At 40.7% G+C, this 143,291-nt stretch overlaps 10 protein-coding genes, 1 long non-coding RNA gene and 1 pseudogene across 14 annotated transcripts in view; 9 read left to right on the plus strand and 3 right to left on the minus strand.

Annotated features, from left to right (window-relative positions):
- Window positions 1–6,711, plus strand: part of plag1 (pleiomorphic adenoma gene 1) — an 8,364-nt gene extending 1,653 nt beyond the window's left edge. Inside the window, exons 2-3 of the mRNA XM_034147425.1 lie at window positions 2,559–2,915; window positions 3,085–6,711. Coding sequence (XP_034003316.1) covers window positions 2,668–2,915; window positions 3,085–4,267 — 1,431 coding nt within the window. The 5' untranslated portion in view covers window positions 2,559–2,667 and the 3' untranslated portion in view covers window positions 4,268–6,711. The remainder of the gene's footprint in view (window positions 1–2,558; window positions 2,916–3,084) is intronic.
- A 4,021-nt stretch (window positions 6,712–10,732) lies between these two features.
- On the plus strand, window positions 10,733–12,563 carry mos (v-mos Moloney murine sarcoma viral oncogene homolog). Its single transcript, XM_034147438.1, has one exon. It carries the CDS (start codon window positions 10,791–10,793, stop codon window positions 11,799–11,801), a length of 1,011 nt encoding a protein of 336 aa, XP_034003329.1. The 5' UTR covers window positions 10,733–10,790; the 3' UTR covers window positions 11,802–12,563.
- A 278-nt stretch (window positions 12,564–12,841) lies between these two features.
- steap2 (STEAP family member 2, metalloreductase) lies at window positions 12,842–20,029 on the minus strand. 2 transcript variants are annotated; one of them, XM_034147403.1, is made up of 7 exons: window positions 19,911–20,029; window positions 17,574–17,720; window positions 16,364–16,792; window positions 15,888–16,054; window positions 14,594–15,121; window positions 14,161–14,325; window positions 13,448–13,741 (listed from the first exon to the last, which is right to left on the minus strand). In XM_034147403.1, the coding sequence occupies exons 3-7, from the start codon at window positions 16,737–16,739 to the stop codon at window positions 13,448–13,450; spliced, it is 1,530 nt and encodes a 509-aa protein (XP_034003294.1). In that variant the 5' UTR covers window positions 16,740–16,792; window positions 17,574–17,720; window positions 19,911–20,029. The 2 variants fall into 2 exon arrangements, with proteins under 2 accessions (XP_034003303.1, XP_034003294.1); XM_034147412.1 differs by lacking the exons at window positions 17,574–17,720; window positions 19,911–20,029 and having other exon boundaries at window positions 12,842–13,741; window positions 16,364–16,739.
- Window positions 19,711–24,974, plus strand: alg14 (ALG14 UDP-N-acetylglucosaminyltransferase subunit). Its single transcript, XM_034147451.1, has 4 exons — window positions 19,711–19,886; window positions 20,671–20,822; window positions 21,593–21,715; window positions 24,664–24,974. The coding sequence occupies exons 1-4, from the start codon at window positions 19,742–19,744 to the stop codon at window positions 24,892–24,894; spliced, it is 651 nt and encodes a 216-aa protein (XP_034003342.1). The 5' UTR covers window positions 19,711–19,741; the 3' UTR covers window positions 24,895–24,974.
- A 1,769-nt stretch (window positions 24,975–26,743) lies between these two features.
- Window positions 26,744–38,706, plus strand: cnn3a (calponin 3, acidic a). Its single transcript, XM_034149601.1, has 7 exons — window positions 26,744–26,976; window positions 35,546–35,667; window positions 35,761–35,827; window positions 35,960–36,097; window positions 36,203–36,319; window positions 36,600–36,746; window positions 37,692–38,706. Exons 1-7 carry the CDS (start codon window positions 26,920–26,922, stop codon window positions 38,031–38,033), a joined length of 990 nt encoding a protein of 329 aa, XP_034005492.1. The 5' UTR covers window positions 26,744–26,919; the 3' UTR covers window positions 38,034–38,706.
- Window positions 38,707–61,516: 22,810 nt separating this feature from the next.
- LOC117498503 lies at window positions 61,517–64,446 on the plus strand. The gene is made up of 3 exons (XR_004557583.1): window positions 61,517–61,605; window positions 63,785–63,862; window positions 63,975–64,446. It is a non-coding gene; the product is annotated as an uncharacterized LOC117498503 (long non-coding RNA).
- Window positions 64,447–73,115: 8,669 nt separating this feature from the next.
- Window positions 73,116–78,742, plus strand: f3a (coagulation factor IIIa). Its single transcript, XM_034150242.1, has 6 exons — window positions 73,116–73,284; window positions 74,927–75,038; window positions 75,855–76,048; window positions 76,702–76,877; window positions 76,967–77,135; window positions 78,352–78,742. The coding sequence occupies exons 1-6, from the start codon at window positions 73,221–73,223 to the stop codon at window positions 78,402–78,404; spliced, it is 768 nt and encodes a 255-aa protein (XP_034006133.1). The 5' UTR covers window positions 73,116–73,220; the 3' UTR covers window positions 78,405–78,742.
- Window positions 78,743–79,526: 784 nt separating this feature from the next.
- Window positions 79,527–82,140, minus strand: acp5b (acid phosphatase 5b, tartrate resistant). Its single transcript, XM_034150813.1, is given in 7 exon segments — window positions 79,527–80,140; window positions 80,219–80,365; window positions 80,637–80,828; window positions 81,375–81,502; window positions 81,631–81,702; window positions 81,704–81,822; window positions 82,010–82,140. Coding segments are annotated over 7 exon segments (771 nt in total). The 5' UTR covers window positions 82,086–82,140; the 3' UTR covers window positions 79,527–80,103.
- A 3,953-nt stretch (window positions 82,141–86,093) lies between these two features.
- LOC117497553 (C-type lectin-like) lies at window positions 86,094–93,614 on the plus strand. Its single transcript, XM_034149526.1, has 5 exons — window positions 86,094–86,292; window positions 88,698–88,916; window positions 89,479–89,826; window positions 90,068–90,162; window positions 93,042–93,614. Exons 2-5 carry the CDS (start codon window positions 88,892–88,894, stop codon window positions 93,147–93,149), a joined length of 576 nt encoding a protein of 191 aa, XP_034005417.1. The 5' UTR covers window positions 86,094–86,292; window positions 88,698–88,891; the 3' UTR covers window positions 93,150–93,614.
- A 1,919-nt stretch (window positions 93,615–95,533) lies between these two features.
- Window positions 95,534–111,234, plus strand: abcd3a (ATP-binding cassette, sub-family D (ALD), member 3a). Of its 2 annotated transcripts, none has more exons than XM_034145913.1 (23): window positions 95,534–95,725; window positions 96,930–96,963; window positions 97,075–97,173; window positions 97,915–98,003; window positions 98,793–98,862; window positions 100,368–100,465; window positions 100,807–100,930; window positions 103,077–103,133; window positions 103,316–103,458; window positions 103,544–103,613; window positions 103,775–103,844; window positions 104,111–104,208; window positions 104,951–105,042; window positions 105,368–105,459; window positions 105,565–105,637; window positions 105,718–105,781; window positions 105,895–105,972; window positions 106,066–106,131; window positions 106,573–106,662; window positions 106,749–106,868; window positions 107,363–107,467; window positions 108,547–108,603; window positions 109,208–111,234. In XM_034145913.1, the coding sequence occupies exons 1-23, from the start codon at window positions 95,616–95,618 to the stop codon at window positions 109,283–109,285; spliced, it is 1,977 nt and encodes a 658-aa protein (XP_034001804.1). In that variant the 5' UTR covers window positions 95,534–95,615; the 3' UTR covers window positions 109,286–111,234. The 2 variants fall into 2 exon arrangements, with proteins under 2 accessions (XP_034001804.1, XP_034001799.1); XM_034145908.1 differs by lacking the exon at window positions 98,793–98,862 and adding an exon at window positions 99,521–99,590.
- A 423-nt stretch (window positions 111,235–111,657) lies between these two features.
- LOC117494919 (programmed cell death 1 ligand 1-like) lies at window positions 111,658–120,686 on the minus strand. Of its 2 annotated transcripts, none has more exons than XM_034145921.1 (8): window positions 120,546–120,686; window positions 118,106–118,305; window positions 115,407–115,733; window positions 114,475–114,759; window positions 113,986–114,312; window positions 113,442–113,549; window positions 113,238–113,297; window positions 111,658–112,748 (listed from the first exon to the last, which is right to left on the minus strand). In XM_034145921.1, the coding sequence occupies exons 2-8, from the start codon at window positions 118,173–118,175 to the stop codon at window positions 112,651–112,653; spliced, it is 1,275 nt and encodes a 424-aa protein (XP_034001812.1). In that variant the 5' UTR covers window positions 118,176–118,305; window positions 120,546–120,686; the 3' UTR covers window positions 111,658–112,650. The 2 variants fall into 2 exon arrangements, with proteins under 2 accessions (XP_034001812.1, XP_034001822.1); XM_034145931.1 differs by lacking the exon at window positions 120,546–120,686 and adding an exon at window positions 120,386–120,510.
- A 2,500-nt stretch (window positions 120,687–123,186) lies between these two features.
- The window catches only part of LOC117494929, a 53,753-nt pseudogene continuing 33,648 nt past the window's right edge, over window positions 123,187–143,291 (plus strand).

A 143,291-nucleotide genomic window follows, 5' to 3' on the forward strand; every position in this document is an offset into this window, starting at 1 on the left:
CTTAGCTTAGCTTATAGTTATGCTATAAAGGCTTGGTGAGCCTTCTGAGTTTCTCAAATATGTAACATTCTTTGACAAGATGTGGGAAATGAATTTGGATTTGCATCATTCTGTTTATAAATGTTTGAATTGATTTGATAATGACCCTTTAAAATGAGTTGCTTTAGTTTTTTTGAAGGCAAGATAATTGATTTAGTACAAGTAAAAACATCCTCCTTATGCCTGGGTTGTTTCTGTAGCTTTTCTGAAGAAAGGTAATTGTTAGTAATGAGATCAATATTGCAGCCTTAATAAAACAGACATTTTTGATGTGCTTAGCAACTTATCTTAGCCCCGAAACAAATGTTTGTTAACGTGTGTTTCAGTAAATATGACAACTTTCCCCAAACCATGGTCTTATCAAACACAGGGCATTTTGTTATTACTTTTAGTACTGTACACTTTTAATTAAAAAATGTATAAGAATATGCAAGATATTTAAGATTTGTTTCTATATTGATGAATACTTATATTTAGTTGGTACGGTTATGACAAGTTGCTAATTGCTATAAATAAAGACACATAAGAATAATAATTATTAATATCATTATGTTACTTAAAATTGTTAAAATAAAAAACAATTGAATGCATAGTGAATCTTATTTTACATTTAAAACACTAATAAGTCTTTATTACTGCAGGACAGACGGCTGTTATCAATCCAGATATTTGCAGTAATTTAGATAATATCTGGTAGAAAAGTATGAATCAATTCAGAGACAAGGGCTTGTAATAAATCTCTGTTTCAAGAGTGAAAGGCTCCAGGATTTATTCTTCTAACAAAAGCTACACAACAATTCTAATTTCATTCATAAAGAAATGTCAGCCCTTTGTGCAGTAACAATGAAGCAGTGTGCTACATGGATAATGTAGTATCAACTTTGTACTAGTAGATATGAGTATTCTTTCCATAATAAGATTATATCATATAAACATGTGCAGACTGATAAATCTCTGTGTATTTTGTAAGTTTTCAATTGTAAAATACAATGTGTGATGACAGATCAGATCTATTCATCTGTATTTGTGTGTATCTAAGGCAGGGGTGTCAAACTCAAATACACAGTGGGCCAAAATAAAAAAATCGGTACTAGTTATTGCAGAACTTATTGAAATGAACTTATTGCACATATTAAACCTGGAACTAACACAGCTTAAATGATTGCCTATAAAAACAACATTAAACATTAAATAATCAGTTGCATTCATTTCTTATGGATCTATCTGCAGATTTTCCGGAGTCATTTCTTATGATTACATTTCTCCACAGGCCAACAACAGCTTCAAAAAAACTATTTCCCTCAAAGAAAAAAACAAACATGCCCTGTTGTCATGAGAGAAAAAGTGCAGAAGGAAACATCCATTGAAACTCAGTGTGCTGCTCTGTGATGCTAGTTCAGATACTTGGCATCTCATCTTGGGTGCAAGTTCATCAATGTTTGGGGTCAGGCTCTGAGCGGAGGAAACCCTCAGGGTTGAGTGAAGGTGTGCGTGCAATATACCGGCGGGCCAGATCTAATAGTAATTAGAAATTATCCTGCGGGCCGAAATTAAATCCACCACGGGCCTGATTTGGCCCCCGGGCCTTGAGTTTGACACATGTGATCTAAGGCAAGGGATACAACAACAAAAGACAGTTTGAAAAACATAATTTTCTATTATAAGTTAACTCATTAGAATGTATTTGTCCTCTTATATAATCTAATATCCTTTTTAATATTTGTAAGTAATGGTAGCTGGTAAACTGCCAAAGTCAAGGTGTAGGAGAATCAAAAGGTATTATGTATAAGGAAGTCATGTGGAAGTGGTTAAAGGTATAGAAGCATTACACATTTTGCATCTCAGGCAGCCATTTTTAAAATAATCCCCCTGTGGCAGCAGTAGTTAGTGCTTTTGGTGGATGTTTTTCCAGCTGACTTAAATCCTATATCCTCCTAATGACAAAAAAAGGAGAATTCATAGTTTGAGGCATCAGAGTTCGGCTGTGTCTTCGATAAAAACATATAACTCGACTGTCGTTCTAAAAAAAACTAATCATTAAAAGTGCCATTTTCAGTTTATGCTAGACACACACACACACACATATTTTATAGCCAACTACTTTACATTGGTTGTTATTTCTAGAGTTTTCTACAGCATTTAACTTAATTTGTGTGCTTACATTGCATATAGTTAACTTTGCTGAAGATCACCTTTTGCTTGTGCTTACATTTATTTTCCCCTCATGTATCTTTTGAGCTCATATATTCTATTGCTTGTAGTTCAGATAGCCTTTGAGTTAAACCATTGTGATTGTAAAACCCAGAGTCAACTGAGCCAGTTGTTACCCATTTGAATGCAAACAGTTATCTAAGATCTATAAGTCATGTAATCCAAAGGCATCCAGTTCAACTTGTTTTGTCATTCCTCACATCAGTTGATTTATGACTTAGGTTTTAATGTCTGTTGTACCGTCAGCAACCTGAAACCAAACCATTCACCATCTTCTCTCTCTCTCTCTCTCTTTCTCTCTTTCTCAGGCCCCTGAGTCCGGGCGGTGTTGAGCACATAAAACTGGAGAGAGTAATCACATCAGAAGTAGCCGGGCTCTGCGCCCCTGTCCATGTAGCCGGTCAGCCTTAGAGTGCCATGGCCACGGGAACCCAGGGCCACCGTGACCACGTCCTGGAGAGAACCAAGCTCACGCCGCCCACAGGGAGGCGCCGGAGAGCAGAGGGCAAGCCCAAAAAGAATTTCCTTTGCCAGGAGTGTCAGAAAGCTTTCAACAGCCTGGAGAAGTTGAAGGTGCACTCGTACTCTCACACCGGAGAGAGACCCTACCGCTGCTCCCACCCCGACTGCACCAAGGCTTTCGTCTCCAAATACAAGCTGCTACGGTACAGACAGCACATAGCAGCATGTTCTTTTCTCTTTACACCTTTGCTAACATAACGCTCAGTAGTGTTCACAATGATCTGTTCTTGCATATTAGTGTCTGTGTTTGTGTGTAATGTAAAGCATGCCTTCTTGATTCTGAGTGCTCATAGAATGTGTCTGTGTTCCAAGGCATATGGCAACTCACTCGCCAGAAAAAAACCACAAGTGTTCATACTGTGAGAAAATGTTCCACCGCAAGGATCACTTAAAGAATCACCTACACACTCACGACCCCTACAAGGAGGCGTTCGGCTGCCAGGAGTGCGGCAAGAGCTACAACACCAAGCTGGGCTTCAAGCGGCACCTGGCCCTCCATGCTGCTAACAGTGGAGACCTCACCTGCCAGGTGTGCCTGCAGCCCTTCCCCAGCACCGTGGTCCTCCTGGAGCACCTCAAGACGCACGCCGGCAAGTCCTCTGGTGGGACCAAAGAGAAGAAGCACCGCTGCGAGCACTGTGAGCGGCGCTTCTACACCCGGAAAGACGTGCGACGCCACATGGTGGTGCACACCGGACGCAAGGACTTCCTGTGTCAGTACTGTGCCCAGCGCTTCGGGAGGAAGGACCACCTGACGCGACACGTGAAGAAGAGCCACGCCCGGGAGCTGCTGAGGGTGAAAACTGAGCCGGCTGATTCGCTGGAGCCCGTCGTCTTTGACTTGGCGTCTGGGGGCATCAAGGGCGAGCTGCCGGGGATGCTGACACCGAGGCCGCACCAGCTCATGTACACGGGCCCCGTCCTGGACACGGAGCCCTTCCCCAACCCCACGCTGCCTTTTTCTTTTAAGTACCCACTGGGCTCCAACTTTACCTCATACAGCGTCTCCTCACAGGAGCGGGAACAGAATCTAAAGGGAGAACTGGAGACCTACCTGATGGAGTTGCAGAGCAGCATGCCTTCCTCATCCTCTGCAGCCCAAGAACCCCAACTCTCCTCCTCCAAACTCGAGTTGGAGCCTCAAGTGGGCGCGCTGGAGGAAGCGGGCGAGGGGGGGTCCCTGTCCAAAATGTCCTCCCAGATGGCAGCAGCCGGCGCAGACTCTCTGGCCTCGTCCTCCTCTCTGATGGACTTCTCACAGCTTTTCAACTTCCTGCCACTCAACGGGCCGCCGTACAACCAGGCGGGGGGCAGCGGGGGGGTGGGCGTCACCTATCCTCCCAACGAAGAGCCCCCCTCCCTGGTCCAGATGCCCCCCCAGGCTCCTGAAGACCCCGAGGTTGCAGAGAGTCCGCTGCAGAGGCTCCCCTCCTCCTTCATATCCAACCTGAGCTCACCCACCACACTGCCCCGCTTCCACCAGGCCTTCCAGTGATCCAGTATGTACTGCTGCCTGGCACACACACACACTCTAACACACACTCACACACACTCACACGTTGAGTTACACCCCCTGCTATTCAGAAAAAATATGCTAGTTAAACATGTCTGAAGATGAAGCACTTAATACGAAAGACGTACAAAGCAGATATATCATGATAAGCTCTTACAGTAACACACACACACAATCACACACACACACACACAGTTTGCCTTAATCAGCTTTCTAAATGCTGCTGCTGAGATTCCACCTATTAAGCCTTTTATTGAAGAATTCGCAAATCCTCACCACCACTACTCCATGATGACATGTTCACATAATAGCAGGAAAATATTACAAACCAGTATCCAAATCTTCTGTTTCTTACTTTTCACAACTTGAATAACTTCTGATTTCTATGATATCTAACCTATTCAAAGGCCTTTGGTGCAGTTACAACTCGCCACACACACAATAACCTGCTTTTCCACAACAATGTGAACATGGTGAGAGCTTATCAGTCTTTTGGGAGTTTTCACATAGATGGTTGCTATTAGTGATTTCATTGCAGTGACATTTTCTTTACCTCCTAGAATAGATCGGTTTTAGTGAACAGATTATGGGGTATATTGTTGTTCTGCAGCACTTTGGGATGTTCGTCTGTCATCACAGTTGACCTTTCACCAGACTGTAGGTTTTGGATGTTTTTTGCCAATTTACATCTATTCATTACATCAAAAATGACACTGACAAGGCAGTGTTTGAATTTCATAAATGTCTAATCTGTATAGAATGACTTGAGTTGATCAATTACAGTGATCATATGCTCGTATCTTGTCGATAACTTCACTGTGCGCTTGTGTTACGCAGTACAGTAAAGTTCGACATAATGCTCACTATGCTGGATTACATATATTTCAAATATGTAGTGAAATTCTAGACACCAATGCCTTCCTGGAATTTGGGAAAACGTACTTAAAATAGCTTACATTTATTATCAGAAAGTCAAGTAATTAGTAGTAAATAGGCTTAAACCTTCAAAAACATACATCTGGTCTTTTGATCATTCCATTTAGCTAAAGTGAATTCACATTATGATGGACAAGGTACTGAGAAGGAACTACTGAGCAACAGTATTACACTTTGACATTTCATTTTAGTATAGTTGGTTGATTTTCTGCTCAAGTTTTATCTTAATTCTCGACATTCTCAAAGCTGACATAGTAGAGTTATTTGGTTAACAAGCACCTGTTTCCACACAGAGAGCAATACACACACACACACACACACACACACACACACATCTCTATTCACCGTTTATGTAACCCTCGATGTGCCTTACTTCTCAAAGGTCATAAGTGTTTTTATCAATACGTCACACTCCTATCAAACTTCTAAGAAGTGTCATTATATGAAATGCAGAACTTGTGTGTCTTAGGTTTAAATATTGAACTGTTTGAACATAATACACCTTCAATGATGTGTTAGAACAAGCAAATGCAGAAAACTTGGGACGATAATTGGACCCAATAAGTGGAAAAAGGAGGTTGAAGAGATGCTAACGAATGCTAACATAATCATAGTTAGTGCTAGTTTGGGTTAGCATCATTTGTGACCTCAGTACCCCTGTGTGATTCAATCACATTTCCGATGGAAAACATTTGTTTTAAGGCATATTTGTGTTACCCTGGGCAACATGTTTTCATTGTGGGCTAACAGTCAAATCTGTGAGATCACAGAAATACTTTTAAAGATTGAAACATGCTGCTAGAATACAAGTTATATTTTATTTTTTAAACAGGCCTATTCTGCTTTTGGGGGTTTTCCCTTTCCTGTAGTGTGTGTATAGGTTTGTGTGCCTGTAAATGGTCTGCTAAGGCTCAAATCCCGCTAAGTCCACAGAGCCGGCCAGCTAACCAATCAGAGCACACTGGGCTCTGGTTGATGAGCACAATATGTCCTCTTTAAAAACACATTTTTACAACTTTACCAAGGTTTGCTGGGGATACTGAGGTAAAAAACAATGGCTCCGTTTTCAGTTATATTCGGTGTTTTCGAGCATTTTCATACAATTAACGCGCGGTGCTAGCAATCGTTAAGCAGCAATATAACAGGGCTGGGTGTCGACTGAAATGTGTTTAGCACTGTGCTAAAAGCTGAGAAAAAGACGTGTTTAGATCCATTACTGTGTTCACTTCTTATGACCCAATAGTTCCTGAAATGAGAACTTATTTTGTAGATTACAAATGAGATTTTGTAAGATGTATGTTTTGGTATCCGTATCAAAACTCTTTTGAAATGCCAATCATTACCTACAATGCAACTGAAGGATGAAAATACTTTAGCAGATTGATATCATTTCATGAAACAAAGATGTCCTTTTTCAACTTTTCAAGAGATATCTGACTGCACACCATACGGCAAAAAATGTGAACTTTACACCCCACACCTTCACTCCCCCCCCCCCCCCCCCCCCCCTACCACAGCAGTGCATTTTAGCTCCATGAAATGTTTTTATAACCCAATAGTGTTATCATTTACCTCACATACTCATGTTGTTTCTGTGCTCTGAAAGTCAAAAGAAATGATGATGATGATGATGATGATGAACTAGAAGTGTTAAGTTCCCCCGGTTCCTTTCCTGAGTGAGACATGAATGGACACTATGTGAAAGTTGAATGTTTCAAAGCATTTATGGAAGTCTGCTATTTGTATCTTGTGAAGGTTTGTGGATTTACAAAAGATGTTAGCAAGCCTGTTTTTTTGTTTGTAATCATAGCACTTTTTGTAAATTGAATGCCTTTATTTCCTCCAATACCGTTTTTTTTTTTGTTTAAAACCTTTATTACAAATGTATAGATGATATATTTAGCTCTTTTAGAGAACAATAACATGTAAATACAATATAAAATGTTTTATTTTTACAGGTACAATTTTGACAGTGTTTTTTCCTATCAAAGTGTCATTTTTGCTTTACTTGCACAAGTGTTCTGTGTATCTCATTGGGGGGTCTTTAACAAACAATGTGCCTTTTCTATCGCTGGTGTAGGGAAGAACACAAGTAATAATGAAGCTTAACGGACATTTATATAGCACTTAATTGTATTATCCTTTCATTGGCTGTTTAATCAGATGTTAAAAAATACATTTAATGTATGTCAAATAACTATGTCACCCTTTGACCTCAGTGTGACATTGTGAAAAAAACAACTTAGTATATTATCATTTATTTTGAATATTTCCTTGTGATTTCTGCCTGAAATGTATTATCCACTCAGCTAGTGTTTTACTCACATGGCAGATTCAAGAGATTAGATTTTGTGAAAGTAACAGCAATGAACTTTGGATCAAAGATAGAAGATCCCTACACATTGGAGAAAGTAGATCCAGATTTGGCGTCCTACATCAGTTCCTAATTCTCAAGCTAACTTTAAATCCCCGGGGTAAAAAGGAATAGGCAAAGTCGACCAGGAGATTCTTCAGTGAGAGGCACAGACCTTCAGCATGTCAGACTTCTTTATAAGCTTCAGTGGTACCAGTGAACTTTATTGAATGTGTAAGAAACACTGCAATACTGCAATATATTTTTGGTATTGGATCAAGCTGCTAACATACTTCTAAAGCTCCTTAAGGTGCTACAGACCTCTTTTCTAGTTCTTAAGTGTATCGTTTGTACAAAGTATCCAGTTTAGCTGAACAGTTGGCGTGTGTGCCCGGTTGTACTATATAGCGACATATATTTTTATTGTACTGTGACTTTTGTAGTCTTTTTACAGACTTGCCTGTAATATCACATGCATCCCTCACCCCCCCCCCCCCCCCCCCCCCCCCCCCCCTGCCCACCTGTGTTGTGTTGTGATATTGGGAAACTGAGTCATGGCGGGGGATGGCTCTGAGTGACTCGGCAGAAAAAGAAAATGACGGTGAGAAGCTCCGCCGTTCAGAAAGAGCTGAGGACGTTCAGAAACGATGTCATCCTGTGACAATGATGGACTCGTTGCTAATTCTCAATATTTTACTTCAAATCTATTTTACAAACTACTGTTGTATTTTTATAAATATAGGGCAAAGTAATTCACACAAACATATGTATATATATAAGTGAATATATATGTATATGTTTACAGGTTGTGTAAAATGAATGCTGCAGCTTTTATCTGTTGTTTTTTTAAACCTTGACATCATCCAAAGAGGCAGATTATTTATTGTCTGGCAGAATAAACCTGATTTGATTTACATACCTTTGCTGCTATGAGAGAGAAGAGCTGCAGTCGTCAACTCCAGTGTTTTTACACAATGTAATGAAAGTTCAATAAACATACGAGAAGGATACAACCGAGCGTCTGTTTGGTTATTATTACGTCTCGTTGTTTGTGGTTTTGTCTGCTTCTGTGTAAGTCTGGGGTTACTTTTAGGCTTTGTTGTCCTGCCCACATGAAATCTCTTTAAATTTAGTTTCGTGGACAGTCCCCATTAATTGTTACAAAAACAGTAAATGGGACTTTAGCCAACATGGTTAATTTCCAGCTGTTGTCCCCGTCCAGATGATAATAGACACCCTAAAATCACGACAAGCATTAAATAAGAAGAAAGGAGGAAATACAAGAAGATAGTGGAGATAAGAGAGCTAATCTGAAAACAAGATACAAGTGCAACAACACAAGATATAGCAAGCCAGCTAATATATAGTCATATGTTGTTGGGTAGTTTAGAGAGCTACTGGCTGCATCTGCATGGCAACAAGCCAACAATTACTTCCTAAAGTCATGATACTACAACCCTACCTAGAAACTGCCGAACTTATCTCGACAAATCTGACACTTTGAATACACAACTTCATCTTGTCTGAAGCCTAAATAAGTATGATCTGTCAAGAAATAAACAATAAAAACAACATGAATTCTATGTTTTTTGAGCATACTGCTTCTGAGGACAGTTTGTGCTACCATGTTGTTCTTCAGTGGAAGAGACTTTCAAACATATGAGATGTATTGAATGTTTCAGGATTATGCACACTGCAGTGGAAGTGGAGTGGATGTATCAGTTACAAATGAAAGCTGTTGGTCCCAAAAACTGATGTAATTGGTTGATAAAATCATGTGGTTATATTAAACAACCCCATTACTCTGTATACTTCACGCTGAAGGCTATCTAATTCCTATTCCTGCTGTGTTCCTTGACATTTATCCTTCTCTCACTTTATCATGACTCTGTTTGCTTGAAACCTATTTTTGTGGATCAGCCAAGGAGGTTAGCACAAATAAGTTGTAGAGTTTACATGAACAAACTGACAGCTCCCTGTTGCTCTCCTGTGTTATCAGCTGCATGTTACACTGCAGTAGTGTTCACTCTGTGATCATGTATTCCTGCATGCTGGAAAAGTCTCGGTGAAAAGAGTGAAAAGGACAAACACAGGCTGTGAGCTGTGTAACATGTTCTGCAGCTCCCTCCCCCCAGCCTCAGCTCAAATGTGTCAGTGTGCACTTCTGAAACTGGACTCTGCACAAAGCTGTCTCGCGGCTAATTAAGCAGGCCGCGGCTCGCGCGCACCGAGTAGTAACTTTTTTTCTGAAACACACATACATATTATCGTGTTTTACTACCACTGAATGCAGAACGTTTGTGATGTACCCCGCCCTCCTCCGCTGCACAGAGTAAACTGAGTTGAACCATCGGGATGAACCCGTTGAACCCAAACAGAAAGTACCTCACACTCCTGGACCCCAGGGGGCGCTGTGGCCGCATGGAGGGGCTTCTGCTGGGAGAGAGCAGAGCAGAAAGTGCACAAATCTGAAGCAAAATAAATAGTAAAAAGGAATGTTTTTAAGGAGTGGCAACACAATTGGGACTGCAGGAGTCAGCATGTCAGCAGGGTCAGAGGACCATGTATTAACCAGAGGGGGGAAAAGTACTCACATCTTGTACTTGTAGTAAAAGTAGAAGTACCAGAGTGTAGGAATACTCTGTTACAAGTAAACGTCCTGCAATCAAACTGTTACTCAAGTAAAAAAGTATTAACATCAATATACTTAAAGTCCCGAAAGTAAAAGTAGTCATTGTGCAGATTGGTCCATTTCAGAATAATATATATGATATGTTTTATAATGATTGATCATTAAAAGTGTTATCAAATCTGGTAAAGGTGCAGCTAGTTTTAATGACTTTGTATACTGCAGGGTAGCTTGTGAATTTACTCCAGGTGGAACTAAAGTCTGATTTAACACTTGATTATATTTCACATCCTTAATCAAAATCTGTAATAAGGTATTCAATAAATGTAGTGTAGTGTAGTACACCATGTACCTCTGTATTGTAGTGGGGTATACGTACAAAGCAACCACAAATTATAGACAAACAGAAAAAATAAAGAACATTTAACTTAATTTCTTTTTTTTTTGGTTAGATAATTCTGGTCCACACTCCAATACAGTAGGGGGCGGTAATGCACCTTTAACGCTGGCTGCTACCGGCCATAAAAACTCAAAAAGAAGAAGCGCCAGCTGATCAGTCAGCAACAGACTGCACACACCCACCCACCATGCCTTCCCCGATCCCCGTCACCCGCCTGCTCCCCAAAGATTTCTACCCCTTCCTGGACCTGGAGACCTGCAGCAGCCCGCTGACCAGAAACCCCGGATCCACCTTACAGGTTCCCGTCCAGCGGCTCCACGGAAAGGTCGCCAGCCGGCTCTGGTCCACGGTGATCCACTGGAAGGAACTGCGCTCCGTGCAGCCTGCGGGATCCGGAGGGTTCGGATCCGTCTACAAGGCGGATTACTTCGGAGAGACTGTAGCGCTGAAGAAAGTCAAGAAGTGCACTAAAAACAAGCTGGCGTCCCGGCAGAGCTTCTGGGCCGAGCTGAACGCGGCGCACCTGCGCCACCGGAACGTCGTGCGCGTCATCGCGGCCACCACCTGCATGCCAGCGGATTTCGGAGACGATAGCAGCATCGGAGCGGTGCTCATGGAGTTTGTGGGGGACAGAAACCTGCAGCAGATCATCTACGGTGGGTGTGACCCTCTGGAGGACAGGTGCCTCAGGTATGCTACAGATATTGCACGCGGTCTGCGCTTCTTGCACTCACACAGCGTGCTGCACCTGGACATTAAGCCAGCCAACGTGTTGGTGTCCGGGGAGGACGTGTGCAAAATAGTAGATTTCGGTTCTTCTCTGAAACTGGACCACAGGTGCGAGGTGAGCTGTCTCAGCCCGCATCTGAGCCACGTCGGCGGCACGTACACGCACAGAGCCCCGGAGCTGCTGAAAGGAGAGGGGCTGTCTCCTAAAGCAGACATCTTCTCCTTCGGGATCACTCTGTGGCAGCTTATCACCAGAGAGCAGCCCTACACCGGGGACCGGCAGCACGTGCTCTACGCGGTGGTGGCCCACAATCTGCGGCCGTCGGTCCAGGAGCACCCGGTCTTCCAGTCGGAGCTGGGCCGGCAGTGCAGGACTCTGCTGGGCCGCTGCTGGAGCGGGGACGGTCGCTGCAGACCGACTGCTCAGGAGCTGGTGCCTCAGCTGGAGCAGATCAGCTCCCAGACATGAGACGGTTTTATGCACAGGTGCACGGACATGTTTTTAGGAACATTTTAGAACGTGGACTGCCACGAATCAGTTTCAGATTCTTATCTTAATGCCGAATCTAGTTTAAAAAAGCACACCATTTAGTGCCTTCCTGTTTATCTACGAAAATACAATGTGCCTTACGAAAATGACACTGTTAGACTATCATGAGGATGTAATGCTTCAATTCGGCTTATGTGACTCTAACGAGAAAAGCACTTATTGTAATAAAAACAGCTTTGAAATTCATTCATATGGCTCACTCAGCCTGAATAGATGCATTCAAGTTGCTTAACAGTGTAAAGTTAAATGTATTGTGTGTTGTGCAGAGATCTGGTAAATATGTGGCTCCTCATGAGTCATGATACAAACATTGTAACGGTATTTTCTTAACCCTATGGGGCTTTATTGTGCGTCATCTTTAAATGTCCTTTTAATTAAGTGTACTCTGGTGCACAGTGCTCTGAAATAAAGTTTCTACACTGCTACAGGTAAAAATATTTTATTCTCACTTTAGTTTTAAAGTATCACTTACATGAACACAAGCCAGACAACATTACATCATTGACATTTTATTCCACAACTCAAACATCCACACGAAGTTACTGTAAGGGTTGACTTAGTTTTATACCATTTTCTTAAACTTTGAGATACAAATGTGTTTTGAATTGAGTTTTATTTGCTATGTTTGTAATGTGAGATTTAAGTGTGACGGGTTTTCATTAAAAATATTTTTATAATTTACATTTTGATTCTTGGCTCTTTCTCACATTCAAACTCATTCATTAGAAATGTGTTTCTAAACTTTGTTAAAACTTTGTTTCCTCTGAATTTGTGATGTAACACAGCCACCTGCTGGACACTCCTAAGGACACACATGTACCTCTGAAATAGTTTTTAAAGTGCAGAACTGTATTAACCTTTAGGAATGATTATTTATGGCAACACAATCTAGTAAAGTAACACTTAAACCTGTGTAACCATGACACGTCACCGTTGGGAAGCTTGCCATTGACTGATTTGGTGCTTAAGGAAGGGAATTATGGGTAAACATGACTAGTTATTTAGCTCAGATTTTAAACAAAGTTACCTTGAAACTCCTGTATACAAAACTCAAAAGTGTTTAAACATAAGTCAAGGTTTTTGACTGTAAGACGTATTAAAAGTTATGAACATAGCAGCTCATTAAACTTGATTAAACACACTCAGTTGATGGACTCATCGTGTAATATTTGAATGATTCTGAATGAGACTTATGCTGCATTATCATGTTTTGTTTTTTTTTACTTTGAAAGAAGACTAGAAGATTCTGATGTTTTAACAGGCCGAGCAGAACTTATAAAATGTATTGAATTTTCCTTTAAAGTAAACAATGTACCTCAGTGTAATGTCTGCCAGAACACACGGACAGGAACAAAGTGTTAAAGAAATATTGACAAGATATTCCATTTTACCATTTAGATGGACAAACTGTAACATAACAGTCCCACAAGGGCAGTTATAATGAACAGCTACTAAGAACACGATTCACAGACGGCAAAACTGATCACAGGAACAAAGAATACCATTTGGATCATGTGAATGTGTTCACATACAACAGTTAGATATGGCAGTGTATGTGGGAGAGCTCACATGATGGTGACTCTCTCCGGAGAGACGTGTGCAGCCGAGCCCACGGGCTCCAGGCGCTGGCAGCGGTTCTGACTGCTGTCCATGCCGCGGCGGATCTGGTGCAGCTTGCGGCCGACGCAGGGGAGCAGCATGAGTACCTTCCCCAGAATCACACACACGGGCAGGGCCAGGGCCACCATGAAGCTGGGGGGCAGGTAGAAGCGGTAGGCGTCCTCCTCGAAGGCTTTCTTCCAGCCGAACAGCAGGCCGTGCAGGGTCGCGATGAGCAGAGCGATGTAGCCCAGCGTGGACTGGAGTAAAGACAGGAACACTCATTATGGGATATACAGCAACAACTGCTGGGATTCATTCACAAAGAGAGGAGAGCCAGACACACACCTCGTATACTTTTTTCTTTATATTTTTAGCAACGGCCACAAAACCCAAGATATGAAAATATTCTGATTCAGATTATTTCCATGTGACAAACTTCAAATCCACCATACACTGTTACTACTCTTCCTGCTGACCCCCCCTACACTGTACAACACCCCACATGGCATACATTCTGCAATATCCATTACTAATGAAGCAGAGGGAAATTCTAGCCCAAACATTTCTTCTACTGAAGATTTCTACTGCTTAGAAATCATAGAAAAGGACCCCTTATGACCCGAGAATTTGCCTGACAATAAGTTTCTCCAAGCATCACCCCTGTTTCGTGTTGTACCTGTATGAAGCTGAACTCCCTCCAGTTGAGCGTGCTGTGGACGGAGGGGATGGAGGTGATGGCGAGGAGCGACAGCAGCCCGAGGCTCATGATCCCGAAGGAAACGTACATCTCCACCCTCCACACCTCCTCCTCGTTCCACGCGTTCTCCACATTAGCGTGGACCTGCACACACAGAGGAGGCTTGGGATGAAATCAATCACTATTATCATCTTTTAATTATGGTTTATGGCTCTCCAAACTCTCTTTGGAGGGAACACAGGGATTTTAGCCTTTGCAGACTATTTACATGCACAAAAACCTATATAACACACTACAGGAAAGGGAAAACCCCAAAAGCATAATAGGACCGCTTTAATCAAAGCAAAGACAAGACATTGATACAAATCTTCTTGTTTCACTGGAGCATATCACTCTGAGCACCCCCACTGACCTGCTGGTAGGCGGTGTTGAGCATCAGGTACCTCTCAGACCGCCTCATGGGCAGACACAGGCTGTAGACCACGTGCACGGCAGCCAGGAAGAAGCTGAGCAGGCCCAGCTGCTTCCTGCTCTGCAGCCAGCCCTCCAGCCAGTGGGGGAAGTGTCTGTACTTGGTGCCGTAGTACAGCTGGTGGGCGGCGGCCAGCTGGCCCGCCAGGTACACCAGCGCCAGCAGCGTGATGGCCACAGTGGGCAGAGTCCGGTTCACCATCTCTATGGGGATCTTGTAGAAGTCACTCTGCTTGTGTTTCACATACGGGTGGATGATGTCTCGTACAAATGAGTAGGCGAAAAAGAAGATGGAGAGGGCGACGGCGGCGAGCACGGGGCCCTTCCAGCCGGGGAATAACCGTATGGGAATGTTCTCAATGTCCCGAGAGGAAGACAGGGAGCCCATATCCACCGGCAGGAAGTGGAGCTGGCGGGCTAACTCCATGATCGCCTTGCGAGCCTCCACCGAGTCACTGCAGATGTACACCTAGAGGTTGGACATACAGTGAAGACAAGAAGGAAGATGACGACATAATCACCTATAGAATTGAATGTCAAACTGATTAATAGTATCATGAACTATGAGTGTATACCTGCGATTGTGTAGAATAGTTATTTTATCATTTATAACCCTTAATCCACACACTAGTCTTTGCACCTGTCCTCTCGCACATCTATTCACTCCAATTTCTTCTCCCCTGCTAAATCCTGAAATAATAGTCTCTTCTCTTGCATTATATCTGATTGCAAGGGTTCTCCATGAAACTCATGCATTTAATTGAGAAGCTTCTTACTTGCACATCTGAAGTGCTGCCCTGTAATTTTATAATCCTAACCATGATAGCTGACTGGCTGGGAGATTATTTCAGAAGCGGGCAGCTCTATTGTTGTGAGTTCCCTCTATAGGAATTAATTTGCTCTGAATGTGAGGGCTTTTTTATAATCTGTGCCTGAATTCGATCAAAATGAATGCTTCAAATAGCCAGCAAGGCAGATTGAACTGCCATTGTCTCTGTTGCATGCAGTATGCTGGTTTCTGTCTCCTTCGATAACCCAAGACACAGATCCTGAATCAAGATGCCTGTTGGCCTTGAAATGAACTCAGGCTGTTCTGTCCAATAATCATAACCGAGCCATCTTGGTTACATATGAACAAGATGGTGAAAACCCAGTGAAATCTGCAGAAACATCTTGTAAATGGACCTTGTGTTAGGTTTGTTGTTTGTTCAAAGAATTGAATGTGTTTATGTTACCTGTGTGCTGGCGTCTTTGGGGCAGCTCATCTGCATGGCCCAGGCTGAGATGACGTTGAAGCCTTTGACGGTGATGGAGCCTGGCATCAGTGAAGCCAGATACTCAGCGTTGGACTCGGGGTACTGGTTCACCCTCCTGTTGTTGCTCACATCCACCAGGATCTTTCCTGCACGGCAAGACACACACACAGGATTTCTGTAGTTAAACTTAATAATGCAAGACACCCTCCTGGAGTATCGGATATCTAGAAGGGACCTCCAGACTTCTCGTAGAATTATTGTTTTACACAACATTAGCAACAACATTGAAGTTCCTCTTTGTAAGACTGATATGATCAATAAAAAGAACATGTGTTTATATTATTTTCCACTTTTGTCAGTCCGGATAATTTCTACGAAAGATTAGAATGCATGATTTAATGCTGTAATGCATTTTTATGACAGTGCTCTAAGTGTGTATATGTGTAAGTATCTACCTTCCAGTAGGTGTTTGAGGTCCCACAGCACAGAGTAGTGCTCACGACGGATTGCCAGGAACACGATGTTGGACTTCCCCACAGCGTCCTCATGGTGTGTCACGTCCACCACGTGAGGAAGGGACTGCGCTGCCAGTTTGGGGTGTCGGCTGCCCACCACCACATGGAAGCCGCAGCGCAGCAGGCGGATGGTCAGGCACTTGGAGAAGTCCCCGGAGCCCAGGATGGCCACCGTGGGCCGGGAAGACTCTGCGTCTCCACTCTTGGTGCCGTTGGGCAGGAAACAGGCCTGTGTGTGTTGGAGGTGGTGGTGAGAGGACGGAGCTGTGAAGAACACAGGGCTCCTGCTGCTGCCCATCATGGAGAAGGAGTCCATCCTGCCTCCCTGTCTTCTTCTGTGGTGTTCTGCTTAGGAGGATTTCAGTGGGTCTAAGGGAGGAAAGAGCAAAGTAAAAGAGGGGCTAAATCCCATGCATCATTACAGGTAGAATGACCATGTATAAACAGCATTTGATTGCATCGATTGTAGTCAATTGTGTCAACTGAAAATCAAAATAAGATTTGTGTTGACACTTAAAACTTAATCCAGATTGAGTTTTAAGTGTCAACACAAATTTTATTTTGATTACCTTTAGAACAGAATTTGGCAAAGACGCACCACACAAGGTCCACTTAGTATGATCTGGAGCTTAAATGTGCTTTTTGTTAAATAAATATATTAGTGGTGCCAAATTCTGGTTCATTAGTTGAAATGAACAGCTTCATTTATAGTTAATAATTTATTGAAAAATGCTATTGATCACGTAGGCATGTCGTTAATAGGAAAACATTTTGGGTTGCCATGTTGCACAAGTCAAAAACAGGCGGGCTGCTGTGTCCATCAATGAAACCCATCATCTGCTGAATGAGATCGGTGATAACCAATCAGAGGACATCGTCCGCCGGGACAAGCTGCCTCTCCTGATGACCTTCTGTCTGCACACACACTGATCATCTGAAGGACAAGGTCGTGTGTGTGTGTGTGTGCGTGTGTGTCTGTGTGTGTAGACAGCCCCCGTGCACCTGTAGCGTTGCATCACGACCGCTGCCGTTCTGCCATGCAGTCGCACAACACACACACACACACACTGATGACAACAGGCACATATACCATGCACGTGCACAGTGAGACTGCATACACTGTATGATGTGATGATGGTGTGTTACCCACCTGTCATGAAGCTGCTCAGGATGCTGCCGTTAAAGCCGAGACTCACACAGATGCTAGCCGCCCATCCTGATGCTGCTCAGCCTCCGCTGTCTGAACACATGCTGCGTTCATGTCCCGTGGGAAAAACCGAAGACGGCAGTCTTTTATCTGAAAATAACGCGTCTGGAGTTTATTTTTATCATAGCCAGTAGAGCTTGCTGCAATGACGTTGTCGAATTTCGTGATAAATATTACCTGTAGTAAATAAGTTGAGCTTGGAGTGTGCCAAGTACCGCATTTCAGCATATTTCAGTATAGCCTCTTTGTACAAAAGGAAAGTTTAAAGGAAAAACATAATTTCTACTGAACATTGAACTAAACACAAAACATGCTCTCAATGACATGTGTATGGTGACTTTATGAGCTATTTAACCCTTCTCTTGCGTTAGGTCATACCCCCCTTCCCATACTATTTTGACCGGTGTGTTTTGCACAGTGATATCTCTGGAACCCCTTATCCAATTTTGATAGTTGACATCTCATTTGAACAGTCAAAGCAAGTAGAATCAAGGGGTGGCAGACATAATGACACCAGGGGTGAATTTCATGTTATAATTTTGCAGTAAGTTCAAAGATAGTGCTTACTGTACATTACTGTATATTATAAAAATGCTTGCCATGTAGGCTGTGTTTACTGGAGATGGAAATGCTTTAGTTGGTGTTGTAGCTGAAATTATTCCCGTTCCAATGATGTATGGGATGTATTGATTTGATACAAGCAAGTCAGTGTTTCATTGTGTACTTTCAACTACAGTATATGGTCCGGACCCACCGGTGGGCCCATCAAGTTCAGCATTCACTGCATTCACTGTGATGAATATAAAATAAGACACTGATACTGTTTTCCTCAATTAACATTTAGAGAAAAAATAAATATTCAGGGCTCCTCTCCCTCAGGGGCCTCTACCTCAGGGGCCTCTCCCTCAGGGGCCTCTTCCTGGTCTGTTGACTGTTGGACAGGCTCATAGTCTGGATCGCTGTTGTCTTCCATTTCTGAGACATCGTCCTCTATGTCTGGTTCAATCTCCTCTTCATCCGGTTCAAAACATTTGTCCAGAGCCTCTCTGACAGAAAATCGAATCGGTCGCCTACTCATTGTGTCAATGAGTCAAATGTGAGCAAGGCACAAATATAACTGCATGAGAGATAGTAATGGAGGGGCATTTAGTGCGAGAAAGTGAGAGGTTTTTCTTTCTCGAGGGGCACAGAGCTCGCACCTGTGAGAAGGTATGACATTGCATCATACAGCGCGAGAAAGTGAGAGGTTCCCGTAACTGTGTGTGTGTGTGTGTGTGTGTGTGTGTGTGTGTGTGTGTGTGTGTGTGTGTGTGTGTGTGTGTGTGGAGATGTTTTCCATCTGCAGGATGAACATAATACACTCATACCCATTCATTTCCTATGGCGATCAATTCACTGTTGAATAAATCACTAAAAAATCAATGCAAGTGGTGATCATCAATTGTATATTGTTCAGAGGCCGAGTGTGGAGGATAAGATAAGGTCTTGAGGCAATTGGATGAAAAACACAATATTTATGATCAAAAACAAAGTCACTCGGTTGACCCGAAACGCAAGAGAAGGGTTAATGCACCATTTGTGAACAATGTGTGCTCTCCACACTTCAAGTCAATGGCAGGCAGTACAGATGCAACCAAAGTAGACACCAGCATTCATCCTTAAATAGAACAAGAAGGGTGAAGCATATTTTATTTCCTTTTAAACATTTTGGTTGTAAGAGGCCAATTTGTAATAGGCTTTGCATGCTTCATTATTAAACTGAGACTCAGATCCTGAAATGTGTCCTATTGGCTCCTGAAGATGTTCTACCAGTGATGGTGCATCAGGGCTAGAGAGGCCAGCAGCAGATAAACACTGACCACGTGTAGTTTTACAAACATAAACAATAGCCTACTTGTTATTAGGTAATCCCAGGAGGAACATTAATTGTCAACATGGCAAGTTGAGTGTCAACACTTGCAAATATAATAAGTAAAACCGTTTAGCAGTGATACAATCCTACAATCTACTCAGCTTGAGAGGGAGGTGCCTGACATTCTGAACTCAGGGATCAAAAACCAAATTCCATGTGTTTTGGTCATTTTTGGTCCTCCGGAGCTGCCGTAGCTGTCATGGCGTTCCTGGAAGGAGCCGTGTATGCTGTTGGACTTATGTGTTTATTATTTATTATCCGTTTATATTATATTGTAAAGACTGGATCAAGCTCTAAGCCTGGAGCCAAAGGTCCGGTCGCTGTTCTGGTCGTAGCAGGGTCAGGTAACGATAATGATATTAACTTACATACAGTTCCTCAGGTAGGCTATCTGCAGAGAAGAGTAGCCGTCAAAAGCTTAACTTGTACCTCAGTTATGATTAAAGACATGTGTTGTACTTGCCAACCTTTTAGATATTCATTAGTGCATAAGGGCGAACAGGTAGACAACGTTTTAAAGTTCGTTAACAGTTAACTTACTTCCTTAGCATCAGCGCTAACAACACGTAGCGTTACTGCACTGGACTGTGCCAAGTTATCAGTAAAAATGGGGGTGGAACTTTTTTTAAATAAATATTTTCCTGCCCTACTAATATTTGTACAGACAGTATTTACCATTAATACGAACAAGCTTGATCAACAGGTAAACATTCCATCCCTAAACTTATAAGAAGCTATTTAAAAAAACAACCACAACAAATCACAAAATTCCAAAAACAACTTTGAGAGTGGTTTTGCTTATTGTTTCTGATATGTAATATAACTCTGGTTGTAATATTGATAACAGACACACTACATCACATTAAATATAACTGTAGTGTTATACTAATAACCATCTTCATTAGAACAAATGGAGCTGGATCAAAACATGATAAACAGACCTAAATTATTAGGGTGTTTTATGTGTATGTTGCCACTGTTATACTACATCTGGAGATATATAATATTATACAAGTTTATTAAATATACTAAGGATGGTCTTGCCAACATTTTCCAACTAAGTCCTATGCTGCTCCTCTCCATCATGTGTGTATGATGTGTTGACAGTGTGTGTTGTTTGTTTTCCAGGTGGTCACACCACAGAGATCCTGCGGCTGATGGAGTCCCTCTCTGCAGGATACACACCTCGACACTATGTTATCGCCGACACTGACAGGATGAGTGAGGAGAAAATCTGCTCCTTCGAAAGCTCTAAACAGAACTCTGACTCTGAGTCACAGGTACACAGCTGTCAGTAGGAGGACATTCGGTCCATGTCCCTAACTATGTCAAGACTCACTCCTGAAATGTCTCCTCCAATATGATCTGCTCAGACATATCAAGCAAATTAGAACATCCTGTCCCCTTTGAAGAAAACCAAAGTGTTAGTAACAGTTCTAAATGATTTGCACAAATGTATCATCTTTGACAGTTAGCTTTTGGATGACCTAATTAGTATTGACTTAACTAAGGCCATCCCCAGCCCTGGACAAATGTCAGTCTTTGCTTATGAAGTGATTCAAATACAGCATCTTCTGGGACTCTCTGTGGAGTGTTAGTACTCACCAGCAGGTGGCAGAAGTACGCTCTTTATTTGTGCTTTTCTTATACTTTTGACATCATTTGAGCCAGGGATACATATTACATTACATGTTACTTGTTAGAAGCTTTTATCCAAAGCGACTTACATACATTCAGTACTGTGGACAATCCCCACAAAAGCAATTTGAGGTGAAGTGTCTTGCCCAGGGACACAACGACATGCTGACTGCAGTGGGACTCGAACTCTGATTCGAAGTCCAGCACACTATCCACTGAACACACTAAATGAATACCTGCTTTATGCATATCTGAATACCCATTAGGAAAATGCTATGATGAGAAAGAATATTCAGTATTGCCGTACATTCATTGGAATAATATATATTCCTACACTCATTTTCTGTGATATGAGCCAGTTTTACCCAAATTCAACATGCAAATGGTGACGTCATGTGCCCTTGTTCCCCAGTTCTCCATCTGTCGGATCCCACGCAGCCGGGAGGTGCTTCAGTCCTGGAGCTCCTCAGTTCTCAGCACCCTGCACGCCCTGCGCTTCTCCCTTCCTCTGGTGTTCAGACTCAGACCTGACGTGGTGAGTGCAGACAGAGAGCAGACGGGAGCTGTTATCACACAGAAATATCACTCAGACACTTGAAGCATTCCTTCTACTATTTCAGGCCTTTAATCTGGAGCCTTGGCTTTAAGATTGAACCTATATGGTCATAATATGCAGATAACAAACTAACACTGAGACATTCTCATTCATGTACAGTGCTATCATTTGACAAATATTGTACAACGTGTTCATGCTCATTGAATTACCCGACATCAGTCTTATTAATAGCTCATTTAACAACATAAAAGTTAATCAGTGCCGAATGCCATTCAATGAAGTAGACTTATGTTCATAGGAATGTTGCAAAAATATACTATAGAAAAAAAAAAAGTATTTGGACCCATCTCGTGTAGTTGTGGCACACCAGGCACAATACCTTTACATTTCTTAGGTCTTCTTTGTTATAGTATTATAGAATGCAGGTATCTTTCTCAACAAGGAAGATGAACTGTCACTTATACAAACACAAAAACATTCCTTCTCATGTGCATAGCTTTTATAATCTTTTAACTGATATTACATTACATAGTCATGCTCATTGAATTACACATTAATAGATTGTTTTGTAAAAGCTTCAGATTTATAAACATCTAATTTTGAACCAGAATACGTAATCAGTGCCACATTCTGTTTCTCATTCCATTAGAAACAATCAAAGAAGTAGACTAATGTAGGGATAAGTGTATGTGGCTGTAGATCTTTTGTAAATAGAGAAGGAAATGCACAATGAGTTTATGGACGCCCATGTGAGCTGTGAGAGCAGACTTGTGAGCGTCTCTCCACAGAACTTTCTGGTTCTTGGTGGCTGGTTCCAAACAAAGCCGGGGACTTGGTGCCAGGGCAGTCCTCCCAGAAATGATCCATTTCTTGTGAAGGCAGCGCGGTTTGACCCGCCGTAAACCTGCAGTCGCTCTCATGCGCACTGATTCTGCACAGAAGTGTCTTTTAAATTAAGAAATTCAGCAGTTGTAATCTGTACTCGCACTACCTCACTGCATTTAGATTGAATTGCAAGTTAGATTCTAACGTATTTTGTATATATTATATTGTGTTTTCTTTGGATACTCCATTGGTATACACTATATATTTTCTACTGTTGATTTGTACATATTTACTGTTCATTTGAATACTATTTATTCTATTTGTATTTTACATTACATAACATTTTACATTTTTAACTTGTGTAACGCTGTTGTGACAAAATAAATACCAATTTGAGATAAATAAAGTACATCTAATCTATTCGAATAGCATGAAACGAAAGCATTTTTTGATGTAATATGATACCTGACACTTGATTAAATTAAAGACAACTTTAAAAACAGTCATATTTAAATACATAGAAGCAGAAGTAATTAATTAATACATAAGATAGGGATGTCACAAGACTAAAAATGTAGTTAGTTGATACCAGTGGAGGCACTTTGTGTGGGAGACTCTGCCTCTATGAACTTGTGAATGGATGAATGTCGACTTATATGTATAGCAGCTTCAGTGGAACGACTGGAAAATGCAGTCTATTGACGATTTGCCAATAACATTGCAATCCCATGATGTTGGCCATGAAATCAGGTTTCTTCTGCTGGGTTAACTCTGTGTTTCTCATATTTATTTTGTTAGAAACTACTTTAAGAAAGCCGACAATAACCAGATTATGAAAGTGTATGGAAATCTCTGGAGATGGAAATCTTAACTAGCCTGAGTTCTTTTTACTGCAGCCAGATGGAGCTTAACATCAAGCGGTGAAATCTGCTGACGTTTATGGTAGACTCTGGAATATTTCACTTTTATTTACTTCACAGCACTGACCACCTAAATGAGAGTTAAAAAGTGAAGTGTTTGTAGTCCTAATGCTCACATCTGCTGCTACATGAAGCATTTCGTTCAGTCAAGTGACTGTTCCTTGTCAGTCGTTGAGCTGTGAGAATGATTTCTGTGACTGTGATGGTTTCTCCAGACTCCAGAGCAGCTTCGTCTGGTTTCCTGTAAACCCAAACTCCCTCAACTCCCTCAGCTTCCTCCAACCCTGAGGCCACTTATTCATCCAGCCCCCTCCCCCTCTTTGAGTCTTTGAGTTTCACTGAGCTGCCTTCACTGACTCATACACATGCTCTCGTTTTTTTTGCCTTTTTAAACTTCAGACCACACTTCTTCAAGTGTTGAGGGATGGTACATGTTCATGCTCTGTCATGTGAAGCTAAAAGCATACTACTCAACTCTCCGAAGGTCTAACGACTAACACATGCATCATTTCCTGTCCGCTCCTCTAGCTTTAGGCTTTTTCCTGACTCAAATAAATCAGTGTCTACCTGTGACCTCCATCACAGCTGGTGGTAGTCACTGCTGTAGCTGTGAGACTCTGATACACCATTAAGACACAAAAAAAACAGATATATTGACTTCCATTGTAAGCGCTTGTGCTTTAGTCATGGGTATAATGGCCACGGTTTAATACAGATAAAACCAATTCAAGCAATAGTTATCATTGATCATACTTTAAAGAGACAGATGTCTGAACTGTGAGCCAGATTGGAAAAAATCTTAAACGATAAAACATTTGTAAGTATCTACAAAAGACATAAACATATTAAAAATGAATGCATATTTAGCCAAACCCAAATATGTTCCACATGCACTGTTCTTTGGAAACATTAGTGTATGGATATCAGTTTTCTACATTGGACCCTTCACCTCTCTTTGTCATGGAAAACAAGAAAAACGTGATTTTCTTTGAATAAATTAAATCCGTCTGTCGCTGGGATTACATATATATTGATTTGAAAACACATCATCCAATTGTTCCTTTACCCAGCATATGTCACCTGACTCCAAATCTCTATGTAGCTTATATAACTCTGACTATATGTGTCACTTCCTGGACATGTGCTCATCCCCTCCTCCTCTCTCCCTGTCTGTTGTTTCAGGTGCTGTGTAACGGCCCGGGGACCTGCGTTCCCCTGTGTGTGGCAGCACTCCTGCTAGGAATTCTGGGAATGAAGAAAGTCCTGATAGTTTATGTGGAGAGCATTTGTCGGGTGCAGACGCTGTCGCTCACGGGGAAAATCCTGTACCCAATATCAGACTATTTCTTCGTGCAGTGGTCCTCTCTGAGAGACAAATACCCCAAGTCCATTTTCCTCGGGAGAATAGTGTGAAAACATCTGTTACATATGAATATAATGAAACGCATTGTAATGTTTGCTGTAATGCTTGTGAATAAATGTGCTATTTTTTACTTTTGAGTTGTGTTAATGCCTTGTTGATACCATTGATAATCTGTTTCAATGACAGCTAAGCAAACACTATATGCCGTCAAAGACCTTTAAATGTGGTTAAAAGCACCTAAAAAGACCTTGGGCCAAGATTATTAGTTGATGAAAACATAATTTATCTACTTCTGTTACTTGTTTTTCAAAATATAGGTCACTGTCACATATTGCCAAGGTTTTTGGTGGACATTTGTACAAAGGGAGACAAAATATTTCAGATTATTTGTTAGTTATCAGGGGCTTTGGGACGTCAAGCACTTTTTATTTCTTCGTTGGTTTTTAATTGTGCATGATGAATGTTGTGCTTTTGTGTGATAAGTGCCTGTGGAAGCATGTGAAACAACAGGAGGCCGAGGGTGGAGCCTTGGGTAACACCACGGGTCAGAGAGGAGGAGGCATCAAAGAGAACTACAGTACAGGGAATGTTTTATAAATAACATTTGAGAGGCAGCATCCCTGTTGCTAATTTTAAAGGTGATCCAATAGGGTACTATCAGCTGAGACAAATGAATGCCCAAATTCAAAAATGTTAGTAACTGAATGAGTCCATGAAAGGGGTATCGTTTCAAATGTCGCTTTTTGGTGTTCGAAGCATTGTCACCGCTCTGTTTTTCTTTCTTTGTGCTGTGTTTCCTGTTCCTGGATGGAGCCACTGGGCAGGAAGAGTTCTGGGATGATTTGTTGAACTAAACCGAATAGGAGGAGGGAAGACAAGGAGCAAAAGTTTCCGAGTCAGTGGACTGACTCTGGCGCTATTTATAGGATAGATCTCAGAGAATCTGGAGAAGAAACACCCAGCTGTAGGAGAGTACAACTCCTCTCTGTTTGTTCACACTGACCACTCATACTGGATCACTTTAGCCCATAGCGAATCAGTAAACTGGATTTTGGAGTTTCTAATTGAGTGAAAACTGGGCAACTGATGGCTCTGTGACATGTGCAAGACCAACAAGTTCATAAAGTAGGTGTTGGTGTGACACTGTAAAATCTATAAAAAAAACTACAAACTGTACAATAAGTATCTGTAAAAAGCTAGATAAGTGTTCCTGATGAAAGGGTTCACTCCTACAGAGGCTTAGTCATAGAAGAGTAAACACAGCTGCAGCTAATGGGAGTTCAAATGGATACGCCAAACCATTTAAATTAAATTATTTCCATTTAGTCTGTTCCAAAGTAGATTTAGGAATCATTGGGCAGCTTGTAGAGAATTAAACATTAGTTTCCTGATTGCTAAATGACTGCGTCAATGGAAAACCAGATCACAGTGTTTATAATGCATTTTCATAATCAAATTGGAATTAACATTTCAATCTGCTCCGCAGTACAGCTGGGTAGGATTTTAAAATGAAATGTATAAAAGGTTTCATTTTAATATAGTAATAGAAGGCCAAAACAAATAGGTGAATATGAACATATAACTTGGATGTTGCATTTACATTTTTACTTTCAGATCATTATGTGGTAATTTAATACTGCAAATGGATGAATTTAAAATGTAATTTAATTTCAGTTTATATATGGGCTTCAATAGATAATACTGCATCAGTAGTACTTTTACTTCAGATAGTGATAATAGTTATATTCAAGTTCAAAATCTGTAGTGTGATACAGTCTATGAACCATCCTTGAGGAGCAGCAGGAGGGGGAGGGGCCTATTCAAAACCAGCCCCGCTGATTGGCTGCTGAGCCGCGTCCATTATTTGGGGCAGTTTTTTGCACAGTGAGTGAGAGCTGCAGAAAGCTCAGTCTCTGGTCCTCTCCTCTGAGAAACTCACGGAATACTTTCCTCCTGTCTGCGTGTTCAAGAGAGAAGCAGCTGCAGCTTATAGGAGTCCTCCACAGCAGCATCTGTGCTACACTGTAGCTAAGGATACTCTTTCGGGTTTACAAGAAGAAAAAACGAACAAGAAAATGACACATTTTAATAAAGGACCGTCCTACGGATTATCTGCAGAAGTGCGAAGCAAAGTAAGTATTTACCTTTGTGTTTCAGGGGGGGGGTTACTCAGACACTTTGAGAAGTTAACAAAGACTTTTTGGACCTGAGCCATAAACACATTGCCCGTTAACGCTGGCTCTTTCTCCGGGAGAAAAGCAACACGCCGAGCACAAAGCCATTCAACTAAGTGCCAGTTTAATGTGCATTGGCGAATGGTGAACGCTGCCTAAACTTTGGGAATTTTCCAGACATTTCGGTGCTCTTTTCAGCACATAAAAAGTCAAGAATGCGTTCAAACGGTAAACTAACAAAGGCAGGAGAAATAAATGTGAAATGTGATCCAACAGTTGAGATTTTAGTACAAAAGTCCAGCGTGAAAGTGCAGCTCCTTGACTTTAACGGTTTAAAGTTGTGTGTTCGTTATAGTAAACCGTGTAAAACATTTTGTTAAACATTAAGCAACTTTATCCCCCCCTCAATTATGGAAAACTCTCCTTTTACCCTTGTTTATGCATTGGTTTAATTTAAACTGCAGTCACAGCTTATTTTGTTGACTTTGCCCACCGTGTGTTTGCATTGTTAACATTACTTTTCATTATTTAATTAAAGGGATATGATAGAAATCCAATTGTTTGTGAAGGGAGGGGCTCGAGTGTCTGGGTCCTGGCATACATATGTGACATGTATTGATTTCCAATGTGTTGTCTGATGATTGCACTATTTTAAAGTTAGATTGCCACGTAGCATTAATGGTATTTTAGTAGCTTTATGGTATTAAGTATGATAATAAAGGAAAGTGTGCAGCAGTGCAACAGGAGGCTACACTGCAAAAATGAGTCAGTTTTTAAATAAAGAGATATAAATGATGTCTGTCTGGATGCAGACTGGTGGGGGTTGTAGGAAATGTCCAATGGATGACATCATCAGAAAATCATTGCACATTGACTTTAGTGCATTTTAATGGCATGTGTTGCATTATAGTGACACGGAGAAGTTTATTTATAAGTACTTTAAAAAAGGGACAGTGTTTTCAATCATGAACCACAAATCACATGTGCCGCTCACCATTTTTAAAGCTCCCTGTAATTTCCAAATGTTTTTCCATTACTTCAGCACACATGGATGGCTACTGGTTTAACAGTGCTGTGAAATGTGTTGACCTGCAGCAGTTTGGTCATCCATCATAAGGAACGTCATATCTGATTTTAGTGAAGTTTGAAGTTGTGCAAACTTGGTAAGACAAGTCCTCCATATAGATTATTGTTGGCCTATGATGCTAAAACTGGTGATTTTCCATAATACCAGTGTCTTACCAAGGATTGTTCAGTAAGTAGCTTGTTAAATGGAGAATAATAGAAACAACTGTTAGTAAACCACAATGCAATCCAACCACAGGGACTTAAGGCAACTTTAATTGGACATCCCTACTGTACACACAACAGTCAAAGTTTAATATGGCTGTTGATTTCAGTTGGGTCAAAAAAATGCTGCATTAGTATTTTCCCAGAGTTTCCAGCACGTTTATCAAGTGGGCAGTATGACGGCTGACTTTATTTTGTACTTTATATCCATTTCATAACTTTTTGGGAGCGGAAATGTATCTTTACTGACAAAAGAACATTGACTTTTGACAAAACAACAGCATGGAAATCGCTCTTCAAGAACATCTTGTCCATGTTGGCCTGAAGCTGAGGTTCAAAGTTACTTTTCAACTTGTCCATTCAGTAGCTGCTCCTGGAGAAATGCCCAGATTGGATTGGAGATCTACAATTTCATGTCACTTCAGTAAACACAGACCTCCAGAGGTATGGAGTTTAGGTGTGAACTTTTAACCTTGTGTGCTGATGGGATTTGCATTACAGTGTTGATTATGGAATTGAATTAGTCAACCACTTGAGATGTCCCGCCCCTTAACCTATCATGTACAATGTGTTGGAGCTCTATCCAATCAAAGCCGAGTGTTACAGGGAACTTTGTGATTTTACCCGTTGCAGTCGATTTACATGCACACAAACCCTATATAGCACACTCCAGGAAAGGGAAAACCCCCAAAAGCATAATAGGGCCTCTTTACATTTTCCATTTGGAGGTATGTGTATTCTAAACCCGACTGTAATGTGTCAACTGCAGTCACGTAGACCCAGTTAATTGCAGAAAAACCTCCTCTGTCGGGGAGTGCACATAAATAAAAGGAGGATGTCAGGCGGGGGCCCATCTGGGTTCCATTGCAGTGGTGTGATCAGTAGCCCATGCTCCGAGCTGCATACATCACATTCCTGAAATCCTTCAGCACAAACCCCTCGATGAGGACCCCATCCATCGGCCCACCGCCTTTCACTTCCACTCTGCTGTGAGCATCAGGGTTTTTATAGTTGGGTAACATTTGGATTAAAAACAAGTCAGCTGTGGTGCTCTTTCTCGCTGTAGGAAATACAGAAAGTAAAGTGGATTTGTACACGACAGGGTATTCTGGTTATAATATGAACATATACAGATTGTATTTATCTAGTTATTACCTCAACTTGTAAACCTAATCATAGGTTGTGAATGATTACCATATTGTTTTTGTTAACCAGTAATAATATAAAAAGCCATTGGCATATTTTTGGATCTCACGTCCCAGAGATCGCCCTCTTGTAATTTTTCCTGGGAGTGTCGCCACAGACACCCAATTTGTAACGCCAAAATTACAAACACTTTGATCAGAGGGCCAAAGCTTTAAACAGCACTCACTGTTACCTCATTCTGCGATAGTGACCTAACACTACTCGCAAATATTGTAAACGTGGGAAAAAGAGATCACATGCAGCCTCAGTTAATATATTAAACGTGGTGCTTATAGGAGAGAAAGAGTTGTTTGATCTGAACTGGAATCAGTATCGACACTTTATAAGCTGTAGAAGGAATATTATAAACAACAGGAAACAGAAAACCGGTCCATTGTGCAATAAAAGTGAATTATTTTATCAGTCAATAAAAGGCTTTGGAAGCACATTCATGTTTCAGGGGAAATGGAAAGCAGATAGATTTCCTTTGTGTGACTGGAAAAAGAAACTGGCCTCATGGAACATTTAAAAATTATTACATTATTCTGTATATTTTATTCCCTTTTCCTGTTTTAAATCCGGCTCATAAAGACAGGCAGTTATGTGCTTTGCGTACAAAGAAAAGTGAAACCAGAGACTCTCGAGCTTTCCGGGTTATCTTGTCTTTTTTATTTCAAGAGCTCTCACTTGACTTGAGGTGTTTGCTAAAGGTCTGACTGGTCTTGCAACAACTCTCTGCCGTGAGTTTCTCAGCGTGTCTGCTCAGATCACAGCTTTTCACTGGGGTCGTGAACTCTGAGTAACACATCAGGATCTGCCAGTTTGTATCGACTGCTAAAAGCTTCAAACATTTCTGTCAAAACTGGAAAGTAAATCCCTTAATCTTGCGAAGCAGATACAGGAGAAGACGGCAGATATGGGAACTATGCTACATAACTTTATTTCCATCGTTATTTTGTATTTATTTGACTTTGTCCGTCTTCTCAATGCTCTAAGTCTTCAGCAAGACACTCCATTAAGCTATGGCACGATGGAATGAAACTACCTTTTTCAATTGTGCGGTTACCATAAAAAAATAACTGGTAAATCTAACATTGGATATTATTAGGTCACCGAGAAAAGCATTATAGCCATTTTTTATGCCTTCCCTTTGCTGATATAAAATGTCTTGAAACGCTAACCGTAGCATATGACTGAATTCTTGAGCGTCTCTCCCACCCCCGTCCTGGAGCGTCTGTTTGTTTTGCCTGTGGGTGGCGTCCGGCGGGTCCTATCAGCAAACACATTGATTGTGTTAGTGTGTGCAGAGCTGCTGGAGAGGAGAAGTCAAACAGCTCTGGTGTAACTGATGACAGCTCAGTTAGCCTGGAAAACAGACCTCCTCCTGACAGACGAATCTACGCCTATCTTTCTGTGGTTTATCAGCATATTTATCGCTCAATGTGAGGAATATCTCAAAGTGGACTGATTAAAAAGCAAACCTGCGTCACTCTGAAATGCATAGATACTCTTGTGACGGAGCTTTCACAATCTGGAGGTTAAATAGACTGTATGCTATCACTCATTTTCTATTTAGTCTTCGTCCTGTGTCCTTGATAGTTTTTAATCATGTTTATTCAACCTCATCCATATGTTCCTTTTGCCAAAGTGCAGTTGGACAAAAGTCAGAGCATTTTGAGTGTTATCTTCAAAGACAACCCTAAATATTTTCTTCATTCTTAGTTAGTTTATTTAGGTTATGAAGGTCTTTTTTTAGTCATCAGTCAAGTTCACATTTTTTCTTTAAATACAGTGAAGTAACCAGTTAAGTGCCTTGTGTACCAAGACACGTTGAATTTGAAAATACTGCATATAGTATTCAAGCACTAGAGATCCATCTTTTCCTATTTTTCAAGACTTGCATTGTGGTTGATTAATGTGATTAATGTATGTATAAAATGTTCAACTGATATCGCAAGTTGACGCCTGTTGTGACTAAAGACCCAAATGTATTCACCCTAATTTGATTCAAACCAGGACATCTTCAAATTTGAGAGGCTAAAAACGGATCATCTAATTGACTATTGAATGAATCATTGCCGTTTTATGAATGTCTGTCTGTGCTGTGTTGCCGACTAAGAAGCACAGTCGTCATAGCGAAGGCTCTCGAGTAATGTGCTGACAGCAGAGTTCTGCACATCAGTGTGTTGTGAGAGCAGCCTGTGATTACCCAAGCAGAGAGATGTCTCCAATTTAGACTCGCAGGAAAGACTCCCTTCCTGAGGCTATTGTTCAGCTCCAGAAAGATAACACATTTATCATGTACACCGTCCTCACTTATATGAATGGAGCTAGTCCGGTGATGCTGAAAAACGCTGAGTTCAGGGTTGTCCGGCAAAAAGTTTGAACCACGCTCAACTTTTACAAACATTGTTATAACTGGCCAACCACTTACTGCACAAGAACACATTCCTGGTGGATTACTTGGTGTCGTCAGTGCTGTGTTTATGCAGATTTTAAGGTTACATTATAACAGTTTTGATCACTTTCCAGAGTATAACCATGTCTCGTAGTTTCATAAACCTCTGTGAAGTTATTTGGCGTTTTACAACCCTCATAGATCTATTTCTTCAACTTGACTTCCCAGTTTTAATTTGATATCTCAACAGGGCCTGATAAAGCAAACCCGTCAGCGTTGTTTCAGGCCTGTTTTCCATCTGAACAGCCACTTAGTAAAATTGTTAGGTGCAGGCTTTCTCGATTCTTTCTGCTGTTAGGATTGTGTGGAGCAAAATGTTCCAGACACTGCACTTTGCCTGTGGCCTTCAGTCTTTGATAAACACATTATTGTTTAACAGATTACTGCTATTAGCAATGTGGCTACCATCAAATTGGAAACTACAAGTTGTAGACTAAAGTGGGGTTTCTGTTTGCTGCAGGTTAAAGGTTTTGCTGAAATGTCCAAATGATAATCTTTACTAAATCTTTGGGTTAGACTTTGACTGGAATCCTTTGAAAGCAACTGTTGTTTTTTCAACCGCGATTGGGTTTGTTGGTTTGTTTGTCAAGATTACGGAGTGACTTTTGGCCAGATTTCCATGAAACTTGGTTTAAGGGTGTAGCATTGGCCAGGAAAGAAGCCATAACATTTTGGGGCGGATACAGGCTGGTCTTGGCAATCTGAGTATCCATCTAGTTGGCTTATGTATGTTGTTCATTTGTCCTCCTACTAATCAATCTGGTCCCATCATGATTTACTGTTTACTCTGAATGTCTTTTGAGTTTTGGCTCCTTGGGGAGGAAACGACCAGACGTATGAAGAGGATACCCTGTGTTTTGGGTAATTGCGATGGGCATAGCATCGTATACACTATATAATTAACCAAAAAAGGTTGATTATTCGCTGACAGATGAATTGATGGAGGAAATAATGAGTAGTTGCAGCAGCCAGATCTATTCTTCTCTTGTGAAACTCTGACTTGATGACACGGCTCCGCTCGCCACACTTTGTGGTATGTTGGGAGTTTTTCATGCGCCGGGATGGTTATATATTAATGAATAGCTGCCGCTCTGTTTGCTCAGCCTTGGTTCAGGACTCGGCCATGTGTATGATGTGACAAAATGCTAAGCAGCTTCATGCTGATTAACCACTGTGGTTGGATGGTTTTGTTATGTTTCACAATACTATCAGCCGTTCTTATCTGAATGCCTGACTGAAACTGGTTCAGACTACATAACTGTGATTGTTCATTCCTGTGAGAGTGTTAAACAGTAGCTCTGAACCCTTTTTTTAAAAATGTGAGCAGTTTCATGCTGTCATCAGGAAATGCTTTTGGGAACAGAGATGAAATGGCGCAGGGGTTTGTCGGATTTTCCATTCCAGCTGGCTCACATTTCACCCTTCCAGATTTTCCCCTCAGAAGCTCAGTTTCCATCGTAAGAATCGGATCCCTTTTTCCAATGCCTGCTTTTTTCCCCCTTTATTTCCTGAGAGGTTTTTGGCAATCTTAACTGCCGGGAGTCGTGAAGAGAGAATTACTCCCCCTCTCTAATCATTCCAGCTCTTCGGCTCCTCAATGGGGTTCCTCTCCTCTGATATTATGAGTAGTGGAGAAGATGTAACCTTTCACTGGGGCACAACATCCTGTTTGGCTTTTAACGAGAGCCAGGAGGAGGAGAGAGGATATGAGAAAAATTCATATTTGTGTTTTCATTTCATGACGGCAAGACACATTTCTGACTGTGCAATGCACTCAATGTTATAGGTCATATAACTAACTAAAACTTTGCCAATAGGTTATTCCTTTCAGTAATTGTCTATGCAGAAATGAGGAAAATAAAGAGCTTTTTGAACATTAAAGCATGGAGACATGTCACGGTAGAGACACTAAATACAAATATGAACCTGAATGAGCACAATACAATATGTCCTCTGTAATAATGCAGAAAAACGATGTGCTCTGCAGGTGACAGCTGACATTTTCAGGGGGGTAAATATTTCTGTGGTATGATAACTGCATAGCAAGACAGAACAAGAAGAGAGGTGTACATATGGACATGGAAACATGGGCTGGATACCTGCTGTTGTTGTTTCAGACATTTCATAGATTGAGTGGTTAATCAGTTTGAAAAGCAACATAATCTGCAGATCAGTAACTAGTTGATTCAGGACACAGGGAATATTTTGAAAATGTGAATGAGAAATTTCGTGTTTTGGAGGAATCGCATCACTAAGAAACAAATACTATAGAAGAATTAAAGCTGCACAATAATCGAAATGTATCAAAATGTCCAATGGTCAAATCACAGGAAGCACACTGTTTGTTAAAGGCTAAATGTGTGTTGAAAGACTTTTTGAATGAAGCATTGTGGAGATATCCCGGTATACAAATGGTATTTTCCGGACTAAACTAAACATATTTATTTTTTATTTACAAAACATCCAACTATAAACTGATGAGTCCCTCAATCATATCTCAATTGAAATATCAGTCAAAATATTCGCCATTAGTTATTTTTTCCAAATTCTGCAGCCCTTAAACTAGAGCAGGTGACTTTGAAGAGTAAACAATACATTCAGTGTTTTCACGGTGAAATAGTGGCGGCTCACTGAAACCTCAGATGGTTTTTATCTCTGGGATTCTTCTCCGAGTGTAAACTGAGTGGACTCTGCGCCCGGCTGTGGACGAGCAGTCTGTGGGATGTTTACTCTGTGTCAGCCAACACTTAAACTCTGTTTAGAGATGGGAGGATTACTGTACGGATTAAATCTCTCTCATTGCAACACTTTGTCCGTCTAGTGTGGAGGAACTGAGGGTGTGATTAAGGGTTTGGTACACCTGAAACAGTATTTAGTCAAATGTGTACTTCAATAACATCTAAGTATTTACCTGTTCTCCCTGATATCTCTCTCTGAGCTCTGTGTTGTACATGACTATGGGCACTTTCAGACTGTTTCTCTTCGAAGGCAGGGTGGTTGTAAACTGGAAAAGTGACAGGATTATCTGTGTGAAGAATGACTATTAAGAGCTTCAGTTAAAGGTTAAAAACCGGTCCCTCCAATTGTGGAAACGGTCAAAAAGAAAACAAGATGAGAAAAGAGTAGTTCATTCTTTGTTTCTTCTTAGGTTTCACACATCACTGAAAGCTAAATTACACTCAAGTAAATTGTGTCATTGCTTGTTTTTTTTATGCATGTTTCTTGTCTTAGTTTGAAAGAGACTTCTAATGAGCTCAAATCAAGTCCATTTATATTCCATGATAGTTGGAAAGTCTGAGTATTGTTATTATGATATGTTTTGTGTGAACCAGTCAGTGTACGGGACATTTCCTCATGTTCATGAAGGGTCCCATTGTTCCTGTGGTATGTGTGTCAGTGTATGCAATACCTGTGTGGATCTAAGCATCTCATATTACAACTTATTATACAACCTATCGAGTGGTTTGACTTCTTTGTACTCCCTATCATCTTTACATGATTATTTACTACTCAACTGACGAGTGAAAGTACATTTATATCAGACCTACAGTCTCTTTCACAGCAGCAGGTTTAACATGATGTGTTTTCTCTCAGATTGCTCAGAAATATGACACACAAAAGGAAGAAGATCTCCGATTCTGGATTGAGGAGAGAACACAAATGCCCATTGGAGAGAACTTCACGAAAGGCTTGAAGGACGGAGTCATCCTCTGCAAGTAAGTATCCCACAGAAACATGGCACGGCAGATAAAAGAGATATCCTCTGGGGTTTTACGTCTGATTCATGTTGTGCTTTCCTTTCTCTTAAGTCTGATTAATAACCTGCAGCCTGAGTCAGTGAGGAAAATCAACCACTCACAGCTGAACTGGCACAAGGTAAGACACTCATGAGCTCCAGACTCATTCATGAAGCTTTCTCTGCTTTATTTGTGCTGTTGTTGCTTCCTCCTGGTTTTGTTGGACACCCAGCCCCCATCATTTCCTCTTTTTTTCTTTTTTCCATTGCAGCTGGAAAACCTTGGGAATTTCATCAAAGCCATCCTGGCCTATGGCCTAAAGCCCAATGACATCTTTGAGGCCAATGACCTGTTTGAAAGTGGGAACATGACTCAAGTCCAGACCACACTGCTCGCGCTGGCCAGCATGGTGAGGACAGGGGGGCATTGTCCGCTGAGGAACACATTTTCTATTGTTGCAGGAAATACATCTAATGTCATGTCAGGGCTTTGATGAGCATGTTCTCTCTTCCAGTCAAAGACCAGAGGTTCGGACACAAAGATTGATATCGGAGTGAAATATGCAGACAAACAGACCCGGCATTTTGATGACGAGAAGATCAAGGCCGGTCAGTGCGTCATCGGGCTGCAGGTAACTCTCACTGGAGATAAGGGGATTCTTATGACAACTCATGAACTGGATGTAACTGAGAGCTTGTGTTTAGTTTAAATATAACCACTGTAGTTCCAGAGAAATAAACAGAGGCTGCCTTTTCCCTAGAGAGTCTTATTTCTACTGCGGTGAAGCAACCATTGGAATCTAATTAAAGCATTAAAATAAATAAAAGGTTGTGTCATGAGGTAAATGTCATTTAAGGAAAACAACTTACGCTGATGTATAATTGGGATTTCCTATCTTCCTTTGTCCTCAGATGGGGACAAACAAGTGTGCGAGTCAGGCAGGGATGACTGCGTACGGCACCAGGAGACATCTGTATGATCCAAAGACCCAGACGGACAAACCCTTCGACCAGACCACCATCAGCCTGCAGATGGGAACCAACAAAGGAGCCAGCCAGGTTGAAACCCACTCCTCTGTTTATGCTTCTCTTATTAGATATTTTTATTTCCAACAGATCCCGAGAGGAGACTTAAACGGTTAAATACTAGAAGGGCATAAAGAGAGCAGACCCTGCCAAGGCTGTTCCCATAAGTGAAAAATAATGTGTAAATCCACCCAGGAGTCAGATCAGCTTAAAAGTTTAATGTGTTTTTGGCACAACAGCCAAAGTTGACACGGGTAATATCACTTACAGTACAACCCTCACTTCAAAAAACTTTAAACAGATGTACTTCCTGGAACTTGTCCAATTAGAACAGAGTGTTTAGCAGAGATGGGAAGTAGTGGAGTACAAATACTTCGTTACTCTACTTAAGTACATTTTTCTGGTATCAGTACTTTACTCCACTACTTATTTTTCTGAGGACTTTTTACTTTGACTTCTTACATTTTGAACCCAAATACCTGTACTTTCTACTTCTTACATTTCCCAAACAGGCTGGTTCCTTTAGTTTTGATCTGTGTTTGGTGGCGTGATCATTATTATTTAGAGTCATTGCGTGCCTATTGATTTGAACACGATCCGTGTATCCATCATTTCCTGGTCTTCTCTAAAGAAGAGGGACCAATGAAAACGTTGTCATGTTGCCGTTGTTCAGCATGGAAACATTCATTAGCTAACAATGACATTATTGTTCTATTAATATAAAGGGAGGTCAGGTACTCTTTAAAACAGCTGGTAGTTATGGGTACTTTTTACTTAAGTACATTTCAAAGCCCTCTTTACTTTTACTTGAGTAAAGAAGTCAGTACTTTTACTTTTACCAGAGTATTTTTAAACACGAGTGTCTGTACTTCCACTTGAGTAAAGGATGTGTGTACTTTTGCCATCTCTGGCGTTGAGTACCAGTGTATGATTTCCACCGCCATCATGTTAACTTTCCGCTCCCCCCCCCACCCTCAGGCGGGCATGTCGGCCCCCGGGACCCGCAGAGACATCTACGACCAGAAGACGGCGCACCCGCCGATGGACAACTCCACCATCTCCCTGCAGATGGGCACCAACAAGGTGGCGTCCCAGAGAGGTATGAGTGTGTATGGTCTGGGCCGACAGGTGTACGACCCCAAGTACTGCGCCCCCCCCACAGAGCCCGTGGTCCACGCCAACGGCAGCCAGGGCACCGGCACCAACGGCTCGGAGATCAGCGACAGTGACTATCAGGCAGAGTTCCCAGAGGAGGAGTACCAGGGAGCGTACCAGGACGAATACAGCCCCCACTACACCGACCAGGGCATTGACTATTAGAGGAGACCCCCACCTCCACATCAGTATTACCTAGTGTATTTTATAAACCACACAACAGAGCAAGTCTTTTGCTATCCTCACTATGTTTTTTTCCTTCTTCTCGGAGCATACAATGAAATGTTGCTTTCCTTCTTCACCTTTTTTTTAAGGCTGCGAGAAGCTGTAGTGGCATATATTAATGAGACAAGAGTGATGATGATGATGTTTTAAGCTTAAGAGCATTCCCTTTTTTTAATACCCACTTTTTTTTAAAGATGTTTAAATGATGGAGGTAGTGATAACGTTGTGGGCTGGCGGTGTAGCATCAGGTGAAGCTGCTGCATTCAGTGTGTGTTCCTGGACTGAAACTGGGCTGATGATCCACGTGAGAGGAACGATATGTTTTATCTTCATCTTATCCAGCCTCTGTCCAGTCAGACTGGAATTCCTTCTTTTATTTTTACTTCATGTAATCACTAGATAGTTTCCTTCTTTTAATCAGACGACCAAACCCAAGCTGACTTTTACTCGACAGACGTACTTCCTCGTTCCATTAAATGACCTATATTTTCATATTATTCCTCTTGTATTCTCAAACTGTATTTATTGCAATGTCTCTCATTGTAAAGCAGTCCACTGTTATATGGTTTGTAAAGAAAATGGTATGTTATAAATAAAGCCTTAAATTCTTCAATTCTGGGACCCTGTCTGCACACTATTGTTACAGAAATCACAACATTCATTGCTACAGCTTCAAAGTGGTTATATAAGAACATATAAAGTCATTTCATGCTGCACTGCCTTTAAGAGGGGACATATGGGAGTGTGTACTATTCATAGTTAATGAATAGCAACGAGCAGTAACAGGAGGATGGTTAAAAAACGATTATAGCCCTGATGTTTGTACAAACAACGGTCACGCATGACTTCATTTTAAACTAAGTGGAATATAGGCATCATATGATGGCTAACTCAATATTATAGGGGTTTTTTGTTTATCATTAGGCTTAAAGGCTCTGTCTTGTGATGCCCTGTCTTCATTTGTTTCAATTCGGCAACAAATCCCATGTGCATCAAATCAATGTTTCGTATCAACTGCCAAAGCCTGATATATATATTATCACAATCTTCCATAAAACGCACCAACAAATATTAGATAATAAAGAAGAAAAACAATTAAGAAGCAAATATTAAAAGAATTGGAGTAAAATGAACTTTATTTTTTACGTAAGCATGTTTGTTTTAATTAGTGATGTTGCCATAAGCCAAAATTGACAGTAACTGTGATATCTAAAATACAGACCTTGTCAAGGGATTGCAAAAACATTTTTCATAGCAACATCCATGACAAACGGGGAGATAAAACTGTCTGGCTGTGAAAAAGGAAACAAGCATGGCTAACTTTAAACTAATCTTTGATCTTATTTATCAGTGCTCTCCATTGTCTGTACAGTTTCCATACTGTTCCGCATGTTTACTCTCTAAGGTCATAATGAGTGTTTACAAAAGCCATGCAGATTGTTTTGTGATGCCACCCTGAGCCCCTGCACCCTCCTGGTTAAATTTAGTCATCTCTCATTGTGGATCAAACAGGCTCTGTGTCCTTCAGAGAGCGGAGGACAAAGAGTGAGCAGCCAATGGGCTTCATGAGAATGTGATGGCATTCATTCAAAGCCCCCCCCACCACCACCACCACCATCCCGTCCGCTGCTCAGGAATAATCACCGCTTTGTGCCGGCCTGAGGAATCCAGGGTGAAAACGCAAGACTCAATTATAGAGAGGGAATCCAAAAAAACATGGTAACCGCGGCAACCACAGAGGGCCCTTTAGGGGAGGAATGAAAACACACAACCCCGTCCTGCAGCCTGAAACCAACACGGTGGTGCTGTGGACCCTCCCACTGCTCGAGGGCCAGAAACATGTCAGGGTGGGGGGGTTTGTGATAAATGATGCAGCATTTTCATTGGCCCAGAGGTGAGCCACAGCATGGGGCTGCCTCAGGTCGGTGGTGTCAAACCTGAGCAGTTAATAACACCGCCTTCACGTAAGAATTTGTGAGGTTTGTGGATTTTAGCTGACTGGTTAAACCCTGCAGGATGACACAGCAGATCCTCCTCCTGAAGGACGCTCTGATGAAGGCCCACAATTCATCATACCACAGCTTTGAACTAAATGATTAGAAGTTAAGTGTGTCTTGGTTGTTAGTCAGACCCTGGTTAATGGAGTACACACATCCTTCACGCAAGTAGAAGTACAGATACTCATGTTTAAAAAGTACTGACTAAACATCTTTGTTCAAGTAAAAGTAAGGAAGAATGGGCTTTGAAATAAAGTAGCAATAACTACCAACTGTTTTATCAATCAGAGTCAATCTGGTAACTGGACCTCACTTGATAGATCATTCAAGAACTTATATTTCCAATTGTAATACTGTCATTGTCATACATACACTGCTCATGTTGTCTGACTTTAGGCTGAAATAGGCGCTCATTGACTGATGATCACGCCACCAAATGCAGATTTAAACTAAAGCCTGTTTTGAACATGTAAAAACAGTAACGGTATTTCGCGAGTAAAAGTTAAAAGTTGTGGAGTAAAGCACTGATACCAGAAAAAGCTAATGAAGTACATTAACAAAGTATTTGTACCTCACTACTTCCAAACCCCCGTTATTGCAGGATTAAGTGACCATGAGGAATGCTGCAGCTTCAGGAGCGGAGCAGTCTGTGGAAACACTCCCAGTCTGGACTGTATTAGCATGGGAGTTCCCACTCTCCTGGTCCTCGGGCTATAATTCAATGCACCTCTGCACGGGTGGGGGGGGCAGATGAACTGTGCAGAGTGCTGGCAGACACATGGGTGGCTGGGATGTTTGATTTCCAGCCACTGACAGGACGCTGATGATCCTGAGCTAAACCATGGCTGACGGGGAGCATCAGGACCTCAATGGCAAACTCAGTGGAGGGAAGACTCTGACACAAAATGGCCACCAACCACAGAAGAAAAACACTTTCACACAGTTATATATTGACACACAAGAGCAAGGAACAGTAAAAACAATGTATGTATGTGCCAGATATATTCATAAATATGTATAAAGAAATTAGGCAAAAAGCTGCCTCTTTGTTGGGGGGAGATACAAGTATGTCATGGCTAGCAGCTACATTTCATTATTAATATCAGTAGTTAATGACACTGTTTCTCTGGTTTACTTAGCTTACTTAAGAGTGGAGAGAGACTGAACATCCTTGAATTAATTAACTTTAACAGTCAGCTGCTCAAAATACTTTCCACAAAGATCACTCCCCCTCCTCCATTGTGAAAGCTTTAGTGCAGAGGTGAGTCAGGCTGAAGTTTATTGCACTGATGGAGCCTACAGTGTGTTTGGTCTCAGAGAATGTAAGCCTGCACACACATCACAATTACTGTAAAGGCCTCTCATTGACAAAAAGCATTCCCTACCCTGAACTCTAATTACGTTCCAACAAACTACAGTGAGGACACAAGGTCAAAGGTGGACAGACGGTCAGGATGTCATAGGAAGTTTAATACAAGAGATTAACGTTTCAAATGAATGTATGTATTTATTTGGGATCAAGGACCATGCATACAAATACACTAATCTCAGAAAATAAAGTAAGGTCTTCTCATGGAGATGCAATGCAGTTACGATCCGAATCGGTGAACATACTGACCTCTTGTGGATTTTCTGCAGAATTACTATCTGAAGATGATAAAAAATTACGTTTTCTCTCTCGTATTTTGAAATCTAGATATTTGCACTAAGCCAGTATCTATTTGTATCTAATATTTTCATTAGAAAGAGCTTTTCAATCAATATTCTATCATATACATTATTTAGTGTGCATTGAGACTTAACATATAATGCTTGACGAAGTTCCCAAATAATCCCAAAGGTTTGTATGTGAGATTTAATTAGTTAACAGAGCAAATAATGACAAATATTTCCCTGAACGTGAATAGGAAGATTGTTAAAATGAGTGTAAAATGTGCACTTCACAAATCACCCAGCAGGCTGCAGCCTTTTAAAGGAATTTGCAGTAAGATTCAAATAGAAGTGCTGCAGGTCACCTTTGATATGCTTCTGCTTACTCAAGTAAACATCCTTTTGAGATAGCAGTTAATCACAGAGATTTGCTACAGTTATTAAAACCAGAAGCAACATTTGAATGACATATACTTACTGACACTTTGCTTCAGATTCCTTTAAAGTTTATTCTGTGATTGACTCTAAACATTCATTTGTTTTCCGTGAGATAAACACTTTACGGCAAATTAACCACATCCTGTTTGAAATCTGTGTATTTCCCCCCCGGCCTTTTTCCAAACCTCACTGTGTGATGTCACACACATCTTCCCCCAAACATGGCGTGTCGTTCTGACCTGGTGCAAGACTGGAATGAATTGTAGTAAAAAAATCTTGAGTAAGTGATGAAAGAGGAAGTGTCCAATGATATCAGGGGTGAAAAATGAGAACTGTGCTGTACACTCAGCGTATACAGTTACTTCCTTTCTCAACTAACTTTCTGTTTCAAAACCTTCAAACCTTATTGAGTAACAGGGTCGGCTCTAGAACAAATCGAATGGGGGGGGGGGGGCACACACTGCCAGGGCCGTCCCTGGCCAACTGGAGGCCCCACGCAAAGTTATATGATGAGGCCCTCTGTTTCGTGAGCGTCGACGGGGGGGGCGGTGCTAGTGGAGCCTCGCAGCGGCGATACCACATAAGCGCATAGGCATTTGAGACGCATTTGCGGCTCAGTTGAGGCTACCCCCGCAAGATGAGGCCCCCTCCGCAAGGTGAGGCCCCATGCAGTCTGCATGATCAGCCTGTAGGGAGGGACGGCCCTGCACACTGCCGTCAACAACCAACACAAAAACACCAACGCAACTTCAATTTCAAAACATGCTGTAAAGTTTATTGTCTTTCACACACATTGCAGGGGTGCAGGGGCGGACTGGCCATCGGGACGGTCGGGACGATTCCCGATGGGCCGGTACTGAAGTGGGCCGGTCGGACGATGTGGGCCGCTCGGATAAGTCACTAGCACCCCCCCCCCGACAATTTCCTGGCGGTATTTACTTGCGGCACCGAGGTGGGCCGCTCGGATAACTCACTAGCACCCCCCCCCCCCCCTTGATAATTTACCGAGGTGGGCCGGCGGTACCGAAGTGGGCCGGTCGAGAGTCGTGATTTGTAGTCCCAGTCCGCCCCTGCAGGGGTGTAGTGCTATTTTATAGCGCACCTACTGTATGACTTGTGCATACATGCACGGTTGTGGCACGACCACCAAAACAGAAACATATGGCCATAGGCCACCATATAAAAAGTGTGCAAATGTATTTAGTATCCTATCCATGTGAACATGTTTTAGGTGGGGGGTGGACCTAACCTCCTCTAGGAGGGTCCGGGGGCATGCTCCCCGGGGAAGATTTGTTTTAAATATTGAAGTTAAATGCATCAATCTGGTGCACTTTGAAAGCAAAATTAAGAGATCTATGTATAGCCTACATCTCTCAACACCCATATGAAACAGAACTGTAAACAGATGTACTTTTTCTTTATGGATATTTTACTAATCACTCCCCTTTTAAACTGTATTCTTGTTTTACTGTCCTACAGTATAGTATTTCATACCTGTTTTTCATTTATTCTCTTATTTTTTAATAACTATAATGATCAGTGGCGTCACCTGGCCTTAAAGGCCCAAATGTTTTTTTTGTAGCCCTGGACAATTGTCCCTCAATAATATAATACATTAACCGTGCTTTACTTGAACCTCATCATGACACTAGAGAGGACGGCAGGATTTGGAGCACTTTTCACCCACAGAAAAGTACGCTCTCTGAGCTGGCTCTAAAAATGGGGGTAAAAGTACCCGAGATTAAGTACGATTTTTGGTGTGAACGCGACATAAGGGGTACTCACGGAACTAAAACGCGAAAAGTACGGTGAAAGTACTCCGGTGTGAACGCGGCTAATTATCTCAGTGGGTCTCAAACGGTTTGGTCACGAATTATTCAAAAGATTATTTCCGAGGCACACCTTCATACGATCATTATAGTTCTAAAAAAAACAAGAGAATAAAGGAAAAACAGTTATGAAATTCTATATGACAGTAAAACAAGAATACAGTTTAAAAGGGGAGTGATTAGTAAAATATCCATAAAGAAATAGTAAATCTGTTAAAGTTCTGTTTCATATTACATATATGGGTGTTGAGAGATGTATCCATAGATCTCTTCATTTTGCTCTCAAAGTGCACCAGATTGATGCTTTTAACTTCAATATTTAAAAAAAATCTTCGTAATGTTAGCCTTTTGCTTCTGGCGATTAGATTTATGATTTGAAAATTATAAAAGTAGGGTAGACATGTGGAAATTATCCGGCTGAACAAAACATGCACTTACAGGTTCGTTTTCCACAGATCTTATTTTTTTACAATATTCCAAAATTCTATGGAGAAATCCCATTGTTTTTTTGTCGATGGAACCCATGCGCAGCTTACTTCCGGGTAAATACGTCATCCCTGCCCGACTCTATAGGGTGTTTCTCAATCGCGAGTACGCTTGCTTGGTAGCACATGTCTGCCGAGCATCTTGCTTCAGAAGCGAGTCAAGAATACTTCCTGACATTTGGAAAATAAAGAGTGGAACAGGCTAGCAAGTGTGCAGGTGTGCGTCATATGAGAGGCCCCGCCTTACATTTTTCGCTACAGATTTTGGAAATTGGTCCGTGCGCAAAGCATTGTGGGGATTTTAAGACCGCGGAGTCTACTCATGTGCAGCCTCGATATTTCTCCAAACGGAGTACGCCGGGCTCGGTAGATTTCCAAGTATGCTGGAGATTGGAACAGTACTTCGGCGGCACTCGATGACGTAGTATGCTTGAAATAGTGGCTCTGCAGCAGCTTTACTCGCGATTGAGAAACACCCAGTAGAGTGGTGCAGGGATGACGTATTTACCTGGAAGTAATCTCCACATGTCTACCCTACTTTTATAATTTTCTAATCATAAATCTAATCGCCAGAAGCAAAATGCTAACGTTATGCTATAAACGAACTACAGCAGGGTCGCACGACTTCAACGTCACGCCGACTTAAGATCGATATTCAAAAATACAGATTCAAAATTGAACAAGTTGAATTGTTTGTTTGAACAGTTTGCAGGAGGCAGGTACTTGCTTTCAAGCAGAACAGGGCAAACAAACTTAGCGGGAGTGTTTACGTGTTCGGTGTAATGACCTACAATGTCCTCCACAACTTCTGTAGTCCTATTCAGCCACTTGTTAACAACCATCGTTTTTCAGACACGTAAACTCTGGTGGGGGTCACTGCTGATGTATTTAATGTCGTAGAACAAAACGTGATCCGTCTCTTCAATGTGTCTCAACCACAGACCTTATTTCCAGCTCTTTTCCAAAATCCTATGGAGAAATCCCATTGGCTCTGAGACGAGGGAACCGGTAGTGGTAAAATGCTAACTCACTTCCGGGTTTTAGGACTCGTCACCTCACCACTCTATGCCGTTCACAAAAACAACCATGGGGGACTGGGTCGGGTCGATCATCACTGGAAAGTGGAATTAATTATTCTGAGGTACGCAGTTTAAAGACATTTGTGCAAAGAACGGCTGATTTTGTGACAGTGTTCATTGTTTTTCAAAAATGAAATCAAGGCTCAAAATCGAGAATAAGCTCTTAGACTTATTCTGCAATGTAAAGAAGAAACCAAAAGTGATTTGATCAAGCTGATGATTTTAAGTGAATAATCTTTATTTTTTGTATGTATTTAAAATAAGGCGTTATTTAAATACTGATAGTTTTTTGTATTGTAAGCAGTAAGGAGCTGTGGTACTCTGTCTCAGTGACAGGATTTTTGGCATGACAAAACAAACTTTTTTTCTAAAGAAATTGGATTGGACAACAGGAATATATTGTTGTTTTTTTTATTGTAAAAGATACATTTAAAAATCATTTGGATCTGTGTTGATGATGTCATCATATTTATGTCATTTGAATATATTTCGAATCCTATTGGCTTGATCCTTTGGAGTCATGATGATGTCATGCTTAGAATGCTGTTCACTTTGATGCGTTGTATTGCCTTGAACTCACAATGATGTCACATTCCAAATGCCTACAGGGAGAATCACATTTGGGTACATTCAGTGTAGGACAAAGGAATCCACTTTAAATCGACTCAATTTAGAGAGCATTGAAGAACCTTTTATAGCAAAAATGTCTGAAACATTTCAGGTAGAGAAAGAAGACATAATCTCCAGCAAGTCTGCAGACTATCGAGTATTGGACTTTATTGGAGAAGGAGATTTTGGCAAGGTTGCAAAATGTGTCAACCTAAAAACCTCAGAGATTATAGCCATTAAGATTCACAAAGACAGTGAAGGTCAAGTTGAAGAAGTGAGAATGCAAGAAAAAATCAGGAAGCTTGACCCAGAGAAGAACAACCTCATAAAATGTATTGACAATTTCTTTTTCCGAGACGTTTCTTGCCTCGCATTTGAGATGTTGGATCAGAGCCTTTTCGACTTTATGGTTAACAGACAGAAAGCATATACGCTTAATGAAATCCGTCCAATCACACAGCAGCTACTTGTAGCATTCAAAGCCCTGAAGAGCATTGGCGTCATTCATTCAGACCTTAAACATGACAACATCATGCTTGTGAACCACCAGAATCAGCCCTTTAGGATTAAATTGATCGACTTTGGTGAGGCCATCCCAACATCTGAAGTAGAAATTGGAACAAAAATGCAACCTCTACAATACAGAGCTCCAGAGGTGAACTTGGGCCTCCCCATTTCTGAGGCCATAGACATGTGGTCACTGGGATGTATTATTGCAGAGATGTATATTTGTGCTCACCTCTTCCCTGACAGCTCAACATACTGTCTTATGAAAGCAATTTGCCATTTTATTGGCCAACCAGGAGACCACTTGCTAAATGCTGGAAAGTTCTCCTCCAAGTACTTCATTAGGGAACGGAAAAATAGTCCAGAGTGGAGATTTAAAACGCCAGAGGAGTACAAGGAAGGAACCGGTGTTGAGTCTGACATTTCAGTGCATGCTTTAGACCAGTATTCAAGTTTGGATGAAGCATTTGAGGATTACGTAGACAAAAAGGGCAGAGTTGAGTTGAAAGACAGGATGGCCTTTGTACAACTGCTTAAACGGTTATTTGACCTGGATGCTAACTCACGGATCACACCCGAGCAAGCCCTGACTCACAGCTTTGTAACAATGGGTCACCTGGAGAAGAACCTGCACTGCAGTCCTTATGTAACAGCTGCTGTTAGGTGGATGACCATCTGCAGACTGGACCATTCTGATGCATCGGATGTTCCTGTCAATAATTACGAAACTGACTCGAGTGCCGCCATCACACCTACTGATCAGGGCGATGTCGACAAAACGCGCACAGGATTACCAAAGAGGCGAAATGTTTTTCAGCGAATGAGAAAGAGAGTGGTTTTCTTTTTCAGACATTTTAATGCCAGTAATGCAGACGCACGGCCAGATGGTTTCTGTCAAGGTCCTCCTATCACATCTTTTAGGAAAAGCTCACAGAAAGAGCAACCCATGACTTCCATTGATCACAATTCAAATCTAGGGAAGGGGTCGTCACACTAATAGATTGTAAAATAAGCTAAGAGTTTTGTCCAGGTACACTGGTTTTCTCCTGCATTATAAATAAATGTAAAAAAATCCAAGCACAATCCTAAAACATAATATAGATATGTGAAACCCCCCAGATAGGCCATCTGAAGCTTTCAAATAGGGGCCCAGACCCTAAACAGAAAGCCCCTTAATAAATAAACTGAAGTTGTGGTTTTGGTGCTGAGTTATTTAAGCCAATAACTCAGCACCAAATACAGATCGCGGTTAAGAAGCCTTAACAAAAGGACTGGACGGCGACAAGCACACGCTATGGACATGTTTCGTCAGCTGAGGATGATGACCGTTATCACGCCCAAAGAACAGCAATGGTACGTTCAGTAAATCACATTAATACTATCTAATGTAGGATTTATGGAGTTATGTCGGGCTAATTTGTGTCTTTGTATGTGTTCCAGATATGCGGTGCTTGAAGCGAAACGACTGCAACATGGACAATATCAAAATCCAGGTGGCAGCATGTTGCGTATTGCATAACCTGTGTGAGCGTCGTGGTGATGAGTACAGGGAGGAATGGACTGCCTTACCGGCGACCCAGCTTGATGACAACCATTCATATTTTTTTGTTTATTACAAATTAAAGTAAAATATACACAAGTGTCTTGATTAAATGATTGTAGAATAAGGATTTTGGACGTTTGCCCTGCAGCCATGAATTGCATTAAAAGCAGCAAGAAACTTTGAATTGATTTCATTTTATACACATTTATATCTGAGTAGGCAATATCAATATAATCAATTACTGTAGTACATGTCATTCATTTATTTGTGATATAAAGTCTGTGCCTAGGTGGTGCATATTCTGGAAAATCAATTGAGAAACAAAAAGAACAATCTGAAATTGTTTAAATGACTTCTGATTTGTCTGACCATAGGAAAGAGTTAGATAAGAAATAATACCACTAACATGTCTGTAGTATTGCACAGTAAATAGGCTCAGCAGTTAACACCTTTATTATATATCCTCCTATGTTCCCTTACTATAATTAATTAAAATATTGAACTCACAACACTGTTAATTACAAACTTAACCATTTCTCTTTCTATAAATAGTGTTTGTGTTGATGGACGCCATTTTGAAATACAATTGAATGATCTTTTTCAAAGACACATATATGGGGTGGGACACAATAAATAAAGCTTCGCCAGTTTCATGGTGTCATGATGGTATCAGAATAATCACTTACATGTGATGTATAGGATGCTACACAGGTCACCATAAAGTGTCAGGAGAAATAAGCAAGATACATTTTCTGTTTAATCGCAATGTAGGTTCTCTTTTATTTATCAGCAGCAGATCAATAAGTGTCAGTAGTATCAAAACAATATAATAACAGGGACACAACGACATCCTGACTGCAGTGGGGCTTGAACCTGTACCACTGCACCACACGCCTCCCAACAAGTCATTGTACAGTTTATCAACGACGACAAGTTTTTCTTAATTTTTGTATTGAAGGCCTGTTGGATTTAATCAGCTCGCTTAGCACTGCCAGAAGCCCAGCCTGAAAGGTATTTTGTTGCTCCACCTGGCGCGCCGACACCTCCACCTGGCGCCGCCGAGTCAGCATGGCGCTGCATCACCATGAGCAGCTGGTCGTCCGATTCCTGGGCCTTGTGTGAATGCAGCAGCCGTTCGTCGTGCATCTCCTTGGCACGCAGGTCCTCATTCTCCTTGCTGACCATGGCACGGCAGTCCATGGTGTCAAGGAAGCTGTCATCGCGTGCCCACTTTCCTAAGGTGAAATATGCAAGATACAAGATCAGTTTAATCGCAACAACGACACAACATTGTCCAAATACCAGAAGGGGAGCAGCCCATAACAGAGAGCCCCCCACGTCAGAGTCATCACTGTGGGCGATCTCCACCTCTGAGGCCCAATCCCAAACCACTCCCTCGACCCTACCCCTCCGTGACGGAGTGAACTCCGTCTGTAGCCACACTCGCAGCTCAACGAGGCTCCCTCCTGTCAGATGGAGGGAGTAAATACAGCGGCAAGCTTTGGGACAAACTCCCCTCTCTCCGGCAGAAACAGGAAATGCCGTAACTGTATGTAACAACGGTTTCAAATCAGCTTCTCTTTGACAAAAAATGTAAATTAATAACTCAAATAAAACTCCAAACATCTTTCATTGTGTTACTTTTTTGTAAAGCTCTTTTAGTTTTAAACCTGATGTTTATAAGCTTCTTAGTTTTTGCAACAGTCTGTAAATATACACAACTTTATAATAAAATGCACACATTTACCTTTTTCTAGACTAAACACAGGTATGATCCTAAGTTAAAAAAATATGAGGTTATCATGAGGTTGTTAACATCGCAATTTATCAGTGGATGTTTGCTGGAACTACTTTTTAACAGCGTGTTTCCTGACGGACACACACAGCGTGACTCCGGTCAGGTAGAGACCGGTCTCAAGTCAGCACCGATGCAGACTCGCTGTTTGAGGGCTTAATAGCCCACTCCCCCTCCACACCTCTCCACACTCGTTGGTTTGGAACAGCACTTAATGTGGCGGACCCTCCGCGCGAACGCGCAAACGGAGGGGTAGGGTGTAGGGGTAGGGTGTAGCATGTCGTTGTGTCCCCGAGACACTTCACCCCAAAGTGCTCCTGTGGGGATTGCCCACAGTATTGAGTAGGTAAGCTTTGGATAAAAGCGTCTAACAAGTGACATGTAATGATTCAAAAAGCTTTTGGTGGCCATATTGAATAACAAACCAATGTGGTTTACTTGTTATCCACAGTTTAGCTGCTAAATGTTACCTTTACAAAGTTACGCTGAAAACACAGCAAAGTTCATATAACGGTATTAGGTTAGTTGAAACTAATATTTTTATAGTTAAACTCAACACTTTTCTTTGTGCTCCACATATCTAAATGTATAAAGTGTGTTTTCACCTCCGTTCCCTCCTGTTTGCTGCAGTATGGCAGCAGCGGTCAGGATGGGATCCTCTGTGATCAGATAGTGGTCCTGATGGTGTCCGCTGACCGGGCGCAGGCTGCCTACTCTCAGCGGGGGGGAACTGAACGTGGAAACTGTGTTTCTCTGAGGGATCCTCCATGTAGTCTGAGAAGCCTTCTGAGGAAACAAGGTCAAACTATTTAGGATAATACTATGAGAAGGAACAATGTTAAGCCAGTAAATAGAATTTCAATTACATTTCTACTTAACTGTGCAAAAATATTAGAACATCAGTCTTTGTGGCATGCAGGTAATCAACTGTTTAAGCTTTTACCATTAACATGTAGAATGAATGTTGCAAATTACTTGAAATTACTTCAACTACAATCTATTGTTTACCTCTATGCATTAGCCACAGAGGTAGCATTATGTCCAGCTAGCATGCTAATTGCTAACGATATATTCTCGTTTTATCCCGGAGGGGAAAACTAGTTTCTAATCCTGAGAGAAACACCTCGCCTGAAACACACGATTAGTGCCATGAGTTAGTGAAGCAAATTACAGAACATTGCACTTATTCACAAGTCAAAACGTGTTCATAGCGGGCATGGATGAGAATAGCTAGCTAGCTAGATGTTATTAGCCAGCTTGGACCTAACGTTAGCTAGTTCTACCATGGCTAGCTCGATCTACTGAGCAAATAAAAGTACATCTAAGACCAGTATTGTGCAGATTAAAACAGTGCAGTGCATGTATTTTATTTTACCTTGGTAGTCGTCCCGACATGACTTTGCCAGGTCTGCTAACTTTGCAGAGCCAGAGAAACTGCATTCAGTAGAAGCTTCGGAATGTGGCGCTTCGCGTCCTCCGAGTCAATCGCCAGACACATCCTCATCCTCATCACTCCACCGCTCCAATTGATTTATTTAGTGTTGCTATAATAACTGCTTTCACAAAAGGAATCTCTTCGTGTGTGCTGCGAAGCGAGGAAATACAATGGCCGCTTACAACAAAAAATTCTGAGTCAAACGGGTGTGGTTTGCATTCCGCACAGCCAATCAGACGTAGGAACTACTTTCTCCCACGAGAGACCCTGCTCTGTAGCAGGGACTGAAAAGCGAGTCTCGCGAACTAAGTTGAGCTACTTTAGTTCCTGGGGCTTTTTGGTGTGAACGCAAATATATCGTAGTTCTGATGAACTATTGTGGGAAAAGTACACCAAAGTACTCCGGTGTGAACGCACCTGATGAAATTGAGTTTGACATGGTTCGGATTCTAGCTGCTGCCAGAGTTGTTATATATATTTTCTGTATTTCTATATTTCCCAATCACAATCTGTTTGAATACTTTAATTTTTTTATTTATTTGTGCAAATAAAAATTAAAAGCTAAATTCCACTACTTGAGTATATTTCAACATTAATGAGTATCAAATCAAATATTATGTTTTAGAAAAAGGCAGACATATCAATCATCTCATGCATGCTGATTGCTACCAGCGCTTTTAAACCTGATATTCTGGTTTGTATTACAAAACTAAATGAAGTAAGATGGAAAATATGAAAGAACAGAACATACAATATAAGGCCTTTTTAAAATGTATTGCTTGAATTGGTTAATATTGATCTCTTTTATTAAATGTTCTTAAACAATCTTCCACAATGCACCTACCTTTTTGCAGTATATAATCTGTGTTACTACATTTCACCAGTACACATCTCTTCAACTCTACTCTGAGCAGCTACACAGAGACACTGAAGGAAGAGGTGGGATAGTAATGGAATGGTCGTCACACTAATAGATTGTAAAATAAGCTAAAGTTGGGTTTTGTCCAGGTACACTGGTTTTCTCCTGCATTATAAATAAATGTAAAAAAATCCAAGCACAATCCTAAAACATAATATAGATATGTGAAACCCCCCAGATAGGCCATCTGAAGCTTTCAAATAGGGGCCCATCTGAACACATAGAGTTCACGAGCGTGCTCTCTATGTGAGTGCTTGAAGGAGGGAGTTTTGTTTTTGTAAAGCTGTAACACAACAGAGATAAAAAAAAAAACAGCATACAGAAATTACCATATAGATAGTATGTTAACAAAGGGAACATTTCTATTTAAGTATTAAGCAGCAGTGACAGTATAAAAACAATGACAAACTCCCGCCACAGCTACATTAAGTGAACAGAGCTAGCTTTTGCTGTAACGTCGGGTACTTATGTATGGAAGCCTGTTTGCGCCACAGAAAAAATCTAAAATAAATCCTGTAAATCATAATTATGACTTACTTATCTCAATATAATGACTTACTGTCTCATTATTATGACTTACTATCTCATTATTTCAACTTACTATCTCATTATTTCAACTTACTATCTCATTATTTCAACTTACTATCTCATTTCAACTTACTATCTCATTATCATGACTTTCTATCTCATTATTTCAACTTACTATCTCATTTTTTCGACTCAAATGATTATTATGAATTACTGTCTCATTATTATGATTGAAGCCGACCACCAGCAAGTCGAAGTAATTTGCTATACTGTAGCTTTAAGCAAGCATGATTTTGGATCAACATAGTGCCACATAATGTCACCTTGCAGTGCTTAAGGCCCCGGCTCCACGAGGACGGAAACTGGTTGAATCCGCATATTTCTCATGCGTATAGCCCTCTAAGCTCCACGACGCCGTAAGGGAAACGTAGAAACAGACCCCGCAAACGACAACGGGTCCAAAGGTGGATAGATCTGGGAACTGAGCGCTCTGGGGGGTCCAACGGGGCCGTGGAGTCGCCTATACGGTCATTCGTTTTCATAGCCCCGCCTCTCCCCGCCTCTCCCCCGCAGGGTTGCTATCGTGCTCCAGTCGCTACTGACCATGCTACAGTTCTTTGTGCAACATCTACAGGAGCTCCTCCTTGAATTCAGATTATTTATCTTTATCTCGATATGGACATAAACGCGAGTGAAGTCTAATCTGACAGGACGGAGACACGCAGCTCCTGCCGCTGTGATGCAGCGGGAGCAAAACACACACTTCAAGTCAGATCATCACCCTTAGCTATTTTAATTACCTCTCAAACTACCTAAACTAGTTATAAATATGTTCATTTTTACTGTCGGGTCACTCATTACAGGATCAGCTGCTGCATGAGACAGACACTGACGCTGTCAGAAGAGAGGAAAAAGAGATGTATTTGATGATTATATATCATTATATCGTCGTTATTCATTTGTTTTAAAGCTCAATAAATAACAATGAAGACCTTTGACCGGCACTTTTATAATTTTGTCCGGAAGATTCCTCTCTTCTGACAGCGTCAGTGTCTGTCTCATGCAGCAGCTGATCCTGTAATGAGTGACCCGACAGTAAAAATGAACATATTTATAACTAGTTTAGGTAGTTTGAGAGGTAATTAAAATAGCTAAGGGTGATGATCTGACTTGAAGTGTGTGTTTTGCTCCCGCTGCATCACAGCGGCAGGAGCTGCGTGTCTCCGTCCTGTCAGATTAGACTTCACTCGCGTTTATGTCCATATCGAGATAAAGATAAATAATCTGAATTCAAGGAGGAGCTCCTGTAGATGTTGCACAAAGAACTGTAGCATGGTCAGTAGCGACTGGAGCACGATAGCAACCCTGCGGGGGAGAGGCGGGGAGAGGCGGGGCTATGAAAACGAATGACCGTATAGGCGACTCCACGGCCCCGTTGGACCCCCCAGAGCGCTCCGTTCCCAGATCTATCCACCTTTGGACCCGTTGTCGTTTGCGGGGTCTATTTCTACGTTTCCCTTACGGCGTCGTCGAGCTTAGAGGGCTATACGCATGAGAAATATGCGGATTCAACCCGTTTTCGTCCTCGTGGAGCCGGGGCCTGAGTCTCTCCCACAGTTTGCGACCAACACCAGTAGAGGTTCCGAGACACCAGGGTGACTACCCTTGGATTATTCCTGTTGAGTCCAGGGGCGGACTGGCCATCTGTGTGTTCTGGAGAATCACAGATTGTCCGGCAGGCCAGGGCCGTTGGCGGCCGGCCCGGGCCTTTTTTTTTAAACGTCATCATTTAAGTTGCGCTGACAGGCGACAGAGGGCCACAGTTTCCCCGCGCTAACAGTTCACGAGCGTGCTCTCTATGTGAGTGCTTGAAGTTGGGGTTAAAAAGTGCCAGTCCTCCCTTATTTACATATGAGCATGTGTATCAGTAAACCATTATTACATTGAATAAAAGTCCTTCTCAGTCTGCTGGATCCTGAGTCCTGGATCCTGAGTCCTGGATCCTGCATCCTGAGCCTTGGATCCTGAGTCGTGGCTGATCCTGTTGCTGTGGTCCAGGATCCTGAGTCCTGGATCCTGAGTCCTGGATCCTGAGTCCTGGATCCTGAGTCCTGGATCCTGAGTCCTGGATCCTGAGTCCTGGATTTCGAGTCGTCGCTGAACCTGTCTCTGTGATCCTGCCTACCTTTACTTAATTATGAATGTTGTTTCATCAAGGCTGAAAATTAGGATGAGCGCAAACAGTCAAAAATAGTTTTTTCCCCTCCCAGAGCTAACAGCGCAGTGCCCCCCCAGATCTTGCGCCCTAGGCAACCGCAGCGACGAAACCGTGCCGCGCCACACTAATTGCGCCGCATAAACGCATAGGTGTGCCGCATCTTCGGCTCAGTTGAGGCACCCTCCGCAAGATGAGGCCCCACGCAGTCTGCATGATCGGCCTGTAGGGAGGGACGGCCCTGCATGAAGGTATGATAACTCCTTTCTTGTTCTTTCAAACGTTTTACTTCTCTCTGTCAGGTGTTGTCCTGCTCGCTGAAGAGAAAAGGATGACAGTCAGGAGGTGTAGCTGCCTTATATGCGCGCGCATTCAGGTAGGCTCGCCCTGATTGGCCGGCTACGTTTATACAACTTCAGTGTGTGAACGCTCGCGTATCATTGATGAGAGTAGTACCCATAGAGTCCAGTAGAGGGCGAAGCCTGTTTGAGATAGAACATTATCACAAATCAGGCTGCATGTCTACGGCCTAAAGCCAAGCTAGTGAGATTTCCGTTTTGTATTGTTGATGGTAAAACATCTGACTGAAAGATGTGTTTTGACATTAACATTTTTCCTTTCATGACCCTGCTTAGTAGACGCTTGACTTCGCTGGACCTGTCTGCAAAGTACCACATAGTTTAATGTCACATAATGGCAGAGTGAGTTGTATTTTCCTATACGATATGAATGCAACGCGAGAACCACATGTATTATGAGCGGAGCCCCCATCCATCCCTAATGAGCCCCAGTCCCTGACATCACTCTGCACATTCTCATGACCATGAAAGGAGGCATCCCATTGGAGGAGGAGCCTTCCCACACTGAGGAGCAGCCGCCACATCTGAGGCTCACACACACTCCACTCTGTTGACTCAGCACAGAGCAAAGTCCAGCCGTTCACAAAGACACATTGAACAAGCCCTCTCATGAGAGGTCATAAGTGGGTCATGGCGAATGTCAGTGTCATAATAACAGAATAACAATTTATGATGATTCAAAATAAAGGGAGTGTCATCAGTGGTGACTTATGTGGTGGTTATTTGATTGATTCATCAATAACAGGTGAAAACATGTTGTGTCCCATTTAAGTATTTTCTGCAACTCGTGGAGACACACTGTCTAGATCTGAAAACCGTGCGTGTCTTTGTGTCAAGATTTCCAAGTGTAATGCAATCAAGCCTCTTGGCAAGTTGGACGAACTATCTCCATAGAATTTGTGTAGGTCTGAGTCAGTCTGGCTCATGTAAAATAAGCCGAACGTCTTCTGGGAAGTCCGTCTAAAGCTCCGATTAAAGCAGATTTTCTGCTTCCAGCGCTCCTGGCAGCTGCGAGCTGCTGATGAGGGTCTTTAGTTTATGTTGCTTGGTGCCAGTCACTAAGTTTCCAAAGAATGCAGCAGGATTGTCAGCAGGCCAGACTGACTGCATTGTACTGCTTCATGTTTCCCTGCACCTGATACAAACAACATCTGCTCTGAAATAACATTATGAGATAGAGTGGATCATTAAGAAGGATCACAGAGCTTGGATGTTGACCATCAAATATCCAATACTTTATGAATTGGTTAGTGGGATTTTAGCAAATCATTTACATGCACAAAAACCTTTAAAACACATTACAGGAAAGGGAAAACCCCAAAAAGCAGAATAGGGCCTCTTTTAAAAGCAAGACCTGTGTCTAAACCGTGTATTTTTCACCATGCCATGCTACAGCATTGCAGGTATGTGAGAATGTTCACACCCTATAGCAAACTCCACTAAACATTTACCATAGTCAGCTATTATATACAGTCAAAACGTTAGTCATGCACTAAATGTGATACTTGTAACAGGAAAGTTCCAGTGGCGAAAGTGAGCAAAGTAAAAAGTATAAGTGTGCATGAAAACTGTAGTGATCTTCCAAATATATGTAGCCTATTATGCACATGCCTGTTAGTGACTGCACCTCTAGAAATAACAGCGCTGCATAAACATCAGTGACTTATTAAACTTGTTCCACCCTGTCACTTTTCACAAGCGGAGAAAGATGAGCATCGCATGCTGAGCGAATATCAACTGGTTTTACCACTTTTGTGTTGCAAGGGACATGTCGCAGCTTTTCAGAGCTGTCTATTCACCTATTGTTCCACCATCGAGGAAATATCAAATGTCTCGGGTTCTGCTTTATTTGAGTTAGACAATGAAAATCATTCGTTAATCTCACAGTGATCAAATGACTACGTATGCTGTGGTGGTATTGGGTATCTTAATCTGAGGGTTGGAAGGGTTACTTTATTTATTCCGTTACTAGTTACCAGTCAAATAAATACATAATTCCCATGACACATACCTTGACTTGGCATCCTTGGTGTTTTCTTACTTCTTGTTAGAACAGGGTTAGGCCAACACAAAGAAACCTACTGAACTTGGTCAATACGAACATGAAGTCAAGTCGAGGAAGAGAAAACAAACAAGAAAAATTAGCGAGAGTTGAGACTGAGGCCGGATTCAAGTGTTCTTCTGGTTCAGGGCCCAGACTGAATATTTTCAGTGAAGCACTCATGTTTGCACATGAAAGCATGTGAAAGGTTGTGATCTAAATGTCTGGACCACATCTGGCTGCTCTCCAGACAGCCTCAGAACTATTCAAATTGCCCCCGAACAACCCTGATAAGGTCTTTCAGCGTTCAATTGTCTCCGTTATTAATCCAACATCTGGAACAACACAGCCAAAATGGTCAACTATGCCAGATTACAGGACATGCTATGTGTTGCTCTCTGAGGGAGGGGGTTTGTGCTGTGAGGCTCCTGCTGACATTACTTTGGTGACTCTGTGGATCAGAGTCGCTGAATGCTAATAAACATGAGGAATGAAGGAGTTCTGTTGTGTAACTCAACACTGTTGTTGCCAAATCCTTGTTTGGACGGCTGGAGAAAATGTTCCCACCGGCAGGGGAGGAAATAATACAAATATACTCCTTAATTAAAAGCCAGGTGAAATCGGTGCAAAAACAAAATAGCGTCGACTAGAATATTTGAAGCCATTTTTAGGACTCGCAGAAAAAAATAGAATGGGTAATGTTTTTTTCCAAGCTGTGTGTTCTTTTCACTTTTTATGTTTTATAGTATCTTTTCAAATGCATACAAGAAATCAGCTTCCGCAAGAAATGTAGTGGTAAACACGTCAGTGAAGAAATGTTCCACTGCCCACAAAGTTATTTTTGAACTTTGACTTGGTTTCCAAAGTCTATTAACACTTCCTTTTTATTGCACAGTTTCTCCATGCTTAATGTCACTATGTCATCTGATGGTCGCTTGATTGACAGGTGGCTCAGAAATGCATCCATGAAGAAATTAGGATTATGAGTAAGTAACAAAGTTAAAGTCCAATCACAACGCTTTTCAAATAAGTGATTTATGGATTAGAAATGTGTACATATGAAAAGGACTTAACAGTTCGTACAGTAACTCCCATCTTTACCCAGAGGAGAGGTCGGGAGGAGGTCATTCATGACACATTATTTTATTATTTGTACTGCTGTATATTTGGAGCCAGCTGACTTTTCGACAGGGTGGCCTCTGATTCAGAGTTTCAGAGTGACTCTCAGCTGGACTGAGATCTCTGCGGTTCTCGAGGAGCTTCAGATAACAAACAGAACTTTATATGAACTTGAGACGGCATTTTTGTTATCCCAGATGATTAGGTCGAGGCAGCAGAGAGTGGGAGTTCTGACTTTAAAGGATTGGTCGCATTTTAACACACTGATAAAAGTAACTTTGAGATTATATAATTGACTGGAGGCTGTATTTTCTCGGTTGTCCGTCCTATTCTCAGGGAAATGATATCTCAGGAATGTCAGGAGGGAATTTGGAAATTAGACTCAAGGATGAAGGTCAAGGGCACTGTGACACTCAAATGTGTTTTTTTTTGGACATAACTCAAGGATACAACCGCTAATTGTGACAATTTCACACAAACGAGAGGCAGTTGCTCTTGTTTTCTTTTGCTACCTAGATTTACAATGTGTCTTTTATTTACACAAGACATGTGAGTGAAGAAGCAATTTATATTGTAATCAGCCACTCCCCGGTTCAGGAGAGGATAATAATCTGTCCTCAGGGGAGTAGTTATTATCAACATCATGTTTACATTACACTGGAGCCTCTGGGCTACTTATTTAGTGATGTGCGCTAGTTCATACTAACTCTATCTGTCTCTGACAACATATGAATTTCGGCTGTATGTACAAAATTGACACTTAAACCATAATTTCGTATAAGATTGCGATATCCCATATGACATTACTTTTAATTGTCTCCATGGACCGGTGTGGCTGAGTTTTGCCTCCATAGACAGTGATGAATGTGTCAGTGTTGGCTGTAACTGAGGCCTTTAGATGGGACACGTGAGATATACATACTACTATTCAGTGAGTTCAGGTCAACAAACATCTTGTCATTAGTTCAGGAAAACGCAGTTCAATAGAAATGTGCCATCTTCTCAAATGTTATCATGACATCTTCGTCACAGATTTGACAGTAACTAGTAAAAGTTATTTTGGTAGAATATAAGCGGTTCAGTGGAAATGCTGTCCGAAGCATTTTACTGGAAGTCAAACATCCTACAGTCTGCTACTGTACGTCACTGTCTGGGCGCGTAAAGGAACCGCAAGGAGTGAACCAGTCTTACATGAAACTTTCCCATCTGGAGCTCCTGTGTGTACTTTAATTACTTTGACAGATATGTGGGACTTCATAGTGCCGGTAGTCCATAAACATGAAGTAGTTGCTGCATACACGCTTAGAAGTGGGGAATAAAGAGGCCCTATATTATATATTTATTTGAACTGCTGATATTTGACATGTCTATGAGATTTAAAGGCCCATCAGCAACTGATTTTGATCCAAGAAAACAGGGGAATATAAGAGATAACTCGTATGACAACTATACAGATGGTGAGTTACTGTCATGCTATCAGAAAATAGACAAAATACCAGAACCACATAAATCCCATTGTGTAATCTATGTCTCAAAAATTACAATAGCAGGTTATTTTGGTATTTCTTTACATCTAGTTATGAATTCATTTCCAAACAACTCCTTAGTCACATCCGCTGCTTCATGAGTTTTACAGTGGGCCCAAGCAGAAGTGGTTTCACAGCAGCGCACAGTGTTCCCAATGTTAACGGTCAATACAGATAACAGATTCAAAGGGAAATATGACTCTGTTCCCGTTTACTGTACAGGCGCTATCTCTGTCTGTATCCGTGCTGCCAGACAGACATCACAATACAGGTGTGTCTGCAGATACACAGTGACTCTGATTTCTGCATTGTTATGGGGGCAGACTAAACTCTGGAACTTCTGTGCTCTTAAAACTGAAAAGAAACAAGTTTACCGTTTGATCCAAACACCAAGAAGTGAGCTATTTGTGCTGAGATGTCACAATAATGAGTGATTAATGTTGTGTGGGTTGCAGCCAGTTCCCAGTATGTTGAGCAGGGTTAGGATTAGGGGGCGGATTGACCGTTATGCAAAGTTATGCAATTGATTTTAGGCTCCATGACCAAAGAAGGACACAAACACACATACAGTATGTCCAAGTAATCCTTTCTTAGGTTTTGTTTTGAAGAAATCTTTCATCACTGCTTTCCCCCCCCCCCAACACGTACAGTATCACTGCAAATTCATCATTCCTGAATCATGTTTGGGCGACTTCTTCTGAATGTTGCCAGTCACATCAAGATACGATTGGGTAATTCTGTTATTGCAGCAGCACAGGTTTATTTTTAAATCCATTTTTATTTATATTTTGCAAGGAATTTCATATGGAACAGATTTCGACAGGTCTGTTTACAGTTTTCTTAGACAGCAGTACTACAGATACATAGAGAAAGTAAAAGGTATACTAAAATAGGAATAGAATAAAACCAGAACGATACAAAAAAAGACAAAATGATAAAGTAGACAGTGGAATGAATAATCTACTGTATGTGATCATCTGATTGATTGTGTTTATTGATATCTTTATTATTCAAGATTCAAGGCTTTTATTGTCATTCATACACAGTGTAGTTATGTCGATGAAAATCTTAGGTCCCTTAATACAACTTTGAAAATAAGACATCAATTCAAACAAACTGGAATTATTCGTATTATGTGGACAAGGTGTATGATTGTCTGGCATGTGCACTCCTTTTTCTATTATGTATACTATAAACTGTTTCATCATCCGTTATCAGTCCTTTCTGCTTCACTGGCTTTGCTTCTGAAACAAGCTTTTGTGTTTGTCTGAACTCCGTGTCCTCTCCTCCTCGGGACACTCATTCTGAATTCCTGTACATGCCTCGTCCATAATCCCATTATCCCTCTGCAGGAACAGCGGTCTGCGGGCTCTCTCCCTATCTGATCCCAGTCCTGCTTGGTTTTGGAAACAAGGTGCAGACGGTCGTGTCCCTACAGGTGAGTATCCCACCTCTGCCAACCCAGCAACCTGCATACCAACGCATCAACAACCTCCTGCACATTCCTGGGCAAGCTGCAACAGCGTGCACTGTCCCACTCTGTGGAAGTGGAAATTCACTGCTTACACTTTGGTGCTGCAGTATTAAACACGACAACATGTGTTTTAAACAGTTGTGGGGAAAGTATTTAATTCCTTTATTTGAGTAAAAATAGAAATACTACGGTCTGAAAAAGCCTTGTGGAAAGTACAATTCCTGCATTCAAAATGTTACTTAAGTAAAAGTGAAAAAGTATTATCAGCAAATGTGCTTTGAGTTTCAAAAGTGAAAGTACTCATTATGTAGAATGTCTCTTTTCAAATTCGTATTATTATAGAATATTATATTGCTCCTTTTTATATACCTAACACATTTATTTAGGAGCATTTTTAATCTTGTAGTTTGTCAATGTTTAGCCAGTTTTAGACACTAAAAAAGGTATTGTGTTAAGTATTACAGCACTGGATCATATCATACTGGCACTGTGTTTTTTATAGGCGAACATGATAAAACAGAAAGTAAAAAGTGCAATATCTCCCCCTGAAATGTAATGGAGTAGAAGTATAAAGTAGCCTAACATGGAAATACTTATGTAAAGTAAAAGTATGTCAGAATACTTGAGTATTACTGGATTCGACACAGTCACGACTCTGTGTGTTTGTTGTGTGCCAAAAGGTGATTCTCCTTAACCTGAGCTATTGTTTTCTGAATTATGTTCCCAACACTTGGCTGAAAGAACAAACGCTGTGCCAGCCTTTCATCTGAGCACGAAACATACTGTACACATAATGTCCCGCCCTCAGGGAAATGCCTTCTCCAGTAATTTGTTAGTAGCATTTCATGGGTAATATTACTGGCTATACTTAAATCGCAGGATAGGATGGTGTGTTGATAGAACAGCTTGTTATCACGAGACGAGCCGGGCAGTCAAACTCATTACTGAAGCTGGATTAATGACTCCCTGCTTATTAAATAAATGTCAGTGAAGTAGATAAAGTAGTTATACCACAGTGTAGAAATACTTGCATTCAAGTACTATTTTAATTTTTTTTTAAACAATATGTTTAGTAATGTTTCATTCTTTTAAACAACATAGTTACAAGACACACCATACCTTACGCAAACTTATATTAAAAAAATGAAAAACAGGCAAAGACAAGACAGGATCTAATAAATAAAATTGAAATATATAATAAAAATACATTAAATGAAATAAAATAAAAATAAAAACAATTGGGCAGTAGCAACCGAAAAAGTGTACATGTTAACTTTTCCTTTCAACCAGATCGCTCTCATGGATTCTCATTGTTATTTCTTAGCATGTTTGACACATTAACATTCCCTAACAGTTGAGTAAACGGCATTCAAGTACTAGTAATGTATGTAGAATGCTATTTCAACAAAATATATCATACTTTAAATATAAGTGATGCATACATGCCTAATGTTGCAGCTTACAAAGGAAGATTTCAAATATGTTATGTCTCGGTAAAAATACACAATTATTTATCAATTAATAACATTTTTTAATTAATAATCTGATTAATAAGAAATGGAAATATTCAAGTTGATTTCAAGTTGCACAAATGTGTATATTATGTTATAAAATACCATATAACACCCCACCACTGACGAGAGCATTATTATAATAATACTGGTGAATTCAGAAGAAGTGGAAGTACCAGCAGTCCTGTGTTGAAAGTGGAAATGTACCTGTTAGGTGCAAACCCTAACAGGAAGTGGACGTTGTGATTTAAACATGAGTTGAATAACATCCTGAGTAATTTCGTCACTGCTGTTTTGGTGACTCTGCGTCTAATGTTGTAAAATAAATATTTCCAGAAGTCTTTTAAAAAAACAAAGAGCGATTTAATTCATTCTTGGCTACCCATATTGGTTCACGGTACTTACTTGTGTTTTTACTTTAAAATCCGGATAGGAAATTATAAATTGTTAAATATGATCTGGGATGTTGCTGAACTACCAGTATCAACAGGAAATGCACTTTTAATAAAAGCTAAACAAAAATAACAGCACCAAAGTGGAAGATGACATCAGTCGCACTTCCCTCTGATATATAATGTTTCCCTGATGAGTCCTTACGTGCGAACTAGCATGGTTTGCTTTCTGTTTTGCAGAATTATGTGGATTCCCTGAACTGCAAACTGCTTACAGCTCGTAAAGAAGGAAAATGGAGGCATAACAAAAGACAAAAAGTAAGAATAAAACTTGAAAAGCAAGTAAAGAAAATCTATTAAAACGATACCATAAGTGTTTTTCTCAAATGAAGAGACGGTTACAACTAAAAGCAACTCTTGTTTATCTCAGTTTTTAGATGACGACATTCATTTAAACGGTGCAACCAAGGACATGTGTCTTGTGCATTTACAAAGACTTGTCCTGGCAGGTTGGCAGAGTTTTGCCCATAAAGCACCCTCCTGGCACCCTCCTCCTCCGTCCACAGGGAGGTCGGGTGGTCTGACAGTGAGCAGGACTCTGCAGCCTCTCACCCACAGGGAGGTCGGGTGGTCTGACAGTGAGCAGGACTCTGCAGCCTCTCACCCACAGGGAGGTCGGGGGGTCTGACAGTGACTCTGCAGCCCCTCACCCACAGGGAGGGGATCAGACAGCAACGCTAAACAGAATCCAGCGTTGTCCCTGTGGAGCTGGAACTGCTGAGGTGTGAGATTCCCTGCAGGGAGACAATGCCTGAATGAAGAGCGAGAGGAACTGTATGGGAGGCCTCATGCATTGATGCAACTCTCCCAAATACCCAGGAATTCAAGGAGGTTTAGTCCTGTTTTCAGCCAGTGTTGCTACACATGTTTCACCAGAAGAGTATTAATAAATGATTTGATAAATGACTAACCCGAAGAGTTTTTCTTTATGATTTCTGTCTACAATACCAGCACTTTGCACAACTAAACAGTCTGCACATTATTGAGCCATTCGGCGATGCTAGGTTTGGGTTCACTGTTTTCAACATGGTGGCATGTCTTTGCTGTTGTTTCAGAGTTTGACTTCCCTTTGCTAATTTCTAAATCTAAGATACAAAGGTTAAATGTGCCTCTTCCTTCACATTGCATGGAAGTGAACAGGAAATCGTGCCCTAATCGTTGGGCTGTACCAATCGCAGGAAGTGAACAGGAAATCGTGCCCTAATCGTTGGGCTGTACCAATCGCAGGAAGTGAACAGGAAATCGTGCCCTAATCGTTGGGCTGTACCAATCGCAGCCTCTCAAGCCAAGCGCATTTAAAACACTATTTAAAACAGTTGTATCAGGAACTGACCCTATACTTACGAATAATGATGAACAACAGAGACTTTTTATGTCATTAATCCAGCCTTGTATTGATTTCTAAGTGACCCATATAACAGAAATGTGTGTTGGCAGGTTGGCAGGTTGGCTGACTGTGCGGAAAATTGAGTCCAGGAATGCAAACCCAGTATGTACTCCTTATCGGTCATCAAGTGGCTGATTAGCAGCCTCAGTGAGGACGCTGCACAATGCTTAACCATTTCAAAGCTGGAACAGGAACCGTTCTACAAAGGAACCATTTGGTCACCAGTAATGTGTGGATAGGATGTTTTCAAAAGGAGATTCCTGCACCCTTACTGCATGGACATTGGTTTTGTGCTACTAGATTTGAAAAATACCTAAATGTGTTGTGATGCAATTCATTCCTAGGACTGTTGAAGATCAGACGTATCAGAGAAGCACAATGTGGGTTAACTTGAAATGAACTCTCATTTTAAATGAGCACTTTCCCTTGTTGGATGTGCCTAAAGGAATACTTCCATACATTTTAAATTAGCTACTGTTTCCAAATATGCACGAAACCTTATCTGAGTACACATCTTATACATGTTGGTACTTGTTACATTAATCTTCCAACATTTTGCTTCACTCTAAAAGTCCAAATGAGTGCAGCGAGTCAGGCTTTAGTAAATAGCAAAACAGGAAGCCTAGGTGACGCCCAGTCTCACAGGCCTTAGTCTTTCAAAACATTTCCCCAGAAAAGAATCTAGGAAGAGTTTCCTTCTCCTTGGACCTTCTAACACGAGAAGATGGCACACCGTCAGAGAAACTCCCGGGTCAAATACAATAGAAAATTATTCACAGCTGTATGTGTTTGATTTGGAGCGACACAATGTGGTATCAGTTATGGGTCTTGACATCAGTTAGTAATAATATTTCAAAATGACATTGTTTTGGGACAAGGGAAGTATTAATCGCAACAAACTTTTACTGATATGTGCTGGGTCCAGGCTCAAGGGCATATGGCACTCTCAACTCTTTCCAGCACATGCCAGGGCCCTGCCTGCCAGTAGCTTTGCCGATATCTGTGTTGATAGGTAATAGATTAAGAGCGGTAAATCAGTTTAGAAACAGGAAGTGCTCAAACGTTTGTGTGAGGTTATCAAATTTAGCAGTGATTCCATGTCAGCCACAGCTTGTCACAAAATGTTTTACTGATAGTGTATTTAACAAACTTAAACTAGCTTTATTAAATGTCAGGTCTTTGGCAGGAAAAACATTTTTAATCAATGATTTTATCACTGAGCACAATCTCGATTTTATGTTTTTAACGGAAACTTGGATTGAACAAAATAACAGTGCAGCTGTTCTTATCGAATCAACCCCTCCCAACTTTAGTTTTATGAGTCAGGAAAGAATGCATAAGAAAGGGGGTGGAGTTGCTATTTTGTTCAATGATTCCATTTCAATGCAGGAAGACATCTTATGGGGACTTTGCTTCTTTTGAATATGTGGGCCCTTCAGCTGAAATGCTCCTCTCGAGCTCTGTTCCTAAATATCTATAGACCACCCAAATACTGTGCAAGCTTTTTTGATGATTTTACTGAACTGCTGTCTATAGTGTGTATTGACTTTGACCGTTTAGTCATTGTTGGTGATTTTAACATCCATGTTGACAACCCCCAGGACAGAGGGGCTAAAGAACTGTTTTGTGTTCTTGATAACTATGGACTGACTCAGCATGTGGCGGAGCCCACGCACAATAAGGGGCACACTCTGGACTTAATTATCTCAAAGGGTCTGAATATCTCAAAGGTTGTGGTGACTGATGTTGCACTCTCTGATCATTCCTGTGTTTTCTTTGAGAGCTCTATTTCTGTTCACAAAAATGTTCAGAAAGAGGGTAACCACAAAGCGATATTTAACTGAAAATACTAGGGAAATGTTTACTCATAATTTCTCATCCACACTTGCCCCTGCTAACATCTCAGTAAATGAGCTAGTAGATCATTTTAATTCAAAAATTAAAAATGTTATAGATACCATTGCTCCAACTAAGGTAAAGGAAGTGATTAGCAAGAAAATATCTCCATGGAGAAAGGCCATGACCGTGAGAACAGAAAAAAGAGAGTGTCGAAAAGCTGAACGTAGGTGGCGAAAAACAAATCTCCAGGTTCACTTTGAAATCTATAAAGAGAGACTTGGCCTTTATAATTTGGAATTGAAAAACGCACGACAGTCTTTCTTCTCTGACATCATTACCAAAAACAAAAACAACGCACGTGCCTTGTTTGCTACCGTCGACAGACTAACTAACCCCCCAGTGTCAGTAGCCTCTGAATTTCTATCCACCAGGGCGTGCAATGATTTTGCCTCCTTCTTCACTGACAAAATTCAGAAAATTAGACAAGCAGTCAGTGCCTCTACATCAGGTACAGCAAATGTTTTGTCCCTATGTCCACCTAATATCAATTCAAACACCATGACACAATTCCATCAGATTAATGGTAAAAACTTAGAGGACATTATTCAACTTCTGAAATCCTCCTCCTGCTGCCTTGATATTATTCCAACAGGATTTTTTCAAAGATGTTTTTCCTTGCATGGCCTCAGATCTACTTCATATAGTAAACACATCTCTTCACTCAGGTATTTTTCCAGAGGCCCTGAAAACTGCAGTCATTAAACCGCTCTTAAAAAGAATAATCTAGATGCCTCAGTAATGAACAATTACAGGCCAATATCAAACCTGCCATTTCTAGGTAAAATCATTGAAAAAGTAGTATTTCAACAGTTGAGTAACTTCTTGCATTTAAATAACTGTTTGGATGTGTTCCAGTCAGGATTTCGTCCAAACCACAGCACTGAGACTGCTCTTGTAAAGGTCTTCAATGACATCCACTTAAACACAGACAGTGGCAGAACTTCAGTGTTAGTATTATTAGATCTCAGTGCTGCATTTGACACTGTTGACCACAACATATTACTAGACCGACTAGAAAACTGGGTGGGACTTTCGGCAACAGTTCTAAATTGGTTTGAGTCCTACTTAAAGGACAGAAAAAAACTTTATTTCTATAGGTAATACACATCTGAGTTGACAAATATGACATGTGGGGTACCTCAAGGCTCCATCTTGGGGCCTCTTCTCTTTAACATCTACATGCTACCACTGGCTCAGATAATGAAAAACAACAAAAATAAGTTACCATAGCTATGCGGATGACACACAAATTTACGTAACAATTTCACCAGGAGATTATGCTCCAATTCAAAACACTGAGTAAGTGCATTGAACAAATCAATGACTGGATGTGTCAGAACTTTCTTCTCAATTAAACAAAGATAAAACTGAGGTAATGGTTTTTGGAGCCAAGGCAGAACGTATAAAAGTTAGCGCTGAGCTTCAGTCTGCAATGTTCAAAACAACAGATAAAGCCAGAAATCTAGGTGTAGTCATGGACTCTGACCTGAGTTTCAACAGTCACATTAAAACAGTTACTAAATCAGCCTACTATCACCTAAAGAACATATCTAGGATTAAAGGACTAATGTCACAGCAGGATTTGGAAAAACTTGTCCATGCTTTTATCTTCAGTAGACTCGACTACTGCAATGGTGTCTTTACAGGTCTCACTAAAAATCTATTAGAAAGCTGCAGCTAATTCAGAACGCCGCTGCTCGAGTCCTCACTAACACTAAGAAAGTGGATCACATCACTCCTGTTCTGAAGTCTTTACACTGGCTTTCCTGTGTGTCAAAGAATAGATTTCAAAATATTGTTGCTGGTTTATAAAGCTTTGAATGGTTTAGGGCCCAAAATACATGTCTGACCTACTGCTAAATTATGAACCATCCAGAACTCTCAGGTCTTCAGGGACTGGTCAGCTTTCTGTCCCTAGAGTCAGAACTAAACATGGAGAAGCAGCATTCAGTTATTATGCTCCGAATATCTGGAACAAACTCCCAGAAACCTGCAGGTCCGCTGCAACTCTTACTACTTTTAAATCCAGGCTGAAGACTTTTCTTTTTGCCGCTGCTTTTAATTGAACTATTCACATCTTAAACTGCACTGTAACTTTTAACTTTTATCCATGTATTTTTTCTTTTTTTTCTTTTAATGTTTATTTTATTATCTTTCCTTTTTAATGACTGATTTTAAATGCCTTTTTTAAAATGTCTTCCATTTTTGTAAAGCACTTTGAATTACCTTGTGTTGAAAGGTGCTATATAAATAAACTTGCCTTGCCTTGCCTTGCCTTGCCTTGCCTTGCCTTGCCTTGCCTTGCCTTGCCTTGCCTTGCCTTGCCTTGCCTTGCCTTGCCTTGCCTTGCCTTGCCTTGCCTTGCCTTGCCTTGCCTTGCCTAATCTTGATTACTGTTGACTTACTGTCGAAAAGGATGTAGGGAAACAACGGAACACATTACTTTTATAGTTGATATCCTCAAAGTATTTCATCTTCTAATGTGTGTCCTTTGACCATTTGTTTTAACAGCAACTCAAAGATGCATTCACAACTCTCAGAAATATGTAAATACCTCAAGTGAATGGAGGTGATTTTCTGATAGAAACTTATTTTTTCTAAATGAAACCTTAGTGCACATAGAATACTTTCAGTCACGAAAAATGTAAACGTATCCAAAGACTAAGGCTGGTGGTGATGGGGAGACCGGACCATATGAGTCATTTTATAACCCATTTCTCATTTATTTGCTGAAGGTTGGGTGTAACTACAGTAGGACTTAGGAGTTTTATTATGTTGTAAAACACACAGTATGGGAACTGGGATCAAACATTAATGTTGAAGTGTTGCCGTAGTACCCAAAACGTCAACCTTTAGTTTCAAAACGTCCGAACAGTTACTCATCCATATTCACACTCTCATTCATATTCACACACCTCATTCATATTCACACACTCATTCATACTGTGCTACTGTATTGATGATGAGGCATTTTCCAATGACTCACTTCTGTGTAAACCATGACATAGGGGGTAAAAAATGACCGGAAAAGCTGTATTTTGGACACAACTCATGTGTGACTGATTGTAACAGAGACACTTATTCGTACAAGAGATGTTGAATTTGAGTATTCATACGCTGAAAATATGTCCTTATATGGGGAAGACAGGCGAATAAAGACACATGCATAAATTAAAAACCTGGAACCCTGGGTTACGTCATCTTGTTTTACTGACTTCTAGAATGTATCTTTAGATCCTCCTGACTTTGATTCCAACACACCTGATGTGGTTAACGAGCCCTTAACGAGCTCCAGCTGTTGATAACGAGCAGCACACAGACAGCTTCAGGAGAGGTGAGGAGGGGATATTGATTCATGTATTTCTTTGATCAAACTACAGCCAGAAACAACGTTAAAACACGAGGGTTTGAATGCAAAAGCAGAGATGGCGTTGGCACAGATGAATGGACTGCAGCGGAGCATAGCTAATGCTTTTCATGGAGTTAAAAAGACTTAATCTCACGTTTGGGATCTAACCATGACTAACACAGTAGCCTTTGTGTTCTCGGATCTATTGCCCGCACTTCATTCCTGCCATTGCCCATTAATGTGTTGATTATTACAGTAAAAAGTGAAGTGTACGAACACTGGCTGCTCCTTTCTTTCCTTCCAGGGAAAGGCCTGGGAAAGTAATTAAGCCCTGACTGTAGCATCATCTGAAATAATAGACGCAGAGGCCCGATGATCTCATGCCTTTTTGTATGTCTATAATGCAAAGGACCAGAGTAGTAATTGCAGTCCAATACTGTTGTTGTTGATAACTGTGTTAGGACTTTAGTGCTAGGAAACACCACAACATATGAAGAGACAGGTAATGTGTTGTATGAGGAATAAAGCCCGCAGTCAACAGTGTCTGGGAAACTTGAAGCTTTATTTCCACTAGTGGTAATCTTGTCATCCATTACGCATGACTAGTCAACCAGCTTTGACCACGTTGCTCTGTTAGCTAGATAATTACAGGGAGCATAGGAAAATATTTTTAAACAAAAAACAGGGGTTTTATTTGCTCTACTCTTTAATTTTCCATGCTTTTAAATGTAAAAGTGAGCCAGCGACTCTGAATGAAATATGAGTCATGTGTGTTAGCCTACATGTGTGTGTGTACGTGCTGGAAGCTCTCACTGTGCTTTTATGAAGTGAAAAGAATTGCATTTGCATTCAGTCCTTCCCGTCAAAGGGGTTCTTTGGTATTAAAGCCACAGTTGACCGTGCGACAAGTGGGCCCCTTTTTTCCAGAGAGGGATGGGGGGGAGGGATAATGAAGCGGGACAAGCTCTGGCACAATGCCACTGCAGGACAGTATTCCCAGCCAGCATTGAATTACTAAAAAAAAATAGCCACTGTTTTGCTTGTACGAAACACTGAATATAAATGATCCCTGAACATTTTGCAAAGCATGTAATAACGTGTTTTCATAACTTCTGAATTGATTTAATCTTCATGTGAAAATCAACTTGCCGAGACATCATGTAACATCAAGTGTGATTGATACAGTTTCTATAAACACATTTGTTTTTCTAGTTTCCGTGTGTCTGGATATTTAGCATGCCTCTAAACAACAGCGTCTATATTTAAACCTCCCCTTCACCCACTGAAGAGGTCTGAGGAGATCCTGACTCACACTCTGAGCTGAGTCTGTCAGATCCCCAATGATGTGATCACGAGAGATCTAATAAGGTTACTGGGGGGCCGAGAGTATATATAGTGATGTGGTCGGCATACCACTGCAAAGCATGTCATCTGTCCTTTAAACCATGACTACACCACCGACGACTTTACTACTGAAGAATGGGAGAAATGTGTCAACAAAGCGTGCTGCCTGCTTCAAAAGATAGATGGTGGACGTAAAGTCTCTAGTTTCAAGTGAGCACATCATCCTGGAAAAAAAGTGCCATTTATTTATCTCTGTTTGTCTAAGCAACTGGATGTGGTCTATATCAAAACTCAAGCACTCCTTGTGTGTTGATCGGTGAAGATAAAGAGAGAATTATAAAAGCTCTTCATCTTGGCTCGGGTTTATCTGTTGGCTCTTGACTCATAAACCTGTGCCTCGCCTTTAAGTAAACTTTGATCTCAGGCAATGTAAAAGGTGTTGTGAAATGGGCGTGGACAGGATTGCTGAGAGAGAAATACAGTTTTTGAACTGTATTTCTCTCTCAGCAATCCTGTCCACGCCCATTTCACAACACCTTTTACATGATCATGATCTTCAGGCTTTGGCCTGAAGATCATGACCCAATGAGAACTATGTACCTTTTATTATAATGATATGTTCCAAAAAGCATACAGTTATTTATGTTGGGTGGAAGTTATGCAGCAATAGTCCCATTGATGTTTGAATTGTTTCAACACAAGAACAGGCATGAAACTCTCCCAGTTTAGTCAGCACTACAAACAGTGAGCAAAAACATAAATCTACTTGTAGAATACAAACAAAGTGAGCTGCAAATCCTCCTGCAGAACTGACGGGGGAGGTCCGGGGTTACGCTTTATAACAAAATATATTTTAGATTTATGATGCATTTTGGCGAGTCTGCGTTAGTTTGAAAAAAAGTGTTCTGATTGAATAACTGATATCATGATAAAAACTGGCCTGTACCCACCATTGAGGACCCTGAAGTGCAGATATGGTGGGTGTTTAATTAGATTACTTAACAGACTTACGACACAAATGTATTTTAATGTGTAATCTTTAAGAAATCTGGAATAATTGGATGTTTTATTTTGTTTTTGTGAAGCCATCTGAACTGCTTTTGTATGATATGGTGCTATAGACATTTGAAACATTTGAAAATAATTATAATTAATAATAATACTATCATTTCCATAATAAATATTCGTCAGAGCCAGGATAACACATGTATTTGTTTACATGATATGTAAGATTGGAAAGCGTTTTAACTATTACATTATCAGTGTTTAAATACCCTAATCTTACTCATCTTGCCAGACAGACACATTAGTCCATCGCAGAAAATGCCAGGTCTGTTACTTTGCATTTAAAGCACGGATTGCTCTGCCTCCAGGTTGAGTTTTGAGTGGAAATTGTTGTAATTCAGGAGAAAACCTTTGCATCCGCTGGATGAGCTCAGAGGGACAGGCACGCTCTGTGTCCCCGTCTGGTGACGTCAGCGCCGGCGCTCCTTATATGGACTCGCGCCTCGCTCTTACAGTAGTATAACCAGTGGGTCGTTGTCAGAGTGGACTGAGAACCGAGAGGATTTACACACAACACACACCGAGATCAGAGCCCACAGACACACACTCTGAACCTGGACTACATTACCGACATGGTGACGATCAGACTCCCAGCGGCGCTCTTTGTGATTTTTCTCCTCACACACTCTGCCTCAGGTGAGTCCTAGCAGCTCATACACTATTGTCCTATTATTGGATTACATGCAACTTTAGTAAATAATGTTGGATTATTTTGTCTCTGATTTTTCCCAGCATCAATAGCAAGGTGTGATTTCAGTGACTGTAATGTGATGGTATGGGGAGTATGAGAAATTATAGTCGATATTAATAATAAAAAAGCTGCATTACAAATATTATACAACATGATAAATAGGTAAAATCATAAAATGATAGTGTTGCAATAAGAAAATGTGTGGCTTTATATTTTTGTCATTCTGTAGAAACATCAAGGCATACTCTGGCTTTGCAGAATCTTATCTTTTTTTTATTCACTTATTATCTATATACAGATATCGTTTTTCTTCGTCAGAAATGCCTGTTCATATTTTCTTCTATCACTTTATTGAGTTTTAAGAGGTGTTGTAGAGCAGCTGTTCACACTAGGGCTACCTCATGTGCAGTTACCAGAGGCTACTTTAGTTTTTATAACAATTTATTAGAATTATATTAGTTATATTGAGTACATTTAACAATATGTGCTGCAATTGAGAGATTGTGAAAAGTAGTTGAGACAGAGACTAATATAAATATTTAATATATACGTTACCATTTCAATTTAAGAATAGCTGTAACACTTTAATGTGCACGCTCCGTTTGTTACCTTAAACAGTATCAGCATTTTTGCAAATCATTGGTTTTGCCACAACATGGAAACTAGAAAAGTTAGGGGATTGTATCTGACCGTGGGACTGACCAGTTTCTAAATCTGGGATCCATTCAGATTTTGGGAAACCCCGGGCAGCCTTTAAACCCTCTGTGCAGGAACAACTTTCTCTTGTGGGTCCTTCGATGCTTAACTAACTTGGAGTTTGACCAAAACAAGTTTTAAAGACTGTGTTTGGAAACATGTTATACTGACAGTCAGCTGTTGTCAGTCCATACAAATATATAACCACAAATCTCTTATTTACATTAGTGGGCGTGGTGTTTTTTCACATTGTAAACCTGGTGAATTAAACACATATCTGCTTCTCAGATCATGGTGTGATTTCTCTTTCGAAAGTATGTGTGACCCTTAATGTTTAGACCACATGTCTGAGTGTATGCTGACATCAAAACACTGGAGTTTCCACAGCTTTTTCCTCAGGAAGCACCAGTCGTTTCACTGCACATGTTTATCAGATGCATTTTAGCAAGTGACCTATTTATGGCATTGTTTGTTGGGATGTGCGGCTTCATCTCATGGGAACAAAATCTAGAAACAGATCAAAAGGAAAGGGTCTATAATTGGCTTGACCCCTGCTTGGAAGGAAAACCAAAAGGATCATAGGATGTTTAAAGTGTTTTTTTGCAAGCTGACGAGCTATGACATATTTCTCATGCCAGGCAAAGTCAAGAAGTCCTTTGTATATGCAATTACGTTTTAAAATGAACATTGTAGCTGTTGATGAGGATGAATTACAGAAGTGTTGATAACTAGGTTTGGTGGTTGTACTAAAAGTTGTGATGATGTCCATTCATTTGTTGATGTATAGAAAGTATTTGGTATTGTATACATCAGTGATGATAAAATACTTTTGATGTATTGCTTTCTAGCTAAATGTGATATAGCATATAACACGTCCTCTTTCATTTTCAGGCTCCTATCCCCGAGCACAGAATGTCACTTGGAGATCCACTAACTTCAAAACCATTTTGACTTGGGAGCCCAAGCCCTCAGCGAATTACTCCTACACCGTGGAGTTCTCTGCGTAAGTACTGCACTTGCATCCTTAGAGAACATTACCCTTAATTTCCATCTTATTGTATTCCTCTAAAAGACACATTAGGGTTGTCAGTAAATCCGCTAAAGTGCTCTCTCCCTGACGTGGCCGCTGAGTAACCTTGAGAGATAAATGGCAGCAGGACACGATAAGAACCAGTTATTGATCCAGTTTGAGATTATACTGGAATGTCGATTTCAAGCCAGAGAAAGTAGAGGCAGCACACAGACATTATTGATTCAATAAGAGAAAAATGAATTAGGCAAGAACAGTACAATGCTACCTTTGTGGCTCACGTTAAAATTGTTGCTGTTAAGTCGTTAGAGAGCACAATATCTGCTGCGTCAGAAAACGTTAGTGTTTAGCCAGAATGCCCTGATTGGTTTCCGAAAATGATCATTTTAACAATCCATTCGTGGAAAATAGCATGGGCCAAACATGACTAGATGGATTTTTTCTAATGGAAACTTGTGGGACTTGCCGTGGGATTATAAATTGTGCTTTAAATCAGTTTCAATGGGAACATTTTTGTCTTTGAGTGTGTGCATTTTTGCTACACAGTTTAAAATAGATGTATCACAGGAGCTAAGGTGTGATACTTTGTGTATTAACACACCAAAATGACAAACAACAACTCACTGCTCCCCTCTATACTTATTTCTGATTATCATTCTTGTTCTCGATTCATTAAATAATAGTTCTTGTTATAACTTACAGAAACTCATTTTTTCTTTTATTGCTCGTCTGATGTCTGAGACAGTTTGTATCCATCGCTCATGTCATGTGACTGATCATCTGTTTCAGGATTGGCAGGGACAAGGAGAGGAACCCTCACTGTATCCGGTCCACAGCCACAATGTGTGACCTGTCCGTGTTCCTCACTGACCTGTCCGTCTGCTACACGGCGGACGTCCTCTCCACCCCCCTGCTGGGGGAGCTCACTGAGCTCACAGAGTTCCCCAACACCGCCTCGTCTCGCTTCTGCCCCTCCAAAGATAGTAGGTTCTTGTTTTTTTGTATTTTCCCTGTGTGCAGCACAGTTCTATCAAACACATTGTTCAGGCACATGTTCATGCAGATCAGCAGAGGGAAACAGCTGACACACAGCCAGAGAAGGAAGTGTCAGCGACTCAGTTTAAACATGTTTTTATTAGATTAGTCCCGCTTCTTATATCTACTGTTTGTTGTTGTTGTTTGCATAAATTACAGTGCAGAAGGAGGCAGAAAACCCCTTGGGCATATTTGAAGCCGCCACCTAAATAATGTTAAAATTCACAATGAACTTCCATAATAAATGCAGCTTCCCTGTTTGATGTAGCATTTCTAGCTACATTTGCTGTTTGACCTCTAAATAAAGGGGTTTAGATAAAGGCTGTAACTGATTATAGATATCATGACAATTTTCTTAAATATTGATATAGTTTGGTCTATATGTCTTTAGAAAACTGCTGCCAATCAAATAAAAAAGGCTTGTCCCAATTTCTGAGTGATGTTGTCAAATGTTCAATTTAGTATTATTATTATTCATTTAATAAAAATCAGCTGAATTGACAATTAAGAAGCTTAAACTAGAAATTCATGCTCCCTAATTTATCCATAGATCATTGTAGAAATGACGGACATACAAACTGACCCCCCTGTCTCTCCACAGCTGAAATAGGCAGACCTGACTTCAAGCTGACAAAAGACAAAAAGAAGACCACTCTGTATGTGTCCGACCCAATCACCGCCCTCTTCAAAGATGGCCACCAGCAGACCATCAGGGACATCTTCTCCGACCAGCTGCAGTATAAAGTCACCTACCGGAGAAATAAGAGCACTGGCAAGGTGAGTGACAGCAGACATTACAGTGTGCACCTCAAACACACAGTGAAAAGATGATGCTAACTCAATTCTTTCCTTCTGTGTGTGTGCAGAAAGTGTTGTACTCTAAGAGCAATGTGATAGAGGTGAAGGATCTGGACCAAGGGGAGAGCTACTGCTTCAACGTGCAGGCCTACATCCCCAGCAGAGACACGGACAAACAGCTGGGGGAGATGAGCCAGACGCAGTGCACCAAAGACGACAACCAGTCCATCTTCGAAGGTGAGGTCCTGATTCCCTGAGAGGTTGAAAACAGGAACAATGTGTCACTGACAAGTAGAAACCTGTGTAATAATCACAGTAATCACACATCAGACGTCTGACAGATACTTGTGTGATTTACTTGCAGACTAAAGGAACTTCAACACGATATATTTGCATGTTAGCGGTTAGATCCTTGTGCTTCTGTTGCTTCTTGCACACTGATTGTCATTTTGTACATTGGAGTGATATTCTATAACATGTGGGTGTCTAATTGCTCCTGTGCAAAATGCATGTATGCACACGTTTTGAGTATTTTTCACCACCTTTAAAGTGTCAGTGGAAAGGTGTTTGCTTATCTTTAAGAAGTAGATAGTAGATATTAAGTAGATATTGGTCGGACAATGCAACACTATTGTTGTTCAGATTTGTTCCGTATGGGAATAAACATGAACATTTATTAATTAACATTGCAAATCCAAATGCAGTTGTGTGAAAATGTTAAACATTAGCTGATAGTGGTAGATTTTCTTGTGTTTATTAGTGAAAATCTCCATATGGAACATTTTTGTGAAGGCGCTGAGATTCTTTTTTGAAATCCAACAGCAACCTCTTGTGGAAGCAATAAGCATTTATATTTGTGTAGGTGGTATATTTCCTGAAAGTGCCTTCTGGTGGTTAGCATTGCTTCAGTTAAATAAAAGACAAACAGAGGGGCCACCAAGCAATACAGACTTATACAAACACATATGTGATGCTGGGACGTTGGGATGACCCGATGACTCATGTCTCTTTGTTTGGATCATAAGAAATGCAACTCAGCAACACTCCCTCTGAGTGGGAGCTGATCGGTGTGTGTACAGTATGTGTGTGTGTGTGTGTGGGCTCCACCCTCAGGACAAAACCTCAACCTTACACAGAGTTTTCCTAAAGACATCTGAAGGAGAGAATCTTTTATATTATCTGTTTTTCTCTTGTTGCCAACGACTCCCACATTCAGTCCTAATGACAATTATATTCTAATATAGATATCTTAAGAGAAATATAGAAAACCAGCCTTTCACTTTTAGACCTTTGGCCTTACTTTTAGCGCGACCCTAAGGAAAAAGAATATTGCATCCTATTGGGGGATTTAGACTTTTGTTCTTGTGTATATTTCATTGTCTACTATCTTTTAAAAAGGTTTTTAATGTTAAGTAAAGCTCTTTAAAAGTAACGTCTTGTTTTGTCTCTGCAGTGTATTCAATCGGTGTGATCGCTGGGCGGCCATCTTCCTCATCCTGCTGCTGATACGGCTTCATCATCGCCATCACTGTGGTCTGCATCAAGCGTAGGAAAACGCTCTGCAGAAGAAAGAAGAAGTGCCACTCAACCGTGTATAGAGACACACACACACACACACACACACAGGGCAGATCTAATCCAGATTTCATGTCAAACACTGGAATCTATCCTTTAGTTTCTATGAAACTGCTTCTGAATATGTTGGACATATTTTATTTCTTTTTCACTTGATGCTGCCGAAAAAGAGACTTTAGAAACACTGTTTCAACACCTACTGTACATTCGTCGTCCTGCTGAACTGTAATATTTCATTCCTTGTTTTTATATCTGGTACTGCTGACTGTAGATAACACTACCAACTGATTTTATTATTTCATTTTTAAGTGTATTTTCCAACTTGAAACTTTTGGGAGACTTTATGGGAAATCAATCTAGATTATATTATTTTTGTATCTGATGCTTAATTTATTTGAACTGTGATTAACATATGTGTACATGATGTGATTTTTAGCTGTTTTATACTTCAGATTGTTGAGGATTATTTTATATTGTGGTGGAAATGTTGGAAATCTAATAAATATTTGCAGAAATTGTGTTGTTTTCATTGTCTCAAACTAGTCACTGATGTACAGGCTGCAGGGAAGAAGAATACAAACTAGGGAGGGACCATATATGATAGGCGTATTGGAGGCGTGTGGCGCAGTGGTTTAGTGCGCTGATCTTTGAATCAGAGGATAGCAAGTTCGAGTCCCACTGCAGTCAGCATGTCGTTGTGTCCCTGAGACACTTCACCCCAAATTGCTCCTGTGGGGATTGTCCACAGTATTGAGTATGTAAGTCGCTTTGGACAAAAGCGTCTAACAAGTAACATGTGATGTAATATATAGATTTCCAGCCACTCTGCACCAAAGGTTCTGGTAGAAAGGAAGAATAATGAAGTTATTGTTCGACTAACCTGTTTTTGTTATGGCCTTCATCAGGGTCATAAAACATTACAAAGATTATTTAAAAAGACAGGCAGCTAAAGTAATCATATTCCATAGGTTATTCTTTCTTGCTTTATATTTTGATATGTCCACATTACTTTGTTTCTCCACAAGGTGCCTTCAAAGAAAGGAAAAGCTGAAAAACCTTTTGAAAAAAACATTTTAATTACATTGTAGGTTTTTGAGTGCAACAAGAAACATTCATTTACAGACTTTGATAAGAAGTATTTTCCCATAAAAGGGAACCAATTAAGTCATACTGAAATAATACATTATACACATTTTGCATTGCTAATTAGAGCATTGTGGGATGCACACAATGCAATGTGTGTCAATATATAAAAAACATAGTGTAATATGTACACACTATACATAAAAAGTAGTACATGACTTTTACAAATACCCTGATTGTCTTCCTGAGTTTTACTGCAGAACACATGATTGATTTGAGTGTTGTATGTCTTTTAAAAATGGACCTTGAGTCTCTTCAATAAAGCTGATGATTGGTGCAGTCCCTCATGGCGTGCGTTTCTGCAGCTCCGCCTGGTACACACACTTCCCGTCTGTCTGCATGAAGCTGAGCATCATGTGATGCTTGCTGACCTGGAAGTAAGCCAGCCCCCCCACGGTGTGGTTCACAGGGCTGGAGTACAGCTGCCAGGACGGGGGGACGCTCCCTTTGTGAGTGGTGGCGGTGTCACTAACCGTCCCACTGCCACTCACTGCATAGGAACTCCCATCATCCTCTCTGATGAACTGTGGGAGGACGACAGTGTCAAAGGTGTAATGTGAATTTTGGGACACATTTCCACGTACACAGTATTGTTTGTGTACCTGTACTTGTGGTCGTGGCCGCTCAGGTACACCGTGACGTTGAACTTCTTCAGGAGGGGCCTCAGTCTTTTCTTCAGACAGGAAGTGGGTCCATGATGGCCGACGGACCACACGGGATAATGACCGGCCACCACGACATAGTCTGACCTGAGAGAAGGAATATATAGACACATGTACATTATTTGTAATTTATTTCAGTCGTAATAGTTTCATAATTAGTTTTCTACGTAGGATTTTGTTTTTTTATATAATATTTATTTATTTTCTTAATTCTTTTTTTCTCCTTTCTGTTTTTCCTTCACGAAAAAAACAAACTGCTTTCGCAATTTTTTGGCAATGACAAAATGTGCCACCGTCTAAATAATCTCACTGACTAGTTAGTGCCTTTTATAATTATTCTTATTATTCAGTGTCTCACTTGCTGCTGGCCAGTTTATCTGAGATCCAGCCCCACTGCTGCTCTGCGGCTGAGGGGTCCTCGGGTCCTGAAGGCTGCGAATGGTCGTACGTGTTCCCACACAACACCACGGTGTCGATCATCAGGACGCCCACCGACACGTTGGTGTGGGGGACAGCGAACTGCAGCTCGTAATACAGACCTGGGTAATTCCTACAAACACAAACAAGTTTTAAAGTTATATCAAATTATATATTGATAGAAAATATAGGAAGCAGGGTTTTGGGGTGCCAAATGTATTGATGATTTTACAATTTTGCGGCTGATATATATCATAATATTTAGCTCACTTTCACACATTTGATACAGAAATGTATGTGAAACAACCTGGTTTGTGTTATCGGCCGCTATGTTTGAATGTAAAAACATGTTAAATAAAAAAAAGAAACAATATTTTGTATTTTGATTCAAGATTGAGATTTAATTTTTACATACAGTTGTTAACAATTACATATATGTTTCTGACTGAGGAAGACGAACCAAATGTGAGGAAAGTGAGCTAAATATAAAAAAATGAGCTTGAAAAATATATATATATATATTTTTTATTAAGCGTCCCACAAGAAAATGTAGAAAGAGAATGCAACCACATTTTAAATTCATTATAATAGAAGGGTGGGAAGACTAATTATAAATTAAGTGCACAGTGGGATGCTTTTCATTCCTGTTTCAAATGAAATAATGTTGTTAGATATTTACCATCGCTTGGATTTGTTGGAGTAAGCGATCTGAGCGGAGATGTTGCCCCTGTGGTCGTGGTTTCCTGCAGTGAGGTACCATGGGATATCCAGCAGAGAGGCCTGGGAGAAAACCCCTTCATATGTGTACTGTGGATGAAAAATGTTCATTAGGCCTACATTTCTTTTAAATGTGCCACTGTATGGCTTCCATTGATATGACTTCTGCCTTATCACATATATGTCTCAACCCCACGGTGTTTGCTCAGTGATCTGACCTTAAAGCGAGGGTCGTCCACACTCTTCACACCGTCGAAGTAGAAGTGATCTCCCAGGCTGAGCACAAAGTCCCACCCCCTCGTTGCGGGCCAGCCTGTCCAGCTCCCCAGCCACAGCCTCCTCATGGGGGGTGTAGTACGGAGGCAGAGGAATACCCCCCCAGTCCCCGAGCACCACGAAACGCAGGGTGGCTGTGGAGAATCACAACACTGCTCTGTCACTTCCTCATTAGAGAGGTTTCAACACATGTGATTTACCTTCAAGATTTGATTGAGTCATACTTCCTGAAAAAATAACCTTGAAAGCTTCCTGATTGGAGACATTATAACGACATTATTTCATTTATATTTCCAGGCGTAACCCTGGCTCCTGCGTTACCTGGATCCAGAGTGTGTATTTGAGTCCAGGAGTGTTGTACGCAGAGCACCAGCAGCACACACCTCAGTCTGTCCATTACTTCTGTCTGTTTCTGCTCTGTTTAAAAGTGAAACCACACCACACATTGTGACATGTGACTTCCTACGGCAGGCGAGAAAAACAAGTTATTGGCTCGTGATCAACAAACTGAATGAGTTGTTGAATGCACGTTTCTGTAACAGTCACGCAGGTTCCATTGCGCAATATCACATTGACAGCTGGGAAAATGTACAAAACGATGACAAGACCGGCAAGTCAAGTGGCTCCATATAATTACAACTGTTCTCTCTGTGAAACTGCTTTTAGTTTGTACACCTGTATATCATGTGTATGTTTTTATCTTCATAATTGGCAGTGTTTTTTATTACATCACAACAATGATTTTACTCAAACGTACTCACTTTTTTGGATTGCGTGAGAGCTCTGGGGATGATTTGGCTCCTGGTTCAAACCTCTGGATTTTAAGTTATCAAAGAAACAAGCTGAGCAAAACGTTAGAGGTGACTGCACTCAGGCCTTAACTCTGCAACTCTGATGCAACAAAGACAACAAAGGAGCCAGTAACATTTGAAGACAGCAAAATCAATAGTGTTTATTCCGTCCTACACTTCCATATCGTGGGTGTAAACATGAAAGGTTGTAGCTATTGTAGCATGTAACGATGTATTTGTGTATTTGTACCTGTGTACTTTTGTTATGAAGTAATTCCTTTATTCTATATTTGTATACCAACAAATCTCATGCAAATACCAACATGAACAATGCGTCTGTATCTTATTAGTGATATAAATAACAAACCTTTTAGACACTGGACACTTGGTCAATGTGGATTTAAAAAAAAAAAAACAGGAGTAATTGGGCATTTATTGGGGACTTTATTCAGAATAACATCAGTGGTATTCTTTAGATTCCATTCCCTCATTAAAAGTAGGGTAGGTAAGTTTGAGAAACCGGCTCGAGATACACTTTTTGTTATATTCCATGGAATGCTCTTAACATCCCGATAGCAATGAATATCTTAAGTGCTTTGACAAAAAATCCATTAAAAAATGTCATCAGTGGAAGCCGTAATACTGTAAAAAGTACGACCAATCATTTTAGCCGGCCCGGCTAAAATAACTGGATGGCCTACCTGCCTGTCAGCCTTCCATCTGTGCACAAACTTATCTCGTGCCCTCATTGGTCATGTGCGCGTTCGTGTGTGTTGGAGGAGGGGCTCTATAAGGAAGTGGCAGATTTTCTCCGGTTGTGTATTTTCAAATTCTAGCGATCTCGAGCCGGTTTCTCAAACTTACCTACCCTACCTTTAAAAGTCATCTATTGAGTTAGATGAACTCAGTCACCTATGTTTGCTAAGACTCCACAGAGGTGTTGTAGATGTGCATTTATGTTGGGTAACATCACACAAGGTGCTGAAAGGGAACAAGTGTGTTGTATAAGGGCCTTACAAAATGAACAACTGTGCCTGTACATTGTGTTTCAGTGTTTTAGGAAAAAAGGAATCGAGAGGCGGCATGACAAGTTGGATGAAGACAAACATGCAATGATATCACAAATTAAGTGCTAAAAAGAAAGAAACAGAAGGGAGACTTTAAAGTTTAACTTCTTCATATTTGTATAATATTATAGTTTACTTTTCATTCAGGAAGTATGACACTGCGCTGTCAGTACACTTGTCCCCGTTTCTGATTGGTCAAATGTTGCTAAGCCCGCCCCTTTCACGTGAACACGCTCTCAGCCAGACAGAGAAACCCTGGTTGATTACCGAGTTGATAACCAGCGTCGAGCATCGTAGGACCGCTTAGCGAGATCTCGTTTGTTAGGGTTAGTTAAGCCAGATAACTCAAACATATCTGTTGAACTGGCTTCATAGTACAGGCCACTGATCGATCAGGCTAAGCTAACCTGTAGCTGCTCCCTCCAAACTCACAACAACTTCATACAGGCATAAATAAAGCAGCTGTATTCGCCATACAGGAAACACACATTTAAAACGGTTTTGCCTGCCGTTTTGTAACTCAAGCATTCATTAATGGTTCGGAAAGTGGCGCTGTACCTTAATAATATAAAGGCTTGTATTGCGTGCATTTCCTGTTCGGAAAGTGGCAATGTACTGAGAGTGGAGGTGTCCTGAGATTGGCGCCTGCAGGCAGGCTCCATGGACCTGTCAGCTCCGAACAGAGCAAATGCGTACATGAAGTGCTACGTCATTAACGCAAGAAATCATACCCTCGTGGGGGCGCGCTCATATGATTGGCTTAGAATGGTGGGAGACATCTGATTAGAGTCACGAATCGGGTGACCGTCAAGGGAGTCACACTCAAGGGAGTCACACAAGAATGCACAGCGATCCATGCACACAAGCGGGTTGTGTTTTTGCAGGTTCAGCGGTTTTTAAACGGAAAACAAATATGTGTGGATCAAAAATACATATGTAAAACTTTTTGTCTGTATTTGTATTTTATTTACATGTATATGAAACGGAACACATTTGTGTGTTTTTGTGGTGGGAGACACTGTCATCTCAAAAACATTGATAAGAGTAAAGGGGTAAACTGTGACTTGTAAAGAAATATTTTCACTAACACTTTGATGTTACATCCCTCAGAGATGTCTATTCTTCTTCTGTTAGAGAAGGGGAGGTGATCTGACCCGTGACAGGGACAGAGTCACACGGATCAGCAGGGGTGGGAAGGAAAAAAAGAAGAGGGAGAAGGGAAATTCGTTTTTTTTTTTTTTTTTAAAAGGGTCTATAAAGTATTATTACCTACCTATACAACTTCAAAGACATGCTAAATGTCATATAACCTTATATTACCACAAAAGAGTTAATAAGTATTATTACTGCATCTTAAAGAACATTACCTTATAGAGGGCATTACAACAACAAAAGGTGACCCAAACAAGTCATACTATCATCATCATTGACTATAATGGCAATTAAAACGTAAGCTAAACAAACAAGTCATAAAAGATAAGAGGGTCAGGGGTCCTAGAGGTCACGACATCAGGTTGTCACATCAAAGGGTAGGGGCGGGACCACGGGTTTTATGGGGTCATATAACTCACTCTCTTATCAGGTCATAAATACCAATTGACAAAAACCCCATTTATTTAAACTACTCACGCGTTACAGTAATTAGATACAATTATTATCTAACATTAAATTATCTCTGACGCAGAGTAATTTAATGCGTTACTGTTGGTTCAGCAGTAATTACATTACAGTTACTAAGCACATATGTATCTTGTTACTTGTTTTTACTTTAAGGTCTTCGACTATCAGCATACTGTGAGGACACACAAATAGATCAAACGTCCCGTTTCACTTGCACTACACTCGCAGTTCATGGATGAGGAGAGGGAGCAGAAAAGGACAGAGTCTTATAGCAGAGGTAAACTGTCGCAGCAAAACATCGTGGAGGCAATACTGCATGTTTGGAATCGCCCATCAGACAGGAACACATTTGCACATTACCTCAACCCGAGTTGCCCCATGGAAACTGAGCTAAAGAAAACAGAGGTACATTCATAATCAATAATCTGCCTGATATTCAAAGGCAAAAGTGTCTCTGACAAATTTGCATGAAGTCAAATGATACCCGCATCAAATGACATTTATGTGCAACCTCATTTGCTATTTCAACAATTGCAATGTAAACCTACACATTAGACCAAACAGAGAGCGTACGAGATGGACGTAGTTCTTCTGCTCATGATGGCTTGCTGCAGGCAAGTGATTTAAACATCTGAACATCTTTTATTATCTTATATTCCTTTATAACATTCGTTTTTTTTTTTATGCACCTCTGTTATTATAGATATTACTAGCAATTCCCAACTGAATGTACATTACATTTTGTATATGTTATTTCTGAGGAGCCCTGAGATGATTGATTCAGAGGAAATGTTTAATCCTAGATAAATAGAATAACATTATGTCATTGAATGTTATACATTTGATGTAATGTTTTAAAGGTCACCTCTTATATAATATATGAAAGAAGAATACGTATAAATGTTTACAATATCTGTGTCACTACAGGGCTGTGTGCTGTCTCATCACATGCTAAGTCCATTCGTCGGTACACTTTTTGTCTATGGCCGGAAAGAACAGGACTGAAGCTCAAAAGTACTGCAGAGAGAAATACACAGACCTGGCCACTGTGGACAGCGAGAAGATTGTGAAGATCCTGAACAACGCGGCAGATTTAACCAAAATGGTCTATCCGGGATACTACCATGTGAGTTCATTTTTCCCTCTCTTTCATTTCCAAGCCAATTTCCAATTATCATTCTGGTGACGTTGTTTGAAAGTTTTAAAATCCGACCCTAAGTACAACCTAGTAAAAAAGTATTAAACAACCCTCTTAAAAATGTAGTTGAGGAGTTGAAAGTATTGTCAGTATAATACTTCTATAGTAACTTCTATAAACTCACCACACAGTGTGTCACTCAAGAGTTGCATGAAGGGTCTGTAACAAAAGGAGGGAATTTCCTGTCCATAGACTTCGTTAACTTCGTTTTTTTAATTAAAATAATAATAAGTTTTTTCATTTTTGATTGTTTGTTATGTGGATTTGTAGTATTTGTGTTACTGTATGTTCAATAAAGGTGTATTTTTGTAAAATCTTGAGACATTGCCACTGTATGTACTAGGCAGGGCCGATTTTGGAGGAGGAGAGCTCTCCTGCCAGACTGAGAGGCTCAGTGAGGTTAAAGGAGTCTCTGAGTGTTTAGATAGTTCACTTTAGTCTAAGTTATCTCAGTGGGTCTCAAACGTTTTGACCACAAATTATGTAAACACATATTTCCAAGGCACTCCTTTATAATTATTATGATAAATAAAAACAGGTTTGAAATCATTCCAATGTATACTATAGGACAGTAAACCAAAAATATCGTTTTAAAGTTGGAGAGATACAAAAATATGCATGAATAAATAAATGTTAACTGGGTAAAATAAGATATAAATTAACAATAAAAAAAAAAAAAGTTACATTTATTTGTTATTGGCTATGGTAGGTTATTGGTTATGTTCATATACTTATTTGATTATTAAAATGTAAACCGATCTTTTTCATATGGGTGTTTAGAGTGTTACCCCCTAGATCAGGTCTCTAGTAATGTGTGCTCAAAGTGCACCAGATTGAAGCATTTTTACTTTAAAATGTTAAACAAAATCTTCCCGGGGGGAACGTATATTACCTATGTCAATAAGTTCTGTTTTTGTAGTGTATTTGTCTTTGTAGAGATTTTTTATTTATTCTTTATATATAAAATCTCGCCTAGGGCAGCAAATGGCTAGAACCGGCCCTGGGTTACTAGGCCTCGAGAGCCTTTCTTGTGCTGGCAGACACATGAAACAAATTGGCGGGGCGCACTTCGCACGTGCAACACTAAAAAAATTCCACGCGCTCCGCGCTCACATTATGCTGGGCCCACAAGCCTTAGCACCGCTGCTATGACTCCATCCTAGGGGAAACACTGGGGACCTATGCAAAATGCACTTTTTGATGTCTTTTATAAATATGTGCTTCCGGTGTGTAGGGAACTCACGCAGTGTCAGAAAATAAAACTCTCTCTCTTTTCCTCCGTACCCAAATCTCTAAAAACGGGGGTACAACGGAGCTGATCCAGATTTGCGGCCGAGATGACGTCAAATCGGCGGCGGACCCACAGCACTATCAGAAAGTTGCTATCAGAAACAATGCCCGACTGTTTTGGACGTAATATGGTCGGTGTTTACATTAGCATCGCTAACACTCAGAGCTAACCTGTACTGGAGAGAGCATGTTTGTGAAGAAGCAGGAAATAAAAAGGAACTCACCTTGTGGTATAACCGGCAAGAGAGAAAGCCTTTGAGCTCCATACTGTTTCAGAAATAATCCTTGATAATCCATGATATGGCGTTTCATCACCGCAGTATGTGCCGGTAGAATCTCCTGCATGAGCAGGTATAAGCTCCGCCCCTCTTTTGTATCATTTTTTTTTAATAAAGCTTTATACATAAAATCAGCACTTTTGAAACAGGAAGTGAAATAGAGGGATATGAGGCATGGCTAGAATGGGTGATCTGTTTGGTATTTTGAGCAAAACACTTCATAGACATGTTTTTTATATATTTTTATATATCTGAGACCTATGCTATTGCCTAAAAATAGCATGGTAGGTGACCTTTAAAGTAAACATTTTAAAATATTGAATTGCTGTCAATCGATTAAAATTAATCGCATTAATGATAAGACAATTTCTGACTTAAAGGCATGAGACTTAGCTAAAGCATGGACAGACACACTGTGACCAAGAGACGCTTTGATTCCTTTCCTTTGTGTAATGTGTGCTACACAGAGCATATTATCAGAACAAGGAGTGGCGATCTTTCCTATCGTGCATTTAAAACACATGACAAGGGGATCTAGTAGAGTTTAGTATGAACAGGAGGAATTATTTCAGAAAGCAAAACCAGTTTCAATGCTCATAGGGCCCTGGAATATAGTTTTTTAAAACAAGAGATAAAAAAGAATCCACATGCTTGATTCTATCCTTCACAACAGGGTCAGAGCCCAAGTAGTTGGGCTGCTAGCTCTGTCTAGTGAGCTATGCTCAGTGTCTGATATTTTACAATACATGGAAATCTTGCTTTCAGCGAGCCTGGATCGGGCTGTATGATGACAGGGACAGCTGGAGGTGGTCAATGTCAAACTCAAGCTTCTACAATAACGAGGAGACAGTCTTCAGACCATGGAAGGATCAACAACCAAGCAACTATTTGAGTAGAGAATACTGCACAGAGACGGATCCCGATGGAAATTGGAATGATGATAACTGTGCGCACTCCGTATGGCAGTCTGCATGGATGTCAAAGGTAGGAATGATTACTTGTGAGGCTAAAAAACAGTTCAAACACGTAAAGGGTTCGTTTTTCCAGATTAGCACTAGCAGCATTTGGGAATTGTATTCGATACCATGTACAGCTACACTGCAGTGATCTGATGGTTTTACAGTACCACATACAGTACATCCTCTGTTAGCGGCTGGCAGGATGTCACATGACAATGGCCCAAAATCTCATATGAGGATATTTCTAATAACTCTGCAGTGCCTGCATGTCCCTCAACCATTACATTTTGAAGTCCTCCATCTCACTCACAAACACCACCCCCCCCCATGAACTACTCCATCACCACACTCCTTCATTCAGCCTCCACACCTCTGACCCCAACCTCCTGTCTCGACCCCAAAGGACCAAGCAACAGACCTGGGGGGGCAGAGCCTTTTCCATCGCTGCTCTTGAACTCCCTCCTCAAATATATTACAAATTAGTGAGAATCACTTTTTTTTTTAAAGTGCTCTTTACATATAATGTATATAATAATTATTACTCTTATGGCGTCTCCACTCAGAGGTTCACTGTGGTCCATTTTCAGGGCAGAATGTGACATTTGTCTTGGTCAACATCCTCATGACCTGGACTGAGGCCCAGAGCTACTGCAGAGCAAACCACACTGACCTGGCCAGTGTGAGGAACATGGCAGAGAACCAGCAGGTACAAGACCTGGTCCCTGCTCGAGGTATCGTCTGGATTGGCCTTTACAGAGACTCCTGGAAGTGGTCCGATGGAAGGAAATACTCCTTTAGTCACTGGTCAGCATCTGAACCCAACAACATAGATGGCAATGAGCTGTGTGTGGTTGCATACTTCGACAACTTTGGAAGATGGGAGGACTGGAGATGTGAAGATAAGAGACCCTTCATTTGCTACAAACTCCTAAAGGGTAACCCGTGACTCATATAGTACTTAGATAAAGGTTTATGTTAACATCAAATGTGCAAACATAATTTAACAAAAACAAGTTATCAACATTCCGGACAAAAACATTTGAAAGTCATGATCTTATTGAGTAGTGTGTTCTTATGGATATTATTGAAAAAGAGATTCTGCAGGGAAAAACATGCTCAGAAAGAAGCAACAGTAAATGTTTTGATTGATGCATTTTTCTTTTCTTTTTTTTTAAGTTGTTTCAAAGCAAGTGATAAAATTGAGCTTGCAGTACACGGGCTCCGATCTGAATCTGAACAACGAGGCTGTGCAGAATGACATGTTGGTGAAGGTACATTTGTTCAAGTTCCAGTTACTTTTAAACAAGATGAAACAATATTGATCTCAAGATGTGAAATTAACCCTACACCAGTAGCCTACCATATGGGCTCAGAACAGTCTCATAATACACACATGCACACAGAAGGATTCACACTTGTATTTCATGATCCGCAAAAGGATTCACACTTGTATTTCCGGATCCACACTTGTGTTTTTCAATGCACACACAAATGTGTTCCGTTTCATATACATGTAAATAAAATCCAAATACAGAAAAAAGTTTTACATATGTATTTTTGATCCTCACATATTTGTTTTCCGTTTAAAACCGATGCACCTACAAACACAAACCGCTTTCTGTGCATGGATCGCTGTGCATTCGTGTGTGGGTTTTTTGAGAGTCCCCTGACGGTGAACCGATTCGTACTTGTAATTTTTTCTATCTATAGCCAATCAGATGTCTCCTCAATTCTAAGCCAATCACATGAGCGCGCCCCCACGAGGGTAGATTTCTTGCGTTCATGACGTAGCGCTTCATGTACGCATTTTGCGCTGTCCGGAGCTGACAGGTCCATGGAGCCTGCCTGCAGGCGCTAATCTCAGGACACTTCCACTCTCAGTACATTGCCACTTTCCGAACAAGGAAATGCACGCAAATACAAGCCTTTATATTATTAAGGTAACAGTGCCACTTTCCGAACCATTAATGAATGCTTGTGTACATAAAAACGGCAGGCAAAACCGTTTTAAATGTGTGTTTCCTGTATGGCGATCAGCTGCTTTATTTATGTCTGTATGAAGTTGTTGTGAGTGTGGAGGGGAGCAGCTACAGGTTAGCTTAGCCTAATCGATCAGTGCACTACGAAGCCAGTGCTAGACAGTGGGTGTTTTCTCAATCGCGAGTACGCTTGCTTGGTAGCACATGTCTGCCGAGCATCTTGCTTCAGAAGCGAGGCAAGAATACTTCCTGGCATTCTGAAAACAAAGAGTGGAACAGGCTAGCAAGTGTGCAGGTGTGCGTCATATGAGAGGCCCCGCCTTACATTTTCCGTCACAGATTTGGGGAAATTGGTCCGTGCACAAAGCATTGTGGGGATTTTAAGACCGCGGAGTCTACTCATGTGCAGCCTCGATATTTCTCCAAACGGAGTACGCCGGGCTCGGTAGATTTCCAAGTATGCTGGAGATTGGAACAGTACTTCGGCAGCACTCGATGACGTAGTATGCTTGAAATAGTGGCTCTGGAGCAGCTTTACTCGCGATTGAGAAACACCCAGTGAACTGTCAACGGGGGGAAGCCCCCGCCGGTCATTATCGGCCGATATTCACTCTTAATAGTTTGATCGGTGCTCTCTATAAAGGCCGATCAGGAGAGCTGGATCTGATCGATATGGACATAAACGCGAGTGAAGTTTTAGCGAGCTGCATGAGAAACTGACGGGCTGTCAGGAGAGAGGGAGGGAGAGAGGAAAAGAGATGATCCTTACTCCCGTGTTATTAGCCATATCCGGTCATAGTCCGGTAATTACCTGCTAACGGAAACTCTGCTACACAATTCTTCTTATTATTCTTATTATTATTGAAACATGACCGGTAAGTTTCAAATTTGTTAAAATTAAATTCTGTCTGCGGAAATCCTGCTCCGGACTACGCAAAATGCATATATGATAAGTGACATGAACGCAAGAAATCTACCCGTGGGGGCGCGCTCATGTGATTGGCTTAGAATTGAGGAGACATCTGATTGGCTATAGATAGAAAAAATTACAAGTACGAATCGGGTGACCGTCAGGGGAGTCTCAAAAAACCCACACACGAATGCACAGCGATCCATGCACAGAAAGCGGTTTGTGTTTGCAGGTTCAGAGGATTTAACGGAAAACAAATATGTGAGGATCAAAAATACATATGTAAAACTTTTTTCTGTATTTGGATTTTATTTACATGTATATGAAACGGAACACATTTGTGTGTGCATTGACAAACACAAGTGTGGATCCGGAAATACAAGTGTGAATCCTTTTGCGGATCATGAAATACAAGTGTGAATCCTTCTGTGTGCATGTGTGTATTATGAGACTGTTCTGAGCCCATAGTACCAGAACAGCTGAGAATTCTGACTGTAATCTCAGAATTTGGTGAAAAAAAGTCTGAATTCTGAGACTTTCTAAAACTCTGATTTTTTTCCCTCAGAATTCACATATTTTTCTCTCAGAAGTCATAATTCTTCTAAGAATTCTTCTAAGAATTCTGACTTCAATCTCAGAATTAAAGAAAGGTTTCACATGTGGCCCTAATCCTCTTCAGTTAAAAAACAGATACAAAATGTGGGATTCATTTACGATTAACCGCAAGTTAAATATGGACATCATGCGATTAATCTCAATTAAATATTTTATTCAATTGACAGCCTGACTAATAAAATAATAACACTTAGCAACCTGTCACCAAATTCCTCAGGAAGATGTACAAACATATATGGCAATGGGAGAAATGGCAGAGCAATTACAAAAGAATAAAGAATGGTACACATAGACTCGAGAGTATATGAAGTAGTGTTGCACGGTGCACCAATACTAGAAAGGTATCGCGATACCCTGCCGTTAAATTTTTTACGATTCCTGCATTTCATTTGTATCAGTAAGAATGACATTGTTTTAAGAGCCGTATTTCCTGTGTGTGTTCAGCGCTCTGCTTCCACTCCCTGCAGCCGTTGTCAACAGTGTACGCAATATTTGTACTGAAGAGAAGTTCATACAGAGTGTGATTCATGCAGATGTGCTTAAATCGTTACAAGTAGATATAAATACTGTATCAGCTACACTATATCAACTATAAATAAATCATCTCTTTCTCTGAGTGATAATGATGGAGTGTTTTTAATCTCAGATCAAACAGCAGATGAAGATCCAGGGATTGGATGACAACATCCAGCTGAGCTGGAGGAAGCAGCCGGATGGAAAGGTCTTCCACAAGGAGCAGAAGGATGAGCTTTAGTGTTGAACTGCTGTGTCGGTTTTCATCAGGGAAAATTGTGCTTCTTTTATCAAAGTCCTCAACAGAATATAGCTTCAACATTACCTGATTGATCCATTAGTTGTAACTATTTTTATTGAAGATGTTATGCTTTTCCTTGTTTTAAATATTGACCTGAAGTTAATATCTTTGAGCTTTAGACTGTTGAAATTATATGCTTGGCATTTCGGAAATAATAACAAGCATTATCCACTAATTTCTGACATTTTTAGATCGATAGATGAGATAAAATATCTAAAGAAATTATAACATAACATAGGATTTTACTGAAGGCAACTCCAGTAAAATGCAGTTTTATCATTTTTTACCCTTTTGTTGTGAAGAATCTTGTCGTAAAGAGTAGGCTAAATGTTGTTGAGATCTGAATATTAGGTTGAATAATTAAAACGAAAGTTAATTATAATCAAATATAATCAAATATATTCTTGTAACCCACAATGAAAATGTATTATATTTTATGTTGTTCTATAATCACAGTATATACAAAATACAGGTTTGTTAAGTTGAGTTTAGAAGCCTATTATAGTTTATGGGTGTCACTGATAAAAGAGGGGAGACAGTTTCTTCCCTCACAGCTGTGTACAGGGGGAGGGGGCCCTGACTCAATGGAAAAGTACTGAAGCCCCAAAATGTGTTTAGGCCATAGCATAGGAGAATATGTCTGGACATGTCCAGTCCTGCACACCAGAGGTCATGACTTTTCCCCCACATATGAAAGGAGGTGTCTTTGGTTTTTCTGTCCCTGCGTGGATCATAAAAGCACTGTCTGAGAGGGAGAAAGCGAGAGAGCGGGGTTTTTCCCCTGGTAAGCTCTCTCCTTGGTAGGTTCTCTCAACTTGGTAAGATCTCTCAAATTGATTTGTGTCGTCTGAAATGAAACAGCAGTTAATTGAACCTGGTTCTTCAGGAGTTAATAGAGGTGAGACCTTGCTGACCTTGGTGGATCTGAGCCAAGCAGTAAACTTACATAGACTCAATAGCTTCTGTTAGGTCAATTAGTAGGTCTGAGTAATTTGCCTCCCGACTCCAACAACGTATTTCTTTATTTGAGAGTGATATTGCACTTTAAAAATCTCTTAACATTTTCAGAATATCTTCAAATTAAGATCACTTTATTAATTCCTGAAGATGTAAAAGTTAATCGGATTACTGTTACATCATTTCTAAAAATAAGGGATTACTGGCAGGATTACAATGTTACTAAAAACCTAGTGTTAGTTGTAAAAGGATCAGATGTTCTCTCTTCTCTGTAAGCTGTACTGTTCTATAGGATAATACTTTAAGTGTGAATCTACACCTATACTGCTTGAATCTGTTTTATGGTTTTCACTTTCTTTGCTTCATTTGTTCTGTTTTTAATTCAGTAGGTGAACCTATATGTTCATAAAATAGTGTGTGTGAGCTTAACTGTGTGTATTAAACTAAAACGGAGCATTTTCTGTCGGCTCAGGGGCCTCATTTATAAACGTGGCGTATGCTCAATAGATGGCCGACGCCAACATTTATTTCCGTTGACACAGAGATACGTGTCAACATAATGCCATACATCTAAATATTACCTCTCATCGATCATATATGAAGAGTTCATTTTTGCAAAAATTGATAAAAGCCAGTTTTAAGATTAGGATTAATACCTAGATTGGATCACACAGGTTTAAATGGCTTAATGGCGAAAAGTAACAATGAAAACCGGAGTTGAGAAAAGTCAAACGTTTTTTATATGCACTGTATGGCATTGTAAAATCACAGTGGCTGGAAGGGAAGATATGAAAAGGCCTTAGAAGCTGAGATGTCACTGTTTTACTTCTGATAATCATTGTAGGATAGTTTAGATCAGGGGTGTCCAAACTAAAAGTAATGACTTAAGTATAATAAACTTCTTCTTGTCTTATATTGTACTTCTTAATATAGTAAAGTTGAAAACATGTTCTAACAAATATAAGTTGATAAGAAAAAAGCCCAATAACAAATTCACATAACAACCTTGAAATATACCCTTCATATTTCCTCTCATTATAAGTAATCTGAAGCTTCTGTTTTAAGGAATGAGCTGCCAACAAAATAAATGAAACCCTCTGGAGAGCTGTGATAGAGGCTGATTTTTTCTTACAGCATTTTCAAGTATCAAGAATAATTTACGTACATTGGATTGACTTTTCCAACTTATAACTTAATGTATGAGGCAAAATACCTCTAGTGAGTGGCCCAGCCCTTCTTTTTCTGTATGCGGCCCTCGGTGAAAAAAGTTTGGACACCCCTGGTTTAGATATACATATGGTGAATAGTGTGTTACCCGGCCACTCCTGTACACGTGGTGGCAGTATGCACCTTACAGCTGTTTGCTATGCAGCTTTCAACCCGAGAGAAGAAGAGGAAGATGAACTGTAGCGAACTCTAGCAAACCAAACCGGTCGTAGTGTCAGAAACATGGCGGCGTTCAGTAAATATGTGACAGGGAAGAACTCCTCCATAGCCGGCGGTATCCTGCTGGTTTTATACCTGCTGAAGCGCAGAAGAGGGACGCAGAAACGGAACGGGTGAGTAGGAGCAGTAAATAATGTTAGGGTTGGTTTTAAACGCAGAAATAGAGGTTTTCAGGTGAGTTTGGGACGGCTGTCGGGATGCTAATTAGCAGCTGCTAGCCCCTCCATTCTGACAGGTGACCTGCCAGGGGGAAACTCCTGGATTGACTTCCATGTTTTTCAATGAGCAGACGGCTCTTTCCTGCGCACTTTGGCCGCCTTGCTCACTGATCCGAGCAGCTCTAAAACAAGCACAACCGAGTCATTGTTCTGCAAAAACTCACTTTACAAGATGCCCATGCACACCCATTAACTGCCGATGTGTGTAACTTTGCATTACTTTGTTATTTCTCAATTATCACGTCTCTGTGTTGAGATTTAAATGTTTCCTTTGTTATTCTTTGTCCTCACGTTGCTCTAAGAAGGGATTATGTCGCCCGGACAGAATCGGTGCGCCAAAGTTCCTTAAAAAATAATAGTTTAAGTGTATCTTAGTAGAAAACGTTCCTGTTACAGTAAAAAAACAAGTTTAGAATTGTGATATGCAACCCTTTTTTCCGGCATAAAATATATGAAACACAATTTAAAAAAAGAAAGAAAGAAAATGCCAGTAGAAAATAGCCTAAGTTTAACAGAGGAATCCAGGATTGATCAAGGAGGCGTTCAATGACACAACTGTCCCTGAAGTTATGTAAACACTATATGTAATAGAACTGGAAACAGACAGAGGCACTGGTTAAATGATCTGTTATACAAAATAAATAAAACATAGAACTACTTCTTCACTGTTTTTTGGTCTGAAATCTTCTACAGGGCAAAAGCGTGTTCCGTAATACCAAACATACTAACATTGTACCTACTAGACATGGATAATCGTTGATGTAGTAAAAGGGACACTGTGTTCCTGCATTAAGACTGAATATACACACACACACACACACACACACACACACACATTCCTTAACTCATTCACTTATTTTAGTAGGTAATTAGATATTCTTTTGCACATTAAGTACAAATCTGGTTATACACATACAGTTGTGCAACTTCGCATTTGCTTTGCTTATCTTATTCGTCTTCTTGCTGCCTTTGTTGTTGCTACCTGTGGAAAAGTGTGAAATCATTTGCAGGGCTGTGTGTAGTTTCACTCGCATGTGTTTGTGCCCTTTCAAAGATGCTCACACACATATCATCTGATTAATTATGTTTCTCTTTGCAGTAAAAAAGGAGGCTCCGAAGTAGTACAGAACGAGGTAGGTCTAAAACATTTTCATGTGTGTCTGGAAAAGTGTCCATACATTTTGTCATCAATGGCAACCTGTAGTTGTATCACAGCCCACCCTTTGTTATATCTCTTCATTCAGAAAGATGGCAAAAAAGACCGAGCCGCTGTGGACAAAGTTTTCTTTGGCAGAATTTTCCAGATTCTGCGGATCATGGTACCCCAATTCTTCAGCATGGAGGTATGACATCGACCTGCTGTTCAGCTCGTAAAGTCTTTACCATAGATTAAACCAATTCTACAAATGAAACACTAAAAAGTCACCTGGTTTTCATAGAAGCTTTTAGCAAAATCAGAAAGTCCTAAATCTTGATCAGGCCTTTTTTTTGCGTGAACTGTCACAGTTTGTTCATGGCACGCTGTTTGCCGGGATTTTACTTTTGGGATGTTAGATGAATCCCAAAATAGAGCAGGTGATTTCAGATGAGATTTGTTGTTATAATGCCGGAAGCTTCACCTTCAAGCCTACCTAGAAGTTCGATTTTAAAACATTTTATACGATGCTAGGGTTAATACGAATTTAGAAATCCTTTATTAGTCCCAAAGCGGGGAAATGTACATCGTGACAGCAAAGGGGACAGATTTTATTGAACTAAATATCAAACGTACAGATGCAAGATATAAAATAAGTAGCAGCATTATAATAGATAGTGAAAAAAAAGTGGTGCACTCGCAGCCACTAGTAGCATTTTTGTAATTTGGCGAGAATTCAACATCAATCCAAGTGTCATTATGACTGGTGTACCTTTGGCACACTTGTATATCGGCTCCATAAGTCAAGGCCACAGCCACATGTTTCCTCTAGTCCAGTCTTATCCGATCAGTTCAGCAGATATGAGCGGAGTGAAGTGCAGCACGATTAAGGGTTTTATGATGTACGGGGTTTACCAACTATTATCTGTGCTTGTTGTCTTCCCCAAAGACTGGCTACCTCGCCTTAATCGCCGCCATGTTGGTGGCCAGGACCTACTGTGACGTATGGATGATCCAGAACGGCACCATGATCGAAAGGTCTGACTCTTATTACAAGTTTGAAACAGATTTTACAATTCAGTACCATAAAAACATATTGGGGATATCATGTTGTCACCGTCTAGAATCCATGTGAATGTTAAATAAATCCACAGCTGAGTGACAGGAGGAATATAAGCAGTTTATCTCCTTAAGTCCCATTGTAAAGTGTTTAAAAAGCTATTGTTCATATATTTCCATTGCTTTTTCTGTACAGTGGTGCAGGAATGAACCCGGAAATCTGTTAGCATATTACCATTTCAGTTTTCCCTCGTCTCAAAGTCGATGGTTTTTTGAACTTTTCCATTTTGGTTAGAAGCCTGAAATAAGGTCTGTGGTTAACACAAGCTGAAGATATTATCAAATGCTCTTGTACGACATTAGTAAATACCCCTCTGGTGAATACAAAAATGGTGATTGTTAACAAATGAAACTATGTGCGTAATCATGCCGAACATTTGCCATCTTAAGCTTAGCGGTGGTGTGAAGTCATGTGACCAGGCTCTAGCTTGTTTATAGCCTAACCACTTCTTGCAGTTGCATTTACACTTTAAAAAACAAAGTGGTGTTTACAGTATATGTTGAAACTGCTCTGAACTAAAGGGGTTAAGTATCATAAATGTGTGTTTGCCACAGAGCTTATTTTCTGAAATATTCAAAAATCCAATGGTAACATTCCACTAGCCTTTAGTCGAAGGGACGTTGCTTACTTCCTGGTCAGCCTACACAAATACATCCTTACTTCCCCTCTATTGCAGGAGCTGATAACTTTGTTTTGCTTCTCCACAGCGGTATTATAAGCAGAGACAGCGCTCTGTTCAAGAAGCACTTTTATTCCTACATTAAAGTCATACCCGCGGTAATCACAACATGTGCTTTGTAGAAGTGCTGTTTTTGAGTGTCGTGTTGTGCTTTCCCATCACTCTCTGTCTGAGGACTACATTTCCCTTCAAGCCATAACACCCCCCCCCCCCCCCCCCCCCCTGTGGATTATTAAATACATTTAGCATACAGTAGCTTTCTCATGGAGTGCCATTCACTTTGTGTGTTCAGTATTTTAACAAACTGAGTATATCTGAAACAGGACAGATGAGTAACCAAATCAGGAATAACTTAAATATTAAATAATGATTGCTAATTGGAGAATCCCTTCAGTCCATTACAAATGCCTTCCTAACAGAATAAAAAATATATATAATTCATCGATTCCAAGTCTAAAACTGACTTTATATACTGATTTAATTAGAAGGGTTAATGTAAGAGGATGTTTGACCCCACAGCTGTCTCACTATGGTCCAAAAAGTGAATATGCACAGAACTAGCATGAACAAGCATGAACTGAATGGTATTCCTGAGCTCTCCAGTGTCAGGACTCCACTGTTACTGTCTTTTTTTATTTGTTTTAAGCGGTCCATCAGAGCAGCATTGGTTCAAAAAGCAGAGTGAAGTGTATCGGGCCCAGTGTTTGTCCCTCTGACCCTCCTGTTTGCTCATCTCTGTGCATGTTGTGGTTGCAGTGCTATTATCGGCCGCTCGCCAAAAGAGTTCAAGACCTACTTGTTCAACTTTATCAAATTCATGCCAGCTGTAAGTTTATTATTATTTTTTAACTTGTCACAATCCTGAGGGCGATCTTAATTTCTATATATATTATTCTTTTCATACTGTTGCAAATTTTTGGCAGTTTAATTTTTTCACAGAGGAGACCTGACATGACAAACACTGACATTTCTGTCTTCCTGTGTATTTACTAACTTCCTGGTGATGGTGGATTATCTCATTCAATCATTTCACGCACTAAAAAAACCCTGTCATTTTGCATGATCATTAATTTGATTTAAACGTAAGCAAATATACCATTCCCCTCAATGTTAAGTGAAAAGGCTGGCTGTATTCTATATATCTTTAACTCTCAACACACATCATGATGTCAATGATTTTAGATGGTCTCGTAATACTTTTTAACTTCCATATTTATTATATATTTCTGAGCACTATGCCTTTAGCTCTTAAAACATTATTGTTGTGCATTTTTCCAGTTTTTATTTCTTAAATGACAGTCACTTCTCAAAAAGGAGGTATTTGCTGGGATGAGACTTTAGATACAAATACAATACTTCAGATTTGTTGATATTTAGAAAAATATAGATTATCTCCAGCCGAATATTTTAAATTGTAAATTTGCTCTTGTAAAATGATACTAATATTCTGCCTTTGCATGTTTCCTTCATTCCCTATCATCTGCTTCTAATTAAATATATAAAAAAGCTATCAGCATGAACAGTATACACCCTGTCACAGCTGTGCTTTAGCCAACAATGAGAGATGGATACATGTGTGTTTTGTGTGACTGGCTCATTTCAGATAGCCTTGGTGAACAACTTCCTGAAGTTGGGTCTATTCGAGCTGAAGCTGAGGTTCCGCGAGAGGCTCACCAAGAACTTATACGACCAGTACCTGCAGTAAGTACTGAGGAAACACCAACGCTGCTTTTAGATCTTTTACGTCATGCATCAGAGAATATTCTCTGGTTCCATGTAGTAGATAAACGACACATTTAACCCTCCTTTCAGACAGTCAGATTGTCTTGTCTTGTCCTGAAGTGTTATCAGTCAAATGCAATTGAGCAGATAACTGCAGTATGATGCCTTATTCTACAGGTGGTGCAAGAAGGGACAAGCAGTCATTATAATAAACCTTGACCTTTCACACACATCTGGAGGTTATGTGGCTGACTTGCTGTTATGTCACTAGTGTACGTTGTGTTTTCTCTGACTTCTGACCTTGTTTTCTGTCTCTTCAGGGGCTTCACCTACTACAAAATGGGAAACCTGGACAACCGGATAGCCAATCCAGACCAGCTGCTGACACAGGACGTGGAGAAGTTCTGCAACAGTGTGGTGGACCTTTACTCAAACCTCAGCAAGGTACCACGCTGTGCCAATGATCTAAGTCTTCATTCATGTTACACATATTTATGACCCCCCCCCCCCTACACACCTGGTGACACAGTTACTGACATTTTTTTTTTACAACTGTCCATCCTGGTTGGTTGTTCTACAGTTTACTCAAATGTACTCGCATACATAGTGTTTATACTGGTCTATAGCTTATTCATATTTATACTACTGTCTATAGCAACTATATTATACAGTCTAGTGCAGGGGTAGCCAACACGGTGCCCGCGGGCACTTGGTCGCCCGCAGAGGCAACGTGAGTCGCCCGCGGGGCATGTTCTAAAAATAGCTCGCCAAGCAAATCCAAAATGTATAAAATACACAAAACAAAAAAGGAAATGTAATTAAAAGAATCTACCCTATGCATAAACGAAACCTAAATCATAGCGAACTCTATCTACTTACTACAACTCTATATCTATCTAACACCCCTCCTGCCCCCACCCCCAAAATTAATATCTACCAATCACGTTCTTGCTTGATTTGCGGGACCAGCGTTGCAGTCTGGAAGAAAAGCAATGTGGCACCTCCCCGCTGATTTCCCTTCTGGCAGAATCTACACAACACATCAGCCCCATTGAGCAGCCTATCATGCAGCCTATACAACACATGGGGGGCAGAGTTTTACTCTGCGTGTTGCAACTTGCATATCTTTATTGCACTTGACGCACACACGCATGGCGTAATTTCCACCTGGGACAGGGGGGAAATGTCCCCGCTCTTTTCGAAATCCCGTTTGTGCCCCCCCACTTTAAAAATATGTTTATTCTTTTTTTTTTAATGCAAGCCGTCGATCGCCACGGAGGAGCTCACAGCCTCTGTGAGCGAGCGAGACTGAGAGAGAGAGAGAGAGAGAGCGAGCGAGAGAGCTAGGGAGAGAGGGAGAGAGAGCGAGAGAGCTGGGGGGGAGGGAGGGAGAGAGAGAGCTAGGGAGAGCATACCTTTATCTATTTAATATAGATAAAGTAAGAAATCATTCCAATGTGTATAGGACAGTAAAAAAAATCAAAAAACAGTTTGAAAGGGAAGTGATCAGTAAAATATGCATACATAAAAAGAAAGAATGCTAACTAGGTAACATAAGATAAGAATAAACCAGTTTAAATGATTTGTTATTGGTTGTGATCATATTCTAAAGATGTTTGGATTATTGAAAAGTATACAGCTCCCTTTCATCTGAGTGTTGAGAGCTGTATCCATCAATTCATCTGGTGCTCAAAGTGCTCCAGATTGATGCATTTCACTTCAACATTAAAAAATAATCTTCCTGGGGGTGCATGCCCCCCGACCCCCCTAGAGGAGGTGAGGACCCCCCTGGAGGAGGTGAGGCCCGTCCACCCCCAAATAAAGCAGGTTAAAATAATTAGATTGCATACATGTTCTTTTAGTAAACACTGCAAACGGGTCCCACAGACCCAAACAGCAAACAAAGGTTAAAGGTCAGCATATCATAATGTTAAAATGTGCTAAATATATACACTGCAAAAAAAGAAAAGAAAAGAGGAGTAAAAGTAGCCCCCGACTTGTTTTATTTTTTAAAAGTAGCCCTCACCCTAAAAAAGGTTGGTGACCCCTGGTCTAGTGTATTCATATTTTGTGCTAATGTTCAGAGTTTTGCTACGTATTAATACTTGTCATACTCTATATACCTTAACTTTTCATATCTGTCATATTTATACAAACTGTGAAAGTGCACCAGGTTTCATGCTTTTTAAGAAAAAGTAAACATCAGTTTCACATCTCTTGGAATCCTGGAAATTTCAGATGTTTTTGTTTGAATTACCTTTTCTCCATATGTCACATTGACACATTTAACTCCCACTATCAGGGGTATATTTGCACATTAGATATTTACTGAAGCTCCATGGAGGTTACATGGAGGCATTGAACACACCTTCCTGTGGCACTGAGGGCATTGTACCAGATCAACCCTGCAAATACTAAACTGAATGCAGGTTGGAAGTCCTTGAGCAACTCATGCATGATGATGATGATGATGATGATGATATGATATTAAAAAAGCAGTGCAGACCCCATGGATGAGAGGCAGAAAGCTAAAGTTGTAGGAAAATATGTCTGTATTATTTTCAAACCTTCTGTCCTGTCCGTCCTGCAGCCTCTGTTGGATATCTGTCTGTACATCTACAAGCTGACAACTGCCATCGGGGCTCAGGTAAGCGTGTTAAAACATCCAAACTAACCTTGTTGTACTGCTAAACAGGAAGTTGTTTCCACCTCCCTTCCCTCCTTTAGTTTAATTTATTTAAAAGTGTTGTTAATTTCTGTCTTTTGAGTCAACCTGATCCTAGATGTTGTTTTGTACATGTGAATTACATTTTATAATTCTCTCCCCAGGGCCCAACAGTGATGATGACCTACCTGCTGGTCTCAGGTATGTTCCTGACCAGAATGAGGCGGCCGATGGGAAAGATGACCGTCACGGAGCAGCGGTACGAAGGAGAGTACCGCTTCGTCAACTCTCGCCTCATCACTAACAGGTAAACACATCAACAACTACTCAAACCCAATAACTGTTCAGCAGTTACCTTCGACGCTACAGTGAGATGTCCTTCTTCTCTGCAGTGAGGAGATCGCCTTCTACAACGGGAACGAGAGGGAAAAGCAGACCATTCACAGCACTTTCAAGAAACTGGTGAGTAACACTTTATGTATCTTTTATCATTCATGCTCGAGTCAGGCATTAGCTTATTTCCATTTCCAGTTGGGATGTTTGAGTCTGTGTTTAGAGTAAGTCCTTGTTACTGTTTATTTTCCCCAACTTTAGAATATTGACAATTTTATATTTTCTTCCAGGTGGACCACTTGCATCAATTTATCTTCTTCCGCTTCTCCATGGGATTTGTGGACAGCATGATTGCCAAGTGTAAGTAGATATATCTCATCAAGATTAAGTGACTGTGAAAAAACAGCAACAGTGAGCAAGAAAAACACAGATTCATATGAAGAGATGATGACAATATATTTAAAATAGTAGTTAATTTTTAAAAGTGCAGTTATCATTAAGGGGTCATGGAAATCACAATTTGTTCATGGCCCTGAAAATGAGCACAATATGTGTCCTTCAATCTGTATATATGTATATCTATATGTGTTTCTTATGTTTCTACATGCTGTTCTCTCTCTCTGCAGATCTGGCCACTGTTGTGGGCTACCTGGTGGTGAGCCGTCCATTCCTCACCCCAGGACACTCCCGACATCTGACCAGCACACACTCTGAGCTGCTGGAGGTCAGAGAAATCACACACACACACACACACACACACACACACACTCACACCCACTCACACACTCAAACACACTCACCTTAGTAAGATAATGCACATTGACTTGCTATTCACATAGTTATCAGTGGCAATATATTGATATTTTGTGACAAGCAAACATGTAAATGGACTGTACTTATATAGCGCTTTATCCAGTCTTTAAGACCCCTCAAAGCGCTTTACATACTACATGTCATTCACCCATTCACACCCATTCACACAGAGCAGTGTACCTTACTCTAGGACCTAACATTCATACAGAGCAGTGTACCTTACTCTAGGACCTAACATTCACACACATTCACACACCGTTGCCCATGCCATCGGGAGCAACTCGGGGTTAAGTATCTTGCCCAAGGATACATCGACATGTTGGCTGCATGAGCTGGGATCGAACCCACAACCTTCTGGTTGAAAGAAGACCGCACTCCCTCGCAGCCACAGTCGCCCTGTGGAGAGTAATGCTGTGATAGATGTTGGCGCAAGTGTGGCTTTACATGTCAATACTTTTCTAACCAGTCAGTTCATCCAGCTGCATAAACACACATTAATGAAGTAGACAATGATACAAATGCCTTATCAAAGGATGCAGAAACACCAGTGGCTCCGGAGCAGAACAACACATATAAGAGTGCTCTATAGATGTTTTATAAAGGCTTTAATACATTAATATTTGGTGTAACGTGCTGCTGTTGGACCTCTGTAGGATTACTACCAGAGCGGCAGGATGCTCCTCAGACTGTCCCAGGCTCTGGGCCGGATCGTACTGGCCGGCCGAGAGATGACCCGCCTCTCAGGGTGAGTGTGAACAGAACAAAATAATAAGAACAACCACAAAAAGAAGTCTTGCCTCATAGATGTGTTATTCTACCATCTGAACATCCCTTTTAATACAGTTAAACAAATAGCCACTTATTCAGTGGGATGACTCAATTCTTCACTTCTCCCATCTCTAAAATGTATTAATTTCACTTTTGAATTTCTATTGCAATCTACTATTTCTGCCCTTTTTAAATAAATGTTTTGGTCGTTAATAGATGCTACAAGGAACAACATACTGTATATCAAATGATTGAGTAAGCGTTTTGAGGTGTGTGTTTATTCATATATTTGTCCCTCACAGATTCACATCCCGTATCACTGAGCTGATGAAAGTCCTGAAGGATCTCAATTCTGGCAAATATGTGCGCACCATGGTCTCCCAGAATGAGAAAGGTACACACCACTCCTGATATGGGACAGAAACTAATCTGATCTCAGGTAACTGGAGATTTGAGCAGCGAGAATAACTGACTTTTTTTTTAATTCCATCCTCTTTAGATTCAGACGCTTCCCAGAAGCTCGTCCTGGTGCCTGGAAGTGGAAATGTTATCAACAGAGACAACATCATCAAGTAGGTTTCTTATTCTATATCAGCATATTTGACTTCTTTCCATAAGAGCAGCTTTAAAACAACATTTGTGTGTTTTGCAGATTCGACCACACCCCACTAGCAACACCTAATGGAGACGTTTTGATCAAAGACCTCTCCTTTGAGGTATTATTCATCGCCATATCTTATCCAGACTGAGAACTAACACATTTGTTTGAAATATGGAGTATGGTTGCATGACTTTAATAAGACATCTTGTGTTTCTCTGCCCTCTGAAGGTGAGCTCCGGCACCAACGTGCTCGTGTGTGGACCAAACGGCTGTGGAAAGAGCTCTCTGTTCAGGGTGCTCGGAGAGGTGAGAGACAGAACATTTTCTTTGTAAAACACGTGTTCACCATGTGTTTCTTTTGTAAATAAAACGATGTGTGTGGGTTTTTTTTTTTTAAAGCTGTGGCCTCTGTTCGGAGGAAGTCTGACAAAACCAGAGAGAGGGAAACTCTTCTATGTTCCACAGGTAAAACATCTTCAATGTTCCACTGCTAACAACTTCATTTAACATATTATAGAGATTATTTATAAAAGATATCATCTATAATTACACTTAAAATAATAAAAAAACACATTTATGTACCGCTATCTCTATGTGCATGTTAGCTAATATTTACATTGTTCCCAACATGCAGTATACAGTATATGGAAATGACAATATGCAATGTCATTTTAGAATATTTAAATAGCAATATACCCCTGCTATAATCAATATATTACTTCTTAAAATGTAGTCCTAAAATACAATAAATTGCCTATTGAATTTTAAAACATTTTTTTTGTTTAACGGTATAATTATATCGCATGTTTAAGAGTAGTGTCTCTCATAGATCCAGTTTTGCATCTCAGACTGAATTAAAAACTGCATGTGTTTTGATTTATTCCTGCACATGTTGTGTTTCTGCAGAGACCCTACATGACTCTGGGCTCTCTGAGGGACCAGGTCATTTATCCTGACACGTATGAAGACCAGCAGAGGAAAGGCATCTCTGATCAGGTGGGACCCCACACACCTCACACACTCACTCCTGCTGTCTGTGTGTGCTTATAGTAACACACACCTTCTCACCTGTGTGTGTGTAGGTGCTGAAGGAGTACCTGGACAACGTGCAGCTGGGCCACATCCTGGACCGGGAGGGCAGCTGGGACTGTGTGCAGGACTGGATGGACGTGCTCAGTGGAGGGGAGAAGCAGAGGATGGCTGTAAGGACATGACACAGGGATTGATTTAAATTACTGAAAACACGCCGTCGTGTGTCGTATTTTCTATCTGATCATCCTGCTCAGGTGGTAGGGCCTCTCAAACTCGCACATAAAGTCGGTTTGCGGCTGAATTAATTGTTTTATTTAACTAATTTAATATTTGTATACAGACAAGGTACAAGAAGACATAGTAAGTTAAAGCGAGAGAGCACAAAGCATGGCTTAATACAAAAATCTAAGATAGTCCTCCTGTGAGATATATAACTACACATTAACTACAGTTTAAGGAGTGTGAATGAAACGGCCTATTTGATCCATCAGCACGGAGAATGATACAAAGTTTCAAGGCTTTTATTGCCATGTGTGCATAGATACAGTGTAGTTATGACTTGGGTCACAGGCTCCTCCAACAGAGCAACTCAATAAAACAGATATATCTATATATAGCGTTTTATACTTCCTCCTCAGTATTGACTGTGTGTTTCTGTTTGCAGATGGCCAGGCTGTTCTACCACAAGCCCCAGTTTGCCATCCTGGATGAGTGCACCAGTGCAGTGAGTGTGGATGTGGAGGACTTCATCTACAGCCACTGCAGGACGGTACGCACCAACAACACACCACACACACTAGGGCTGTGCGATTATGGCAAAAATCATAATCACGATTATTTTGGTCAATAATTGATATCACGATTATTAAATATGATTATTCATTGACTTTGAAAACATCCATTTATTGAACTTTTAAACAAATACAAATAATAATTTGAACAGTATCTTCTTAACTGTTGATTTCCCTGAACGTATAATTCAACTGAAAAACCAATACTAAAATAAATGATACATTTAAATAAATAATATCAAAATAATAAATACCAATCAACAAATATTTTGGAGCGCACTTCAACAAGCTACTAAACATATATAAATATGATAAATACAAATAAATTAGATCAAATATGTTGCAGTGCACTGTCACAACCTAGCAAAGCAAAATAATCGTTTTTTTCGATTATGTTGTTTTCGTAATTGTGGCAGGCCAAAATCGTAATTGCGATTAATTGCACAGCCCTAACACACACACACTATACATCTCTAGGAAACAACAATGTCTCGGTATAGAGGGGGATGCAGGGATGTTGATTTTTTTGAATGCTGCTAAAACTAATATACAGATATCCTCATTCCTGCACCACTCTTGTTAAAGCAGTGGGTGTTTCTCAATGTCGAGGAGGCTTGCTTGGTAGCACATGTACCTCCGAGTGAGTCCCTTCAGAAGCGAGGCAAGAATACCTCCTAGCCACGAAGAATGGAACAGGCTAGCAAGTGTGCAGGTGTGCGTCATATGAGAGGCCCCGCCTTACATTTTCCGCCAAAGATTTTGGAAATTGGTCCGTGCGCAAAGCATTGTGGGGATTTTAAGACCGCGGAGTCTACACATGTGCAGCCTCGAAATTTCCCGCAACGAAATACGCCGGCCTCGGTAGAATTCCAAGCATCCTGGACATTGGAGCAGTCCTTCGGCGGGACTCGATGACGTAGTATGCTTGAAATAGTGGCTCTGGAGCAGCCTTCCTCGACATTGAGAAACACCCAGTGACTCATTCATGTTGCAGTGAAAGGTTTCTAAATGAACAGGTGTGGATTTCTGTACTAGTTGTGTGTCCTTTGCTCCACAGGTGGGCATCACCTTGTTCACAGTGTCCCACAGAAAGTCTCTGTGGAAGCACCACGAGGTAAGAGCTGCGTTTCATTTGTGTTTTTACCACTTGACCAATGAAATCCTTTTATCGCCACAGACTCCTTTTACTCTTCTCTCCCTGCAGTCAGTCATTTTATATATCACACTTTGAAAATGAAATTATATAGCAAATATATATTGTTCAAAACGTTTATTTATACAGTGGTATCAAACTGAAACTGTAAGGTCAGCGCTACAAAGGTTATTTTGACTATTTCTTATTCTATATTGTGCATAGTATTTCTTTTAGAAGTTATGGGAAAACTTTTTTTATTGTAAAAACTTGAATTTTTACAATAAAATAGGGTATCAAAATCCAACTGTAGAAACAGCAGTCTTAAGTTTATTATTTTTTCATATTTTGTCTATTTCTATATCGTTTTTTTGTATACTTTGCATGGAAATGTCATTTTAAATATATGGGATCTTTTTCTTTCCCATATCTTATTTTTCCTTTCTCATAAATTCAACATTTCCGGGGCTTCTGTATCTGTTTGTTCTTGTTAAAACATGTCACACTTTAGTCTTTTTAACATTGAAATATGTCGTACTTCTTGTAACTGATTGATATATCTTACGTTTTCCTCTGTGCCCTGAAGTTTTACCTCCACATGGACGGCAGAGGGAACTACGAGTTCAAGCCCATCACAGAGGAAACCGTGGAGTTCGGCTCGTAACTGATCGCTGCTGTCCTCCCATAATGCACTGCTCTGATGAAACCAGTCCACTAATTCTTTGCACTCGAGACATTAGAAATAGCCGAAACCTAGAGAATACTAATCATTTGTGTTTCCTTTATCACCTTTTTGTTTGTTCTGTTATTTAAATCATCACTTTAGTCCTGTCTAATCATTTACATGTTCAGTGCGATATATGTAATTTATATGGTCGAGTGTATTTCACTAAAAAGTGGAAATACATTATATGGTTTTAATCGTCTCTGCAGTCATATCTGATAACAGTAACAGAGGTCAGCCTGTAGGGATAAGCTACATACCACAGCGGTCTTTAAGTCCCACAGTAACACAGATTTATGTTTGCACAGCGTTTGAGTTAACAAGGGAGTATTGTACGATTACTATTAGTTTAACTCCACAGCTGACAGAAGATAAGAGACGTGGAGGCTGGTTATAACTTTCTCAAAATAACAAAGGGACTGTTATTTCCAGAGAAAATATTACCTCGAAGTTTCACACTATTATGTTATGGTTAAAACGTAGTCATCCAAGGATAAATGGAGGTTAAAAAAAGGTCACGTAGGCTCCCTCCTCATTGTAGCTCTGTTCATTCCTGGCTCTTTTTCTCCCGGCCAAATGATGGGAAATAAAAGCCTCTTGGATATTCCGTAAAGTACAAAACTGTAATAATAAGATAATAAGACATGGAGATCATTTTAACCAGAAAACAAGGCTTGAACTTGAAACTCAAAAGACTGAATGTGAGCACCATATGGCATCTCAACCTCTGCTTCTGTAGCAACAGGACAACGTGCTCACTGGAACGCAATGAACTCTTTAGGTGGCAAAATGAATAACATGTCATCGAACCTCTGGATGATGTTTCTGTGTGGGGACAGGGACATATTGGTCACTCACAGTTCCTTCAGGAGAGTGTTGACAATACAGAATCACCAGGGCTCTCCTCTGAGACTCATGAACTCGTGATTTCGTATTTTCAACACTCCTCCTGTAATGTTCTGATGTGTGTGTGTGTGATTACCGTCGTATGAGGGTCCTGCATCAGGTCCATCCGTCACTCCAGAGTTGTGACATTTAGGGAGAATATCCGTTAATTTCACTGTGCAATGAGAATATGTTAAACGACATTTTGTATAGTTTAACTTTGATTTTGTGAATACACCGCTGACAAAGCCATTGTAGAAGTGCAGACTATTGTGGGAATGGAAGTAGGAAGCTATCATATATCATCCAGTTTATATCCCCTTGCTCCACATTAGAGCTCCAGCATGACTCGTGAATTCATAACGTGCATGAAGTGCCACGCCCTGATTTGATTGTGCTTCAAAGTCATGGACAGACTAATGATAAATAATATTAATAAATAGAACAATCTAATGAATAGAGCACTTACTGCGTAGTTTATTTTCAATGCCAACAGTTGATGAAAGGGTTAGTCAAGGTGTTTGCCTTTACCCACTATAGGGTCTTTTAGATCAAATCTGTATGATTGTAATTGTTGGAAACATTTTCTTTATTTGTTTTGCTCTTGACAGGTTGGACTGTAGTTTGAAAAACAATCAGCTAGTTTATGTTAGCTTAAACTACTGATCGAAAGACACACATTCTCATTTAATTATTAATCATTGTCCTCTTACTAAAAACTAATTGTTAACCTCTTCCATTTCCATTCAGTCAAAAATGTAATTCATGTTTTTAGGAGGTAGGATTAAACATTTTTGATTATCTGGGGACTGGGTCTAAAGTGCGATTATGGCGGCGCTGATACGTGAATATGCAGACAGTTCCCCGGCACTCACTTCCTCCTTCTACTGTAACTTTATTCTGAAAGTGTGAACATGTAAAGAAAGAGCCTCAGCTATGCCCATGGTTTTATATGGATGATAATGTTATGATCTCACTCTGCATTAAAATAACAAGATGATGAATAATTTATAAAAAAGGTCCTTCTTTATTTCTGTCTTTGGGGTTAGAGGTGAGAGAGATAAGAAGTGTGTCAATGATCGCTGGGAGTCTTGTAATCCAGAGGAGTCCTCCCTAATGTAGGTCAAAGGTTAACTCTAATGTTTCTTACATTTTCTCAGACAGGCAGGAAATATCAGATAACATTAATGTATGTGTATTTTTATCACCCTGGTCTGTTTATTTATTTATGTCATTGACTACAAGCTGAAATGCAGAGTTTAATGCTTTTAATTGCTGATTTGAAATAGCAAACACAGACGGCAGTCGTCTCATAAAACTCACATTAACTTCTTTTTAAATGTTATGTTGACTTTGCTGAGTCATAAAGTCACATCTCACATCTCTTAAACAATCTTTTGTGGATGACATTTTCAAAAAAACACAAATCGGTTTAAACAATCGTTGACATTTATTTTGTCATATCTCCGACAGAAAAAGCACAAACCTTCAGTTATTAGTCTTTTTAATGTCATTACATTATGACACATTTGTGAAAGGTCAACTATTATTCATGAAAGTGTGGTAGTAGTTCACAGAGAAATTCAAACAAGTTCAATTTTCTGCAGATTAAATATTTGCACGATTTCTCTCAAAAATATAAATCTGTATTGTTCATTCACATTCGTTTTCATAATCCAGGCAGGGAACGATTCCCAGAAGGCGCTTCATATCTTGGAGAATCCTTCACTGAAGTGAGGGTTTAAAGGCAGCAGAACAGTGTAGGAAGTCAGTCTTTTATTTGGAAATCAAGTGTCCTCCCGTGGTTCAAATATACATTCACACAGAGGCTCTTTTTCTTCTATAAGGCAGCTTTTTGGTTCTCAGCCCTCTTGTAACTTTGTGATCCTTGAGGTTCTTCTAAGGCCCCTTTTAGGTGCCCATATCCGAGTACCACAGGTGCTAGATCAGGAAATACAAGTCCATTGTACGTATTCCTGTGTCAAGCCCACCGCATCTGAAGAATCGTGACAACATCAACCTTTAAACATTAGAAACAACGTCCTTTTCATCCAGAACCAACTCTGGTCCAAAATCAGGTAAGTGTTCCTTCCAGGCTTTTATATTATATATATATATATATTATACATTCTTCACGAGAAAACATTTTCATAACCGAGTTCCTGAAATAACAGCAGATTCATCCTTACTGTGAGGAGTCACAAACCCTTCCTGAAGACACTAAAAGCATTTTGTTTTGCAGTTCCTATACATCTCAGCATGTACACTCAAAGTCAAATATACATATAAAGTGTTTTTTCTGTCCAAAGCTCTTATTGAAACTCTAAGAAGCTAAAGTTCCTCGGCAGTGTGTAGCGGTGTGCCTGTTTGATCTGTTAGTATTAGCTTTAGGTGATGCTCCATGTGGTTTCGGTTGGTTCTCAGGTTATCTGAGAGCCCGTCGGGGGGGCTGACGGTCCGTTGGTTCCTCCGACAGTCAGAGGGCTGCTCTCGTTCAGGTGGCTGTCTGCTGACGAGTCTGAAAGAAGAGAGAAAAGGTTTAAGGATAAGACAATGAAGGAGCAAAGGTAATAACGTTATTTAAAACAAGTTATCTTAGATATAGTACCCATCATACTACCTACTATTATATTATTAAATTGTATTATAGATCCACTGTATCAAATAGTTCTAATAAAAACAGTCCTGCGATGAATCCTAACGTCATATAATGTTATGATTTAATTAAGGTTCCCCTAAGCGTATGGTAATTTTGGAAGGTAGATGTATTGTGGTGCTTTTTAATTTCACTGCATTAAGCTGATCAATGATTTATTTTACATATGTTCTCTTTTCTTATATCAATGAGGATTTATTAAAAATGACAAGTTGTACACTTCTGTAATAAGTTCATTTTAGCATAACACTATTATGGCAGGGAGCTTAAGTTATGATCTTAAGTTATTCTCTGGCTCCATCTAGTGTCTGGTTTGGGTGCAAGTGATATTTTAAAATAGTTTTGACTGACCTTTGACTAAATGCAACTCTGTCACAGCCTCAGGGTCCTTTCTGCTTTTTGAGGGAACTCCTAAGAACAGATTGGAGACACAATGAGTGTAACAATGACAATTATTACGTTTTATTTCACAGAAACGAATGCACATTCTTAGAAAACGCTCATTAGTTGTAACTGGTTAAACTGGTGTGAGTGTGCACTGAAGTCCATCTTTACCTTTCACCTTCAGGTAGGCCAGCATGCCGGCCAGAGCGACAACCAGCAACGCAACCACCAGGCCGACAATCCACCAATAGGAGGGCTTGTCTGCAGTCGTCCGATCAACTGCACACAGGTGACAAATACGGATTCAAACATTTATAAATAAAGTGCTGTGATATATGCATGAACAAGAAGCATTGTTGCATGCATATAGGTGGGCGAGCTCTTTTAAATTATTTTCTGATTTATCTGATTTGCTTTTACTTAATTCAAGAGGTGGTTGGTTCACCTGAATTAAAAACCCTTCCTATACTTAATAAATCCTGAACCTGGACTGGATTCATGCAAGGAAAATGAAATAGGAAACAGAACCAACAGTTTATTCCTTCAAATTATAAGTCTGGTAAATTATATGCTATAAATCAGAGTGATAACTTACTGGAGCACAACATATGGATTAATCCGCCCCTGAAAGTAGTCCCGACATTATGCACGACAATTTCCTCCTGTCTGTTTGATATAAATTACAGAGTTTGGTTACAACGGTGTGTGTCCTCACCATCATAGTTGTCGATGGCGACTTCAGTGCGCTCGGTGTGTGTGATGTACGGCATGGAGAACACACAGGTGTAGCTGCCCGTGTGCTGCAGGTGTTTGGGGTCCATCAGTCGCAGGGACCCGTCTCCAAACGGCACCGCGTACCCGTCCAGCTCCACGTGGTTGTCCCAGGGCCTCAGGGAGACGCTGTTCCCCGACTGGCTGTCGTAGGTGAGGATGAGGGAGGTGTCCTCTCCGTTGGTGAAGCTCCAGTGGAGGAAGGGCTTGTTCAGGTAAGGAGGGGCGTGGCAGGGGATGGTCAGGTCCCTCCCTTCAGTTCCTCTTATTTCTAACAGAGAGCAAAAGACAAATATTCATTTATGTTCATTTCTTGAATGACTCTAATTTCCTTGGAGAACAAATTTGCAAATTAGTATTTTTTCGCCCTGAGTTGTGTCTGCAGGAGGGCATCCATTAACACATTAAACCCTAAATTAGAACATATTTGTACCCCTTTCCCTGAGTGAGGCGGTCCAGGACGGCCCCCCATAGGAAGTTGTGACTTTACAGATGTAGATGAGGTTGGGTTGTCCATTCAGCCTCTTGAGGCGGCTGTCGACAGAGTACAGCCCCTGTTTGTCGGCTCTCATGCGTGTGACCGGTCGGAGGTCCTCGAAAGTGGGGGGTTCGGTCGCCCAGGATACACGAGGAGGAGGGTAGACATCACGAACGCTGCACTTCATCTCCTCATAGCCGCTGAGCCTGGACAGCACCAGAGACAGTCCTCTGATGGGTGCTACACACACAAACACACACAAAGGCACTCACAGCATGCTGAAATGTTTCCCCGCAGCCCCATGATAGAGTCTAAATGCCAAGGCCCAATATAGCCTGACATCATCCTCACGCAGATAACATTTGAGCTCTGTTAACACATACTACCACTAACAGTTCTTACAAACATTGGAAATACTGTTTTTAAAACCTCAAAAGTACCCTAACGTCCCACTCATCATTACAGAGGCTTTATAGAGTTTGGTAGTAAACAAATACTGGCACTGACATCTGTGCGCAGAAAGAATTAAAGTCATTTTGAAGAAATGATACACTTGAAATTCAGAATAAAAGCAGGAATTATAGAACAGGACTACAGCCATGCAGGCGCCTTTTGGAGTCTTTAGGTAAACGCTGAAGTTCACCATTTTAGTTTAGCATGTTAGAATGCTAATATTGTCACAAAGTAACTGATGCTGATGGGAATGTAGTTGATTTGGTACTTTGCAATTAAAGTACTGGGAAAAGACACTTTTATGATACCCAATGTCTAAAATACCCAATATCTAAAATGTAAGCCGATTATTGCACATTCCTGTTGTAGCCTATATGTGTCAGACTGCAATAAATGTTTGGTGTGAATGTTTTATGCATCCTATTTTAACTCACCTTCCACCTTCACGATGACCTTCGCGTTGTGTTCGCTACTGGAGGTGTGCACGTGACACCTGTACGTGCCTCGGTCCTTGAGGCCACTCCTCATGAGGATGAGCGTGGCGTTACCGCGCGCCACCAAGTGAGGGAAGATGGCCGCGCGGCCCTCGAACTGTTCGTGCTTAAAGTGCTCCTCGCTGCTGTCGTTGTCATCTTTTTCTTCACGTTCAAACTTGTAGACCACCACTTCCTGTTTGAACCACTCAATGGTCTCCTCGCTGCCCGGCGGGAAGCTGCAGGGGAGCACGCACTCTCCAGACACCGAGCACGTGACTATGATATCTGAAACAAGACGAGGTGAGTTAAGGTGTGTTTCAGTTCAAATTCATAATAAGTACATTTACTCAATTACTGTACTTTTGTAATACTCTGGTACTTCTACTTTTACAAAAGTACATTATCTTCCTTCTCCCACCTCTGAATTCTTGTTCTTATATGAGTGAGGAGGTTGTCAAACAGTACTGATTAAGACCATGCTGGGCCCCTTTTGCAAGAAATTGTTTACAGTGAAAGTCCATTATGGTATAGGCCTACATACATTTCCCAGCCCCTGATATCACCCTTATGATAAACATGTTGTGCGTTGTGGAGATATTTCCTTCTGCTTACAGTAAAACTCAAGGAATGAACCTCTGTTATCATAGTTTACATGAAAAACATCTCACAGCTCATACAACCCAAACCAAAATCCCCCTTTAGCACGCATAATTCTCACCACAAATACACAAAGAGACTTTGTATACCGGGTATATCTATAGAATTAGGCCAGTACTGGATCATAACATATACGAATATCATAAGGTAATATTAAAAGAAAGTTGGCCTAACTATATTTGTACAAGATAGAGGCGGTGAAGTACAGTATTGGCCTCAGAGATATGGTATGGTAGAAGGAGAAGTAGCACAGAGTATATCAATATTGTAGTTAAGTAACATTTAGGATACTGATGAAAGAAAACTTTTAAATGGGAATACAGAATGCCAAACAAAAAAACACACAGAACCAAAGTGACGGTTCATGTCGTTAATCTCTGTGGTTTTAAAATGACACACATGATGTGTGACAAGAATTATTCACCCCCGACTTTCCTTTATTGCCACACATCCAGGGCGGAGGTGTGCAGTGACTCATGATTAACAGAAAACAATAAATCACCGGTATTACAAATATCTTCTAATAATCCAGCGTGGGATTGACCTCCATCTGATTTGACATGGAATGACCCACCAGTCACACCATACTTTCATGACTAGAGTGCACTTTTTACCAGCTGTCAGATTACATAACACCTATTACCAACACCCAAGATTATTCCTGTTGAAAATCTAATTCCCACACTCGTGTCCCTGACAGGTCTTTTCAGGACGACAATTAGAACACGCTTAAAGCCAAAACTGGCACCAGATTGTTGGTATAGTGCCGTATTGTTGGTGTTTGTACGCCACTTGTTGAGAGCATGACAGCTACTGGCGTGACAGCTGATGAATAACTGGAAGATTAATTGTTACTTAATCGCCTGATTGCTTCTTTCAGCACCTTCCACGCCTCATTCTTCTACCGTGTTATGACTGACGTCTTCCAGCTCATGCTCACAGCTGTTTCCCTCATGTCTCAAGGCTTTGTAATGTCTGTCCCACCTGCAGGATGTTCCAAAGCAGCCACCGGTTTACCTGCCAGGTGACAGTCGGATCCTGTCACTCGGTAACGTGACATGCTGTGTCCTTGTGGAAAGTCTTTTAAACAATCCGACGAGCAAACCGGGAAATGCTCAAAGATAGTCAAAACAAATGGGACACACTCACTTCAAACGCGCAGTTATTTAATAGAATAAACATTATCCAATCTAGTTATGCACTTTAACTGATAATCAAGCAGATGAATAGTTTTACATGAGATTACAGTGATAGCACAATCTTGATAACTTTGCAGCCCTCTCTCTCTGTGAACCCTTTCAGCGCTAACAGCTAGCAAACAGCTTCAAAAGACATTACAGGTACAAAAGCTGATAAATGCATCTTTGTCCTAACAAAATGACTCATTGATATTCTAGTAATTAGTGATAGAGAGATTCATCAAAATGCATATGCACGTCTTTCTCTTGACCTTCTTGTGCAAGCATTTCCAGATCTAAAGTATCAAAGAAACATTTAATGAGACACGGATGATAGCTGCAGAATCTAGAAACTTGTATATGCTACATATGTTCACAAATACAGGCACTGAAGTAGAAGATAAATATAGATTGCAGGGATGTTCTGAATTGTTCCAAGTTCTTCTTCAGTCTGTGTGTCTATCTTTCCCTCCCCCCCCATTATGTTCCATGTCTCAGCAGTGAAGCAGATCTTTAAAACTAAGACCAGACAGGCTTTTACTTGAATACCAGCTGTTACACTGCTGTTCCGCTTTCTGTGGTGGAACAATATTTCCATCCTGAGTTAATACCTGACGTCAGGATTTCATGTCGGGGAAAAAGTTTGCGTAAGCCACATGAGTCATTTAGGACAGTTTTCAGATTTCAGACAACTTTTAGATAGAGAGATTTTTTTGCATTTTCTTCTACATACTTGAGTATCAGGTTTTGTAAAAAGACCTGTTTAATCCCTGTGAACCCTGCTTACAGAAACCGCTGGACAAAGAGGCGTTTGTCTCCTACCTGGGGTTTTGTCCGGCGAGGCGAAGCTGAGACAGAGGAGGAAACAGGCCCAGGTGTGTATGGCTGACATGATTTCCCTTCAGCTACACGCATGCAAGACACAGAACTTGCAGACAGCTTTCAATCCATGCTTCCTTTTTCTGTGGCGATGCAAGCGATGTTTTTTTTGTCCTTCTGGCAGGTTTTTTCCTTGGATCTCTCTGGGTGGTTTGGCATCACACACACACACACACATACACACACACAAGGAAAAAGGAAGAGAGGAGCATAATTAGAGGCACATTCCAGATGGACACAGGGAGACACACAGTGTGAACGTGACCGAACATGTGCAGAGGAGAATTCAGGTTTGATCCTCTGCCTTCCTTCTCAAAACTCCCTTTTCATCACCAAAGAATAACAATGAGATTTGCAGGTGAAGCACTCATTCTTCCGCCACACCCTCCTTAAACCTGTAAGCCTTTTTCTTTTTATCTCCGTCACACCTATCTGGTGTATCTTATCCTCCACATCTTTCGCGTGGTTTGATAGCGTGAAGGTAAAGGGTACATCTTTTCAAGCACAATACATTCTTATCTTTACGCTATCTTAACCTTTCAAAACAAACGGATGAACTTGGTACCATTCCTCGAAATGGGACCTGCTTGACCTCTACTAAAGATGTCAATCAGTCCTAACAGATAAGGCAGGTTACTACTGTTTGCAGACTGAGAGAATAGGTTTCGGGATGTTCGTTGGCAGGAGGTGAGCCAGGCGTGCAGCCGCTGACAGATTCAGGAATGTGTTTACCTTGGATCCTTCCAGCATTAGAGCTGGGCACAATACTCTCTTTAAGGGTTGCACACTACAGGAACAGAACATTATTTCTGATTAAGTCTTCATTGCTTTTCCGTTGGCTGTCGAAGAAAGGGCAGCACTTGGATTTTATCCAAATAATTCCTCTTGGTAACAGAGCCAATGGCTGAGCATGGCAGCGCTAAAGGAGAAGTGTGTTTTGCTTTGTTGCTTATGTCCTTCAACAAAACATGTTTGCCCATTTTTCTCAAAGAGTTGACAGATAACCTTTGTCCCTTCTGAACAAAAAGACTACACCTTTGGAGTGCAGACAGTTTCAGTTAAGAGTATCGATGCAAAAGTGCACGAAAACACAGATATCAATACATTTCATGACTTTGACGCCAAAATCATTTGACTTTTCAGGGTCGAATGAGGTGAAGCGAGGCATGTTTACCTCCCAGAGGACATCTCATTGTTCTATGTGCTTAACATTTAAGTGCATACAGCAAAAAGTGAAGTGCAGAAGAATAGAATCAAATCTGCCTCTGCTTCTGTGAAATACAATTTTCTGAATTTATAACACAATTAGACACTAAGTATAACTCTTTTAGTTTTACCTCATTAATGCCAGATTTTTCAAACCTTACATTAAAATGGATAAATCACATTTGTTTTAAAACACCAAGTCAATGAACTGTTCACTTGTGCCTCCTCCCATACATATAATCATACCTTAACATTTTCTCTGTCGCTATTATTGATATTTGTATTAGACATTATTAAAACACCTCGGTACACTCACATCTTATCTTAAAATCAATGTTCAATCTGCTGCCACTAAATCAACCGTAACACATTATTCTCTATTAATAACACTGATTAATTATTAAGACACTAACAATAACTCTTTGATCCCTGGCGCTGTTATCAAAACCTCACTGTGATTGATATTACTATAAAAATCTATGCAGCATGCAGAGATCAATATATAGAATAAAGTGGAATAAATCATGACATGAGTCAATACACACTTTGCAGTGACACACGTTGCTCACAGGAACTCTATTTAACCTCTTATTGTGTATTAAAAACAAGTGTATTAGTTAATAAGGCGGTAAGAATAACTAGAAAACAAACACTAACACCTTAAATTCATTCTGCTTTCCAGCCCACATGGCTTTGAAAGACGCTGCATTTCATCAACATGCATTTAAAATGTACAAAATATTTTATATATTGAAGCATCTTTCATCAAAGCTCCACTTATTAAAGTTTGTGGCTAACCAGCTCAATACTTTTTGGACGTTTCTTTGCATCTTCAGAACTTCATCATCACTTAAAACTGCATCTAAAAACGTTGTGAATAACCTTATTTTAGCTGCTGACTCAGAAATGATCAGTTTGAGTTCTTCTTGACCTTAAACTGCTCCCTTAGTTGGTATCTTAAGTAGTTTTCCTAAAATACCATTGTATATATTGAATACATTGAAAGCAATAACTTACAGGAGCTCCTGGATATCCTCAGTAAAACCTCTCCTGAAGTCTCTAAAAGCCAACTTTGTATAGACCTGATATATCTCCCAGAGTTTCTACAGGACTCAAATCAGTGCCATCTGTCAATGACGTGCCGGGAAATGTGAGTGAAAGCTGAAAAAACACTTACAGTGACTCAGCAGCAGCTCCGCTTCAGATGAAAAAAATTGAGGAAGAGGATCCGAGCCTGTTGCTCCCTCAGGCTGACTGAGTTTTACCCTGACTGGATCAACAGGTTATTTAGAGAATAGGCAGCACACACACAAACATATCACCACACACATGGCTCTGCAGGGAGGTCGCTCGTCACACACACACCCTCTGAATGGGTGGAGTTTGGTTCTGATTGGCAAACACACACACACACACACACACACACACACACACACACACACACACACACACACACACACACACACACAACGAAGTCAGGGTTTGCGCGGCAGCTCCATCAAATGTCAGTGGGGTTTGCTTTCAAAGAGCAGAGCCGTTTTAGTGCATGCTGTTGACCATGTGCTATGTGCTGTATGACAAACGGCCATCAATGCTGACACCATAACTCTAACATCAGATCAGATGTTGGATTTTGATCATCTTACTTACTTATTTTGTCATCATTTGGCACATGAAAAGTGAAACAATCCCAGGTGCAGATGAGTAATATCATTGGGAAATGAACAGAGAAGTTACTCATACCTGGGACATGAGTCACACCAGTCCGACCTCTGTGTTGGGAGTTACAGTAAGTATCAGACAGAGGGAGGGACTTTACCCTCTTATCTCTTAACGCATAATTATGACAATCTCTGATAAGACGGTAATAGTGGCGCTGCATTCTTAACAATCAAACGCACAAACATAACGATTGTTTTCACTGTGGTTCTGCAGTGCATACATTTTAGAAATCAATGGACCAATCAGAACAAGGCCTGATTAAACAACCATGCAGAGCTGACATTAGTTGGGAAATAATTACATGTGAATTTGGTAAGAAATATACAGAATATAACATATAACAAAAAATCCCATACATGTTTCATCTACATTAACCTATATTCTTTATATTTTATGTCTTCTTAAATCAAATCAAAAATAATTGATGTTCTATGACACTTCTACAATTAAAGGAATACTTTACTGGTCATAAAAGAAAACACAATGTTGTGAGTATTTACTAAAGAACAAGTGTGAAAATGCTATATATATTTAAGATTAAACTTGTGGTTTAATATAGTTGTATTACCAACATTAGGTATTCAAGCAGCTAACCAATGATTAAAGCATTGAATACAAAATATTAAACAGGTGTTTTATAAGACCGAGCAGAGTTCATTTACTCCTGATTTCGATCCGATTATTGGGAAGATATGTGACTAATAAGTTTAATATTTACTTTGGTAACTATGGAGCAATAGATTCAATCATAATTCCGATTAAGTCAACTTCTTTTCCTGGAAGTGTTTCAAGTAGGTCATTAACTCATTAACGGTTTCTGGAACAACTTTTCAAGAGCAATTTTCCATCTAAATGTCTTTGTTTTAGCTGGCCTTGAGTTGTTTAATTTCTCATTTGACCTCAGTGATGTAGATGTGTGCTTCAGGGCGCTGTGATGTCACTGATGGGTGTGCTGGCAGTTACACCGTTTCAACCAGAGAGGGCAGACCCACCATGCTTACACTGTGGTATTGAGTTAAAGTTATTACATATTCGTAGTTTGTATTGAACTTAACACATCGCGTTTTGGGTGCCTTGTGATCATAACGTTGTAAAATAAGCAAAAATGTTTCACAAATATTCAACAGCCCTGATGGCGCAACAGTTTAAACTGCAAGGGATTTAATTCCCCAATGCCAAAAACCACATTAAACACCTACATTTGCATTGGTGTGTTTGTGCTCGACTTTGCAAGCAGTGTGTGTGTGTGTGTGTGTGTGTGTGTGTGTGTGTGTGTGTGTGTGTGTGTGTGTGTGTGTGTGTGTGTGTGTGTGTGTGTGTGTGTGTGTGTGTGTGTGTGTGTGTGTGTGTGTGTGTGTGTGTGTGTGTGTGTGTGTGTGTGTGTGTGTGTTATGTCTTCCAGAGGTGTAAACTGAGGAAGTGGTGAGGCTGGATTCGATGCAGCTCGCTTCACTCCAGTTGAGATTAAATCTGGGCCGATTTTCATGCATAAATAACCTCTACACACACACACACACACAATGTGGAGGTGTGTGCATACCTCATATAATCCATAAAATTACACCAGGTGCCGGTTTTTTCATTGTCCCGCTGAGAAAATCCTGATTACTGATGGATGTGTGTGCGACTGTTTGTAGGTTAGTGAAAGATTTCTGTGGCGGTGGATAAGAGGATTAGGGTGGAATTAGTGTCATTCCTCTATCACCGCGAGGAATAGATTCATATCGATTTTAATCAGAGATAGAAAGATCCACAAAAACGCCGACAACGCAGATAGAGACAGACGGACAGAGCGAGAGGCGGTCTGAATGAAGCCGGAGGGAAAGAGTCGTGGAGTTCATCGCAGCCGGGATGTTGAGCTGGAGGCTGAGAGGCTGCAGAGATACAGTTACATATGCATGCATTTAAGATTCATTTCCCTCATGTATTCGGCTTGTTTTGAAGTCTTCTCATCGTTCGGCAGCTCTCCGGTTGAGGATACTTCCTGCCGCAGTGGGATGTTTGACCCTGACCTCCAGCGTTAGTCTGCAGGGAGGTGTGTGTGGACGGAGGAGATGCTGGCCTCTTGTTCATGGTGGCGGGGAAACCTATGAAACATGAAGCTGGACGTACTAACTTGCCTCGCTCTGGCAGCCGCAAGCCTTGTTTCCATGGTGACAGCGGGTCGCAACTCTGGACGCAGGAAGAACAAGGAGGTCTTCCTCGGGGAGAACAGCAAGTTCAAATTTGGAGGGTAAGACACAAATCCCACACGTTTCCTCACTTACTGAGACGTGCATGATTAGCTTTGTAATTTGTATGCGTCTTACACCTTCATTTGTTGGCCACTAGGGGGCAGCGCAACGAGCTGTTTACCCAACACTGACATATTATCACCTCAGAAACATGATATCTCTTTCTTCTTCTGTTTGTAAAAAAAATGATTGATTTCATAAAAACTATTTCAACTGTCACAAAAACGAAAATCATCTGATTATGATTTCAATATAAGCACACTTTTGTATATTCATGTAAGGAACGTCCAACAGTTCGGGAACGACAATTGTGTCAGCCAGCATAGTAATTGAACAATGTTACAGAATTTATATTTTCAAGATTCTGAAGTTGTGTCATATTCTAAACACCTTTGTAGTTTAGCATTAGCTATTAGCAGCCAAATTAGTGCTTGTCCACAGTGTACAGCATTTTCTGTGGTTTGGTAGGAAGCTGTGATTTCTAACGAATGTGTCACCAGGTTCCCATGGTTTGTTTACTTTCACTTCCCCGTTTCACATAAAAACCACAAATGAACTAAAACACTTCTACAGTAGTTGGATTTCTTTTTATTTTAAGAAGTGACCTTATTCTTTGAATTCAATAATGGTATTGCTCACAGCAGCGGAAAACCCTCTGCAAGTTTAAAATAATCCATCATTCAGCCATGATTGTGCTCCTGAAACACGTTTTATTTATCTAATAGGATAAAAAAAACACTTTCCTGGCGCTCCTGTTGGAAAGAAGGAATGAATGCAGCTTCTGTTCTCTCAGGAGTTGTGTTAATGAATAATATCAGTGATCCGATTTCAAGCTAAATCTGTGTGTGTATTTGTGTGTGGGTGTCAAGGTGTTTGACTTTCAAAGTGTCTAAAAGCTTTTATCTCATTTCCAATTGTGCACTCACCTTTGTACTGCACGTGTGTGTATGTTTACCCTTTTTAAAAGCAGACACACACACACACACACACACACACACACACAGACACACACACACACACACACACACACACACACACACACACACACACACACACACAGACACAGACACAGCTCAAGGCTGAGAGGCAGTCCGTAATTACACCTTTTGCATCCTGAATGTCGTCTTGTCGGGGTTTCCCCAGTTGAATGTCAGACATATATAGAATTTTACGGTGTATTTAGGTCAACACTGTGTTTATTTTACGATGTCTGAGGATGTCATCACTTAAAAACACTCACACACTGTCGAGAAGTCGATGTGAACTTTGCATTTCTTGCCATACAGTTATGAGAACACATGCTGTGACGTCACTTTTAGATCTTGCTCCAAGGCTTGTTCCTGACCTTTTATAAGGGGTTTGAAGTCTACTTCCTCTGTCGTTCCATCCTTGATCAGAGACAGATGTTCCCATCTCCTGTGATATACAACCACCTGTTATTATTTAACACACAGTACATACAAAGGTGACGTGATAACTAAACTATCTCAATGGCTCCAAGTGGTGGCTGTAAGAAAGTTGACCTTGGGATAAGATGACTTCTATTTAAATTACTAAAATGTCACCTGAGACTTTTATTATATCAAATAAACTATCAATAAATGATAATTACTCGTGCATCCTGAAGGTTATTGAAGAAAGGACTGTGTAAAGGTCTTCTTATCTGCATCACAGTGTTATTCTCCCAGCAGCTGCTTTTATGTGTCCTGAAATAGCACTGAGGATTGTTTTGGAAAATAATGAAACGCTTTAAAACACACGTGTCCATGTTCACGGAGCGTACCACGCCTTTGATTAAGGTTATGTTGTTGGCAGGATGAGAGCAAGGTGCAGGGCGGGAGAGGGGACAAAGACACGAACCACAAACTGTATTTTCCCTCATCATAACATGTAATGACAGCTTCAATAACCCAGGTAATCACTAAACACAGGTGTGTGTGTGTGTGTGTGTGTGTGTGTGTGTGTGTGTGTGTGTGTGTGTGTGTGTGTGTGTGTGTGTGTGTGTGTGTGTGTGTGTGTGTGTGTGTGTGTGTGTGTGTGTGTGTGTGTGTGTGTGTGTGTGTGTGTGTGTGTGTGTGTGTGTGTCTGTGTGTGTGTGTGTGTGTGTGTGTGTGTGTGTGTGGTGTGTGTGTGTGTGTGTGTGTGTGTGTGTGTGTGTGTGTGTGTGTGTGTGTGTGCACGCACGTGTGTGTGTGTGATATATTTGTCTCCACAGGCGTATTGACCACAAGCTGAAGAGGCAGGACAGCACCAAAACATTGCTGATAAAAACTGAACAGCTGTTGAGGATCGAGGAGCACGACTTTGCGATGAGACCAGGCTTTGGAGGTCAGACACACACACAAATATACAACCCCTTAAATTCGAGCACCTTTACAACTTTTTCTACAGGCAGTATGAGACAAATAAAGAGCTTTTTGAACATTAAAGCATGGAGACATGTCACAGTAGAGGCACAACATATGCACATGAAAATTAGCATTATAGGGCCCTTTTCAAATAAACCTAATTCTTACCTTGACCTAAAATATTTTACTATACTATATTTTACATTTATGTATTTATATTTTACAAAAATAAATCAGATTTAAACCCCATCTCCATACATTGTGTAGTGGGTTTAACTAAGATCAATAGGTAAGGTTGTGAATGTTATGATGTAACATTGTCCTTACCTAACCTTAACCTTTTATGTGCGTTTGTAATAGTGAGACAACACAGAAATGTGTTTGTACAATTTCTTGAAACTGGCAGCAATGGTCCTCACAAAGACAGCAATACAAGCCCTCACACACATATACAAACACAGGCACACCTCATTTCATTTAGATGTAATCTGCTTGCTCACACGTCCTCCCGACAAAAATCAGCCCTCGTCCCACGCTGATGATGCGTACACGGTGGTGTGATGATGTGACGATGGGCACTGGGTCAACAATACAATGGATGTGTCAATCCCAAAATCACCAACACTGACCCAGATTAAAGCACTGTGTGGGAACACCAGTGTGTGTGTTTTTGAGTTTGTGTGAATAATAATGATTTGAAATAGAGTAGAACTCGGTGTGCTGACACCCATTTAATTTTATCTCCCTATGTTGGCAATATAATGAACGCCTGTGTGTGTGTGTGTGTGTGTGTGTGTGTGTGTGTGTGTGTGTGTGTGTGTGTGTGTGGTGTGTGTGTGTGTGTGTGTGTGTGTGTGTGTGTGTGTGTGTGTGTGTGTGTGTGTGTGTGTGTGTGTGTGTGTGTGTGTGTGTGTGTGTGTGTGTGTGTGTGTGTGTGTGTGTGAGTCAGCAGGGTGGGGGGGGTTTGTGTGTATTAATCTGGATTATATTCAGGTCTGGAGCAGATGGAGGGGTGGGAAACACACTGACGTCTGCAATGAAGATCCTCGGTATCAAACAATCAACAATAGCTGCGTTCAGACCTTTATATATACGGTCTATGGTTCAGACACACATTTTCATACGGAATGAAAAACATTTCCATATGTTAAAATAATATCGGTGTGTATTTACATAAAGATATTTTTATTCACCCACAAAGGAAAGTTTGGAGGCTTTTTTACATTTCTGAGAGGGATATTGAAATTAAAGATATCTGATGGTTGGGTTGACTTTGCAGAAATGCATTGAATGAATTACATCTGCTGTAAACAATGTCATTGGGTTCAATTGTTACCCAAAAAATAAACTTTACACTTTTCGGAAACAGTCTTGTTTTAGACCTGATTTTCATATTTATCTTTCTTTCTTGCTGTTTAAACAATCTTGGCCTCTAAAAATGTAATGATATACCTCTTAGTGATTTACAAAACAGGGACCTTTTTTTGCTTGTAATCAATTAGCAGGTAAATATATATTTTTCTGTCATAATACTTTCACACAGATCGTGAATATGCAGTAAATAGAGACGCAGGTGAGTTTTTGCACCCGGTATAAAAGCATCAACCAATCACATGCTGATCTGACGTCCTACAGTAGTTAGTCAAGGCTTATGCGTTGCAGCTAAGGATTATAAAAGTAATAGTTTAATCTTAGAAAGCAACCCCTTTACCTAACCACTCTTTCAAGACCTTGACCACGGCAGTGCTTGAGTAAAATGTCTCTCCGTGTGTCCCATGGTGTCTCCTCTGCATGTGGTCCTGTCCTGCTCCTTCAGGGTGAAGACAACATGAGCACCGTTTTCCACTGACCATTTGACACAGAAGGAAAAAAAATAAGTTTTTTTCTGATTCAGATAAGCCTATAGCTGCTGTGTGTGTGTGTGTGTGTGTGTGTGTGTGTGTGTGTTTTGGTGTGTGTGTGTGTGTGTGTGAGTGTGGTGTGTGTGTGTGTGTGTGTGTTGTTGTGTGAGGTGAGTGTGGGGTGAGTGTGAGTGGTGAGTTTAGTTTAGTGTGGAGAGATGAGACTTTCCGTAGAAGAGACGATGCAGAGAGATAGATAGATAGCTAGGAGTTAGAGAGAGAGAGAGAGAGAGAGAGAGAGAGAGAGAGTGTGAGGAATTAAAACCAGATCCCTCCAGGGACCAGAGTCCTGAAATACACTGTGTGACATTTGTTGTTACTTCTTGTTAGGTTGTATTTCTATATTGAGTTAAACCTTAAAGGAAGTCTGTAAACTTAAATGAATCCCTACAAACTTTACATCCGTCTCGATCTTTATAGTCAGACCATGAGGCCGAATGCTTTTTAAAGATTTTCTGGCACGTCTTTTGTTGTTGTTCCAAAACATTTGTTATTCTCCACTGTGTGACTTCGTCTGGCCCCAGTTTTTGGTAACAACCCTTCCGTTTTACTGAAAAATTAGATTACATTCCAAAGACTGAATTCATGTAAAACAATATATGGTCTTCTGACACAGTTTTATCCATTAAAACAATCCATAACATTTGGGTCAGAAATATTTTCTATTTTTACTTCAAAGTTTGTTTCTTTGGAAATTGCCGCAAATAACTTCACATGTTTTTTACAGTAATATCTTTTATAATATATTGTATTTATGTAAATATTCTTATTTGAAAAACAGAAAGATTAAGTTGATATTTTTCGCCGTAAAATTGGCAAACCCAAGAGACAGTTAGAAAAAAATATATTACATTTTCAAAGTTGAGTCTTTCTTGCTCAAACTCCCCAAAACACTGGCTCCTACATCTCCCATGATGCAACTGTGACCTTGAAAATGTTTATTTTGTCCAAACCTCAATATTATTTAAAGAAACACACATTTGTAAAACTGGAACCATGACATGTTTTTTTCGGAAAACAAGTCAACAACAAAGCAAAAACATCCTGTTTCAAAGACACACATAATTTGTAGTAAGTGTGCTTTAACCACTGGTGTGGTTCTCCGTGTGTGTGTTGGATGAGAAGCTACAGATACTTTCAGAGCAGAGCTTTGATTACATTACGTGTGTGAGGCGAGGCAGCCAGTTGCACGCATGGCTGCTCAGAGTCGGTATGGATGTGTAGGAGTCTGACGTTAATGTTCCCCAGAGAATCACCTCTAAATCCCTCTCCACCTTTCACCTTGCCCCTCCTTTGATTGTCAGCGATGGAGGGTTACATTAAAAACACTTGCGAGAGAGCCGGCACATCCTGCAGCCTTAAAGCTGCATTATGCCGCTTACAGCTGCAGGAATTGATCCATCTGCGGGCGTTGTGTTCGGGGATTAAAAACTGGGCACACAAATATGTTCGGGACAAAAACAACAAGACCCTAAAGCTGCTCTGGGCACAATTTGTATGGTTGTTGGGGTGGATCTGCATCTGTTGTTTCAACATCTTGAACATACACATATAAATCCAGAGCTGGATTAAGTAGCAGGGCAATCTGTGCAACATACACTGAACTTTTGTCCCCATTTATGGCCATGCACCATGTGTTCAGGTCATCCAGAGTGCACCTCTCTTCATGTGCACTGACAAGAGAGTTAGCAGAATCATTTCAATGACACAACACAAACATACAGTAGAGTCAGGCTGTCAATCACTAATGAGGTTGCCTGCAGGAAGAAAGGTGACCACCTGAGGCTGTTTACTTGTTTTCAACGTCAGTGAAACAGGCTGAACAGGAACAAACGCACCCAACTTCACCTCCAGTTCAAACAATGAATCCATTTTATTTGTTCATATGAGGGATAAGAGGTATCTTATCTCTCAGAAAATGTGAGCGTAGTTTCTTATGCAACCATAGTTCAAATTACAGGGAAGCTACGTGGAGCTTTTTTGCTGCATATTTCCCTCTATGCTATGGATCCTGGAATAAATGATAGGCTAAAAGTAAAGGCTTTTATTTACATAATGTGTTCATTTGCACGTAACAATTTTTTCTTTAGGGCCAATTTCGACATGGCATGTATGTGTCCTTTTAGAAGAAGGTGGTGCTGCCTCTAGACCTCGCTGAACACATTTCTGATCCTGAAACGCCTCCATTGGACTGCAGCATAGTGACATCACTATATAACACTCATGTTTCTATTGGTGGGGAACTCAATTTAAACAGACATTTTGCAGCGTGTATTCAAGGTCATTAAACTACAAATTACTGCATGAGAGTTCACGCAACTGTCAGAATGGTTCCCCCGAGCAGAAGATAAGACTCGCAGGCTTGTCGTGTTATTATGACTGAAAGATAGTATTTTCTCAATTAGAGTAACATTTCATTTAGTCACATCCCAAGGTTCCCTCCAGACTTTCTGAAATGCCTCCATTGGACTCCTTTGTTTACTTCAGTAACATAGTTATTGGCTTGCGCTCCAACACATTGTACTTGATAGGCTAAGGGGCGGGACATCTCTAAGCAGTTGATCAACCACAGCAGAGCCGGCCAGCTAACCAATCAGAGCAGACTGGGCTCTGGTTTCAGACAGAGGGTGAAAAGAGTTGAAAAATAAAGAGCTTTTTGAACATTAAAGCATGGAGACATGTCCCAGTAGAGACACAAAATGAAAATATGAACCTGGAAAGGAACATAATGTGGCCCCTTTAATTGTAATGTCTACCAGCTTTGAAATGTGTTCAACTTTGTAAATGTTTTCGCCATGTCTCTGCATGAACCGCCTGAAACATGCCGTGTCTGGGTGTGACATGTGAAAAGGAACGCAGTAAAGAGGAGAGCGGAAGAGTGAGTGACCTTCTGTTTCAGGTTGTTCCCACTAAAAAGCCCTCGTTGTCGAGGTTACGCTTATAATGTTGAGTCTGCACTACCGGTGGCTTTTTTAACGAGTCATGCCGGGACAAAGCCGCGCCGCTGCACAGGCTTTGTGGTCCTGGCTGTCAGATGAACTTCATTAAATAAAGTGTTTTTTGAGCTGCCGGCCTGCTAACATTCAGGTGGAATTAACACAATTTATGTCCACAAAAAGCACACAGACACTTTCGAGTACATAATCTTTTTTTTTTTGGGCCTAGAATGTAAAAGAATAAGAATGTAATCCGGTAAACCGCGTCCAGACAGAGGTCACAGACCAAACCAGAGTGTGTGTGAGACTGCATGTGTGTGTGTACACATGGTTTTGGTTATTTGCAGGTCAAAATGCTTTTTCAAAAAAATGTGTCTTTGAGCTCAATTAAAGAAATGACAAAAGATTAAACCACTGACCTCCGGGATACAGGAACTTACAATATTTATAAACCAGACTACAGACAATGTGGGTTAAAACTGAGACATGTTAAGATGTATTTTTAGGTAGTTTAAAAGCGCAGCGACTTCTGTAGCTTGACAAAATGTAAAGAATAGATGTGTCATCTTTTGACATCTAAGTAAAGACTGAATCAGATTTAAGCTGACAATAAAGATCAAAGAAAAAACTCAGTAAAATATGAAGCAAAATACCATACAGGCTTATCTGTATTTCTTATTTGTAACTGATACCAACTAATTTAACTAAATGTGCATTATGATATTCTACATAGTGACAATAATCATATGTGGGGTCATGTAGATGCCGGGTAGTAGTGCTAATAAAATAAATAATAACAGAATTATGATGTTAATATGTATTTTAATATGTTTTCACATCTGTGATACCGGCTCATTTCCTGTGTGCAGACAATTCTCAAAAATGAGTCAAAATGTTGGGTATATATTTTTGCTTTTATTTTTTTCACACGTGATTCCAAATTATTTTCTTAAAATAATGTGTTAAGCCAAGTTTCACAAAAGTCTTAAACATGATATTAATATTAATAATAGTAATACATTTTATTTCGAAGCACCTTTCAAAGTACACAATGACACATTACACATTAAAAACAATTCACTCAATATTCTCCCCCCTTCTTGATCCCCCCTGTCCCTCAGCTCCTTCCTCCCTTGCTATTTTGATGACTACTTAGAGAAGAAGATAAGTGACACCACCCGCTGAAACCACCTGTTCATCTTCCTCACCCCCTTCTTACTTCTTTATCCCCCCTCCCTCCAAAAAAGATTCTTTAATGCCACTTTCTAGTTCAAACTTGATCCTGAAAATGTCAGAAATGGATTCAGCATCCTCAATAACGCCCAACCCACTCCAAAATGTTCCAAATCAGCCAAGTCACTTTTAACATAATGCAAGTTAGCATAGATGGCAGTTTCTATGCTTGGGACCCGTACCGGACATTTATACGCTTTCACCACTAGGTTCACTATGCTGGCAACAACTATTACATGATAAAGAAAATAATTAACAACTTAAGAAAGTACATTTTTTTGACATTACCAAATTAAGAAAATTGGTAAGTTCGGGAAAAATCCGGAGCTCCCGGTGTTAACCCTTTCCTGACACTAATAGCTAAAGATGAGGACCTGCTGTTATTTGCTGCCTCATCTCCTTGCCTCCCGGGCTCTTCTCTTCACTCCCTTTGTGATCTCTTGGAGGTCTTTCAGAAGGTTCTCCCCCTCCTGTGTCGTGGCGCTGTTTCCGGCTCTCAGGGAGTCGTACAAACCGAGCTTGTCTGTCAAAGTATTGATCTGGTCTTGTTGCTCCTGATTCTGGCTTTGGAGAGTCCTGGTTTCTTCCTGAACGGCGCTGATCTTCTCCTGCAGAGTGTGTTCGCTTCCACACTTTTTCTGCACGTTGTTCAGATGTTTGCGCAGGTTGTTATTCTGCTTTGAGGCTACTTTTTTCAATGTCTTCATGAATTTGTACTGAGCTTTAAACTCATCCTGACTTCTGAGCTGGCCTTGAAAAAACGTGATGTCCTCCACTGTCTTTTCAATCTCTGTCTTCAGGGTGTCCGTCAGCCCCTTCTGAATTATGTATTTTTGCTGCCAATCAGATTGACTTAGAAATTTTTCCTGGACTTCAGCGAGAGTTTTACTCAGCGCGCTTTTCTCTGCCTGGAGGGGTTCCTCAGAGGCTTCCAATTGTTCAAACTCTCCCTTAAAGTGTAGTCTCATCCTGATCTGCTCGTTGATGTCATTGATGCTCTCTTGCAAAGATACATTTTCCTCCTGCAGTAGATACACACGGTCGGATGCTTCTCCGTGCAAGTCCTCCAAGATCTTAAGATTTTGTTTGTTAACATCCTCGAGTTGTTGTTGCAGGGTGTCTTTCTCGCTGCTCATGGCATCTATAGATGTTCTCATCGCCTCGTATTCTTCGCGCAAACCTTGTTTATGTTGGACTGCTTTCGTCAAATCCTCAATCCCATTCCGCAAAAGGTTATTCTTTTGCGAGAAGGCCTTTTTCTGAACTAGTTCTTCCTTATAAGACTCTTCTAAATCTTCCAAAACCTGGAGCTTCTCTTTGAGCGTTGAGGCTTCCTGTTGCAGGGTGTCATTTTGAAGACACATGGCTTGTTTTGATTTTTTCATTTCGTCCAATTTCTCCTGTGCGGCATTTTCCTTTTGAAGCTCTTGGCATAAATCTTTGATATTTTCTCGCAAAGCCTCATTTTGCTGGAGGGTGGTGTCGGCCTCAGCGTTGGTGAGATTGTATGATTCCTTCAAACCTTCGACTCGCAGAAGCCTCTTTTCAAGTTGGATCTTTTCTATCTGTAAGGCCTCATTTTGACGCCCCTCTTCTTCCTTTGAGGCGTTCATTCCGTCCAACATCTCTTGGATTACAATCTCGTTCTCAAGCTCTTTGTGCATTTTCTCAATGTCCTGTCGTAAAGTATGGTTCTTCAGGCAAATGTCCTGTTTCTCTCCCTTTGCTTGGTTGTATTTGTCATCCAGGACCTTGAAAATAGTTTGTCTTTCCTTAAGTTGTAAAAGTTCTCTACTCAGGACGTTATTTTCAAATTGAGTTTCCGCTGTTACCCGTATTAGTGTTTTTTTTGTTTCCTCCGAAGCATTAGAATTGATGAGAGCTGCCTGCATCCCTTCAATTTCTTTTCGGAGCTGTGTTTGCCTCGCTAATTCAGCTTCCTGTTGTGCTTTCATCACGTCGATTTCCTCCAGCTTTTTTTGCAGGGCAACGCTTTTTACACTTAGTTTTTCACATAGAGCGTGCATTGAGGCAGTTCGCTCCAAGGTATTTTTAAACTGGACTTCAACATCGCTGTTATTTAAGATCCTTTCTCTGAGCGACTTAACCTCTTTCTGAATGAAAGCTAATCTTTGCCTTGCAGTTTGATCCGCTGCCTGCATGCTGTCATATCTCTCCCCCAAAGACGGAAAGCTGTTCAACTTGTTCTTTATACTGTTAGCTTCAAGATCGCAGGACTTTAACTTTCCGTTGATAGCTTCTAGCGCCTTACTAATGTTATCGTAGTCGCTATTGGTATCCCATACACAGGAGGCCATGCTTTCTGAAGAAGACATCGTAAGATAGACAGTATACTGGAATCCTAATGGGGAAAAAAGGTATGTTTTGGTCCTAAATTCTAGCTGTGCTGTACGTGTCGACCGATCGCCAAGTCTGTGTAGAGTGAAAAGAATAATTTGTTTTAGTCCTATTTGCAAACTCTGGTTGGAATGTTGAAGGGAATTTCAAAGCCAATAGCGCAATGACATCACTCAAGGTTCCGGAATACGCTGATATGAGGTGTTACCCTGGCAACAGTGAAGTGGCCTTTTGGGTGTGTCAAGGCAATGCTTAGAAAAATTCAAGATGGCTGCGAACGAAATATTTAGCTTTTCCATTCTTAATATTCATGGATCTCTATCTCGCAAACGGCCATAACAGGTTTTATTTGTATAAATAATCTGCAGTTCAAGGAATTTTCTTATTTCTTCTTAAATTAATAAAAGAAAAACTACTTTTTTAGCAGAAATGTCTTTCTTTTGTTTCCTACTCCAGTAATATTCTTACAAACCCTTTGAATGAGCTTCAAATCTTCAGGACTTCTGGCTGTTGGGCTGACAAGGAGCTCCAACAAGCCGTTTAGGACAGAGAGTGAATACACCATTGCCCTCCAGGCAAGAATAGCTCTTTTTTATCCGATCTTGGTGACTTACTAACCTCCATCATCCGCTATGAAAGAGTTCTTCTGTGCGGGGATTTTAACATTCATGTAAATGACTGCTCAGACAAATTTGCCTGTGATTTCCTTAATGTCACCGAATCTTTTAACTTCTGTCAACATGTGTTTGGTCCAACGCATGACAAAGGTAACACATTGGACCTCGTGTTCACAATTGGCCTAAATATCAGCAATGTCTGTATCGAAGACCTATCTATTTCCGACCATAAAGCCGTACTATTTGTCATGTCGTTGGATAACGCTTATGTTCAGGGGAAGCGAGTAAAAACCTTGAGTATTTTAAATGGCGCAGCGGTTGAGAAATTTGTAACCGCTTTCGACAACAATGTTTTGGTGTCGCATGTTGATGACGTTGATTGTTTAGTCAATGCTTTCAATACACACTGCTCCGCCATTTTAGATGACGTCGCTCCCATGGTGACACGCAGCTCCCTGGCTGTAAACACATCCCCCTGGTTAACAGAGGACACCCGTATACTGAGACGGCATTGTCGCAAAGTTGAGCGGCTGTGGAAAACCACTAACCTTCAGGTACACCGTCTCCATCTGAAGGACCTTTACTGCGATTATAACAATTTGGTCAAAAACGCCCGGGCAACCTATTTTTCTAACCTCATCTCCTCTAGTAAGCACAACCCCAGAGTACTATTTAAAACCATAAATACCATTGTAAACCCGTCCACCCCCTCAGTTCCTATTTATTCAAACGACGACTGCGACCGTTTTCTCACCTGTTTTATAAACAAGGTGGCTGACGTGAGGTCGAGCATCAACCCCTCCCACTCCCCCCTCCCTATCTGTCCAGTTAGGCAGGCCACGCTGAGTCATTTCTCCTGCATCACTATAGCCGACCTGACCGCTGTAGTGAGCACTATGAAATCTTCCTCAAGCCCTCTGGATGCCTTACCAACGTCTATGCTAAAAGAAGTTTTTTCGTGTGTCGCTCCACCCCTGCTCCACATTATAAACATCTCCATTGTCTCCGGCTCCGTCCCATCATTCTTTAAGCAGGCGGTTGTTCAGCCCATTCTCAAAAAACCCAATCTAGATCCCTCCCTCCCGAATAATTACAGGCCCATCTCAAAGCTCCCATTTGTGTCAAAAGTTTTAGAAAAAGTTGTTGCTAACCAACTCAATACATTTCTGAATGATAATAAAATCCATGACAAATTCCAATCAGGTTTCAGAAAACACCACTCCACAGAATCAGCTCTCCTCAGGGTCTCCAATGACATCATGATGGCATCGGATGCAGGTGATTGCGTGGTTCTGGTGTTGTTGGACCTGAGTGCAGCGTTTGACACAGTGGACCACGCCATCATGCTAGATAGACTCAGGGAGTGGGTAGGCATCTCAGGGTCTGCCCTCCAGTGGTTTGCCTCGTACCTCAGTGGGAGAAGTTTCTCCGTGGCGGTGGGCCCGTTCTCATCAGACAGCACTCCCCTATCCTGCGGCCTGCCCCAGGGTTCTGTTTTAGCCCCCCTTCTTTTTGCCCTGTACATGCTCCCATTGGGCTGCATAATTAGCCAATTCAAGGGTGTCTCATATCACTGTTATGCAGATGATATCCAGATATACATCTCTTTCAAACCCGTCAAAATGGAAATTGTAAACACTCTCATCACATGTCTGTCTGCAATTGAGGATTGGATGTCAAGCAACTTCCTACAGCTCAATGCTTCAAAAACCGAAGTCTTGATCTTAGCGGCTGATAACATTGCCTCTAAGATAGCAAGCCACCTGGGTTCTTTCAGTGGTAACATAAGGGCAAACATAAAAAACCTTGGTGTAACTTTCGATCAGTCTATGCTACTAGACAAACACATAAAACTTCTGACCCGTACCTGTTTTTTTCCATCTCCGAAACATTGCCAAGCTCAGGGGGGTTCTATCAAACACAGAAATGGAGATGGCTATTCATGCCTTTATTTCATCCCGGCTGGATTACTGTAATGCTCTGTTCTCCTGCCTCAACAAAACATCAATAAACCGGTTACAACAGGTCCAAAATGCTGCAGCCAGATTACTCACTCGGTCCAAAAAAACATGCCACATCACTCCGATCCTTTCTGCCCTGCACTGGCTCCCTGTCCATCTCAGAACCCAATTCAAGGTTTTGGTCTTCACTTATAGAGCTGTCCATGGCCAAGCCCCAGCCTACATTAATGACCTGATCCTCCCTCATAGCACAACTCGGGCCCTGAGGTCCTCTGAGCAAGGCCTCCTAAGGGTGCCGCGAACCAGGCTAAAAACCAAGGGGGACCGTGCCTTTGAGGTGGTGGCCCCAAGGCTCTGGAACAAACTCCCCCAGACACTAAGAGCCTCTGCCTCAGTAGAGATTTTTAGGGGGCAGTTAAAGACCCACCTCTTCCGTCAGGCCTTTGGGGCATCGGAGGAGGTGAGTTAGTAGCTGTCTTTTATTGGTGTTTTATCGTATGTTTTATCCTATGTATTACCTGCTGTTGTTTTATGCCTTTTATTCTACATTTTAGTTGTACTGTGAATTGTGTACTGTACTGTAAAGCACTTTGTACATTCGTGTTGTGAAGGGTGCTATATAAATAAAGCTTTACTTACTTACTTACTTACACATACTATACAGAGATGCTGTATGAGAAACCAATGTGAGTTTGGAAAATTGCACAATATACATTTATTTTAGTATACCTCAACAATGGAATTATGATCAGTAGAAATGGCCATGACATGGGACCTTTAAAATAGTCTATCAAAAGGCCTACAGTTGCCTCTTCTAACCCAGTTTAACTTATACATCTTGACATATTTCAGCTATAAATCACCAAAACGGCATACAGTGAGGGGTGAAAGTTCACAACGTCAGAGGTAATAACAGAGCTGTTAGCTGACAGTTGTGATGGCTCATTCCTCTGGTGCATTCCTCTCGTTCTTTCACTTTTAACATCAACTCTAAAGAACATGCTACAGAGAGAAATGTTTATGGGCTTAGGAAAAAATCCTTGCCGACGCTTGTGGTGAAGTCAGGAAGGATCTCTTTAGTCTGCAGGCCGCAACCGTGAAAAAATCCTTAAGTAAGCAGAGTATATTTTCCGTAAAAAAAAAAAAGGCCACATCATTGCGTCACAGGCTCTACAAATGTCCTTTAATAACTTCTTCCCAAACTTTGTGTGATGAAGCGCACACACTCCCTCACTAACATTTTGGCTTAACAATTTGTTTGTTAAGAAAGGTAGTACATGTTTCTTCAGAGTTGTCTTTATTTCGGTTAAAGTTATAAAAACAGTTTACATAGAAAAACTAGTAAAGTGCATCTAAATTAATTTGTCAGTCTGTAAAACACACAATCACAAAGTAATCACCATTTCCTTTGTTCAGACCTGGAAGCCATTTTGTGTCACTGCTCAAAGGGGGAGCACGCCTCCAAAGTACTCCTTATGTGTGCCGTATGAGTAGGCGGAGTCTTGGACGTGATTGGTCAGGAAATGAGGGATTTTATGAGTGTCAATTAGGTTAAAAACTATCCGTTTTAAGCAGAACTTGTTGTTTTTGAAGGTACAATGTTTATGTTGATGCAATTACGAATTTACTTAAGCCTTTAGGATAGTATTAAATGTAGACCACAGTGTTTAATTTTGTATTTAACCCTTCACTCCGCTTTCAGAACCATGACCTGATTGGCCAGGTTGGATTGGGAAGGCGGGCAGTCTACTATAAATGTGGTTGGGAAGAGAGGGGAAAGGGGCATTTGGTGTTTGTTCCTTGCTGGTGAACGCAGCACCAGGCATGCAGTTTTTGTTTCTGTGGAATAATGTGGAAGGCTGAGAATAAAACGCCTGTCTATTTTTGCAAGAAAACCCTCTTTCCACGTATCGTTCTTTCACCTGCACCTCACTTTGTAACAATTGGTGGCAGTGGTGGGATCTTTTAAACGCCTGTGAGGAGTCTTTGAGGACAGACTGACTAAATGAAAGGTGTACGTGGAAAAGGTCGTCAGACAAGGGCCACAGCCTTGCCAGACACGGAGGAAGAAAAAAGACACGGGACAATGGAAGAAGAGGCATCACTTGAGGGAGCCGGGGCAACTGAAAGTGAAGAAGATGAGGAAGAGCCGGTGGTTCGCCCCAAAGTGTTTACAGCCCATACTGGAGGTGGGGAACTCTCTACAGTAAGCTTCATGGAAGAAATTAGAGAGTTTGTGCACAGGTCTAAGCAGACTGAGACAATACTTTTTGAACAGATTAAACAATTAAGAGGTGACATGAGGCGCGTTCACACCAAGTACTTTTCCCACAGTAGTTCATGAGAACTTTAGTTCATGAGAGTTCTTTTAGTTCTGATGAACTAAAGCATACGTTCACACCAAAATGAGTTCCTGGGGGTGGATTAGGCAAATGAGCCGCTGACGTCACTTATTCTTCTTCTGCTTTGGGTTTAGTGGCAGGCCGCAAACAACTTCACGGCGAGTACAGTAGGTGGCGGTATGCACCTTAAAGTTGCAATTCGCCAAAAAACCGAGAGAAGAAGAAGAAAAGCTTCCGCTTCCGCTGTATGCTTCTGTTTACCTTCCGACCTCAGACACGGTATGGAGTTGACGTTTTGGTGCTCGTGTTATACAGCTTCGTAACTGAGTTATTTAAGCCAATAACTCAGCCACAAATAAAAATACAGATCGACCATTCAAATGCAATAGAAATGCTGAGTCGGAGGCGAAGGCGGTTAAGAAGCCTTAACAAAAGGATTGGACCACGAAAAGCACACGCTATGGACATGTTTCGATAGCTGAGGATGATGACCGTTATCACGCCCAAAGAACAGCAATGGTACGTTCATTAAATCACATTAATACTATCTAATGTAGGATTTATGGAGTTATGTAGGGCTAATTTGTGTCTTTGTATGTATTCCAGATATGCGAATACTACGGAACGCGTCGTGTCCCACGCTCTCTCTGGGTGAACAATAGAACCTCGGCCTGGTGTACACCAATGTGCAGTGGATCAAAGTGGATCTTTTCAACTCCTCTGTATTCGCCTGGAAGCAACCATTGGGGAGACGCAACCTAAACAAATCGCCACGGGGCAAGACACGCGCACAGCCCTTGAGGCATCTGAACAGCATGGAAATTGTAAATTGACAATAAAGCTGATCTTTTGTACAGTGCATTTGGTTCTCTCTTTTATTTACCACAGTCAACAGACACAATTACAATAGTGCAGACACATCTTAGTGCAAAGCTGAAATGTCAGTATCAAAACAGTACTTATACTGTATATTTGGATATTAATATGAGTATATTATGTTAAATGTGTGTTAAAGACAATGGGATGAGGTTGAAAGCTCTTTAAAAAGCTTTTGTATACCATCTTTACTGTGATAAATACATACATGTTAAGCATACACATCTGAAGAACTACGTTACACACACACAGGTTGTGTACCGCTGCACTGCTGCTGGTTTAAACAAAGACAGTCATGATGCTAGTGCCGTGCATGTAGGTTCTCTTTTATTTATCAGAAGCAGATCAATAAGTGTCAGTAGTATCAAAACAATATAATAACAGTGGCAAAATATATATATATATATATATATATATATATAATAATAATAGGTAGGCTCAGCAGCAGACACACCTTAGTGCAAAATTAGGTGTCAGTATTAATAACAGTGGCATATATATATAATCACAATAATACAAAATGAACTGTCCCAGGTGTAGGCAATTTGGGGTGAAGTGTCTTGCCCAGGGACACAACGACATCCTGACTGCAGTGGGGTTTGAACCTGTGCTCCCCTGATCCGAACACCAACGCACCAGACCACTGCAACACACGCCTCCCAACAAGTCATTGTACAGTTTATCAACGACAAGTTTTTCTTAATTTTTGTATTGAAGGCCTGTTGGATTTAATCAGCTCTCTTAGCACTGCCAGAAGCCCAGCCTGAAAGGTATTTTGTTGCTCCACCTCGATTCCTGGGCCTTGTGTGAATGCAGCAGCCGTTCGTCGTGCATCTCCTTGGCACGCAGGTCCTCATTCTCCTTGCTGACCATGGCACGGCGGTCCATCGCCATGATGGTGTCAAGGAAGCTGTCATCGCGTGCCCACTTTCCTAAGGTGAAATATGCAAGATACAAGATCAGTTTAATCGCAACAACGAGACAACACCTTTGATTTGACTATTAACATTTTAAATGGTGAAGGCACTAGCAATTGGGGGATGGAGGGCTCTCAGGACATGACAGGGAGGCGTGTGGCGCAGTGGATAAGTGCATTGGTGTTCGGATCAGGGGAGCACAGGTTCAAACCCCACTGCAGTCAGCATGTCGTTGTGTCCCTGAGACACTTCAACCCAAAGTGCTCCTGTGGGGATTGCCCACAGTATTGAGTATGTAAGCTTTGGATAAAAGCGTCTAACAAGTGACATGTAATGATTCAAAAAGCTTTTGGCGGCCATATTTAATAACAAACCAATGTGGTTTACTTGTTATCCACAGTTTAGCTGCTAAATGTTACCTTTACAAAGCTACGCTGAAAACACAGCAAAGTTCATATAACGGTATTAGGTTAGTTGAACCTAATATTTTTATAGTTAAACTCAACACTTTTCTTTGTGCTCCACATATCTAAATGTATAAAGTGTGTTTTCACCTCCGTTCCCTCCTGTTTGCTGCAGTATGGCAGCAGCGGTCAGGATGGGATCCTCTGTGATCAGATAGTAGTCCTGATGGTGTCCGCTGACCGGGCGCAGGGTGTGGAGCTGCCTACTCTCAGCGGGGGGGAACTGAACGTGGAAACTGTGTTTCTCTGAGGGATCCTCCATGTAGTCTGAGAAGCCTTCTGAGGAAACAAGGTCAAACTATTTAGAATAATACTGTGACAAGGAACAATGTTTAGGCAGTAAATAGAATTTCAATTACATTTCTACTTCAATGTGCAAAAATATTAGAACATCAGTCTTTGTGGCATGCAGGTAATCAACTGTTTAAGCTTTTACCATTAACATGTAGAATGAATGTTGCAAATTACTTGAAATTATAGCAACTACAATCTATTGTTTACCTCTATGCATTAGCCACAGAGGTAGCATTATGTCCAGCTAGCATGCTAATTGCTAACGTTATATTATCGTTTTTATCCCGGAGGGGAAAACTAGTTTCTAATCCTGAGAGAAACACCTCGCCTGAGACACACGATTAGTGCCATGAGTTAGTGAAGCAAATTACAGAACATTGCACACTTATTCACAAGTCAAAACGTGTTCATAGCGGGCATGGATGAGAATAGCTAGCTAGCTAGATGTTATTAGCCAGCTTAGACCTAACGTTAGCAAGTTCTAGCATGGCTAGCTCGATCTACTGAGCAAATAAAAGTACATCTAAGACCAGTATTGTGCAGATTAAAACAGTGCAGTGCATGTATTTTATTTTACCTTGGTAGTTGTCCCGACATGACTTTGCCAGGTCTGCTAACTTTGCAGAGCCACAGAAACTGCATTCAGTAGAAGCTTCTGAATGTGGCGCTTCGCGTCCACCGAGTAAATCGCCAGAAGCGCAGACACATCCTAATCACTCCACCGCTCCAATTGATTTATTTAGTGTTGCTATAATAACTGCTTTCACAAAAGGAATCTCTTCGGGTGTGCTGCGAAGCGAGGAAATACAATGGCCGCTTACAACAAAAAATTCAGAGTCAAACGGGCGTGGTTTGCATTCCGCACAGCCAATCAGACGTACGAACTACTTTCTCCCACGACAGTCCCTGCTCTCTAGCAGGGCCTGAAAAGCGGGTCTGAAGAACTAAGTTGAGCTACTTTAGTTCCTGGGGCTTTTTGGTGTGAACGCAAATATATCGTAGTTCTGATGAACTATTGTGGGAAAAGTACACCAAAGTACTCCGGTGTGAACGCACCTATGGTTTCAAAGTCAATGAGGGACTCAGAAGTACACTATGAGCACCCTGTTCAACAGTATCCCTATTCAATACGTCCTGATAATCCAAGGCTACAAGCTGAAACCTCAACACACCTGCTAAAAGCTGGGCCACATGGAAAATTCAATCCACTGCAAACTAGCAGGCCTGTCTCCTTATCAGATTGGCCTATCCAGCCTCTGCAGGATAATGATCCACCAATCCGGACAACAAGGCCCTATGTAAGTGAGCCAAGAATACCTGAGTTCAAAGAAGGTGAAGACCCAGAAAGTGTTTTTGTTCGGTTTGAACGGATGGCCAGAACATGGGGGTGGCAGCCATTTGAGTGGTTCAAGGTTCAAGGTTCAAGGTTCTTTATTGTCAATCTGACATAGCTACAGAGTAATTATGCAGTTGAAAATCTTATGTCACAGGCTTCTCCAACAATGCAACATAATAACATAACATAATAACAATAAAAGCATGAGCAATACAAAAATAATAATAGTTATAAAAATGAAATAAAGTTATGATGTGGAATAGTGCAGTATGAGTCTATATACAAGTTATTGGAATGATATATATATATTAGGTATTAGATACATACTACTGAGTAGCAGTTGAATGTTTGAAGTTGTTTCAACAGTTCAATTTTTTAACAGTC

Source organism: Trematomus bernacchii, unplaced genomic scaffold (genome assembly GCF_902827165.1).
Source record: "Trematomus bernacchii unplaced genomic scaffold, fTreBer1.1, whole genome shotgun sequence".
Lineage (NCBI taxonomy): Eukaryota > Metazoa > Chordata > Actinopteri > Perciformes > Nototheniidae > Trematomus > Trematomus bernacchii.

Bases quoted from the DNA above. Each gene is read 5' to 3' on its own strand.
- alg14 (XM_034147451.1), top strand. From the start codon at position 19,742: ATGGCGTTCCTGGAAGGAGCCGTGTATGCTGTTGGACTTATGTGTTTA. The intron at 19,887-20,670 runs GTAACGATAATG...TTTGTTTTCCAG, and splicing joins TCTGGTCGTAGCAGGGTCAG to GTGGTCACACCACAGAGATC. The intron at 20,823-21,592 runs GTACACAGCTGT...CTTGTTCCCCAG, and splicing joins ACTCTGACTCTGAGTCACAG to TTCTCCATCTGTCGGATCCC.
- mos (XM_034147438.1), top strand. From the start codon at position 10,791: ATGCCTTCCCCGATCCCCGTCACCCGCCTGCTCCCCAAAGATTTCTAC.
- steap2 (XM_034147412.1), bottom strand. From the start codon at position 16,739: ATGGACTCCTTCTCCATGATGGGCAGCAGCAGGAGCCCTGTGTTCTTC. The intron at 16,055-16,363 runs GTAGATACTTAC...CTTGCCGTGCAG, and splicing joins CCTCAAACACCTACTGGAAG to GAAAGATCCTGGTGGATGTG. The intron at 13,742-14,160 runs GTACAACACGAA...TCTTTACTCCAG, and splicing joins GGGAGTTCAGCTTCATACAG to TCCACGCTGGGCTACATCGC.
- cnn3a (XM_034149601.1), top strand. From the start codon at position 26,920: ATGACACATTTTAATAAAGGACCGTCCTACGGATTATCTGCAGAAGTG. The intron at 36,320-36,599 runs GTAACTCTCACT...CTTTGTCCTCAG, and splicing joins AGTGCGTCATCGGGCTGCAG to ATGGGGACAAACAAGTGTGC. The intron at 36,747-37,691 runs GTTGAAACCCAC...CCCCACCCTCAG, and splicing joins CCAACAAAGGAGCCAGCCAG to GCGGGCATGTCGGCCCCCGG.
- abcd3a (XM_034145913.1), top strand. From the start codon at position 95,616: ATGGCGGCGTTCAGTAAATATGTGACAGGGAAGAACTCCTCCATAGCC. The intron at 103,459-103,543 runs GTAAACACATCA...TCTTCTCTGCAG, and splicing joins TCTCGCCTCATCACTAACAG to TGAGGAGATCGCCTTCTACA. The intron at 105,638-105,717 runs GTAGGTTTCTTA...TGTGTTTTGCAG, and splicing joins AACAGAGACAACATCATCAA to ATTCGACCACACCCCACTAG.
- LOC117497553 (XM_034149526.1), top strand. From the start codon at position 88,892: ATGGCAGTCTGCATGGATGTCAAAG. The intron at 89,827-90,067 runs GTAACCCGTGAC...TTTTTTTTTAAG, and splicing joins TTGCTACAAACTCCTAAAGG to TTGTTTCAAAGCAAGTGATA. The intron at 90,163-93,041 runs GTACATTTGTTC...TTTTAATCTCAG, and splicing joins AGAATGACATGTTGGTGAAG to ATCAAACAGCAGATGAAGAT.
- f3a (XM_034150242.1), top strand. From the start codon at position 73,221: ATGGTGACGATCAGACTCCCAGCGGCGCTCTTTGTGATTTTTCTCCTC. The intron at 73,285-74,926 runs GTGAGTCCTAGC...TTTCATTTTCAG, and splicing joins CCTCACACACTCTGCCTCAG to GCTCCTATCCCCGAGCACAG. The intron at 76,878-76,966 runs GTGAGTGACAGC...GTGTGTGTGCAG, and splicing joins GAAATAAGAGCACTGGCAAG to AAAGTGTTGTACTCTAAGAG.
- LOC117494919 (XM_034145921.1), bottom strand. From the start codon at position 118,175: ATGTCAGCCATACACACCTGGGCCTGTTTCCTCCTCTGTCTCAGCTTC. The intron at 113,550-113,985 runs GTGAGGACACAC...ACCTGTGTGCAG, and splicing joins CGCCATCGACAACTATGATG to TTGATCGGACGACTGCAGAC. The intron at 112,749-113,237 runs GTCAGTCAAAAC...CTCTTCTTTCAG, and splicing joins AGAGTTGCATTTAGTCAAAG to ACTCGTCAGCAGACAGCCAC.